At 42.2% G+C, this 143871-nt stretch overlaps 7 protein-coding genes across 14 annotated transcripts in view; 3 read left to right on the top strand and 4 right to left on the bottom strand.

Moving 5' to 3' along the window:
- smim29 (small integral membrane protein 29) overlaps positions 1-1126 on the bottom strand; it is a 3963-nt gene extending 2837 nt beyond the window's left edge. Inside the window, exons 1-3 of the mRNA XM_084552493.1 lie at positions 1063-1126; positions 243-539; positions 93-118 (exon numbers count right to left, since the gene is read on the bottom strand). Of these exons, the coding sequence (XP_084408619.1) occupies positions 93-118; positions 243-350 (134 nt within the window). The 5' untranslated portion in view covers positions 351-539; positions 1063-1126. The remainder of the gene's footprint in view (positions 1-92; positions 119-242; positions 540-1062) is intronic.
- A 25289-nt stretch (positions 1127-26415) lies between these two features.
- Positions 26416-36302, top strand: pacsin1a (protein kinase C and casein kinase substrate in neurons 1a). The gene is made up of 9 exons (XM_084553982.1): positions 26416-26785; positions 30226-30382; positions 30527-30762; positions 32377-32532; positions 32972-33147; positions 34473-34593; positions 34698-34804; positions 35221-35417; positions 36116-36302. Exons 1-9 carry the CDS (start codon positions 26726-26728, stop codon positions 36223-36225), a joined length of 1320 nt encoding a protein of 439 aa, XP_084410108.1. The 5' UTR covers positions 26416-26725; the 3' UTR covers positions 36226-36302.
- Positions 36303-39076: 2774 nt separating this feature from the next.
- On the bottom strand, positions 39077-44611 carry LOC311494496 (SAM pointed domain-containing Ets transcription factor-like). The gene is made up of 4 exons (XM_084553568.1): positions 43554-44611; positions 42436-42633; positions 41998-42135; positions 39077-40388 (listed from the first exon to the last, which is right to left on the bottom strand). The coding sequence occupies exons 1-4, from the start codon at positions 43960-43962 to the stop codon at positions 40210-40212; spliced, it is 924 nt and encodes a 307-aa protein (XP_084409694.1). The 5' UTR covers positions 43963-44611; the 3' UTR covers positions 39077-40209.
- Positions 44612-48660: 4049 nt separating this feature from the next.
- On the bottom strand, positions 48661-55137 carry LOC311494494 (protein ILRUN-like). Its single transcript, XM_084553566.1, has 5 exons — positions 54942-55137; positions 53084-53238; positions 52754-52951; positions 51597-51922; positions 48661-50769 (listed from the first exon to the last, which is right to left on the bottom strand). The coding sequence occupies exons 1-5, from the start codon at positions 55103-55105 to the stop codon at positions 50734-50736; spliced, it is 879 nt and encodes a 292-aa protein (XP_084409692.1). The 5' UTR covers positions 55106-55137; the 3' UTR covers positions 48661-50733.
- Positions 55138-57614: 2477 nt separating this feature from the next.
- Positions 57615-72635, top strand: bltp3a (bridge-like lipid transfer protein family member 3A; the record flags this gene model as incomplete). The annotated part of the gene is made up of 21 exons (XM_084552594.1): positions 57615-57621; positions 59443-59657; positions 61721-61759; positions 62010-62101; positions 62193-62382; positions 62639-62779; positions 62908-63078; positions 63254-63434; positions 64293-64379; positions 65706-65882; positions 66743-66888; positions 67801-67942; positions 68123-68316; positions 68425-69653; positions 69742-69911; positions 69987-70126; positions 70212-70362; positions 70943-71208; positions 71386-71494; positions 71671-71750; positions 72499-72635. 21 exons carry the CDS (start codon positions 57615-57617, stop codon positions 72613-72615), a joined length of 4044 nt encoding a protein of 1347 aa, XP_084408720.1. The 3' UTR covers positions 72616-72635.
- Positions 72636-75121: 2486 nt separating this feature from the next.
- On the bottom strand, positions 75122-77801 carry taf11 (TAF11 RNA polymerase II, TATA box binding protein (TBP)-associated factor). Its single transcript, XM_084552715.1, has 6 exons — positions 77459-77801; positions 77070-77281; positions 76366-76496; positions 76165-76252; positions 75975-76071; positions 75122-75882 (listed from the first exon to the last, which is right to left on the bottom strand). Exons 2-6 carry the CDS (start codon positions 77238-77240, stop codon positions 75752-75754), a joined length of 618 nt encoding a protein of 205 aa, XP_084408841.1. The 5' UTR covers positions 77241-77281; positions 77459-77801; the 3' UTR covers positions 75122-75751.
- A 439-nt stretch (positions 77802-78240) lies between these two features.
- On the top strand, positions 78241-143590 carry LOC311494724 (ankyrin repeat and SAM domain-containing protein 1A; the record flags this gene model as incomplete). 8 transcript variants are annotated; one of them, XM_084553919.1, is made up of 28 exons in its annotated part: positions 78241-78875; positions 90214-90294; positions 90525-90681; positions 91557-91619; positions 102978-103274; positions 103938-104013; positions 104138-104239; positions 104320-104406; positions 104505-104674; positions 104939-105001; positions 105524-105659; positions 106355-106398; positions 106992-107085; positions 111387-111880; positions 121501-121557; positions 122940-123009; positions 126732-126847; positions 133962-134060; positions 134825-134971; positions 135414-135521; positions 135752-135922; positions 136017-136154; positions 136242-136313; positions 136430-136516; positions 137169-137306; positions 138420-138602; positions 140756-140850; positions 142077-143590. In XM_084553919.1, exons 1-28 carry the CDS (start codon positions 78706-78708, stop codon positions 142078-142080), a joined length of 3519 nt encoding a protein of 1172 aa, XP_084410045.1. In that variant the 5' UTR covers positions 78241-78705. The 8 variants fall into 8 exon arrangements, with proteins under 8 accessions (XP_084410045.1, XP_084410044.1, XP_084410043.1 ...); XM_084553918.1 differs by lacking the exon at positions 142077-143590 and having other exon boundaries at positions 121504-121557; positions 140756-140872; XM_084553917.1 differs by lacking the exon at positions 142077-143590 and having other exon boundaries at positions 126735-126847; positions 140756-140872.
- Positions 143591-143871: the final 281 nt, after the last annotated feature.

Genomic DNA, 143871 nt, shown 5'->3' with positions numbered 1-143871 from the left:
ATTAAGCCGATCACGCTGAGACAGCGAAGTAAAGCAATCAAGTTTATGAGTGTATCACAAGAGCACTGTGCCAAGAATCAGTATGATCTCACCTCCTTTTCCGTCGAATATACATAATCTGAAACACACAAAACGGGAAGACATTTGTTGTGTATGGGTAGAACTTATAGCTATAAGTAAAGTGTGTTTCCACTGACTTTGTGCATAACATCTTATGTGATGCAGTTCAGCAAACCACTTACCACAGCTGCAGCGATTCCAATAATGGTTATGAGGAAAAATGGCACCAACACGTAGCTGACTGCCACATCCCCATCTATGCTAGGAGGGGGCTGAGTAGTACTATTCATGGTAAATATTAAAGAAAGGGGGACACAGAGGGCTGCTTGTGCAGGGCCTTAACGCAGCAAACCCCCTCCCTGTGGCAGACTCTGTGCAGCGGATCACTAGTGAGGCTGCCCCCTTGTTGTTTATGCCTCATCCTCGTCGTTCATGTGACTCCCACATGGTTCCAGTGTCCTCTCTAATCAGCGAGAAATCTGAGGAAACACACAATGACAAGAATTTGCACACAGTATGCGGCATATCAACGAAGTAAGACTGCACGGCAGCAAATATGTTATTTGCGGAAAGATATAGGGCCAGGACGCTGTGATAAACTGACAGAAAGGTTTAAACATTCAAAGAAGCGAATTGAACACAACATAAACAGTTAATGTCTTGTTAGCAAGCCATTTTTTTTTTTTTTTTTTTTGCTGTGGCCAGTTGGGTTGCCAACATGACTTACACAAGGTTTTCTCCACAATTGCACTAGCCACCTATAATGAAATATAACTTAACAGCAGCCGTTTATTAACTTTACTGTTTAACATCTCTGCTCAGACCTAAAGCTATAAAACCAGCAGCACTAGCCACCTAAACATAGCGACCATTAGCTGCAGCGATGCACAAACCAGCTGAAGCAAACCCTCTTCATCAAGAGTAGATAGACTTCTAGCGAACTACATCATTACTGGTTATGTTTTTTTTTTTTTTAATAATATGGCGTAAATTCTGACTTACTGTGCAAAATGCAAAGACTGTCAGGAGGACGTTATGTTGTGGTTTCGCAGCAGCTCAACTTCCGCTAGCGGTGACAACAGCACTTCCGGTGTGAATGTTTCAGAATAAAATCGCGTCGCACAAAACCGTGGACATTAAACATGAAAAAGTAAGTACTCCCCCGTTGTCTGACCACATCTCACTGTTGTGTCATAGGACACATTTTTGATATGTTAAATGTCTGATTTGAAAAGTAATTTCTGTCTGGTGTGTTATATTTACGGTTTATTTTATTTTGTAGAATTTTGGTACAGCTCGAATGTAGAGTATGAACATAGTTTTCATTTTAAAAATAGTGCAAATAATATTTTTTTTCCACACATGATATCTCCCATTTCATTTCAAGATATTTTTTTGTCTTCAAAATGTGTAAATACGTTTTATTTACATTTTATTACAACTAGAAGGGCAATTACTCACATAGTTTCCTTTACACACGTTTCAGTGTCTCCTTTTTCATTGAAATGCCATTCTCCAGTCTCTCACTCTGACGTATGGTGTGGAGGTTGTGCAGACTAAGACCCTAACAGGATCACATGTGTGTTAACGTAAAGGTGAAACAATCATTCTGCTCTGAGACTGTCAACCCAGCAACACAAAGATGATTGGCTTTCATGTGACTATATAATCATTAATCACATAGCAATCCCAAGTGCAGCTTTTAATTCCCATTTGTTTCTTCAATAGTCAAATATCCAAAGCACCATGCTTCCCCCTGCTCAGGGTCTTGTTCAGGCACTTTATTATCATCAGGGGCTGACATCACTTACTGTGTTTCACTTGAATGATCCACTGAGTTTTCCGTTAGAACAGATGTTGTCATTATTAGCATCACCGTAAATATGATTAATTTATAGTTCTATTGCTAAGTGCCTAGGTGTATGTGAGGAAGGGGGTTCAGTGATTGCAAGACACACACTACAACCTTTACTTTAACATGTTTTATTCTTGTATAGATTGTAAAAGTTAGTTGTTAAAAAGTGCTTGCATGGAGCCATTTTTGTATCAGGACTTTCTTCACAATAGCCACATACAGTAGGCGGATCATTTGCTTCTAAGTTATGATCAGTTCAGCATTAAAAACAACATTGCATATAAAAGTTGTGCTGCAAGAAGAGAGAAAGCTGCCAGTTCTCTGGTGAATGAAAGACTCAAACATGTTCCAGCTCTTAATTGGATTTGATTATGTAAACAAGGTTTTGGATGCACATCATAACTTTGTAGACCCACTGACGCTTCTTATGAGGTTAAATTTCCTTGAAACCCACTCATGGTCCAACTGATTCAAGTAATTAAACCTCTTTCTGATATACACAAAGATGGAAACGTACCGTTTCAGCTATTTCAAACAGTAATGTTGTTGTCAAACTGACGAGTGTACACAGAGTAAAAGTCTGTACTCCCACACTGCTAGCACTCGCATTAGCAGCAAAACCCACATAACGTCTTTAGGAAAACTCAAACTGTCCAGTCCAGTTCAGTTGCATTTGTTTTAATCATGTTTAGACATCTAGACTTCCCTCAGCTGTCCTCAGGTGAATCCACACAGCAGAAGAATGTCCTCTTGGAGAGGCATCCTCTAAAGCATTTCTTCTCTTTGGCCATGTCAGTGTCTGAAAATCAAAAGTGTAGTCAGTGCTCCTATTTCGCCAGCTTTAAAGGAATAGCTACAAAATGTAGGATATCACAAGCATATTTCCTACCAGACATTTGCGGAGACGTTTTGCTGTTCAAGGTGTGGTTCAAAATGCAGGTGGGAGTTTCGACATAGCTACCTGTAGCGACCGATGGGGTGCTCTTGATGCTGCTGTCCACAGTTGGGCCTGTTTCCCCGGTAACACCAAATGATATGTCACTATCACTGACAGATTTCAGTACGAGGTCTTCTTCGGCCTCATCCATCAAACTGTATGTGGTGATGCCAAACAAACACAGAGAGTCGCTGTTAGTGCATGTAAGATCATAAGAGAAGTGTCTTTCTACGATAGAAGGAAACAGCGACTGTATAATAGTTGATAGTACATTCATAAATATTAAAGTTAAAGAATTTCTGAGCAACGTTGTTTTGGACCCAGAACCGAAACTACCAGTTTATAGGACATCCACTGCTAAATAGAAACATATGACAAACAGTACTTCATGAAATTTGTTGCTCAGATTCATTCAATAATTCCGCTCAGAGTCAAAAAGGTGCTGAGCTGAGAGCAAAAGTATAAACCTTCACATACCTGCTGGCAGTCTTAGATGCTGCAGTGGTAACATCTTGACCTCTAGCGGGTTCAGGGCGCACAGTTTCACGGCTACAACAAGATAAGATTACACTTATATTCAAATTACCATAACACAATACACACATGAAACCAGCCAGCAAAGTCAACGGCTGTCTGATAACTTGTATGCAAAGAATAAAGTGCGATTAACATATTGGACTTTCATATATGAACACATACCTGGGTGTTGTTGTTATGAATGGATGGGCCAGGATGCCACTAGGGGTGATCCTGTTCCTGGGATCCATCTGAAGCATTTCCTCTAACAGCTCTACACAGTGGATCTTACCCTCTGCCTCACCGCTGAACTGTCGGTGCAAGCATGACTAAATTTTGAAAATGAAGGGTTAGGTGGACATAAACCAATATAACTTCCAAAAGGAGCAACGTTTTGAGCAGAGCGCATCTACTCGACAACTTACAGTTTTCAGTTGATCCAGAGAGTAACAGACGTAACTTCTGTTATCTGTCGGCTGAATTCCTGTCGCTGTGTGAAACTCAGCTGGTGTCTAAAAGGAGACAAAATCTACTTGAGGTATCTCTTCATCACAGTCCTATACATGAACAATAATGGATAGAATAAGGGCTAAACAATTGTTTGGCAAGTAAAAAGAAGATGGTGTTGCTGTACCTTGAGTGTCCAGTTCATGGACAAAAAGTACTTGTGGCTTCTGTGGTAATACAGGTCAGTATTAATCCCACGCTCCAGAAGTGTCTTCGGAGGGTCTCCCAGTAGTTGCACGATGAAACGCAGCTGGAGACAAAACACAGTGAAACATTGTTGGCTACTCTGGATGTTTTCAGTCTGCATGGCTCTAGGGATGATCAGTCGACATGCGGAGGGCACACAGCCAGGACAGGCAAACCAAACAATAGTTTTAGGCCCCGTGAAAAATAAAGAGAAAGGCTACTTTCTGGTGTATGATGCAATGACAGCTATGAATCCCTTTAAACTTATGAAGCCCCTAGAGTGCACTGACAATACTCCACAACCCGCCCTATGGTCTCCCTTCTATCTACCCTATGACAAATTTCTCTAGTGTGGACTGTCTATGCTCAGGAAGTTTGGAAATTAAAACGCCACTGGACACCCAGAACCTAGGATCGCCTCTGTGTATGCCAGTGAAATATCTCAATACCTATTGGATGGCATACCATGTCATTTAGTACACATATGTGCAGCTCCGAGACTATTATTCTCATAGTTTAGTTGCTGTGGGCTACAATAAAACACGGTACACACATTTTCCACAATTTTGCCACAGTCAAGTCAAAATTTCAGTCTATCGCAGCAGCTTCTGTTGATCCATAACCAGTGAAATTCATCATAATAAACATATTCTCAACGTTAGCATGTAGTCATGTGAAAAACAACAAGATTCCATGAAAATTTGACTGAAATCAACTCCTCCACGGGTAAAAGGGATTACTAAAAGGGACTACTCAAAAAAAGCCACATGAAATTAACAAGTTTTTTGTCACCGCCTTGATGTAGGAGAACAAAAAACAACAACAACAAGCACTCACTACGTCGTATTCGTGTCTCCCTGGGAAAAGTGGAATTCCAATGAACAGCTCAGCCATCACCAGCCCAAGAGACCAAATGTCGATGGCTTCAGTGAATGGTGCATCCAGTATTACTTCAGGAGACCTGAGAGTGGAAAAAAAAAAGCAACACACATAATAAAGAACATTCTTGTGTGAAAAGCATAAAAAATATAACTTCACTGAGACATTATTGCAAAATAAGAATGGGTAACTGTAAATTTGTCAAGTTCGTACTAGTCTGCGTTGTTCTTCGCTGGTTTTCTTTGCTGGACAGAAGAACTTTTAATATGACAGCTACATTTAGCAGCTAACAAGCATTTTGTGGGAGTAATTATACCTACACTTACGTAACCTGTTCAGGTCATTTAAAAAGAGCAATGAAAAACTAAACACACTGGGCAATAAAATGTAGTCAAACACAAGCTAGGCTGGCATTAGTAACTTCAAGTCAAGCTAGTTTAATAAAAACATTGAAACCCCCCTACCTGTACCACAGAGGCTGAAGACTCAGACGTGGAATGTATTCGGACATCTCCAGAGTTAAGCCAAAGTCGATGAGCTTCACTCTGAATGGCTGTCTCATATGATCCACCAGCATGATGTTGTCTAGTTTCAAATCTGTATGGATCAGTCCAACGTCTTTCAGTGCGCTTAATGCTGTGGCCATCTGCAAGTAAAGTTGTTCACAGAGAAGGATAAAGGATGTGCCAGAGTGGAAAAGCAGGAAAGTTTCAAACAGTTCTGTTTATCCGGTGCCCTTACGTCTTTGATGATGGTCCTTATTCCATGTAATGGCAGAGGAGCCCTTTTTGTCTTGACCATGTAATCATAGAGGCTAATATCTAGCAGCTCAAACACCAAGAAGGTCTGATCAAGAAAGGTGAACCAGTCATGGCATTTGACGATGTTGAACTTATCAGTGTCCAAACACTTGAGCTTTTGCAGTGTGTGCACCTTGTAAAATAAAAAAAAAAAAAGAAGAATAGTCATCAAAAGTTATTAGAACATTTTACAGCAACTCAGCAATAATCATCAAATAGTAGCTCACCTCTCTTTTGTAGTTGGAAAATGGGTCTCTTTGTTTTAGGACCTTCACAGCCACAGTCTCTTTAGTGTCCTTTTTAAAACATTTAAAAACATACCCATAGGACCCAAATCCCAGAACATTTAGTCTGTCGTAGTTCTTGGGGAATGTCACATGGAAGTTTGCCATTTCAGCAAACAAAAAAGCTGAAAGCAAAGAGGAAATATATTACATTTAATTTATCAAAAATAATTTTATTATGCATTACCAGCTGATTCAATAATACACACATTAACTTCAAATATCAAACTATAGCTAGTGACCTGCTTCATATATAATTATACCTCACATACATGTCCACATGAAACCAAACCTTATTGAACAGTGTACGTTTTTGATCCGACCACAGCGGCACTGGTTTTTGAAAAGCTCATCACAGTGACAAAACATTTCCAGTTTGACCTGATAAAGCCACATATACAGTAAAGTCGACCTGTAGCATAACTGTAGTCTTTTGATTTGGTATTTTCATTAGCAGACAGACCAACATCATTTTATTTACAGTTGTGTTTCAGTATTGACAAAAACTAAGATGAACAAATTCTCTGTCCCTCAGCTCTGATCAGACATAAATTATGGAAATTACTTTAATATATATATAGGATATAATATATCCTAAAGTTGAATGTTATTTACAAATTTCTACTCATGGTCGTAAGTTGTGGAGTCACTCAACCCTGGAAACGTGGCTTCAGCAAACAGAAAACAAAACAGTGTCTTCACCTGTATCAGCCACAGAGTGTCTTCGTTGTTCAGATGCGAGCTTGGCTGTTCGTGTCAATAGTTTGCCATGTGAGAGTTTGTCTTCATGCGTTGCTTCCTGTTCGGATGTCAGCAGTAAAGTGGCAGATTTTCACACTGGAGCAGAAACCGTTGTAGAATGTTATTATGATGTCATACTGGAAGTTCTGGAACTTGTCTGACATCAGTTACTACAGAACCACAGGTAATGTTCCTTAGCAAAAATATATCCTACAAACAGGGTTATACTGCATAAGTCATCATTCACACAGAGGAGAAATATGTGGAGGATAGCGAACATACTTTGTCTCTGTTTAGAATGCGTTTAAGAGAAAGCTCTGTCCTTTTTATTCCATCTAATGGATGCATTATTTCTCAGGTTAGGGTCCAAACCAAAATGAAAAGTAAAGCTAATATATGAAATAAATGGTCGTGGCAGATGCTTCATTTGTATCAAAGGAGAAACAGGCTCTGCTGCACCTGCTCCCTGGTGCCATTTGTGGCTTTCCACTGCTCCAAGCGTGCTCATGCTCAAGCTGAAAACAAATTCCTTCCTTCCATACAGTATATAATATTTGATTAAATTTCATTTGATGTGGCAAATAAAGCTGGTTTGATGACAGGTATCTCCGTAAAGTTGGAAGATAACTGGGGGAGGCAAGAACAAAATATCAAACAGAACCTTGAATTCAGGTTTCCCAAAATTGTACATAGTAGATTAACTTGGTTACTTCACTGAAAGAAAAAAAAAGAAAAATCTCATTCCTATCTTTCTTTTCTATCTGTAGTTCAGGTCATTTACTACAGTATGTGACCTCTACTTTGTACTGTGTATCTGAGCGAGTTCATAGAAAGATATCAATACTAATTTTACTGAATAAAGGTTTGGTTGTGGAAACTTTACAACAGATGTGAGATGCTGATCCTCCTCCTGTAAGAGAGAACCTCTTGAAATGATATTTGAGTAATCCTACATTTGGATCCAGTCTCTGATTAAAAGCCTAACTATTATAAGAATGTAAACTTTAATAGTATTTGCATAGTTCAGTACTGGAGCTAAATCATATTGTGTTTTTGTTTGACATCGTTTCATAATGACAATTTAAAATGAAGAACTAGCATTTAACTAGAGACAGAAACAAATTACTGACTGGTCTGAATCTTTGTTTTAAATGGTTTTAACCTTGTGTCATATAACTTGAACAAATCAAAGAAGCAAACATATATTTCACATGTATCAATTCACATTTTAACAGGTTACAGTTTTGCACTGTTAGTCTTTTGCCACTAGATGTCACTACACATATGTGAGTGAGAAGAAGGCATTGTTAGTGGTAACACAATGTCCCATGCTCATGCACTGTACATTTTAGATATCAGTTTAAAACTGGCTTTATTTTACATTTGTCTGAAGGTTTATCCACAGCAATGGAAGACAATACATCAAGCTGTCTTTATTCTATCAAAGCCAAAAAAAAAATAAGGAACAGAGGAGACAAGTGTATAGGTTGTTTTTAGTTCAAGAATCACATCATTTGTATGAAAGTATTTAATGTTTTGTGTGAATGAAGGGTAGGCATTAAGCATGCAGCGGAGCATTTGAGCATCTCTGTCTGACTGTCGAACACACAATTGAAGCATTGTTCCGCGGATGAGGAGTTGTGCAGCAGTCTGTGTGTGAGTGATGAAATGAGCACTCTGTACTGATGGTGGTTTAATTGAGTCCTCAGTATAAAGTCCTTGCTCGTCAGAGTCAAACCAACATCCGGTTAGTCAGCTTGAAGGTCTCCTCAGGACAAACACCTCCTGTCTTTACCCTCTTTGTGTTAGATGGTAAGTGGCTGTGGCAGGACTTTTTTTTTTTTTGCACTGAGTGTTGAAAGAACCAGCGAGAGAATTTTTTTCCCTGACTTAACAGAAATGTTCACTGTTACCTAACTTCAGTGTCTTCATTGATCAATTAGATCATTACCACTATTGCGTTGTGCACAAAGCTGCTGCTGTGTGCATTATCATGGTATGGGTAATTCAAGGATCTCTTATTTGACTAAATAAGTGTTATCTTTCTGTTCATAGTAACGCTGTCGCTGTTGTGTTTGGAATGGGTTTCTTGTAATATCATGTCTACAAGGGAGCACTTTGGTTCAAAATAAGTGTATAAATCAGCAGGTGTGCAGATCTTTAAGCACATGAAACAGTGGATGAGTCAGTCGGCCTGTTAGGCAGCCAAAGGACAAAAACACTCCATCCCCCTCCCCTGCATTATGGGCGTGGTTTACAATAAAACAGACAGGACACCTCCTCTCACCATCCTCTCTCCTTATTGGTTAGAAAGTGGAAGTCACATTTGGGGCTCTCCGTGTTTTTGAAACGCTCATATTATTATTATTATTATAAATCCTCTTTATTTAATTGTTTTATTTTTTCCCTACCTATTTAAATACGATCTACAGAAAAGTTTGTGATCAGTAATCCAAATTAACCACCTGCAACACCTGGTGTTGGTGCATCTGGCAAAGCTGCCCTAAGCCCATGTGGCCAGTGGTGGGAGGGGGATTTTTAAAAAGTCGTGTTTTCAACTTGCTGCAGCTCCCTCGTTTCCCTGCAGCCTATTTCTGTCGTCCATTGAAAGGAAAAGCTGGGCCATCCCCTCGACGCGCGCCTGTGCTGTGGAGCTCCCCCTTGCTGCGTGCATCGTGATCTGGTGGAGGCAGAGTCTTGCAGAGAACGCAGGGTCACCTTCTGCCACTACAAGGGGATATACTGAATAATTTGAAGCACAGGCTATTGGGTAGTAGCGCACCTCAGCAGCACCAGCAGCGTCTCTGGTAAGTCGGCTCCGTGTTGATGCCACATTGCTGAACTGGGAAGAGAAGCTGAGCATCGTTTTAGCGAAGGGCGACGCAGAGATAAAGGAATCTCGCATCGTATCCCATCATTTAAATCATTTCTCATCACCTCTACTCTGCCCAGCACTATGGGTTTAACAGCGGGACTTAAGCAAATCTGAATTATGCATGCGTCATTTTACATGATGTACCGTTGTTTTCATAAGCCAAGGGTGAAGAGGACCATCTTGCATCACCTTGAATTTACTACTGAACACTTAGCTCGCAAGCGAAGCAATATTTTTTGAATTTTATAGTTTGATTTCGCACATTGTCCACCGACTGTGCTCAGATCCTTTCAAATTACAAGGTGATGCAGGGTGTTGTTTTCACATTCCAGCTCTTTCTGTAGCCTTCGGCTTGTGAGGAAGAGCAAATTTGACCTCGGTGTCCAAACTGTATCAGGCAGGCAATGCAGTCTCATATTTCCAAACATGACATCGAGCACTATTTCCATGCACTATAATCGAAGGAGATGGTGGCCAAGGCTAAGAATGGATTGCCATTTTATGCCTCTTTCTCTGAGCCAAATGGGTAAACAAGCCCGGGTATGGGAACCACGTCGATTAAAGCGCTCGTAATCATGACTGCTTTATTTTACATGATGGATGTTCAAATGCATCGCATAGTAGTCAGGAGTCGCCCTGTTCTGTATTTGAGGATTTCTCGGTGAAATGGACGCGAATGTCAATGAGAGCGCTGCGCTCTGACGTTATGTAATTGGTTGTCACAGCAGAGCGAGGAGCCATCTCTAGCGTCATTGTTTTTCTCTGACAGACCAACAGCACCACAGAGGAGGAGCATCCTGTTTTCTACATGGGATTAGGTGCATGTGGTCTTTTTAATCATTCATCAAATCTGCCCCAGAGCTGCAATGCATCCGGGCTTACAGCTGACTAAAGTGTCTCATGAGCAAAATTTACGCGTTTGGCAGCGGCATGCCATCTTATGCTGTGATGATGGTGAGGATGATGATGGTGATGTGTTTCAGGGGCTGGTTTAAATGGCAGCTGGGCCGTCACACCCCCAAAGCCTGCAGCTCTTCCACCAAAACATCCAGTCCTGCCTGAAACCATACTCTCTGCATGGTTGATTAAAGGCCTGTTATGATTTAGTTTTTTAAACCCTTTGTCTTTTATTTCAGACAATGACAGACCGGTAGCTTGTATATGCCTCAGCTTGTTTTGGAGCTGTCCCTGGTGCTGAATCCACTGTTTGCTGGAGTGCATGTCAGTCAGCAGCCAAGGTGCCCCCAAGAGAGCCCGGCAGGAGGCTGCACAGAAGAAATGATGATACTGTCAAGGGGGCTAATCCAATTGTATTGCGGAAAGGGGAGTTAAAGAGTACCTGCTATTTATTAGCAGGCTCCTCGCTGTTCACAGCGGAGACAAGTTAAGTGTCTAAGGGACTCCCAGTAAAGCTATCTATCTACAAATCTCCAGCCTTCATGTCTTGTCAAAATGAAGCAAGGTTGTGGCTTTGTTTGTTTCATTTCTTTATCCCTGAAAGATATATCAAATACCAAAAGCTGACACAGAATATCTGGTCATGTTTGTAACCAGATATGTACTGACTTCAGATTGTTTTATTTTGAGAGAGTTCTTGTACAACTGCTTGCCGTGTTCAACACTGTAAAAGTTCAGCTTCTTTCTCTGAATTATTTATCATTTATAGTATATGCTGTGTAGCTTTCAGAGTCATCTATTGACACACGTGTCATGACACAGGCAATGTTATAGGAAATTGGGACAATAAATACAAACCTACTGGAAAGTTCAGTCACAAAGCTGATTTCACTGTTTAAATCTTAAACCCATAAACTTTAAACGACAACAAAATTCATGTATGTTCTCTTGAGCTATTCATAAAGTCACAAACTCTTTCTGCTGTCTCTTTTTGAGGCAGTATTTTCGAATTCTAGGAGAAATCCTCCTACTTCCCATAGTGCTTACAATCCGTGAAGTACCAATCATCTTGTGTTTTCACGCTCGACTTGGTTTGTTTTTGTTTGTGGCTCAGGAAGTGTGTGTTTAAAAAAAAATGTAATTATGATTTGAACTCTTGCAACCACTGGCCTGGTCTGTGGTTATTTCTGACCGTTAATGGAACACTTGTAACGCGAACACTGTCAACACCGTTTAGCTTTACACAGGAAGTGAAAATGTAAACCTTTTGCTAAATGGGTTTAGATCTTAATCTGACTCACGTCCGTGATAACTGACATAGGATTAACATGATAGTGGGATTTATGGGAAGCACTATAGTTACAGCTGTTGTCATTTGGTTGCTGGGTTTAATGTACAATAATTCTCACTGCTTTGTTTTAATGGAAGATGATTAAAGTTGAAGGATAAACCTGAACGCTTTCTATTCAAATTGAAACATTTTACTTGGCACACCACAGTGGTCACTCATTTAGTTTTTATATGTTTCATTACAATGTACAACAAAATTAGGGCTAATGGAGGGAATAGTGCAGAATTATGAAACAAAAAAAAATCACGTTTTAGTGCAAACCTACACAGACCAAGAGGTTTGGTTTAGATCTGATTCGGTTTCTCTCAATATGCTTCACATGGAGGGAGTGTTGCCTTGTGTCACCTCCCTTTCTGTTGTTGTTAGTCTCTCATTGTTTGTGGAACACTGTGTGTGAGGGAGAGAGGACAAAGTGTGAAATGTTGGGTTTGTTTTTCTAAAACCTTACACAAAGGGTTTGATGTGGAAAGGGTTAAAGGCTGCTGTTCCTCTGTTAAGAGAGGAGATAGTGCTGTCTGACAAGGTGTGAAAAAACAGGCGATGTAAGAACGGAGAGTCTGAAGGGCAGCCGGAGTGTCTCATTTCTCAGAGGGGAACACACACGGTGAAGACTCACATCCTCCGCGGAAGATTTATGACATTAGAAATTATCAGAAACATCTGCGGCGCCTTTCACACCACCGACTCATTTTGTTTTTGTGACTCTGTTTACTTTCCTATCAGCTAAAATAAATTAAGATGTTAACAGAAGTAAGATACTATTAATATTGTCTTTAATTTATATATTACATATGGAAAAAAACACCAGAGGGAAACATAAATACTTCTACATCAGGTGCAGGAAACATCTCTCCAGCTCTCTCCTCACTCACTGAGTTCTTTCAGGTAAAACACTATGAGGTTCATGTTACCTGGCGCCTTTCATGCACTGTCATCACAACATGTTAGTGTTTGCCTACTCTGAATCATCATCATGGTCTAGCTGTGGCTCAGCCCGAGGCAGAGCACAAACTCGGTATGTGTCATGATGTTTGGGGAATTCAAAATGGAGTCCTGGTGTGCACATGGAGGGGAATGAATCGGATGCATACTGGTGTAAATGGTTAAACATCGACATCATTGGGTTTTTGGTGTTTATGGAGCTGAGAGCAGCAGGATTTACAGCTTTGAACACTAGAGGGTGTGTTCTTCATGGACATAGAGGGAGTGGGAGAGTTGCTATTGGTTGCTTGACTGGATGGCAGGCTTCTAGCGAGGCAGTGCACCTTCTCAATGGCAGTTGTTGCCAGAGAAGCTATTATTTTCATTGTCAGATCATTTTTTGACTGATCATTTGGTCTTTGAAGGGTCAGAAAAGTAGGAAAAATCACACCTTATTGTCCCAGTGCCTTGCAAAAAGTCTTCATTTGTATAGTCCATTTAATTCACCATAATACACAATGAGGGAAGCTGGACATACGCCATATTTGCAAATGTCTGTCAGTCAACCAATTCACTAATGTTTTTAAAAAAATGGCCGAACACTCAAAATATTAAATCAGTTATTATTTAACTGATTATCAGAATCATTGTAGAGCATTAGCTGCTGCAGACTGTTGATCAATGATGATTGTTATTTTTTTAAATTAAAAGATAAAAACATAAATAGTAGATGGAAGTAGATGGAAAAAGTCTGATAAAGTGAACATGACTCAGCATTTTTTAGACAAGGCTCCGTCGGAGATGACCGTTGTCATCTATCACATGTGGCCATCGCATCTCCAGTTGCTTCGTTTCATGTGTGGGTTGCTTCATCACACCTACATTTATTATCTAAACTGCTTATTGTGATGATAAGGTGCAGGAGATGGGACCAGCGCACACACACACAGTGGCTGAGAGAGGACGACGCAGAGAGAAACATATTCATAATAGAGATTACACGTCTGAAAACAGATTAAGCTGAACTGAACTCATTAAAGTTTCATTAATATTCTCCACTGAACGGCTAGGTATGCAAGAAAAAATGACTGTACGGTGATTAGCTAATTACTATTTTCATTGCTGATAAAGCTGTGTCAGTTATAATTTTGTAGAGAGTCATCAAACTCCATGTTTTTTTGTTTTTTTTTTAAATGGTCTAAAACCTAAAATATATTCAGTCTACAATGATACGATAAAACCAATTTCTGTCTATAAAGATGGACTAACCGTCTGTGACGTCGAATCATATATTCTTGAAAGGTTTGATGCTCAGTATGGTGGCTCTGACTGTCGCCATCTTGGTACTCCTGGGCTAATTGAAAAATGGACAAAGAGGAGAGGTATGAGTGAAGCTGAGGTGGTGCCTGATGCCTTAGCACACAGCTAGCAACCTGTGAGGGCTCCTACTATTCACGCAAAGCAGCCACGTTCTTGTTTAATACATACGTTGCATAAGCCTTGATATAAGTTAATCAAGTGAGTTATATAGGAATTCACAGCAGTACAGTTGTCATCAATTGACTCAATTATGGAGCCAGTCTCAAGTGGGAACTTGAGGAACTACAGTTTTTGGCCCATTTGGCTTCATTTTTCACATTTCAGAAGTTAGAACTAGTACACATTTGTCTGTGTTTTTGCTTGATAAATTATTTAATTGATGGTCACATTGTTCGGCTGTAAATGCTGCTGTTTTGTGTGTTTAACCATAGTTGGTTACAGTGTCGTCTGAGGTCTGTCGCTTCTCCTTTATGTTTACATTATGTAACTTTGACATTTAAAACCAACAAATAGCAACAGAAGCATTTATAGAGCACCAGGATCCTCTGTTGGGTTTCATTAACATGACTTAAACATGGCATCAGAGAGTTACAAGGTGGCTTTCAACACAGTGTCATAAATTATAGTGTCTTTTAAAAGAGTAAGTCTTTTCTGTTATCTAAACAGCTAGCAAGAAACAATGAATAATGATTAGATTTTTACAGTATAAGCTTTAAATCTAAACATGTGTGAGTCCACAGTTTTATCTCGACACTAAAAGGAAACAGAATTCTTATCAGATTCGAGCCTTGTAGTGTTATTGCATTGGTGTTCATTATATTTTTAGCTCCTTCACCAACACAACCATTTAAAGTTCTGTTTTGTGCTCTGTGTGGGCTGTGTACCATTAGAAATGAGGTGCACATTAAATGACAACAGAAAGCCGGTGTATTCGTGTTCAATCTTAAATATCCCGAGGAGGCTAATGTTACTAAATATCCCACTTCGTCCTCAGCCAGAGTTTACTGATCTGCCTTTGATTGTGATAGTTCAAAATGAAATTCTCTTAATCTTTTAATACCTTTAACTCGGTAAAGATAATTGCTGCTTTGACACACGCTGAGCTTATTTGCATTTGTATTCCCTTTAAGAGCAATTAGCGGCATTTTAACCCACTGTTACTTGATTTTAAAAAGAGCACTGTGTGTTTCTTTCCTCAGGTGATCTCCTGAAGGGGACCAACAGCTCTCTCTAAGGTTTATGGAAACCTGACCTCCCATTGGTGGAGAAGGTGAGTTGTTCTTCCAAATCATCCCGTTCGGTTTGAAGTGGCGCAAAGATGCCAGAGGCAACGATGTCAGGTGTCGCTCAGACCCACAGCTTTTCTTTTACTCTTTTACTATAATGTGTAGTGGTAAATGGACCACTTTGGGGTAATTAATAGCTCTTTGTCAGTGGGGTTAATATTTCATGAGGGTGTCTGTCTGGAGGATTGTTCATCTTATTCTGGCACTTTTACATTGGATTGTGGACACTGTGCATGTGTGGAGCGCATGATTAGAATTATATATTTGATTACAGTAGTACGTATAGTAGGGTTGCTTTTCAGAGTTCCAGGTCTCTCAATAGATAGTTTCTAGTTATTTGTAGTCTCCACGGTGCTTATGTTGTTTTCATTCTCAGTATTTTATATATATATTGTTTTCAGAAGAGATTATCTGAGATTTTATTTTTACTGTCTCACCGAGAGCAGCTCTCACTGTCTCACTGGGAAGAATGATAACTCAGGGGTGGTTATTGATTTTCCTTGTTTGATGTCTTTGTTTTGTGGGCATTATGACAGAGTTTCACTGCAGCAGGGAGGTTAGGCAGCTGTTTGACGAGCGCAGACGGTTATTTGTATATGCAAGGAGCCTCATCAGAACATAATATCCCCCCTCCCGGGATCCTGTGCAGATTGGGCTGGAAGAGGAAGCTGGGTCAGGAGAATATATATAAAGAGATAGAGAGCTTTTATTGGTAAACAGAGTATACTCAAAGGTTTAGCGAGAAATTAAGTCACGGAGGAAATCACTTCATGTTCAAACAACACCGGTTTTCTTCTTCTCCCACGTCTTCTTCAACTTGTTCAAAGACTCTCGTTTTCATAGAGTCAAATTAACTTTGTGGAAATTTCCCAGTTTTAAATCTCAGTTCAGACTTTATCCAGTCAGTAATCTTTCTGTTTAAATCAGGACAAAAATCTTTGAGGACTGATTATTGCCCATCATATTACAGTATTTTCCTGGGAACTGCAAGGCCAAACTATAATCCGCATTACTCTTTGTCGCTGTTTTGAAGCTACTTATGCAGAAATAAGATAATGTAACAGCTATTTTTATTGTTAACTTTCGCATTTTCTGTGTACTCAGTCACACCCTGCAGCGTGCGTTATACAATCTTATTCAGGTCTAGGTTTGATCACTGCTTCCTGTGGGTCTCTGCTGGAAAAGGTCACCTAAGCTTGATGGTTTGTTTATGCCTTCAGGCTGGTTAGCCATTTCTTGCACAGAAACATTTACACTTATTTTTCCATCTCTCCTGATTTAGCAACCGCCAGCACTAGTTTGGCTCATAACTAGGCATAAACATTTTCTTCAAGCCAAACTGGCAATGTCTGTTGTCAAGGCTGCTCCTAATAAACACCACATGAAGGGAGAGGTTTGTGCCAAGATGATGAATTGTATGGAAACATCTAAAAGTTGCACTGATTTGTAATGTGCATGTCGCAAGTCAGCATTTCAAGCCCCAGGTCCAGCTGTAAGTCCAGACCCTTGATTTTTGGAGCTAAGGTCTTAGATCTTCAGTCTCCAGCTCTGTCTCTGGGCTCCTGGGGAAATCAGAGGGTTACTCTGCGGCCTCTGGGTATTAGAGGTGAGTATAAATAGGGATGTAAGGTGATTATACGGTGTCTGGACTAGACGCTGAAATATCTCTGGACAAACTGCTTGCATTGTCCAGTCATCTTCCTGTCATTCTGATCATATTTCCTTGATCAAAGAGATGCTAAATTTACAGTTTTGGGGTTTTATGCACTGTTTTAGCTTGTTGGCTGCATTTGTTAGCAGAAGGAGATAACTCGTTCCTTTGAGATTTCCCTTACACATGCCGGTGTTGTGGCTCTATGTACAGCAATGCCGTTGATTCATGTAGTTACTGGATGGATTTTGGCGCAAACATTCCTGATCTACCTCAGGATGTGTCCTAATAACTTTAATGATCAACTGACTTCATCTCTAGCACCATCCTCTGTCCAAAACATTATTTTGTTCTCTACAAACACCTGCAAAACGATTAGCATTTGCATCTGTGTCATCTGTACTTTGTGTTTGCTAATTGTAAGCATGCTAACATGCTAAATCTAGATAGTGAAAATGGATGCACTGCACAAGTTGCTCATCATCAGTATGTTAAGATGCTCACATTAGCAAAGCTTCACAGAGTTTTTGAAATCTTTTCGGTGATGTCAGCTGATCGTGAGACCACAATTGTTTTGTGCAAGCAGCTCTTCCTCTCTTGATTTGTCTACGGACAAAACCAAGCATGAATTTATATCATGGTTTTATAGACTTTATAAAAGCATTAGAAAGTGAACCAGAGGATAGTTAGTCATCACTACTGATAGTAACACTGAGATTAAACAAAGGAGACCAAGAAGGCGGCAAAGTAATCAGCGGCAGTAACATTAAAAATGTTTCCGTTTATTTTATCAGGCATAACATTATGACCACTGACAAGAGAAGTAAATAACACTGACCATCTTGTGACAATACAATGTTCTGCTGGGAAACCTTTGGACCTGGCATTTGTGTGGATGTTACTTAGACATGTACCACCCACCTAGACCAGACCAGGCACCCCACCCCATAGCAATGACACTCCTCAGCTCAAGGTGTTGACCTGGCCTCCAAATTCACTAGACCCCAAACTGATCAAGAATCTGTGGGATGCACTGGAACAAGTCTGATCCACAGACACTCTCAGAAGGCCCATGTCCATCCTCTGATGAGTCCTAACTGTTTTGGAGACACAAGGTAGTTGGTCATGCCTGCTCGGTGTAAGTTGAGGTTGTTTTATATATATTGAGAAATGCATATATATCTTTCTCCAGTTAAATAATCCGTAGCACACTAGCCTTGTCTGTACCTCCCACTGCCTCCACTTCTCTCTCTCACACACACCTACAGGCGTTGCATTTTAAGGCAGCCCATCAGTATTCAGAGCAGCATCTGGGAGCTAAATGATAAGCAGACATGGTGTATTTCAAGAGCTACATTCCCAGACTCACTATTGCCTTGCTCATTCACTCCTTCCCTTCCACCGCTCTCTCTCTGATTGACTGGACACCAGGAGAAACTGGACAGGAACCAGGGCCTCCATCCTCTCTGCTCCACCACTGCATGTCTGCAGTTCATTCCTTCATCACCACCCATCACAATATGTCTGTCTCCCCATCCTCTCCTCTTCTCTACTCCGCCTCTCCTGTCCATCTCTCTCCGCCCTCCCCCCGTTGTTTTTTCTCCCCCCTTGTCTTCACCACACTGTCACCAGGAGGCTTGTGGCAAGAGGCTCGACAGTTACATAACCACTGCAGCAGCGCTCGGGACACTGTGTTAAATCACAACACCGTCGCAAGAGCGCGCGCGTGTGTGTGCGTGTTTATATGAGCTGCCTATTGTGAAATGTGTGTTTAGGCTCAACAGCTTCGCTCGAGGATGGATCAATAGTCTCCTCTGGTTTATCTCTCTCTGTCCATCTCTTCTCTCTGCCACTCCTTCTGTGACTTTCACAGCCTGTTTTGTCTCACATGTGTGTAGATGTCTTCTCAAAATGTTTTGCATGGAGAGTTCAATAGGGTATTAGGTGGGTGTTGCAATGTTCCCACTTTAAATCACTGTTACTTACCAATAACTATAGGTTTTCAACTTCAAGAGGCTGTACTTTGTCACGGTGATGCTTTGAGCTAAAACGCATGCTCACAATGTAGTTATGATAATGTTTGTCATGTTCGCCATCTTTATTTAGTGTGTTAGCATGCTAACATATACTTATTAGTGTTTAACATGAGATTTAGAGATGGGAATGTCATTCGTTTTGCAGATAAAAAAGCATCATCATCCTGTTGGTGGTGCGCAAGTTAAAATTAGAAATTTACCAGTATTCTTTATTCTAAGCTGTTGAGATATTTCAGTCTGACTGACAGATAAATAGCTAGCGTGGATAAAAACTAAAACAGGGTTAGGCTTAAACTAAAGTGAGTTTCACCACTCCTTAACTCCTGAGACCAGAGGGACTGAATAGTCACATTTAACTCATTCTGACCCACATTTGGCGCTCCACATCCGTTTGAGTGTGTCTAATACTTACTCACCAAACATTTGCTGATGATACTGCCATCTGCTTCTGATAATTAGCAAATGTTAAAGACTAAACTGACACGATGAACATGGTAAACATGCCAGACTTCATCATTACTGTGTATTTTATTGACTGGTTAATTAAATCTTTAGCAGTGGTTTTCCAAACTGGTGTTCATAGACTTTGTTTGTGTTCAGCCGGTGCTCTGTAAATGTCAATATCATAAAGACTCTGAAGACTTTAGATAGCGATTGTACAAAACCACATATAGGAGATTGAGCTGAAGTACAAACTGTTTAATGGGCTGTCACATGACGACACAGTGTGTCAGCATCCACTCTGCGCAGTCCCTTCCAGCTCCACGTGACATGCAGTCGACCGTGACCTCTAACCTTCGTGTGGGTGGGGGAAGGGAAAGAGAACATTTCCCTGCAGAAATCGATGAAATTAAATATTAATGATACTGAGGTCAGACTTTTGTTATTTACATCTCACTACTGAGGAAATACCGCACAGTCGGCTGTTCACAGAGCTAAGCAATAACACACCTGGCTGACTCACACTATTGCACAAGATTGGTATTGATTAAAAATGGGAAACACAAAAGTAAATCCCCACCACCACCACCATTGTCAGGAAAAATGATGCAGAAACCTGGTTCTTGTGCAACAATGGAAGGCGTCATGATGGGATAGCTGAGTCATCGTCTGGTTGTTTGCTTGAAGTGACGACCCACACAGCTACCCTGCACAAGCAGAGGTCAGTATGAACTGAGATGTTACTTACTGTACAATATCTAGCTGCTGGAATCAAATAAAGACATTGGAGAGCTGAATGAAATGTGCAGCCACTCTGTGGTTATGAAGGCATGCTCATGTGCAGAATATCTGATGAGTCTGGTGTTGGAGACGGATTTAAAGTGACATCCTGGTGCTACAGGTTAGAAGAGCCGGCGGAACTGCGTGGACCTCTGCATGGGTTTTTTGTACGACAGTTTGTTCCTCTCAGACATCTGATGCTTTACATTTGAGCTTTCTGATCAAACTGCATTTCAATGCTAGTAGCAGGGTGATGGGGATGAAGCTGTCACATGGTCTCCCTTCCATTCCTCCACCTTCCATTTTATACAGACATTCGTGGTTCCCAGGAGGTTACTCATGATGACTTTCCTGATCACGTGAAATCAGGAGGTTTACATTTTTGTCTTTTGTTCAACCGATTATTAGATAGATAGACTGATGTGAAATTGTTCACGAGAGGAAAAATGTAATGTCTCTGAAGATTACTTTTCATCCATTTCCCCCAGCAGGTTTTGTCCAGCTCTTTAGTTTTTACCCAAATACCGGCAAAACCAATTTCCATCAGAGTGCATCCACACAGAGATGCTTACATAGCTGTAGTAGTATGACTCTTTAGTTACCTCTACATAACAATAAACCTGATCACGCAGACTATTTAATCAGCTTTCCACTGGTTAGCAGTTAGTCGAAACAGCAGAGGGTTGTTTTATTCCCCACATATACCACAGCAGACTCTCCATGTGGATCGACGTGTCAGTTCACATTTGGCTCCTATTCCATGCCCCAGCGAGCAGTGCACAGGGCTCCTGGCATTCCACTTTCAGCTGATAATATACAACACAAGACCATCCTCTTCTTCCACTCTCACCAATTGAAGGTCCTCCTTCAGCTGCCCTTCATCTTTGCCTCTATTGCTCCTCTTCTTCTTATCTATCTGTAGTCAATGCATGATTTTTTTGAAAGAATGACTTTCTCCTTTTCAGCTTCTCTCTTTTGTGCCCTTGCACTTCTCTACTCCCCTCATGTGTACTTTGGCGCATGCGCATACTCAAGGACTTCCCACAGCTTGACTGTGGGATGGACAGCTGACACTGCGTCACTAAACCGGCCTTCTTGCTCTCGTCTAAAGCATCGGTCACATGGCTGGCTTAATGACGGCCTAGGCTGTTACGGCATGTGTGAAGTCTGTAGAAGGCAGCTCCGTCTCCTGGCAACATCCACCAGCCTGATTATTCTGAACTGCACCGTGAGATGAATCACATCTCTGTGCTGATGTGTTCAGCTGCCATTCTGGCCCCCATTGCTCTCTCTACTCCACTCAAGAACAGCTTGGCTGCGCGACCAGCCCCGCGCTCTGTAACTTCTCCCAGCCTTCGTCCCTCCTCTTCTCTCCTGTCACGTCCCTTCCTGCCTCCATCTCGCCTCCTCTCCTTGTCACTCTGTTTTTCTGTCTCTCTTTGCCACAGCTCAATAAAAGACCTCCCTCTGCCCGTCTTTCCTTGTGTGTCCTCTTTTACTCAGTCAGTAGAAGAGGAAGGCATGCTGCGCTTATCAAACACAATCAATAGACACCCAGAATTCATCGCTGGCTGGAGCACAGCCATACTGCACATAACCGACATAACTAGATTAGATTTAGGTCAGCAACTCTGTCTTTATAAATCAGCGTTGTCTAATCAGACAGTGGGCTTGGTAATGTGCTGGAGTAAAGTTAGTTCATCTGAGTGAAATCTTCTTACTGTAACAAGCTTACACGTTTGTTGTGATTCCCATTCAGTGCATTAAAAGGCTTGTCAACACTGGAGCTTCTGACAGTACTTGCTTCAACTGGATCATAGGTTCTTGTTAACTCTCTTAAAGGCATTCATGTTTATCATGTACCTGAGGTATTTAGTTGTGTTATGTTACTGGGAGCTCATTCACAGGAGTGCAGAGAACATTTACAGTGTTTACAGAAAAATCTTTGCAAATCTCCTAGAAAGCAAAACCTAATGTACTTTGTGTTCTCCAAGTCGTGCGTTTCTGTGAAAACAAAAAGTCCTTAGTGACAGTTTTGTGTTTTTCCACTTCTTGACTGTCTCACTCGTCCTATCCACTTCTTTGCTCTTCTTGCTGGTGAGCTCCCTCCCCCTTTAAAGCTATTCAAATGGCACACTGCGGGATTATCCCTCAGCCTCTGAGAGACGCTGGTTTGGTCAGACTTATCGTCCTCTCTGAGTTTACTTTGGCCACAGAGGTCAAAGCTGCAAAAATAAAAATTTCAACGCATCCCTTGTTACCTGACGTGCGAGCTGTAAAGGGAACGCATCCACGAGAAGCCGCTTTAAGGAGTAGCGACTGATTTGGAGATAGTTTTTTTTTTTTTTTTTCTGTTTTTGCAATGATGGAGTCAATGTTGGTAAGTGAATGTGCAAAAGGATTGTTCGTGTGAGAGAAATGTGCAAAAGTTGAAGAGTGAAGTAGTCTGTTAAGTTACATCAGTTCCAGTCACTAACGCTGCCTTTGCAATCACAAGAGACCTCCAAAAGATTACAGAAGGGTTTGCTTCGACTGCAAGTGTTTTTGGACAGTGAGTGGGTTGTTTCAAATTGAAAGATGCATCCAAACAGAGAAATGTTTCTTGCACAGACCAGCTGCCATTTTAATATTGTATTTCTCTTCATAATAATTTGAGTGTTTCATTGAGTATATCATAGCCCTTTTATTGTTCTCTGCTGCCTTTAATACAGTTGTTGCTCTACTTGGAAAGCAATGTCAAAAATACTCGTCAGTTGTTTCACCTTCCACCCCCCTGAACATGTACTGTAACACAGAGGGGAATGGGAGGTGTGTTCACAGTCATGGAGGTGGATTGACCTCAATAACTGTAGTTTAAGCCTTGAATGTCTATCACTCCCTTCCTCAACCTTCATCCATCTCATGGGGCACACCTCCCAGCATGGACCAAAACTGTGACTTTTATGTGATGAATTCTTTGATGGTACGCTGAGGCCAATGACATTTATGTCCACACTGTCCTGACATTAAATGTGTGCCACTATGGATGTCCAGAACAGTCTCTTCAGCTTCTTTCTTTCTATTTTTGAAATAAATAATCTTGCTTCATAAGTTTATATATCTATCTATATATATATATATATATATATATATATATATATATATATATATATATATATATATATTACAAACACTGCTAAAAATGTAGCTTTTCTATGCGTAGATTATCTGGCTAAGCAAATGTGTGGACACACTGTCAAGGAATTATTCATCTAATCCAAATGCTTTCTAAACATCAACATTGTAATAGATTGGCTTGCGAGTTTTAGCTAAACTAAGCTTTCGTGCGCATTGTGGTGCACTGGGGTTCTGGCTTTGAGACAGATTTTAATTAGCTTTGCAGTCACCATGTATTGTTGTCATGGTTGCCGAGGCTTATTGGACAAGTTGAGTGATAGACAGGTAGCTGGACCAATGGTGTTTGATGGTCGCTGGGATTAAGAAATGCTACTTTAGGGCTGCTTAACTTTCTATTTGCATGGGTCAGTCTTGCATCATTTACTACATGATGCAAGACCACTTATATTTTCTATTATATGGATTTCATGGACGATTGTTGTTCATATGTGAGGACCTGTGCGGTTGGAAAGTCGCTCATTTTATAATTCTGTGCAGTTTGCAGAAAAGAAGGGCTCCATTTTTTATTTACTAGATGTACACAGTAAATACATATAGTTTATTTTATGTTCTTTTAACTTTCTTTTCATAGACACCATCATATAAGTAGTTTAAAATAAGCAAGCCCCAGTAAACAGACATAGCATATTGTTAGGTTAGTATGAGTACTATCATTCACTCATGTACATATAAAGTAAACGACTCTTTAGACCTATTCTTGCTCAGAGTAAACTGAGAAGATTGACTTTCATCTCTGTGCACTAAATGTGGAGCTAAAATTAGCACCATGATGATGGTAAATAGTGCACTTAAAGTGTGCTATAAGGAGTGCTGCTTAGATATTTCCAGCCCAGTCTAGTTCCAGTTTATGCTAAGCTAATGCTAATGGTACCGTCTGTAGCTTCATATTTAAGTTAATCATGAGAGTGAGTCGATCTTCTGATTTAACTGTCAGCAAGAAAGCTCCTAATTTCTAAAGAGATCCCTTGAAATCGAGGTCGAGTTTGAGGATTATGAGGGATTAAGTTCCTCAGAAGAGGTCAGCGAGATAATTGGAGTTTCATCATTGTCATGAATTTTATTCAGTGATGGGCTGACATCCATTCTAAAACACTAAAGGTTGTTCGTTGGCCAGGTTGTGAATTTGGCTGACATGGCTTCTCAGTGTGGTGTGGACTGACAGAAAGGGGTCATGTCCCCATTTTCTAGAAGGGAGTTACTGAGGATGTTTCCTTGCAAGGTGCACAATAGACAGTTTCGAGCTTGGTTTGGGAATCCATCTATTAAAATTTAATTTGAATCGGCTACAATGTGCTTCATTAGTCATCATGTGCCGTAGATCCATGGACCTGCATTATGACTCACACAGTCAATCTTTGAATCCAGAAAACCCTCAGTATTCCTCTGTGTTGTTTTTCTCAGAGTGGCTACAGTATACGCAGTTGTCAGTTGTATCAAACGCTGTGGCTCAGACAGAAAACGATGCATCGTTTTTTCCCCGAGCCCTGGAGCTCCCTCTTCACAAGAAAAAGAAAACACTTTGCTGCTGATCCCACTGCAACCAAAAGACTCAAGTCGTCTCTGATTCTATCTCTGACAGTAAAATTGCTAAATTATGAAATAATTCTTTGGTATTTCGCACCAGCACTGAGTGTGCTCTTTATAATAGCCAGTGAATGAAAGACTTGACTGTTTCACAGTCTCGCAGACTGGTGTGACGGCTGGTGGTAGTAGCCAAGGATTTGATAAAATGCAGCATGGCTATATCAGTCAAAGGCCTGCAGAAACACTGAATGAACAGAGCTAGATTTCCCGAACCAATCACTCAGGGTTGGATTATTTTTTGATGAATAGACCACCTTGTGAGAAATATTACAGGAGCTGCTACTAACAATATGACCTCTTCATGAGCAGACCTTGTAGTTTCAACACCTCGCAAGGATAAATGTGTTGTGAGTGTTGTGTATAAAGGCAGTGAGGTCAGGCCAGCTCAAATTGAGCTTAATGCAAGAAGCAATCCAAGAATTTATCTGAACTTGACTGCAGAAGTAGGATGAAGGATGAAGCAGGAAGCGCAGTGGTAATACTTAAACAAAATATTCCCTGTGATGCAGGCCGACTTCAGAGTGCTGATTCATTTCATAATCAGAAATGGCCACGAATCATCACTTCATCTGTAATGACCTCTATTCGGCACGCTTAAACAAAAGTCAATTTGAACTGTGCATACTTCCGTGAATCCATGAATTACGTGCTGTCATGAATAGCAATTTGCAACCCTTCTTATCTTTTTTAATTAAAAGCGTTTATAGTGTTTTTTGCACGGTCGGACCACGTGCAAAATTGCAATCCTCTGCAAGAAACCGTGTCGGGCAGAAACATCATTAACAAAGCCTCTTTATTGTTACATATTATTCTATAAATTTCCTTGCCGTACTGGTTGCTGGAGTGCAATGAAGAGCTCCGTGTCGGGGTGGGAAAGGCATTAGTCATGAGATGGATTAGGCTTCAAACAGAGTTCAATACCAATATAGTGTCCAGCAGTCTCTTCGGTTTTTACCTTGGTGGTAAGATATTGAACACATGTCAAACAAATAAATATAAATGACCTTCAATGCTTAAGGAAATCCAGGCGGAACGGCAAGTCACTGGTGATGAAACAACACAATCAAAGAACGCATTTACACTGTAGGTGTGCTTGTTTCTGTTCTGTTTTAGTGGCTGAAATTACACGACCCCATGTTTGCACACAAGGTGAATCTTCTGACAGCTGGACTTTGTGTAGTGTGTGCAGTATGCGTGTGATGCAGCTAGCTCTCAGATGTAACGTGTCAAAAGAATGAATGTCTTCAGTGTAAAAGATTCGGGGTCAGAGCTGTGTGATGCTCCGCTCTCTCTCTGGTGTCTTTTCTAGGACACACCAATATAAGATGCCCCTTCTCATTCCTCAGGGCACGGCGCTCTATGCATGGCATAGGAGACTATTTTTATCTCTTTATTATAAATGTCTCAAACAGAAACTCTCAGAAAGATAGGTTTCCACTGATTACCAGGGAGATGTACCACACAGTGTACAGTTACATGGAGCCAAGCCTTACATAGTCACTGCGCTGCTTTTGTTTCTGTAATTGTGTAATGTAACCGTCTTGTTTTGCTGTGGTCTTTGTCTCTTTCAGTGCATGAGGAACCCAGCTCTGCTGCAGAGGACAGGTTTAGACATTAGAGTGCTTTGCCACATCCAGGAAAATGTCTGGCTCCTACGATGAATTTGCAGGTGCTGACGACACCATGGACAGCTTCTGGGAGGTAAAGAGGCACAGTCACGTCTGCCCTGACAGACTTTCAACACGCAACACAACCCCTCACCTTCTCACTATTTTATGTTGATTTGGCCCATGAAAGCAGTCTGTAAATTAAATCATGAAATTGAGATCACTATTATTTTTGGAAGGCAAAAGTGAATGTCGTGATGAAGCTGCTTGGTATCATCTAGTATGAAGGCAGAGGGTCACTTTGGTCTATGCTCTTATCTACATTTCAGACATTTTAGACTTAGGGCACCTTCTAAAAACAATTCTAATATCCAAGACTTGTCTGAGAACATCTTCTAAAGGAACCTGGAAACCTTACTTACTTACTTACTTAGTGAGCTTTACAGGTGGGTAGGCTATAGGCAGATGGACCTTCAGTCCGATCCAAGCCAGCAGCTGTTTTTCCATATTTCTGATTTTCATGCGAAGCCAAACTGTCTGTGTGTTCACTGGAGCCTCATATTCAGTACAAATATTAAATATATTACCCACATTGTCAAACTACTGCTTTAAACTGAGATCTTTTTAAAGGCTCCCTAATTATGAAATCCTCCTGTTCATTAGGCTGAAGTGCAGCTACTGGACTTTCATGTGGCCGGAAAGCTGCAGCGTCTGTGTTTTTAATAAAACTGCTGAAAGTATAGACACATTTAATTAACGTTTTACATGCGCTAGAAGACAGCAAATTTGTTTGTTTGGAAACTTTTGACGACAAGGGATTTCAAAGGGCTGTACATAAGGGATATAACAAGGCACTAAGACAAGATATATATCAAATACAAAAGCAAATTAAAGCACATAATTCAATTTTATTTATAGCAAAAGTCGACCGAAGTCCTCCTAAAAAAAATATAAACTTAAAACACACAATAAAGGGCCAGCAAACTGGATTAAATGCAAAAGAACGAGAGAAAAATTGGAAGTCAAATAAATTAGAAGGCACACATTCCAATACAGCAGAGGAAGCGATTTAAATTTAATTTGGTGAGGTGAATTAAAGTTGCATTGCAGACGCAGCAAATAGTCTGATAGTTTTACAATAATAACAAATTATATGGTAAAAATTAATTTAATAAAAATTAACTAGAAAGTCCAATAAATAGTTTTAGATACTCAAAACATTTTAACTTGTTTGCCGAAATGCACGGTGGTAAAGAAAAGTTTCTTATTATGAGTGAGCTTCCATCTACATAAATCATACCTAAATACCATTTTTCACAATCAATACTGCCCTCTGATAGATAGATAGATAGATAGATAGATAGATAGATAGATCCGTCTTTGTATGGGAAATCATATTTGCTTTAGATTGTGTCATCCTTGGATGCATCACAGCAAATACAACCATCACACAAGCTGCAGTGTGTGCGATGCAACAATGCAAAGTGTGTGTGTACTTGCATTACTCACATTGTGGGGCCATCAGTCACATTGTGTGAGATCTGCCCTCCCTTTGGGAACATGAAGTCCCCTTAATGTAAATCATGTGGTGCCTTCATGTAGTATGAAGGTTTGGTTTGAGGTTAGAGAGAGGTTAAAGTGTTGCTTAAGGTTATAGTTTGATAAGTAGTGATTGTTGGTTAGGGTGTACGGTCCAAGTAAATGTAATATCCTCTGAAGTGGTGGGGACACGGCTGAGTGTGTGCACTTTAAACCCGCCAAATTAGCGATAATGAATTCTCTCAGTACAGAGCCCCCTTTGTATTGTGCCTCTTAGCCACAGAGACTCAGACAAAGAGCCTCTGTCGTCCGCCGCTCTGAGGCAGCCTTTCACCACATGCACCTGCCTATAGCATCTGTATGTTAGCAACACAGCTAAAGTCATCTCGCTGTTTTAATTAAATGCTTTATTTTTTATTGTCATCAGAAAGGTTTACACTATACACTTGTGCGATGGGAAGCACAACCACACTTAGAATCCAGTACAAATACAAATAAGAGCTCAGGTGTGTTTTCATGTGTACAACCAGTCCACCTGCGTGTTTATGTTGGTTTGACTTGGCAGTCTGTCACACGGACCAAAACTCATACCGTTAAACACCTGTCTCACGGCTTCCCTGCAGCTCTCCTCTCAAACAGCACACACTCACGCATGGACCAATCACAGTGCAGCGCTGCAGCCCGCAAACATGTCAGACATGAGTTGTGTCTGTATGATGCGGTATATGACTGTATGTACTCGCAGCCTTTACACACAAACACAGTCTGCAGTATTTCTGTCTTCCTCGTCATCTATTCCTGAGAATCTGTCTGACTGCATTACACCACTCAAGAGGATTAAAGCAGCCACAGTGTGTGCTCGCACACAGATATACACGCACATTCATGTAGGCACACTAACACAAGCCCATGTCATTGCATAACTACACATGCACAGGCACGAGTAAACCCCCATCACTACCCTCCCTTCATCATGCACCATGAGCTCACGCCCCCTGCAGGCACAGAGTAGGCGGAGCCTGGTGCTGCTTTTTTAAGGCAGCCTCATTTAAGGTGGCTAACAAAAATGCAGCTTTGATGCTTCTATTCAGAGAAAATATTTCCTGCTTAGATAGAAAACGCGAAACTGTAACACGTTATGCTGTTTATTGTAATTCACTGAGCGTAAACTCAGTTGCCAAAGATTTATTAGTACAACCGTCCTCCAGTAAATTCCCTTCATGAAAGAATGGTTAGTATTTATTGAAAGAATTTCATAGAGGTGTTGATTCAGCTTCATGCTCTCTGTGGTGAGAGGTGATTCTGCAATTCTATAAATGAATTGCAAACAGTGGGCTTCCTGCTTTACTTGCTTCTGCTTTGACACCGCACACAACCATTTTTCTTTCGAGGAAGTGAGATTTAATATGTGCTTGTTAGTTTAAAATTATACCTCCGTTTTGACGAAGACACAGAACGTTTTATTATAACCGACGAGTAAATTATTGTGTGGGACCATTCATTAGTATCGAGCAAAATATAGAATTCAAGACACCATATTATGTTTCCACATAAAAGGACAGGACTTTGACTCGTACTGTACCTTAATGCTAGTCGGTTGTTTCTTTTGTTCTCTAATGCATCATTTTTGATGAACGTACGTGACACGCTACAGATCAAAGCTGAGCTGGCTTCAAATTTGATTCGGCATTTCAACCAATCACATGTCTTTGTTTAACTTGTTCATTTTCAAATGGGTGACAACATCAAACCTTAGATTTATTTACAAACTAACTTATTCTGGTCTCATTTTGCTTAGTGTGAAGGCCACATGAATGAAAGCTAATTCTGTTTTTTGTGTTGGAGCAACCGTCTTTCCTCCGTCTTGCTGCACAGATCTTGAAGCATACGACATACAAAGATGTATTTCACTCTCTAGTTTCACTGAGAATTATTTGTAAGTACGTACGGGCAGATTAGTGGCAAGTCCTTCCACCTTCCTCTCTCTGTCCTCAGGTGGGGAACTACAAACGTGCTGTCAAGAGATTTGATGACGGCCATCGGCTCTGCAATGACCTCATGGGCTGCCTGCAGGAACGTGCCAAGATAGAAAAGGCCTACGGTGATCAGCTAACTGCGTGGTCCAAGAGATGGAGACAACTCATTGAGAAAGGTCAGCTCTTGGAGAAGTGTCAATTAATTAAATAGCTGAACAAATGAATGTACTTAACACTGTCTGGTAATATTTGACCGAGAAATGTCACCCTGAACCTTTATTCATTTGGAATATGAATATATAATTTTGTCCCACTTGCAGGCCCACAGTACGGCTCCGTGGAGAGAGCCTGGCTGGCCGTGATGACAGAGGCAGACAAAGTGAGCGAGCTGCACCAAGACGTGAAGAACAACCTGCTGAACGAGGACGTAGAGAAAGTGAAGAACTGGCAGAAGGAGGCGTATCATAAGCAAATGATTGGAGGCTTCAAAGAGGCAAAGGAGGCAGAGGAAGGCTTCAAGAAGGCTCAGAAACCGTGGGCCAAAAAGCTCAAGGAGGTGAGAAGGGGAAATTCAGTCATTATCTTTGGAGTGAAGAAACAGTTTTCTTCAAGGCATGAATGACGACTTACTGGCTCTTTCTGGCTCTGTCACGTCAACATTATGACCCCTCCTCACTCATGTAGCACTGTCCAATACTTTACACTTATATTTGTAACAAAAATGGCATAACAGTTACGATGTGAGAGCAGAATCATCATCTGAATCTGCTGCTTCCTTCAGCTTCACAGAACGCGATTTTAAACTGCTGTTTTATTCTCAGAGCAACATCATCAAGGAAAAAGCTTTAAATCCCACTGTACTCTACCTTTACAGCACCGAACAGTAGACAGCCACAGTTAGGGACTAGCCGGAGAACATAATGGAGCATTTACAAGTTAAAATGCCAGATTATTTTCCTCAGAAGTGAGAACAGAGCAAAAACACATGACAGAGATACACAGCTTTAAATAACATATCCTTTATCCCTGTATACAACCTGCATTAGACATAAATGTGTTGATATGTTCACAAGTTGTTTCCTCAGGCCCTAGCGGCAAAACAAGTCCTGCATCTGAGCAAATCATTAAGCAGCAGAGAGATAGGCTGTACTAATGATTTCATCCAGAGAGCAACACTGATTGGAGCAGCTCCACGACACTGTCTGTGACTGCAGCTATGGCGGATGTACTGCGTCACATCTATAACTCCTGTCCGTTTGGCTGCTGCTCTTTTCATGCTGCATTTCAAACGGAAATTCTTTGAGGCAGTCGGGCCCTCTGCAAATATTTCTTCAACCTTGACTGAAATAACTCTGATCAGAGATTCCAATTTTACCGTTTACACGGAGGATAATGAAAATGAGATAGGATATATGCATTCACATGCCCCAAAACATCAATAAGAACATTTTTAAATCTGTGCGAAGAGATTTTGCACATCAAATCTACCGGAGAAGAAGATTTTTCTCTTGCCGTTTTAGGAAAAGATAAAAGATGAACCCACGTCTTCATATGTTCTTTGAAAAACTTGTTGTTTTGCTTCCGCTGTGCTTCTGTCCCTCCCATAAAGTGTTCACCTCACTTGGTGTTGGGGCAAGCATGTATCAGTTCCACGCACCAGATAAAGGATCGGATCAAACATTTAGATGGTTATTAGGGTTAGCTAACATTTTCTTATTGAGCAGATTATTAGGTGCATACTCCACCCCCGCAATGTGAATGAAAATTCCTTCCGACTGGGCTGTTCTGCTCCAACTAGTCTGATGGTGGTTATTGGTCAAGTACTAGCGTCTGTGTACAAATAGCTAAGCGAATCAGCTCTGTGTTCAAGGTTGTTTTTTTGTCATAAGCATCATTTGGGTCCAACTACCTCAGTCCATCTCTCTGTGGTATAAAAGGACTTAGTGCCCTGTAGATGCATGTTCTTACACAGATCATATCATCAACCAGTAAATTAGAGCAGCACAATATTTACCATAAGTATCAAAATAAGCCTCTGGTCCCGGATATATGGGCATAAAAATAAGGTCGTTCCTATTTTGAGACGAGCGGCCGTGACTCAGCTGTGTTCCCCTAGTCACATCTGATCATGTATCTGAGAGGCTGACCAGGCCTGTGTTTGGGCCTGCAGATGGAGGCAGCTAAGAAAACATACCACATGGCCTGCAAGGAGGAGAAGCTGGCTGCAACCCGAGAAGCCAACGGCAAGACCGAGGCTTCTGTCACGCCAGACCAGCAGAAGAAGCTCCACGAGAAAGTGGACAAATGCAAACAGGATGTGCAGAAGGTAAAGACCTTGAGATCTATTAGTCTGTCTAGTTTGAGACGCTGATTCTCAGGAGATGCTGTAGTTACTCATCATCACGCATAAATGTATCATGAAGCAGTATATATATATTTTTTTACATTTATCTGTAGCCATAAAACATGGTCAAACACACAATCATATGGTATCTCATCTTGCTGATCCAAACTCCTTCTCGCAGCTGCTGTATATTGGCAAACTGTCAGGGTTTTATGTAGCTATTGGTTAAGCTAATTGACATATTCCTATTTAAATTAACATTTTAAGATGTAACATTATGATAGATGAGTGCAGTTCGAAGGGAAAATTTAATTTGTATGCTAAATGTGATCATTTTGCTATTAAAATAATAATATTAAAAACTCGTTTTATTTTCCACAGAGAGCTGAGTTATCAGTGTGTCATCCCTCTTCTGTTTCAGGCCAAGGAAAAGTATGAGAAGTCTCTGGAGGAGCTGAACAAGTGCACTCAGCCGTACATGGAGAGCATGGAGCAGGTGTTTGACCAGTGCCAGCAGCACGAAGTCAAGAGGCTGACCTTCCTCAAGGAGGCCTTGCTGGACATCAAACGCCACCTTAACCTCACCGAGAACCAAAGGTTGGTCAGACTGAAGGAGAGCGGTTTTATTTAGTTTTAGTGAGCTTCTCCGTGTTCAGCTTTTCTTCATCCGTGAGTTTTATTCAGCAGTTCAGTTCATCTAGCCATTCCAGTTGGAGCTGGCTTTATATAGAACGTATATTGCTATGCAGATGAAATCCTAAGGTGGAGTTGCGGTCTTTTCCTTTTAATCAAAAACAGTCACACTAAAAATAAATGTACAATAGATTAGTTTGATTTGTTTTGTGTCACGTTTGGCACACTTCACTTCAAGCTGATTCATATCCGCGCACGTCTAAACCATGCGTGTATTTCTCATTAGCGTTCACACTCGCAGCACTAATTAACAGATGATTCAGTCGGTGGCGTTTCTGACAATCTGGATTTTGTTCAGACTCAACGCTTGTCATATTCTGGGCAGTTTTTAACCTGCGTGCAACAAACAAAGCCAGGAGCCACGGCAAAGTGATTTTCAAGCTCTTTACACAGACCTGCCAACTTCATAATCTAATGATTATTCAAGCCTCTCAGTGTTTTGGAGGATTGTCCCGACTGCTTTAATCATTCACCTTCGGTTTGATGTGTTTGAATCGTTTAACAGGCATGCCCCACACCTGCAGCGTATGAAATGACCTAACAGGTTTAACCATTTCTGTAAATTGCCATTATTTTTAAAAATATAGAACTTCATTATGGCATCTGCGCAAAAAAAAAAGTACAAAATATAAATCAAATCGTCTTATACCTCGATAAATCTGTGTTCCCTCGGCTTAAATTTCAGTATGCACAAATTAAATATGCTCTCATATTCTTCCAGTAAATTATTGGCTCATATGAAGAACATAATCAACTCTAATGAATCAAGTTATGAAAGTTAAACTGCTTCGTTTTCTGTTCCAGCAACGTCCCTGTTGCTCACCTCATTAATCCAACACTGCCTCTGTTTAATTAACGTAACAGCTTTGTTTCGACAAGACTCTTTAAATATACTGTACAACACTGGTCAGATATGCTTGTCCTCTTTTTAGGAGAATAAAACTAAAACTTGATTCAGTGATTTTTTGGAAAACTGTAGCAACATAAACAGTGACATCCTGATAAATGATTAAAAGAAGGATTATTCAGGTCAAATTCCTCCGCTGCTGAGGGCTCCACATTCAGCAGAAAAACTCAGGGAGACACTTCGGTCTCGTCATGACCCAACATTTGGATCCCTCGTCCAAGGGTTTGAACTACACTCAGGGTTTTGCTGCCAAACTGGCAGCGCCTCCAGCTCCCTTCTGCCACTTTCATTGTCAGGATTTGTTCCCTTTTTCTCTCCTCAGCTATGGCACAATATACAGAGAGCTTGAGCGCACGATCCTGGCTGCAAACACGCAAGAGGACCTGAAGTGGTTCAGCAACAACCACGGCCCAGGGATGCATATGAACTGGCCTGCATTTGAGGTACAGCGTCAGAACACATGTATACGAAACATCCCCCTTTCTTTTCTTATTTCCTGTTTTCCGTTAATCCGTTCTCGTGTGTTTCTTTTCCCTCTCCTCATCAGGAGTACAACCCAGACCAGGCTGCTGCTCCTCCAAAGAAGAAGAAACCAGACGGGGCCCCACCCACTCCAAGCACTGACCATGTGGCGCCACCTGGTGACCGCAGCAGGTTAGTTCAAGGAGTCAATTGTTTACTGCCACATAAATCACACTGAAACACACTATGTTATTTATACGGGTTGATGAAATTATATTTTGAAGATGTAAATGATGTATCTTCACATTTTTATGTCACTTTCATAGCCATCAGTGTCTTTCAATAGTTTTCTTTATTAGTTCTCTGACACTGAGCCTCAGGGGTTTAGAAGAAATAACTCTTTTTGGTGCTTTAGTGAGATTTACAGCAGCTGAATGGCGTAAGTGGGAATTACTCAAAACAAATAAAAATGCCCATGTGCGTCTTAGTGAAACAGCAGTGTGACTCATTTATGTCTATTTTTTTTTTTTACCACTTTATGATGTTTGTTGGCAATTTATTTTGGGTCTTAACATCAAATTTCGTGCTTTATTTCCACTCCCACCCAGTGTGAGCAGCTACGAAAAGAACCAAGCTTATTCGACCGAGTGGTCCGACGATGAGCAGCCCGCCACGTACTCCGGCAACGAGAACGGTGGGAACGGGAATTCATTCGAAGATGATTCCAGCACCGGGAAAGGGGTCCGCGTCCGCGCTCTCTATGACTACGATGGCCAGGAACAGGATGAGCTTTCCTTCAAAGCAGGTAATTATCCGATGACACGGATCACGTGCCTTTGCCTGTCGTTGTGCAGATTGAGGGTAAGATGACAAGCTGGAGCACGGTTGGCCAAAAAGCAACAGCTCTGTCCTAATTTCTATTTTAAAGCATCCTTCCTCTATGGAAGATAGCAGTGATTAGTCAATAATAGCCACACTGAAAACAAATTACAGGCGCTCGCTGTCAATTGACACAAGCTCTTTGGGAACTGGTCTGAAAAAGTGCCGGACACAGAAAAATAACAATTAAAGAAGCCACAGCTGTGGGTCTTCATCTTGGTTCCCTTCCACAGCCATATTTTTTGCCAGAGTGAAATGTTTTTAATTATTCTTAGAGATATCTGGTACCGCCTGGAGGCAGTCTACAAAGGCTTCTCATAACTGTGGACAAACAAAGAGCTTGACAGATACTTTGTTCCGTTTGAAAAAGTTAAAGGTGCCGTGTGTAGTCATCTTTTAAGCAAACACAAGTTATGTTTACATTCAGTGCTCCTCACCAGAATGCTTTATGAGTATTTGAGGCCTAACAGAAGCTATGAATGCATTTCTCACCCCTGAAACCAGTTTTTCGCAATCAGTAAATTCGTTGATGAAGAGGTGTGCAGAATGATGGAGCGGTTCCTACAAATGTCACTGTTTGACACACGGGACAGTGTTGACTGAAGAGGGGTATTTCCTTCGCAGGTGACGAACTGACCAAGACTGAGGACGAAGATGAGCAAGGCTGGTGTAGAGGTCGTATGGACAACGGCCGAGAGGGACTGTACCCGGCCAATTATGTCGAGCCAATCTAGTCACGGTACTGGACAAGGACATGCCGTTGGAGGCAGCTTGAACTGTCCCGTCCAATCGCACCGCACATAGCCAGAGACTTAAGAGCAACACATCCCTTGCCCAACAGATGCGCCAAGCAGTCTTGCCTAAATAAAAACTTAGTAACCTAAAAGACAATATATCAGTATAATATATTTTATCCAGTATTTGGGGTGGGTCGACCTACACATTTAAAAACAGGAGCAGCAGTTATTCCAGTATATACACACTCAGCTATGACATCCAGACAGTGCAGGAACACATTGCTTCTCTGTGTAGCTGTATTTAACATGTAATGCAGCTTATTTAAACTTGCAGTACACTGCAGTCGTGTGAAAATGGGAAGATAATATAATCAGTTACACCCATTCGACAAAGATGAGCTTCTCTAACCTGCATTGTGTATATACAGTGTGATGCCATTTTGTGTAGCATTTTCAATGCTGTGTATGGTCAGTCGTCATTCTTACATCAGGAATGCTGTGTAGTGTTAAAAGTACCACAGGCAGTATCCTGGTCCTTCTTTTCTTTTTTCGTTTTTCTTTGTGATTTGGTCCGACCTCTTTTCCAGTGTGTGCAGTGCTACGTGTTTTTAACTGTTTCTCAACTTGCATAGCAGCATGTGCTATGCAACGACTTGCGTTCCCTGAAATCCTGCAGCCTCGTCTTGGCTGCAACTTGATGCAACACTTCAACTACAAATGCAGAGTTCACCTCTTAGCATCACAAGCTTCTGGACATGCACACTCTTCTGATTTCACTCGAAGAAGCTTGTTGATGAACTGATTTTATGTTTGTCTTGAGTTTGACTTTTAATTTATTATTGTTATTATTATTATTATTTTTAGCATTACAAATCCTTTGACAATATCATTTTCATGCAAACCATGGAAAGGATTTACAGTTTTTGCAGAAGCTTTCATTCTTGGTTCAGTCATTCAGGTCTCACTTTAATCCACTAACAAGAAACAAGAGCGATACATTCCCTCAGAGCAAAGTTGGATCAAGTCATCTTGAGGTTGCCACTGCAGTATAAGAGGAGGGTTTTGAGCAAAGCCTGTGATGGGGACTTTTCTTCCGGAGCAAAGGGCCAATGGAGGCATTTCGGTGTGTTACTGTGCGACACACTGGTGTCTGAAGATTGAAGCCTCTCCAACAGGACATGAATGTACTAGTGTTCGGGCTTGGAAGAGGGCGTGTTGTCTAAACACTGTTCTCCACTGTTATTGAAAGCCCTACCTAGCAAAAAGCACTAGTTATGTGGCCCTGTTTCCCTGCTGAGCCAAAGAATGACCCAATACCATCGACTATTTGTTTTCTCTCCATGCAATAACTTCACATATCACATGTGAAACAGCTTCAGTGAAGATCAACTTGTAGTTGCTTCCCAGTCCACCCAAACATCACTTGTCTGCAAAACACTGCTCACTGACACAGGGAATACATGTCAACAGTGGTGCGCTGCATGTAAGACTAGCATTACACGGTGCATTACATAGTCGTTTTTAAAACTCTTAACTTGCTCCATAGAAATTCAATTTATAGCATACATCAAATGTGGATCAGTGAGTCGCCACGAGTTGCACCTAAATCACTGATTATAGATGGGAGAAATGCTTTTTATAACTCAGCTGTCCTGAAGTTTTTAAACGTCACTGGACCAACAGCAGTAAGATGTGTTTAGCTCTGTGTCTGGAACAGGATTTGACAGGTTTGGGTCTCGCACATGAGGAGAAACACATCACCAGCTCACAAGTTGTGTCTTAGAGTAAAAGCTGTCCAGCATAGCAAAAAGGACTCCTATCATCAGACAGTCCCACATCCTCAGCGCACACACACACAAGCAAACACGCATTATGAACACGCTATATACACAATACACACAAGTTCACACACATAGTCCACAATACCAGGTTAATGTTTTGGGGGAAAACATCTTCATCATCCAGCGTGTATGAGTTGTGTAAATGTAACAGAAAAAAAAAAAAAATGTTAAAAAAAAAATAAAAAATGCAAGTGACTATTAAGACAAAATGTAGTGTTATACATGTAAATGTGTTTCATTAAATAACAGCAATGGAAAACATATTAAGTAATAGGTACCATATCGTATGAATTTTATTGCAATGGAATTGTCAGTGTATCATAAAAGCGTGACGTTATCCCACGCTGTCAGATTTGTATATGATGATGTAATTTAAAGATTATATTCTATCGTAACTGTACAACTGTGTTGAGTTGAAAATGAGACCTAACCATGTTGAGGCAGTAAAAAGGTGTACATGTAAATGCTTTTTTTTTTATGTTGATCTCTTCCTTATGCACACAGGGGACAGCAGCTCACGTTGTGGAAACCCTATATTAGCGGTCTAGAAGATGTATGTTCATAGTTAGTGATGTACTTTTATCTCCTAACTGGTGTAGTGCCTGTTCATCTTGATGTAACAAGAAGTTCATTTAAATATGCATAAAGATGATTATGATCACAGATATTAATGACGATAGTGATGAAAAACCCAAATCAAATTTGTTGTGGTGGTGTCAATATTGCGGTATTGGTTTGAAAGGGAAACAAGTTTGTTGAAAAAAAAAAAGGTAGTGTCTGTGTGGTTTTTTTGTGAATGGACTGCACGCGTGATTTTAAGAGATTTGAGACTTTTTTTCTGATTTTAAAAGAATAATTTATTGCTTTACTGTCGTTCCTGAACATAAACCCAGTAGATAGACACGTACTTATCAAGATGGATTCAATAAAATATTCTCTTACTTAGGCATTGCTCTGCAACGTCTAAATACACTTGGATGGGAATGACAGAAAACATCATAGTAAAAAAAAGAGAATTTAAAGGAATAGTCGAACATTTTTGGAGAAAATCCTTATTCAGTTTGTCGCCAAACGTTACATGAAAAGGCTGATATCATTTTGTCATTTTGTCTGTAGAGATAGTACTTAAGGTACTGACACACCAAACTGAGATCGGAGAAAAACCATCATCGAAAACCGACTGTGGCGTTGCCTCGCGTCGAATATGTCTCGACCAAAAAGTTTCACTTTAACATGCCTCAAAGACTGGAACCAATGACCAGCTGACACACGTGTTCTGTACCTTTATGAAAGGAAATAACTATTCACACCAGCAGGTGGCAGTAGTCAAAAGGGGAAAGGAAAGAGTGACAAATCATCACACAGAGCTGGCCTCTCTTCAATCATGCTGATCAGGTGGTCTACAGTTTATTTATTCTATATGATTGTGTCATTGTGTAAGTAAATCAACCATCAACTTTCATTACTTCCTTACACATCACCAAGTCAACACACTGAATCGGATGAAAACAGTGCAGTGGCAACAGTGCATTGCACACTGCCAAGACTCGGATCATATGCTTATTGAACCCCCCAAAACCGCCAACCGTCAGCTTGATGTGTCACAGCCCTTAGCTTAGGAAAGGAACCAGTTCGATTAACTTACTTTTCCCGAAAGTAACAAAACCCCACCAATCGTCTCCTCTAAAGCTCACTATATACCCTTTGTTTAATGTGAAGTGCAAAAACAGCAATTCACTGTTTTCCAGGTTTTTGTCCCTGTTTCCTAAGAGCTGGCAAGCTTTCGAGCTGCTACAGTGGCCCTGACCTTCTCAATTATCAGCAATCCAGTGATTAAGCATATTGACTGAAGTATCTCAGTTAGAAACAAAGTTTGCAACCTTTTGAAAATCCAACAAAGAGCAATTTTAAACGTGAGTGCTAAAGCCAACTAAAGGACAAATACAATGTAGTTCAGTTTTAAGAATTGTGAAGCAGAATGATAGGCAGGAGTGCATGTCGTAGTAGGCAGTCTTTACAATTGAAATGAAACATTAAATACAATGAGGGAATGTGCTTCAGAGTCTGTGCTACTTCTACTGTATGTCCAGCATATCTTTCATTCCTCCTCAGTTCATTCTCCTCTGGCGGATGGTCTTCATCATACAGGGTTGACAAACTGGTAGACCAGCCTGCGGGATACGTCAGGCTTTCGAATGATGCCCTTCTTGTAGTACTGGCGTATGGAGCGGCTCAGTTTGTCATAGTTCATAGCCGGACGGTTCTTCCTGATGCCCCATAGCCTGGCCACGTGAGCTGAGTCTTCTATTTTGAAAATCCCTTTGGACAAAAGAAACAAAATTGTGGAATGAATTTCTAGTAATGAAAGAGTGTGGCGTAGAAAATACCAAAATACATTATTTGTAGTGGGAGCACTTATACTATTGTTTTTTTTACTGGTGCAAAATCCAATATTTTATGTAATATCCTTATTCACTCTCTTGCCAAAAGTAGATGAGATGATAGTCCTGTTTCGTCTTGTCACAGTAGCTAAAGCACATCTGTCTTAATGATGGCTGCTTTTGTGTATGTTGGTCCACTGTCATGGCCTGTTGGTTCACTTTAAGGTCCAGTGTGTAATACTGCCTTCAGATGATATCGTGTCCATACAAACTGCCACCTGTTGCGGTAACCCTGTGAGTAGAGATTTTTGATAAGGTCTGAGTTTGTTATGTGTCTGTTGACGTTTTCAGAAATTATGGGGGTGAATGGTGAGTTAAGATACTGTAATTTAGTTTTATAATACCTGTGAGGAAACGGTCAATATCCTCAACTGTTTCATGTTTTCTTCATAAAGATTTACAGTGATTTGCTGGCTAAACTGTTAGCTTTGGTGCTAACCTCTATGCTGACAGTTGCCTAGCAGCAGTGTTATTACGACTTGGGAGTGATGTTACTACTCGCATGGCGAGCATTTTGGTTACACAACAAGTTCACTTGTTCCATTTGAAGGCAGCGTTGCGCTGTTGTGTTTCTGCGGTAGCCCACAGCAGACAAACCAAACACTGGCTCTAGAGAGGGCTTTTTGCAATCTCACCACCAGATGGGACTAAATACTATACACCGCTCCTTTAATTGAAAAGGAGTGGTGTGTAATACACCTGTGCTTTCCCCACTGTTGCAAGGCAAAATGTCTTCCATTAAAAATGTCTATAGATACCACTCTCAGTGTTAGCTAAATATTAGGCTACAGCCAGGAGATGGTATGATTAGCTTAGCTTAGCACAAAGACTGGAAACGGGCAAGAAGCTAGTCTTACTCTGTCTAAATCTACCATTATGTGCCCCACAAAATATGAGGGAAACTTAAACTTAGAGGAGCTGTTTGGCAGGTGTGTGACCTTTGGAAAAAAGTCAGATTATCTATTTACCGCACTTAAGTACTTACAGGATGCTAACATAATCTAGGCAGTTACTGGGTGTAACTTCATGCAGTATCAATAATATTCACAGAACTCGACAAGAGAACAAAAACCCTGCTTTTCAAAAGTCAAACAATTCCTTTTAGAAAATACAAAAGACGTCAGTTTAGAGCTCTATGATTAATGTTAAATGTAATGGATTGTGATCTTTAGTGTCTTTGCATTCACTTCTTCTACTGTGAAGCCATTTATAATGTTCCAGACCCTAATAACACGTCTAACTGAATGTACAAATACATTACAGATATTGCGCATTTTAACTTGTCATAACAGCAAAGATCCAGGTGACAATAAGGACACCCCTGATCAATTTAAATGTCCCAGTAAATCAAGACCCTGAAACTGAAGCAGCGAAGGAGCTGTAATTAATTTGATCATTTCCACCTGTGATTTCTCCGACTGTGAAAGTGTCTTCAGTGAAAATGTGGAAACGGCTACTTGCACCCACACAACTGCCATCACCGTTACCTTTCTCTTTGTTGAGCCAGCGGATGCAGCGGCTGTAGTTATGAGGCTTGAGGAGCAGCTCTCGGAGGAACTGCCACAAGTGGATCGGCTGGTTGGGAAAATTACACACCACGTCTGCCCAGGAGTCCTCATCAGCTGCTGAAGTAGGAGAAAATTACTAGGTGTCATATTTTTGATCATGTTGTATGTTCCCCTTGGTGATTGTCAGTATTTTCTATCTACATAATATGATTTTAGTTTGATTATGTAGACATTTCTTACCAGATTTAATATCTTCTGGTGGGCAGCGCTCCTTCATTGCTGCAGCTGAACAGACAAAGAACATAATCACCACTTTGAATAGCTTAGTATTATGACTTAAAGTCAAATCTTCACAATCCTTTCTGAATTTGCAGAGTTGATTTATTTAGATTTTCCCAGTGCTCCTCTTGTTCTTACCTGATCTCCAGATGTCCAGATGAGCATAAAGGACATCTCCAAACTGGGAAGAGCGCTGTCTGAAGTCAGCCTCAGTCATGGAGCACAGATCTCTCCCACTCAGCTCCTGAAACATCGTGCTCACCTCTGGCAGCCTGTACAGGTGCTCGGTCCATAGTAGCCACTTCTGAACGTGCACACAGCTCCAGCCCAGGGGATCTGAAGAGGGAAACAGAAAGAGAAAAGGTATGATTCTTTACCTTCATATACCACTTATTATTTCTCTAATTCTATGTCAGTTTACACATTATGACGTTGGATCCATTAGCGACTAAAAGTTGTGTTTATGTTTAAAATGAAGTTACATTAGCTTTGTTCTTCAGGAATAATTTGGTAAAATATTTGACAATGAACTGTTCTCTCTGTGCTCACATTATAAAAAGGACAAAGGATAGATGAATAAACCAACAAAAACGTCTGTGAAAATATTCCAACTAGTGTTTACTTGACTACATTGTTTTACTTCAATGTCAGTCATTACTCAGACAAGTTTTTAAACATAAAGTGCATTTTTACAAACTGTTGTTGTGTTGTCATGCTGGAGACATTTACCAGGAAGACAGGATTTAGTAAAAATGTGTCACTGGTTGCTTAGTGGGAAGGCCAGGCTGTAGTATTTCATCGAGCCTGGCCCATATCAGAAAGAAAAAGTCTGTCTTGGTCTGTGTTATTTCATTTCAGAACATTCTTTTGAAAAAATCTCTCTCTGGCAAGTTGTACACTTCAGTGGATGCTGCAGTAAACTGCTGGTTTGCTCTTCAACATGTATTATGTATCCAACATGTATTATGTATAGTTAGAAGCGTGCTGTAACAATATGCAAATAATCGTGTACACAGTGTATGATGAGTGTAAGCTCCACATAGAGAAGCCGTTCATAAGCAGTGAAGATGAACTTGTGTCAACAAAAGAGTTTACACAAGACAGTCTCAGCTGTACGTAAGGTGTCGCTGTGGATGATGATGATGATGATGATGTGGTTTCTTTTATAGGACTATAATTTCTTTTGTGCAGCAGGATTTTCTATCTGGATGTTATTCTATGACAGTGTGACATTTGGCTTTTATATTGTGTCCTACCCGGTGCGATGTTGAGCAGCTTGCAGGCGGTGTCGACATCTTTAAGCACTTCTCCCACGACCATAGTCTGAACCTGCTCTAGGCAGCGCTCCTCCACTTGACCCTCCATCTCAGACGGGGGTTGATGGGTTTGGGGAGCAAGTGGTCTCGGATCTGGAGACCTGGAGGGAGGAGGAGCCGGAGCAGGGGCCTCTGTCATTCTCAGCACCCAGGGGTTCTCCTCAATAGCTAATCTGTCATTGCAGGGAATGTAGAACCCCGGCCAGCTGAGCTCAGGGAACCCCAACAAACTGCGGGGCGGTTTGACGTCCTCTGAACTGTCCAGCCAGGCCATCCTGGTGTGAGGGTGATTGATGTAGAGTGGCGAGTGTGTGGTGCAGCCTGTGTGCTCACAGCCTGGACTCCCCATACTCAGGTTCCTTTAATGCTGGAAGCAGAAGGTACTGTTCTCAAAGCATGTCATCGGTGTCATAACAGATTTACACTTGAGCTGACCTTTTAAATGGTGTCATTGTGTTGTTAAACAAGGCAGCATTGATGCTGCTGACACCATGCCCACATGCCCAATATTTAAACAGTAGGAATCCTTAAGTAAACCTGACATTCACTCCATGGTATTAACTTTGGTGGGACTTACTTTGAAATAAGGAATCACTCATTGCAGCTTTGCCAAATATGCAAATCCAGCTTATAGTTGTCGTTTTTTTAATACAATTCAAAATCTCCAAGCCTTTTTTTAGTCTTGAATCTGTAAGAATTAGTTCAAGATCAAAAAATAATCAGGTCAAACCATGATATTATTTCATAACGCCACTGAACTCAGCCTGAATTTACTCTTCTCCACCCTACAGATCGCAAATACAGATATGAAAACTTAAGGTTGAAGTTTTATTTGAATCTCCAGCTGCAAATGAAACAAATGCGTTGGTTACTGTTGTGAAGTTGTTAGGCTATTATCATGTAACACCCACTGCCTTTTAAAAATATCAAAAAAATATTGAATTGTCATGGTGGATCAATGGCCTGATGGAAAACAAAATAAAGGGTGGGACACATCTCATATGTGGATAAAGTGGATAAGTAGCTGCATTATATTTATCATCGCATGAGTAAGAGAACAGCTCAGCAGAGTGGGAGTGGTGCGATATGCCAGTATTTTTGACAAATTATACACCTGCATCATTTTATGGCGATTGCAGTATTCATTGATTTAAAACATAATGCCTTTTTGCCCTTTGAATCCACTGCTACACTGAGCAGATAAGGATGTGTGAGGTGTTGCAAAAGGCAAAACTGCAAACAGAGGTGAGAAAGAGCAACTGGAGAATTCTATAAAACGGATTTGAAAGAAAGAAATGTTCTGCATCGTATCACAGGTCTGAAGTGCTGGGCAACACTTCAGACCTTTACCAAACTGATAAGAAACACATATTTCTATACAGTTAAGGCTTCAGAAGCTGTTCAATAACCTCCACAGAGATTAATGCTGAAAAGTATTAATACTAAAATCAAATTAGCAAATTTTAACATGAAAATCATTTGATTCTCTTTGAGACCCCAGCTATTAATAAATGTGACATACTGAAATACATGATTCAGAAAATACACTATTGTTGTAATACTCTTAATCTAAATTTGAAAAAAAAAAAATAACTTAAGTACATCCCCACATTTACCTCCAAAATCATATGTGGTGCCATAATCATTTCAAAATGTAAATAGATCAACAGATTTTAAATAAATAATTAATTTGTACGTGAAGTCGTTTACAAGTAAAGCATAGTTCCACTGATAGCCAGTTTGTCCAGGGCTTTGACCTACAGAAAGAGCAGCCTTTGCTATCTAATATCTAATATCTATCGATATTTTTGAGACGGTTTGCTACTGTATAGTTAAAGACCAGGCCACCGCAGCAGACCAAAGACAGCTTTTCAAGAGAGGAACCCCATACTAACCCCATACTAACTGTGAAGCATGGTGGTGGCAGTATCATGTTTTGAAGTTGCTATGCTGCCCACAGCACCGGGCAGCCTGCAGTCACTGATTCAACTATAGATTCCACATCATATTTAAGAGATAATGTGAAGTGAAGCCACCTGGAGGTTGAAGTTGAACTGCTAGAAGTGAGCCTTTCAATAGGATCCTAAATATACCAGCTAAAAGAAAAAAATGGAGCATCATGGAATGGCAAAGTCAAGAAGGAAAAGTCCAGATTAATGTCAAAACTTTCAAAGCAATGTGCAGCTGGAGAAGAATTCAGCAAGTCGATGCCAGACAATTATGCAAAACACCTATAAAAAGTTGTTGATGCTAAAGGAGGGGGGATATGAGCTTCTGTGGCCAAGGGTGTACATATTCCACAGAGGAATATTACATCTATTGATATTTTTGTTGAGTAAGAGACTGAAAAAGCTAATTTCCAAGTGGTACTGTTCAGGTAGATCACCTCTTATGTGCTTTAAATAAGATCAAGTATTTTCATCTCAAAATATGTAAAAAATGGAAAAGAAAAGGATCAGAAAGGATGTACTTATATTTCACAACTTTATTCAACAGTTGCCAAAACAGTGCGATATCCATGACTATGTGTCACTTTGATGTGTGGATACATGGTCTATGTCTCTCCTGTATATTCCTCGCCTCCAGCCATTAGCAGTTTAATTGCTTTGCAGCGGTGAGAACTTGCTCTTCTAGATTATCCTTTCTCTGTCTACAAACGTCTTCCCTCTGTGTGCTTTGTGCTGCCCCAGTGAACCTGTCATGTTCGGGAAGGCAGTCTCTTATTTGCAGAGTTACATTTGTTGCTGAGCTTAACAGCTCATTAGATTGCTGCCAAACTGATATGAGAGGCATTAAGTTGATATGAAAAGCTTTGCACATTCTTTGCTCCCTGCATTCCACTGTTCTTCAGGCATTTTTCTTTTTCTTTTTTTTCTTGACTAATAACTTGATTAATATTTTAAATTAAAACAGTATGACAGTGAAAACACTAAATAAATAAGTACATTATACCCTGTTCTGGTCCAAACCTGCAAGTGTCCACAAAACTTATGCAGGTAATAGCAAAAGCAACAGTAATCATTTTTGAGGTTAACTTGACTATTTCATTTTATCCTTTAGAAATCTATGAGCAGTTCATTACAGTAGTCAGTGCTTATTTTGTAGATAAGGATGTAACAAAAATAGCATTTAAGTAACAAAAAGTGGTTAGAAACAAGAGAAAAAAAAACATTGGATCCACTCAACCAACCAAAATTCAACTTAAATTTTCTTGTAATAGTGTAAAAGCTATTATGGGTGCATTTTATGTTACATCATTATATCATATTATCCATCCATTCATTTTCTGTAACCACTTGTCCTCGCACCTACGGTCAGTTTATCATCACCAATTCCTCGAACCCGGAACCTTCTTGCTGTGAGGCAAGAAAGTAATATAATATCAAATATTTTATTATATTTGATATAATATAATACATTAAATTGTATTATATCAAAAGTGGCGTTACAACCAAAAAGATTTTAACTTCAGTGGAGGGTCTCAGCTTTCGTTCAGCTTATGAGGCTAAAGCCTTTTGTAGCACATTTGGTCATTGAACTGAAAGCACATCAGTATGGGATGTTTTAATGTGGCCACCTGACAGTTATCATAAAACTGACATTAAAAATTGCAGAACTAATAGGCATCAGATCATTGCAAACTGCATGACTGTATTTAACGTAAAGTTTAAAAGGATCCTGAAAATCCAAACGAGGATTTACAAAAGGGAAACATACATCGTGCTCTTACCTTGTCAGGTTTGTGAGTTTCAGTGGAGTTTCTGAGTATCTTCAACTGATGCTTCTCAGCAGGAGACTGACTTTAAGGTCCTCTAGAGACTCCTCTTCCCTCAAGTGAGGATGTGTGTATGTGACTCTTGTCTCCTAAGCAGCACTACAGGTCACCTGTGTCCACTCCAAAGACCTGTGTGACTCCTGGCCGAGGTAGCAGCAGTTTGATAGGGTGTGTCTCCAAGAGGGAGGTTGCCTGCTCAATAATGACCTGGGGCCAATACACTCAGGAGTAAACAAAGCTGGTGAGTCTTAACAGCCATGGGGAGAAGTTGCGAGGGCACCTATAAAGCTTTTATGATACTTTGAAGAAAAAAAAGAGAGACATCAAGGCAGGTCTCATGTATCACTGACACTCACTGTCAAGTTGTTTCAGCATTTACATTTAACAGGTGGCTCTATTATAGTCGAGCTTGAAGACGATCAAAGTCATTTTTCATTGTGAGGAAATGGGTTTCACTGGCTATCAAACATCCACTGACTATGGATATTATAGATATACCATATACAGATATTATAAGCTTCTGATTTAAAACGACTGATAGTTAAATTGTGTTTACAGTGTACTCTGCAGGCTTGCAGATGTATCTAAGGCTAAAGGGGCTCTATGATACAAATACATAGAGATTAGAAGTGTTTTGAAGGCTGGTAGCTTTTATTGTAAAAACAGAATTACTCCACAGAAAGAGAGCGAGTATGAAAGTTAAAGAGAGGGAAAGAGAGAGCGAGAGTGTGTAAATGTTTGCTCAAACCAAACAGTAATGTTTGTGCCGTTGTGTTGAAATATTCAGAGGAACTGCTGCTTGTGTATCCACCCATTTATCTTTAAAGGGCTTCTGTAAAGTTGTACGGCTTCAGCAACTGCAGGCAGTGTGACCCATTTTTTTTATTTTTTATTTTTAGCTTTTTTAACCCACAGCAGAGCCATCATAATACTCGAGCTATTTGAGTGCTAACCATAGATTAGGATTTACCGAAGGTAGCGCCTTCACACATTTTACATTTAGCTTGATCAAGTGACAAGTGAGTGTTGCTTCCGCAGGCAGTCTGGTTGTGCAGACACAATAGACCCCAGTAGACGGAGACAGAAAGGCAGAGGAGACGAATGCAGCGTTTGACCGGTAAAGCTCCAGGCTAAACACGCAGTCTGACACTTTGAAATGCTATAGATAAGCTACATCAGATGAGCAAACTGTGTCTATCTACTGTTGGTTTCAGCATTAAAGTATGAAGTGTAGTTCTTACACTATACAATAGCAAAATAAAACCTATATAAAGTACTAACAGTAGTATACTCATTGCAGCGTGACTACAAGGGATTCAGTACCAGCTAGGATCCATGTTAAAACTGATCTTACATGTCTACCCAGAAACTAGAAATCTACTTTGTGTTTCAGTCCTGGAATCTGTAAGTGAAATCTGCTGCACAAACAACAAGACACACAGTCCAAGACTTTAGTTTTCAGTGATAATTTAATCATACAAACATTCGTCAAACGGGAAAAAAAACAAACAACTTTCATCTGTTTGCACTTTCTCACTCACGTACTGTAAATGTGCTGTTGTATGAGTCTAATGCCAACTGATTCATTCTGCAATCTGGCCAGTGGAAACTTCAGAGATATCACACGAAGAGTAAAACTGAGTTTGTCAGAAACTGCCTCTTTAGGGAGAAACATTTATCATTAACCTTACTGACAGGAAATGCATGCTGCAAGAGCCCGCCGGGATGCTCGTGACAAGATGTGGTATTGGCTGGTATTGTCATGTTAAGGTTCAGTACCCCTGGGGCTTACGGTTTCTCAGTGAAGGGGGTGTTTAACTGACAAGCTGTTCCAACACACTGACTGTAGATGACAGTTAAAATCACAGAGCTGATAACACCTTCAGGACTTAACTGTACTGCGGAGGAGAAAAGTATGCACGGCATCGTCATGGAACTCACATTATTCAATACATACTGTAGATAAGCCGGTTCATAAGTAAATATGCAGAAACCATTCTTTATGATTTGATTCTATCATTTCATTGGGGATTAAAAAATATTAACTGCAAAATATCAAGGCTCTTTGTAAACTTGAATATGGAGCTTCCCATAATTTTAGCGAAGAGAAAGGAAAACGTAGAACAAAAGTTGCATCAATGAAACGCAAACATACATTGAAGAATCTTTGGGTAAATGAATGTATTTCCAAAAAAATGTTATCCCCTCCTACATTCGTCAAATACAATCAACATATAATATGTCATACACAAGCTCAAGACAGCTTTCAATTGAAAATTTAGAGCAGCATGACAAATGCATGTACGTTTTTATAATGTGGTGCCTTCACTGCTGTTTATATGGCTTAATTCAGGGTAAAATGTGAATTAACCCTCGTATCTTGAGTTGTTTATGCAAGCATGGAAAACTAAACGAAATCTTAGATCGAGACAATGAAGGCAGAATATTTACCCAAACGCTAATATTTGAGTTACAAAGTGTCAGAAATGATGCTGATTAACACGGTACTATTTGTATTCAGTATCATAAAACTCTTGTTTACATCCATTAACAATAAGTGTTTACAGAAGGCATAATGGAAAAACATGTTCCAGTGAGATTACCCAGACTAAACCTTCTGTAAGATACATGTGTAAGATTTCTCTTTCTCCTCTTGTTAGTAATGGCTGACTCCCTCCAGTGGAGAAAGGTTGCATTACTTCAAAAATCAAAGACAGCAAAGAAAGCATTGCCTATATTGCTTGAGAGAGGTGGAAAAACAGACATAAGACTGATGAGCCTTTCATTTAAAAATAGTTTGTTAACATTATGAGCAAAAAGCAGTATTTAAATTATGGGATAACCAATGTTATTAGATTTAGTAATAGAGAGACCCAGGGATCCACAAACCCAATCCAATGTACCAAGAGTCGGAGAATCAGTTGGCAAAATAAATGGCTTTTCCTCCAAAGTCTCTGTATCAGGTCGCACAATAACACACACATCTACACAAAAAGTTCACGAACACACACTCCTGTCATCACTTTTCCATGTGCATCCTTACAGCTAAAAAAAAAAAAAAAGGAAATCTGGAAAATAAAAGAAATAAGTTTTCACTCAAAAAGACTCATAGCACTCATTTTTAACTTAGCATTCACACGTGCATACAGTGGGTGTGGGATGTTGGTTGAGCTGCACGTCAGGAGCGGCGTTGGCCTCTGGATTGTAAATGGACTTTGCATAAAGTGTTTTTTGAATCTCCACACTCTCCACCAGCAAATGATAAAGCCTCTTCTTTCTTGTATTGGTGTGACAGACTCCAGAGGTACGATTTTAGTGCTGCTTCACTGTGACAAGTCCCATCATTTAAGAGTGCCCAAAAGGATAGGGCTCCTGTATACCCTGTAAGAAAAAGAAACGGTTAAAGAAAGCTGCCAAAATGTGAGGAGAGAAGACACGGGAAATGTAAACTTCTTCACTAAATACAGACATTTACAGACAAAATGTTGGCTGATTCATCAATTAGTTGACTGACAACAAGTTAATCACCAATTTTCATGTATGTTTAAGCAAAAACACTGTGTTCAATAATCCTGTGTTCCAGTTACAACAAAGTGCTGAATGAAAATAACTGTTAGCTCCACTAGCACTAGCTGTCTATTGAAATTAGATTGAGACCATTTCCTACTGAGCAGTGATTTAGCATTGCTGATTGTTGCACGTGTTTCTTAATAAAAACTGTCACATGACCAGCATTCGTAAGGCATTTCCTCCAAAGCCACTGCAAGCATTCATTGTAAATCTGAATAGGAGTTAAAATTAGCTAAGAATGCTAACTAACTGTTTGCTTAGGCTTTGTGCATATTAGCCATTTTTGAGCAATGTTAGCAGAGCAGCTCTCTGTTAGTTGCACCCTTTTCATAATGAAAGCCACCACAAGCCCAGCAACTGTAAGGCACGGCAAGAATCCAAAGTACATCTCAACAGGTGTTGAAATTAGCTGTAGTATTTTAAGCCATGCTTGCAGCGTACAGCAGCTCCACCTACCAACTGAAATATCTCAGCAACTATTGGTTGCATGGATAGAATGACATATACCATGCAAACGTTATATCTGCTAACAGCATTTTAGCATTGTGAGCATATTGGGATGCAGTCTTTATCAAGCATTTAGCAGGATCAGTTCAATGAACGTCAAGCCTCACTGAGTCAGGATAGGAGAATCTTACCTGGTTATAAGAGACTACTGATAGATTGCTTTGTAGACTGTTTGCTACTATATCCACAGAGTTGTGTGAAAGTTCGTTCTGGTCTTGCTGTAGCTGGTGTGGGCTTCCCTGCCAATGCTGATCTGCAGCTCTATGACCGCTGTCATCGTGGAGGCTGTTGTTGTTGCTGTTGGGGCACTTGCTTTTCTCTGGTGAGGCGAAGGGGTTGTAGTCTCCTTCCAGGCTACGATGAGGCTGCGTGTTGAATTCCGCTTGGAAAGATGAAAGCTGCTGTGTGACTCCAAGGAGGCCTCCAACCTCCACACTCAGGATCACCCAGATTACATCTGTCAAAATAAACAGTTTGATTTAATATAGCAACCCACTTACAGAATGACAGAGTTTATAATGTCACTGAGCCTGTATCAGGGGAAATAAGTACAAATATTTACACAAACAATCATTAGGCTGGACCACACATTCACTGTGTCCTCCATGACTGTTGCAGCTCTGCAGTTCTCCTCTTACTTTAACGTTTAAAGTGAATCTGGTATTAGGTGAGGAATTATTGCTATTATTCCAAAATGAAACATTAACACCATGTATAATCTTTAACTGAGTTTCTGCTGCATAATTTAAAAGAGTAAAAGTGTTCTGTTGGAACATAAATCAATGAAATGAATAGATCTTAATTTAATTAACGTGTGCTAACAGTTTTACTGCAGTAAATGTGGACAGTTTTATAGCACTTCATCTTCATTATTCCCTAACTGTTGTACCTGGCAGCATATTTGTGTGCCAGCAGCTCTGTTTCAAATAAATAACAATTAGAAAAGAGGAGCACATTCAATGCAAAGATAATCATCACATTATTATCCGAGTATATGAAGAGATCGCTACAATAAGTCTGGCAGCCCCATAAGAGAGGCAATAATATTGCTGTCTAAATCAAGGGTCTGTGAACAATGTGTTGATTGTAAACCCTTCTGAAGCAAGTATGTGATATTAGGGGTAATTATGTAATATTGTTTTGACTTGGTTGATTGTTATAGTCTATACAGTTTTTCCAGAGATCCAGATCTTCAAGTAGCTTTGTTTGCTCAAAATCTTCAAAAGGTAAAGACATTCATTTGACTAAGATCTAAAACTATTCATAATATAATTATTCCTGTTCTTACCTCCATAGTAAAGACCTGTAGCTGTACACATTCTCCACTGCCCTTGGTACATGCCAGGAGACACAGGGCTTTGCATCTGCACACTCACGTCAGCCATTTCCTGAGGGTCCAGGGAACGCACCATCACCATGTTCACATGACCAAACTGATCTCCTCCAACATACTTCAGACAAACCCCAGGAGGCCATGACTCTGCACCTGAAAGACACACAGACGACAATGCTGACCTCATGTGATACACAACTGTAATTATGGAATCATTACAAGGTCTGGCATTACCTCTGCCTCTTTGTCAAATTACGATGACTATTATTATTCCGGCTGACTTACCTGTGTTCTGTATCCTCCAGGTCTTTGTGAAAGGTGTGTCAGGTGGAACCGATTCACCCTCACCGATCGTCACGTCTTTTACAAAGGACATGCACGGTGCGCTGATGTTGGGACTCTCAAAGTCATAGTAGGCTCCAATGGCTGCCTGTAAATTCCTAAGCAAAAATCCAGGTGATTAGTACAACGACAGATTTATTTAAATGACACTTCAACATCAGTTTGCACAGTTATAAATGAAATTACTTAAAATACAAGATCCTCATATCTTCCATTTGTGTCACAAGTGTAAACATCTATGTAAACATTTAAAAGAAGAAAATGTGTTTTTGTTATCATGCCAATAACAACACATCTATATTTGCAACTAACCTCTATTTTCATTAACTTGTTGAGTATTTTTGTCATAAATCACTGGCTTAGTGAAAAGGGCTTATTATCATTGCCTTGAGGCTTAAGTGACACCTTCAGATTGCTTGTTGTGTTAACCAGCTGTACAAAACCCATACGTTTACGCTGTTTCAACATAAACTGAACAATATAAATGTCATGAAGGGGATTAGTGCAGGACCATTCTGTGAGAATGCATTTGTTTTCACTAGTGTACCTAATGATTGTTTATGTGTCATCAAATAATCACTTGAAGCTGTAGATATTCAGTATAAGAAAATAGTAATTTTTATATTTTTCCTATCCATTTAGCTCTTAATTTGGGGACCATGAGAACACACATCGGCTCTTATAAGCAGCATCGTAAATCAGCATCCCTTGACTTGCAGGTCATCCATAAACCAGCAGTTTTTATTTTTTATTTTTAGAAAGCTCGTTGCAGAGCAGCGACATCACGTGATACTACTACAGCCTGCACTCCCAGTGGACACTGCTCCAGTGATCTTCCACGGAGACCTGCATTAGCTGGTTTAGTGCTGCATATGTGCGCAGAAAAAAAATCATTACACCACCAGACTTCAGAGTGACCTTTCCCTTCCTAACACATCTGTTTTCGTTTTTACTCAGACTCATGTTTTAAATATACAAACCGAAAGCGACATATTGACAAACTGCAACACATTTGCAGTTCGTGAATTATTCGCAGTGGGTAAAGAAATACCCATTACATACAGTTATACCCATGTACAGTGTGGTTAAGACTGATTGCACAACCACTGAGTGAGCTTTCAGCTACGTAGACTCAAGAGGTATGTTACGTTACGTAATAAGCTGAGGCAACCTTAAACGCTGTTCTTGTCAGAGACAGACACAAACGTTAACGTTTAATCAATATAATACATCGGTAACTAAAACAAGACGTGTCTGACACGATTCTCACGTAGCTTGACTTAATAACCAGCTAAAAAAAATAAAATAAAACAGTGTGTGAATACGTATAAACATTTATACGTACGTTACGTTAGCTAGCTACCTGGTAGTACCTAGCATTTCCGCGTAACACTGGTAACAGCCCAAAACATTCACATAAACACTTTTTAACGAAATACCATCTGCTTCGACACCGACTCTTGCGTTAACCATAATGTATTTATCTTAAGAGCGTTTTCATATGCTATGCAAATCCTGCTACTGTCCACCGTGTCCCTGACAGGCAATCAAAAGTCGGAGTCACACTGACTCAGCTAGTTACGTTACTACAACGTCGTTAGCTGTCATTGTACCCACGGCGACACGTAAACGCTGCCTTTCTGTGGCGTAAAAATTCATATAATTCACCGTGTTTTCTTCTCCCCTTTCCTGGCGAATTATATTTACACAGTGTGAGCAGCTGTGCGGAAAGATAGCAGGTGGACAGGGTCTGTTGTCTAACGTTAAGCACGTAGCAGGCCACACGAGTCCCCGAGCTCACCAGTTGGTCATGTCCAGAAAGAAGGCGCATCCGGCGGGGTTTAGCTGAAACCCGAGAAGCCTTTGAAATTCCGATATTAAGATGTCTTTATCCGTTGTACCCATGCAGCTGAATTTCTGCATGAGCTCCTGGTCCAGGTCCAGGTCCAGTTCCATGCCCTCCATAACGGATTCGCCCGGACGCACACGGGGGCTTCGCTCCTAATTTAGTCCGAGGCCTCGACTTGTCATAACAAACTCAATAACAGGGCCGAGTGCGCATGTCACATGACTGGAGAGCCACGGGCCTGGAGAGGAAAAGGAAATGTGAGCTATGCTTAAAACGTCTTCAGGTGTATGCGAACGTAATAATACGTAATTAACTACACCACGAAATACCCATTTGCAAAACATTTCAGACATTATTATAGTATAATGCACTTTGCTTCACAAATTCCCTGTAGTTTCATAAGGACTATTACATTTTACATAAATTAGCAATGGAAATAGTTGCTTAATCAGTGTTTTTAATCTTATGGTCAAATTAACTTTTTTTTTTTTGTAAGCTCTGCTGGCAAATATTTGCTGTTGTGCCTCATTGCCTCTAACACAGTATACATGGCACACTTTAGATGGTAGCTTAATAACATTTTGGAATATCACTTGGCTCCAGCCTTTCTGTATTACTGTCACTCATTTAGTTGTTAACCATACTTTGTATATATCCTGCTATAATATAGTTTATATCAGTCATAGTGTGTACATGTAATAGCTAAAGTTTCTGTTAACCAAAGTTTTATATTGTAAATATCCTGATGTCTGTAGTCACTGTGTACACTGGAACACGGTCTGTTTTAATTTAATGTACCTTATCTGAGGTTCTTAAGAGTGTTTGTATGTACAACTAAGCTACTGTGACCAAGCAATTTCCCTTGTGGATGAATAAAGTTTGTCTAAGTCTAAGTCTACATATTATACATAATGCGTCTGCACTTCTGGTTGGATGCTAACTGCATTTTGTTGCCTTATACATGAACATGTGCAATGACAATAAAGTTGTATTTTGTATCTTGTTCTGTTTCTGTTTTTTTGCACCTTAAAATGTCTGTACTTGCACGTTAAGCTGCTCACTTGTGCCTTAAATTGCCCCCCCGGGGACAAATAAAGTTTTCTGAATCTGAATGAATCTGAATGAATGAAAAGTTGGCTCTAATCTAAATAAATTACGACACAAATTTAAATTAATTTCATGAAAATCTTCAAAAGTCATTACTGATATTAATTAGGAGATGATTCATCTAGATAGACTGTTGATGCAGGTAGTGCAACCTTTAGGTTCCATTTAAGTGTTGCAGAAGAATGCACCAGATGATGACTGGATTAAAATAGTGACGGACAAAATAGAAAGCTCATTAGAAATATGCTGCAGAATAAGGTGCACAGCATGCTGTCACGGAATACAATTGTAATATAAAAGAGGCAAAAATAAAATAAAAAATCCTCTAAGGTTATATTTATACTGTGTTTTGCAGCTTTTAAAACTGTCTTTATTTTGTATTATTGTTTATCTACTTTCTACTTTATATTGTGTGGCATTCATTGTGGACAGCAAATTAATAATTTCATCGTGCAGGGAAAAATGTCTCCTTACTGTACATATAACAATTAACACTGGAATCTAAAATCTTGAATAGTGAACATAAGAAAACCATTGTCAAAGTAGTAACATCTGTGCTTTTATCTCTGTGAAAAATAAAATATCTAAGTTCTTAATGCATATTGTCCTTGGGTTTTATCATAACAATACAGTAAGACTTGTTTGTTCAGATTTTTATTTTATTTCCTTGAACATTAAATATTTTGTCGTGCCTGGTGGGCTCATGTTGCACTTCCTCTGAATACCCAGCAGATAGCAGCCTTGTGTTTTTGGAGCTGCTGTGTTTTGCTGGTCGAGCTACGTGTGCGCGCCTGTGCGTGCACGTCAAAGAGGGGTTAGCCGCTGTCCCGGTGTTTAGCGTTTAGCAGCTACACTGAGCTGTGGCTGTACCAGCTCACAAGATGTACACATATACTGCTCTGTACAATATAGAGATACCTGGGAGCTAGTATATGTTTACGTTTAAGTAGCAAAGCTGTCGGCACTGGTCGACGCTATCGCTGGCAGCAATGGCCGGGATTATTAAGAAGCAAATCCTGAAACATTTGTCAAGGTATGTGTCATGTTTGGTTTTGTGTTAGCCAGTTAGCCCCAGCTGGGTGATGGTTTCAACGGTACTGCATCCAGCGCTAAACGCTGAAGATATGTCATCTACGTGGAGCTAGCTACACTGATTTAATTGGTTTGATTCAATTTATGCGATTCAGTGAGACAGCCTCGTGGGAATAACGGTGTGAGACTGGACGTGGTCCGTGAACGCAGCAGTAATATTACTTTCCTAACCTTGTATGTGTGATCCGTTGATGAGCGTTACAGATACTACGTGCTGCCTTTAATTTGAAATGTCTCCGTCTCTGTCAATACCCCACTGTCTCCTATCCAGATCGTTAGGGTCCACTGGACTAAATAATAATTACTTCATAGTAGATGCTTAACAAAAGCATCTGAAGTAGCATCCACTGTCTTGTTTAAATCTATGTATGTGTCTGTCTGCCTGAAGTGCATGACAGAGGTTTATCAGGTATCTACAACGAAGTGATGCCCAGTACATCTGTAAAATCATGACATCTCAAGCATGAAAAAAGAAAAAAATATAAAATTATAATGGAAGTAATGTACCTTTGATCCTTTCAAAAATAGGTGTGTTTGCACACAGATTTATTAGTGTATTCAATTACTTTTCTTTCTTTGGCCCCCAGCTCTATTACTACTATTATTACTGCACACGAATGAATGAATGACTACATTAATATTGTCATTGTATTGCTATCTTTAGCATTCAGCAACAGTATTCTTTTTACTTCTGACCTGGTTTTACTTCCTCTGTATATAAAGCCCAGGAGACAGTCTGCTACTTTGTGATTCACAGCCTCTCTACAACAGGGAGGCACTGCTTCTTTTGCTAACAGTTTGCCACTGCTGACAACCGTTAAGAAATACACTTGGATGTGAGAGCGGTGAGGAAATGTGGTTTGAAGATCTCCTCTCTCAGCCAGCTAGAATAGGGAACAGGCTGAAGCTGACTGAACAGTCGTCGTGCGCTCAGTTGGAGGCTTTCGATTTGACTGTCTGATATTCTCCTCTCTGTTTTCTCCGTGACTGAATAATTAAAGGAAGATTTTGCAGCAGAAAGGACATGGTGGACAGTAGACATGCAAGCACATCAGTGTTGTTGTCCAAAGCTTGCACTGTGATAGGAAATGTTGTAATCGTCCCTTCAGTTATCATCCATTAATCGGTTTAGAGTTTATTCTGAACTACGTCTGATATCTCCTTATGAATATCTACGTTAGTGTAGCAGTGTTGAATTGTCTGACCTGCAGTGCATTCACATAAATAGTGAGAAACATTATGTATGTGACTGTATCTTGTGCTTTAAACATACAGACGGAGCCTGTCTTCCTCAACCACTTAGGGAGTGTAAGATAAAAAAAATAAATAAAATGTTTTTCAGTCATTTAAGAACAGTTTTGGGATTGTTCAACTGTTGTCCTCTTAGCAAGGGTTGTTCAGTGACTTCTTTCTTTTTCCTTTGATAAGGTCTGGAATTTCTCTCTAATCTCAGCAACTAGCATGTGTTGCTAATTCTATAAATACTAGGACCATCGTAGTCTTTGGTCTAATGTGGGTCTTAATTAGGTATCCCACAACATCATTTATTCATATGCTTGTCTACCAAAGGCAAAGCAAAGGCAATTGTATTAAGAAGTACCAGTGAGTCACAGCTTTCCGTTTTGTCAGAATGTGAACCTGTCACATGTGAACCTGCTCAACACCACAGGCTTGTCTCACTGAAGGCTCCCGAAGGGTGAAATGTTCATTTCAGGAAAGCAGTAGACCAGGTTTTATTCACAATAGATTTGCAGCTGTTATTTCTCAATAGAAACTGATCAGTTTTAACAGGCAATAGCAATATTGGCAATGCTGACAATATTAAATGTTGCATTTCAATTAATATAATTATTATTATCATAATATTTGTGGCGCTATTGTTTTATAATTAGCTGTAATTGTATGACATTTAGTCTGCTGCATTTCTCCTCCAGTGTCTCTTGGTGAACATTTACAGGGATTTATCAGGACAGAGTTCAATCGTGAAGAGTATGTGAAATTTTGCTATTAGTGGATTTATTCTGTGTGGGTTGTAGTTAGCTCCTGACTACACCCATGGATAGGTAACACTAGGATAGGATAGGGGCACAGCTGTGTGATTCCACTGCCACGTCTTCTCAGGATGACTCATTCAGCTGTGCTACTTGGAAAAACATCTCGGCTGCATAATTTCATTTGAGGTATTTTTATCTTCCAGACCACCAGTTACGTATGCAGGTGTCTCCCTGATTAAAGTTTTATGAACCTACTCCAGACTCAGGCAGTGTACGTCCTAAAACATCGCCATTTTTACCCGGTTTCTTCAGGTTCACCAAGAATCTGTCCCCTGACAAGATCAATCTGAGTACACTGAAGGGGGAAGGACAGTTGTCTAACCTGGAGCTCGATGAAGAGGTTCTGCAGAACATGCTTGACCTGCCCACCTGGCTTGCTGTCACTCGGGTTTACTGCAACAAGGCCGCCATCAGGGTATGTAATTATTTTCCAGTCTAACCTGATCCAACCTGCAGCTTGTCTTAAAGGCGACACTTGCTAAGAAGACTCTAAAGTTGCATACACTTCTTATGCATAACATTATGACCACCTTCCTAATATTGTGTAGGTCTCCCTCATGCCACCAAAACAGCTGTGGCAACAGAATGTTTTAGTGGGGGTCTTTGGGTCCTATGGGTTGAGGGGAGGGGTCTCTGTGGATCAGGCTTGTTCCAGTGCATCCCACAGATACTTCATCAGTTTGGGAGCTAGTGAATCTGGAGGCCAGCGAACACCTTGTGCTGTTTTTCAGAGCAAACAAAAGCATTGGGCTTATTAATGTCACAGAGGTTGTTTATGACATTCACTGTGCATAGAAGAAATGAGCAGTGGGAGTGTCGCAAAGATGAGTGCTGCCAGAGGCAATGCTGAGGCCTTCAAACCAGTGCTAGTTGTTGATAAGAGACAGGCAAGCCCTGATTCTATGGGACACAAAAGGCCAGAGGCTAGAGTGATTCTGAGATATACGTCCTGGTGTACACAACGACCTGTCAGGGTGGCTGGTTTCTGTTCCCAGTAATCCCAATAAGCAAGTATAAGACCATTTTGTCTTTTTTAATAGCAGGAAACAAACATTTCCAGTGTTGTGACAATTCAATGTTCTTGTTGTTAGACCTACACAATATTAGGAAGGTGGTCATAATGTTATGCCTGATCGCTGTATATACAATGGTTGCTGCTGTAATGCATGTTGCTTTTAGTGACAAATCTAAATGTATATTTTAAAGCCTGTAATATTACAGATGAGCTCCTTAATATCACACCCTAAACCTCACATCTTGTCTTTATGTTAACAGTTTTTTGTTGTTGTCACCTCTCAACTACCACCTGTACTTGTCCTGTTTCATTAAAATTTCTTAATATTTTCAGAAACTCACCAGACCAACCACTCGTGACAAAAGACCTAAATATATTCAGCTGTATTTTTGTTACTCCAAAGAGTTCTGTTCTTTTTCTGAAGTAAAGTGATGAAATTTCAGTGTGGGTTTTTGGTGACCATTCACTCATTATCTGTAACCGCTTATCATCAGACGGTTGAATGGGGAACGCTGAAGCATATTCCACCTGTCATTGGGCAGGATACACCGTTATCACAGGGCTAACACAGAAAGACAAACAACCTTTCACTCTCACATGCACACCTATGGCCACTTTAGAATTAACCCAACAAGCACGTTTTTGGTGGGAGGAAGCTGGAGCGCACAGGGAAAACAAGCAAACTGGGTTCTGGGTTTGTAGTAGTGCTAACCACTATGTACACCATTTAACAGTGACTCATCATTCGCTGATTATCTATCAGTCCAGCCGTTGGGATGGCTCTGTAGGTGGCAGTGATAATTGTTCTGTCAGTTTCCAACTTGAGAACTGATAATACAACTACTGGATCATTCTTGGTCCCCAGAGGATGAATCTCAATAATTATGGTGACCCCTTGTCCAGTGTTTTTGTTTATGGCCAAATCTAATGACTTTCCCCGTCCGTCTCTGTCACTCTTTGCGTTACGTGCTAAATAGCAAATGTTAGCTGGCTAAAGAAGCTAAGATGGTAAGCATGATAAACATGCTAACATAATCGCAGTCATCATGTTATTTCTCAGCTCAAAACATAACAGGAAGTCGTTAGCATGGCACAGAGCTTTTCTTTAAACTGCTGTGTTTTGTTTGTTGTCTTCATGACAGTCATTCTAGCGTTGGAAGTACAGTCCTATGTGATATTATTTTGGTCCCCAGGAGGAGTGCCAATCGAAATCTGTTACCTAAACAGATGGCGTGTAGCGCTTCAGTTATTGCAGCCCCTTACTAGATGGAAATGTGGCTCGGAAATCTTAATTTGTTGTGTTGAAATACTGCAGCCTGACAGCTTTCATCGCGGCTGCCGTGTCACATTGTGAGAGCTCGCTGCTCACTGTGCCCTTGTGCCCAGTGAATGATAAACAGTGCAGACTTCTGTGGCAAGTGATTGTGACAGACTCTGTTGACCTTGCTGTCCTGTCTTCTCAGATACAATGGACAAAGTTGAAAACAAGCCCCATCTGCCTGGTAAGAGTGATGCTGTTTCTGCCCTTCTCCAGAGTTCTTGCACATTTCTGCACCACCACATCTAATCCCTCATATTTTTTGCCCAAAATAACCTAACCTTGGTATGAGTCTTATAGTACCCTGTTCTATTATTTTACTGTTTATTTAGCTGTTCAGTGCATATGTTCTTTGTACTCGTATCATTGGTAAATGTTAGGCTTACTCAATTGTATGCTGTAAGTGTCGCCTGAATATTTCCTCTTTTGTGTAGTTCCTTGATAAGGTGGAGGTAGAGATGAGGACATGTGAGGAGCCTCGTCCACCCAATGGCCCCTCACCTATAGCTATAACAGCAGGCCAGAGGTAAGCCTTCATAAGCTTCGTGCTCAGCCAACATATTTGTTGCTGAGTACTGTACCGCATCTCATGTCTCATATGTCATGTGTATTGACAGTGAGTACGGCTTCGCTGAAAAAGTGGTCGAGGGCATGTCTGTCAGGATCAACTCCATCACCATCAAGGTGCAGGCCCGTGCTTTCCACGCTTCCTTTGAACTCTGGCAGCTACAAGGCAACAGCCTCAACCCCAAGTGGCAGCGCAGTGACCTCCGCTACACCCGCGTCACTGACCCAAAGAGAGGAGAGGTACCATGCAGCACACGCTCCCTCCTCACACAGCTCAAACACTATGTGGTCTGACAGTGATGCTCGGTTGAGTATGTTCTACCGCAGGGGCCGTACGTGCTCATTAACCCTGAGATTATTTTGACATAAACTACCTTTCACAATAAATGCTTATAATCAGTTTAGATTTTTTCTTCTCTGCTTACAGTCATTCAGTCCTGGCGTTTCTGTGTCTGATCATAGTTTGATGGTTTTGTACGTGTATTGTTTCATTTAGGTGTTGACGTTCAAAGAAATTAACTGGCAGAGTCTACGAATTGAGGCTGATGCCATTGAGAGTGACGACCAGGACCTCGGCAGCACCCCATTACGTCTCATCACAAACCAGGGACGCATTCGCATCGCTCTAAAACGCAGAGTAAGACTATATTTGCACTTTTCATTATGGTTTTCTGACGACAATTGGGTTAAAAGCCACAACCAAGGAACCGTATGAATCACAAATGGTTTGTCACAGCTCTTTATGTTCCTCTTTGTTCTGTCTAGATAAAGGACTGTAATGTGCTGGCATCCAAGCTGCTCTTTATTCTGGACGACCTCCTGTGGGTGCTGACAGACACTCAGCTCAAAGCCATCATCCGTTACGCCAAATCTCTCAGTGAGGCCATGGAAAAGTCTGCACAGCAGAGGAAGAGCATGGCTGCCGAATCCCTGCAGGTCAGTGACAATATAGTTTCCCTATTGAATAAAACAACACCAGCAGAAAAATTATATTTAAACCATACTATACCCTATTTACAGTCTATACAGTATATATGATGATGATGTGGATCCCTTAAAACAGATCAGATCATTTTAATAATTTCGATGTGTTTCCTGTCCTGGGGTTTAGACTGCTCCTCCATCTCCGGGCCTCCACAGCCTGTGGACAGAGCACACGACCGCTCCGACAGGCACCCCCAGCAACATGAGTCAATACTTTGATCTCTTTGACGTCAAGGAGTCTTCTTACCACACCTTCATATCACGCTTAGACTTACACATATGCAATGACAGTTCTTCAGCCGATGAAGGTAAGATGGACGTCACTCACCGTGGCCCGATAATGATCAGTATCTATCTAGTCTTTACTGTCCTGGAACTCACATATTCACCGATCAACCATAACATTATGACTCAGTCATCATAGTCACTGGTCAAGTGAACATTTTGTCCACAAAGGCGTTGTGTTAGAGTCAGGTAAAATCGACAAGTGGACGGATTTGGCTGATCTCTAAGACTGCAGCTTCTGTGGGGCGTTCCTGGTCTGCAGTGTTCATTGCTCATCAAAAGTGGTCCAAGGAAGGAAAATCCGGGAAGAGGTTATGGGTGGGGAGCAAAGGCTGGCCCGAGTAGTCCTATCCAACAGATGAGCTATTGTTGCTCAAGTTGCTGAAAAAGTCCTTGCTGGTTCTAATGGAAAGCTCAGACAAGGTCAACTTGCCTTGTTGAGTTTCATGAAACCTATCATGTCATGTTGCCTTTGTTTCACCTTAGTTTTTTGGATATACCATGACTTGGATGACTGAGAACCTGAACAGACACAGTGCATCACAGTGCATTTGTTGTGTATATGACTGGAAGTGCCTACAAAGGGCATGTGAATATCAGAACTGGACCACGGAGCGATGGATGAAGGTGGTCTTCAGGTGGTGTTGTATCAGAGTGACGCACACAGGTTACCCAGAAGAACGTTGTATTTAAACGAGATCAATGATGTTATTCACGTCACTCGTTGGTGGTTTTAATGTTGTGGCTGATCAGTGTGTATCTGTGCTTTTTCATTTCAACATAATGTGCTCAATAATCCCTGAAACGCAGCAAGTTATTAAACACTTGAAGGATAATGACTGTCGAGCTGTTTTTAACAGCTCTCATGTGATATTGCACAGATGAGCCTCCCCCACCGGGCCTGCAAGGTGCCATGCAGCTGACGTTCAGGAAGCTGGGCTTTGACTACTATCCAGTCCACAGACCTGGTAATGTAATCACTGGTTCTTTCTCTGACTGCAGTTTACCCTGGGGCTCTGCACTGCTCCAGCTCTAACCACAGCATTCATTCAGGACTAGCTGTTAGGAGGATTACCGTTCAAGCAGACTAATGACATGGGGGAGTGTGCCTAGTGCCATTATTCTCTGTGGAATCCCTGAAGTGTTGAATGTAGAACAGCAGAGTTACTCCTGGAGCCGGTTAGAGTCAATTCAAGAATTTAGTTATTTCTATTCAATTAAATATAATCACATGTTGTATACTTCAAAAGAGAATGCATCTTTATCGTTTTGCCACCAGTTTCAACATGATACGTTTTGGTCAAACTGCAGTTCCATCGTCCGGTCAAAATTTAGATTTGTATTTTGTTTAATTACTGAATACTTAAGACACAATGTATGGCATACCCATATGAACTTGGTATGGTAGCATGCAGATGTTAGCATTTCATCTCTCTACAGCCTCACAGAGGCCGTATTGTGACTAAGGACTGACGGTGGGTGCGTTACAGAAGTACATCAAAATGAATTAGGCTTAATATGCATCAAATGTTGCATCATGTGACCGCAACGTTCAAACTCGGCCCCCTCTCCCTGGCTGAACCAGTAAGAGAGGGAGAGCAGGAGTGAATGAAGAGAAGGAGTGGAGCTGACAAGAATTAAGGAGTGAATCAGAGAAATAAGATATTATTTTCTGACTGTCTTACAGCGGTCATACTGTAAAGCACAAATAAACACGGCAACACGCAACTGCAAGTGTTTATACATCCACGGACACAGAAAGAGAGCAGAGAAGAGAGACAGATTTAGCGATGTTTTCACAGAGTCCTGCACCCTGAAAGCACCAACTGTCCCACGCACATCCCCAAACACCAAAAAATAAGAAGAAAAACAAAAAAATACAGACAGATGACGAGGTCACTGTAGATAAATGCACCCACCCCCACACCCTTCCAGTGGATCGTAAGTGATGAGTGAGAGGGATAATGTTTTTGTGAGAGTATATACAGTGTTCTCATGAAATGATTGTGACAATGTGATTTATATAAATATGAATAAAAAGAGGAATACGTCTGAAAACAAAATCTTTCCAACTTTATGGGCAACAGTGTATATTGTGTTGGTGCATATTGTACCTTCTAAACAGATTTTGTACCCAATACTAAATAAGGACAAAGGAAATTAGTTCTTAAGAATCTGCAAGTGCAGTTTTACGTGGTGGTAGTAGTTTCACATATTTGGTTTCACATATTTAGTTTCACACTTGCGAAATACCAGAAGCTCCATCCTAACTGTTTTTCTCCACTGCTGCACAGCTGATGGGTGTCGACACTGGGAACGCCACAGTGGGGCTATGGAGGCTCAGACCCAGTGGGCTGGCAAACTGCTTTCAGAGTACCAGAGAAGAGCAGAGGCTTCTGGCTTCCCCGGGCCACACACACACACTGAGGCGTCCCATACAGTCAAGGACTCCCCTGCAAAGACACTTCATGGTATGAATGGAGAGTTATTGTTAATCCTTTTTCTAGTTGCTACATTGTATTTTATACTGACAACAAACGGACAAATTTATATACGCCGCAACAGATGAATGTTCGTGACAGTGGCAATAGTAATTCAACAAAACAACTCCTAGCTCAAGGTGCTCTTGCTGGCTTTTTCCTGGGGCTTAGAACCGCATCACATCACACTTCATCAGCGGATAGGGCTTGTTTGGTTGTCATAGAGGTAAATCTGTTGACGTGCTTATCTTTAAGCTGGCGCAGGCCAGAAGTCCAGTGTTAGTGTTATGGTATAGGTGTCAGTGTCTAATGTTATGGAAAGGATCAGCCACTTCAACTGGTCCCTCTCCAACTAAATATATTTTTATAAAATAAATTAGGATTACTTGTTTGTCCCATCCATTACAATAAACTGTGACATAGCGGTGATTGTAAAAGATATTATCCTATTCACCACACAGATGAGCAGACACTCATTTGCCAGTTTATCAGACAATGAAAATAAATACATTCTAATATAATAGTCTGTTATAATAAACAGTGTAAATTGGCCATAGGTGTGTATGTGAATCAACAGCTCTCACAGATATTTTAAATGTTTTTAAATGTTGAATACCATAACCTTCTTGAAGCTAACACTTAAGTGCATGCCTGTTAGAATGCATTCCTTTTGTGTACCTAATGAACTGGCAATTGAGTGTATATCTCAGCAACAGGAGTATTTTTATTATTTTAAAATACAAATCCTGTAAGAAATCATTTGGAACATCAGTGTTGTGATGATGATGTTATACTAAACAGAGTCTTTTGGCTTGTAACTGAGTGTTATTTCTCCTGTGTACATACTCCAGATGAGCGGACCAGTCCTAAGTCGAACCACTCCGACAAAGAGCAGGCAGCCAGCAGGAACTCAGTGGCAGCTCCTCCGGGGTCGTCACTGAAGAGGCTGCGGTCAAGCTGCGTGGTGATCAGGATGGATGACGTAGACATTCGCCAGGCAAGCTTTTACCATCAGCTGATTTGATTTACCTGCTCTAACAGGAGCTGAAACAGAGCGAGAGACTTCTGTTCCTCAATGGAAGTGGTCTGGCAGTACCTCAGACAAGCCCAGAGCTCAGTTTAAATTCTGAAGATTTCAGCACTGACCAAACATCAAACACACCTGGATTGTGCCACAGTTAAAATATAAAAAAAACAAATAGCGGTAAATTCATGCAAATCACTAGCTCCACTTGTTTTCTAGCCAGCTGCAGTGTGCTCATTACTTTCAGTTAGTTCACATCATAAAAAGGCGTGTCCCATTAGAAGGCCTGGAGGCATTGGGCTTACAGAGGGAACAAAAGTCTTTTTCAGACCAGCCATCTGATATGTTTTATCTGATGCCTGGTCTGTTTGCTTAAAGTGTAAATGCTGTCCATCAAATTGCCTTTCTTTTAACCGCCACAACGTTGTTATAGTTCCCAATCAGAAAAATACCACGGTAAAATGGTATAATGATCCCTTTCACGTCTCTTCTGTTAGCTGCATCAGCGTCTTTCATGTGGAACTGAGAAACCGCCTGCCGCTTCAAATTATGATTTCAGACTGGTTTTGCACTTTCACTTTGGGCATTTCACGCTTTTCATCATGAGAGAACATAAAAGGCCCACGGTTATTTTAAGTTTGAGACACTTGTAGTTCCTCATTTGATAGAGCAAGGGCCACCCAGGGGAGATTCTATAAATGTCAGGTCTTCATCTTCAGTTTTTGACAGGAAATCATCCGTGTTCAGATTCAGGTGGTTTAGTTCTGTTTTCTAAAGCATGCTTTCAGATTTTGTTCAGTAAATGTCTTTTAAGTCCAGAATGAAGATGAGAAGTGAAAGTTTTGAATTAAATTTTCATTACTGCTATTATCTCTGCTCCTTTAGGTGTCTACAAGGGGACGTCAAAACAAGAAGACTCAGTCTTTATTATCCTGTAACCGTAAAACTCTGAATTTGCCAGACAACGTACCAGCAGTTCATCTGCAATTTACTGAATACTACTTCCCTGACAACACCACTTTACCAGGTATCTATGTGTTACCTGTACTTTAGGTTTAACTTTATTTTTCACTGTAGATGTGAAATGTGTGTCCCCTTCACTGGATTCTTCTTTAGAAGTTTTTTTTTTCAGATCCTGTCCAATTTGATCTTTTAGTTCTTATTGTGTATCAGTGCCTTTTATATGTATATCTCTTCCTTTTCCCAGTGCCCACCTCAAACCTCTACGCTCAGTTGAACGGCCTCCAGCTGTGTGTGGACCCAGCCAGTGTGCTGTGGATCAATCTGTTTGCCAGGGGTCTCCTGCACACCTTAGACCAGGTCAAAGCCTTTTACCATCTGCAGGACAGTAACAAGGCTGAAGAACATCTAGACATTCGCATGGATGCAGCACAGCTTAAGGTGAATATACACAACTTTCTTTCCTTGTGTTTTCTGTTTGTAGCTATTTATTTCTCTTATCATAACTTGTTGCAGTTCGTATAAAACTTGTCTTGTTCCTTTTTATAGTTGATAATTCCCTTGGATTCATCCATATTGGACCATCCAGAGCGTCCACAGTCCCTGTCTGTTACTGTACCCCAGATGGTTCTAAGCAACACCCGCCACTGCCCTCATGGCTCCAGAGCTGACCTCAGCAGCACCTGTGACAAGTTTGCCAGCCGACGTTTCTTCCAGTCCACACCACCTTACCCTTACCCCAGAGACCTGAGTGCCTTCCATCCCATTCCTTCCAACTTCCTTCAGCACTCTCAAGAGATAGAACCTCTACCTCTGGACAGAAAGCAGCTACGATCCCAGGATGTGTGGTCTCTCAGTTTGTCCCGTGTTACTCTTGGTTTTGATGGAGCGAGGAGGTTCCCCAAAGGAAGGACCCAGCCTTTTGTTGAACCCTTCGCCGTGTCTGTGTGGATGTGTCAGACATCCCCTTTACAAAGTGCTTCATCGTCTTCCTCCTCTAGTCCCAGCAGAGCGCACCAACTTGATTCGGAGCAAGATGCTCATCAAGAAAATGCTCCACATGCTTCCTTCCACTTCCTGGCTCACACCATCACCCCGGTGAAGATGTGGCTCAATCACTACCAGTATGTTGCCCTCCTGAGAATGAAGGATGCCATGGCCCGGCTGGGGGCAGAGTTGGGCCGGGATGTGCGAGATGTTAAGCAGGCTCATGGCCAGAATACAAAAACAGCCACAGCTTGTCTTGCCCTTTTGGTGGATTTAGTAGAATTGGGTCTCCTTTTGCCTCCAGTAAGCACAGAGCCAGAGGAAGAGGTCCCCCACACTCCGGAAACAGACAGCCCCAGCATGACAGACTCTGACATCTCCCCTGCTCATCACTCCACCGATGGTATCCTGGAGGACAGTGGGTTAGAAAATGGCGTCTCCTCCATCAATACAGCTGCATTTGATCAAGATGAACAAGATGGGGTGGTGGAGGAGGCGTGTGAGGCTGTGGAGGAGGGACTGGAGGGCAGCGGATTGACAGCACAGGATGACGGCCTGGTTCTCTCACCTCCTCTCTCACCTGGACAGACGCCAGTCCTCTCCCGTGAACCATCTTCCTTCAGCCTGGAGGGAGAGCTGTCAAGCGCCATTAATGTCACCAAGGATGTGACCAAAGATGCCATTAGCGCCTCGCTGGACATCACCAAAGGGGCATTTTCAATCACAAAAGACGCCTTTAGCATGCTGAGTCGTGGCTCGGGGATGAGCAAATTGTTCAGTCCACAGGCAAAGTAAGTACTTGATCTCTCCTGCTGAACAACATAATAAATGGTTGTATGTCTGGAACCCACGCTCTCATGTATGTATGTCTGTTTATAGGGAACAGGTTCAGCGCTCAGATGACACCTCCAGCCTGCGCCTCCAATCCATGAAGCAGTCGCCTTCCCAGCATTCCTTTGACAGTGCTATCTTGGATGGCAGTCTGCCCGATGAAAATCTTTCTGTCGATAGTGATATCAGCGATAATTTTGTTGTTCTCATGGACTCAGGTACATAAATTCCCAAATACAATGCTTAGAATTACACTGGTGGCATTTACTATAAGTTCGGGTTAATGTTTCCAGAATCAGGTTTGGAGTCCATGCGTCCCAGCAACACACCTGTAGGCAGTCGAGGCAGCCCGGCCCCGGGGACAGAGGGAGGCTCGTCGGCTGACCTCAGCAGCTCCCTGTCACAAAGCACTGAGGATGTGTCTCAGGACATGGTAGGTTACTGACATTAGAGATTCAAAATTTTGATTTCAGAGCAAAATTTACAGCAGTTTAAATTCGTGATGTGCTGTTGTACAGTCCTCAGTGTTGATGCTGATCCTGAGTGGAACCGCTTGCACCTTGGAGGCAAAGGGAGAAGACCAAGTTGTGGCCGTGGAAGCACAGAATCTGACCCCTGTGCAGATGGGAAACGTCAGGCTGTCAGACCTGCTAGCTGGTCTCATACAAGGTAACCTGGATTGTTGCTGTCGCGCTGAAAAATCACATCAAGCCTTTACACATCAATGCCATGACACATTACTTCTCTTTGTTTGGTGTGTGACTGCATCAGTGATTTGCTAATCATGTAATTTCTCTGAGTGTGCTCACGACTGTCTGTGTGTACAAACTGATAGGTTGAATGCAGAGAAAAAAAATCCTCATAAGGGATCAATGAAGAAAAATTAAATGAAATACATTTTTAAACAAGCTTTGCTTTGGATTCTGTTTTTATTTTGGATAGGCTTAAAGAAATGATAAAGTAAATACATTCTGGTCTGCCATCTTCTCTGGCATCTTGAAACTCAGCAGTTTCACACAAACAAATCAGTTTTGGAAAATTGGCACCGTTACGGTCGCAGAGAACTGCAGTGTAATCACAAAATCACAACAATGGAATAAGAAGTGCATGCATCTCTTGTCGTCAGAATAAGAATATACTTATGGATCCATGTGAACAAATGAACTCGTGAACTCAAACATGCAGGACCTGGCTGTTACAAAAAATTCCCGCTTGCCTTATAAATGCTCCTTTTTCTTTGGTTCTGCAGCTCCTGACGTTCCAGTGCAGAAGCAGGAGAGGCCGGGCAGCAGGTCCTCTCCAGCGCTGTGCATGCGGGCAGAAATGGGCCCTTCTGTGTCTGGACGATCCGATCTGGCTGAGGCATTGGGTTTTCTGGATATGACAGTGCAAGACCTCCAAGCAGAACTGTTTGCCTCCACGGTGACTAATATCGGTCCTTTTCTCGAAGACGAATTCAGTGCTGATGGCCAGCCGATGAAGTTACACATGAGCAACGTCACTATCACTATGAAGGTAAGATGACGCTGTCCTCAGTAAAGAAAGTACTAAAACTTTGAATTTGACAAAATAAGTCATTTTCAGCTCTTGGGTGAAAGTATTTTAATTCAGTTGGGCTTCATCCACTCAACCCATTTCTAGGTAGCCAGTGTTGAGGTTTAACAATGAAGATGCCTTCTCATTTTCTTTTAGGACGACAGCCCAAAAATCTACCCTACAGCCCCTCAGTCTGTCCCAGCCACTTTCATAGTGGATCGGCTGCTCCTGGAGCGCAGTGATGATGGCATCATGAGAGTCAAAGGTGAGCCGAAACTTGAATTTTAGCGCATCATGATAAATTTAATGCTTGAATTCTGGATACATCCAACTAAGAGCAGAGTCAACAACCTTAAAACCGCAGCCTCACTGCTTCAGTGGTCACAGCTTTACTGAAACATGAACAGAAAGTGATCTGAACCGTTTCTTTTGTGATTGCAGCTGAAGGTGCAGACCCTAAAGCCTCAGCAGGTGTTCCTGTTGCTGGCAACAGCTCTTGCTCTGTCCAACAGCAGATCGAGGTAGGGGAGACCCAGCTGTACTCTACTGTGCTTTGTCTGTAGACAGGATTTTAGAAAATACAGTTAAACTATTTATACGGTTATGCTATAATCAATTACAGATACATCTCAGTGGCTAAAACAGTTTTTAATATGTCAAAAAATGGATTCAAAATGTGTTGATGATTAAATATATTGCAGACTATTAGTCGATTTCGGATGTCATGACAATTTTTCATGACTATGTAAAGACATACATATGACATAATCGAGTTGACGCCTCCATTTGAAGTGAATGTAGTCATTTGTTATTATCCTGCAGCCCCAGAATTTTCTCCAAAACTGAACGCTGCAACAGCAAAAACACCCCCAAAATATGGAGCACAGGACCTCAGTGGTGGCTTTGTTCCTGTCTTTATCCTAAGCATCCAGCAAACACAAGTGACTCTTTGTTTAGTAATGTGTTTATATTTAGTCATCAGAAAAATCTAAATCAATTTTGTGTTTCTTTAAATTTAGTTGGTCCGGTCTAGATATTCAAACCTTAGCTCAGTTAGATTTACAGTTATTAGTCATGTTTTACATCTACAGTAACTGTCTGTATCTTAAATATTGCTGTAACACTGATGATACACAAAACACTGATGTGTCTAAGTAGACTGACTTGTGCAGTGGTATTGCAACTGCACCTGCTGCTGTCTGTCAGACTTTGATATCATCCCACATGGTGAATCATGCGCTAAACAATCTAATATTACTGCCGTTGCAGAGAGGGACGCTGGAGTCGCAGCTCTGTGACGCACATGCCGCCCTCACCCAGGCCCTCAGAGAGCGAGAACGCCTCCTTCTGGAAGTCAGGAAGTATGACCCCGCGTTTAATCTCTGAGCCTCTCTGTCGGGCTGAATGTCAGGAACCAGCAAGACTCAATCGCGGCATGTCTGAGACGTAGACGTGTTGAGAAAGAAGATGAATCAAAGCCTTTGGATCACTTCCCACTTGCTATACTACTCATGAGATTACAAAAGAGCCCGTACAACAATACTAAAAGTGAAACCATGTTAACTTACTCGTAGGTAAATTAATTGTGCTATTTTTAAACTGTTAGTGTAGATATACCTCACTGTTGCATAAACACAAATTATCCTGGTTATTTTCAAATCAGTGTGGACAGTAAACTCATCGTGTGGTTTTGGCGTTTGTCGCACAGCATGCGAGGATACATACGATCAAGCTTTAATTCTCCCCTGTTCATTAGAAGTGTTTATGGAAGTATTACGTCGGCCACATGCCAAAACCTCTTGTCACATGCACTGACACTGCCAGACAGCTGCTAGAACATCAGTCATTCTTCATATCTTCCTGTCCTGCATGCTTTGAAGGAGTGCTCTTTTACATGTAGCACATTTACAAATCCGCAGCCGTAGAGCTAGTAATGTAGATTCTTCTGTTAAGTGTCAGTTGTAGAAAAAAAAAATGTGTGGTTGAAGGCAGACGGGGAAAAAAAGCACTTTCTTTTTTAAAAAAAAAAAAAAAAAAGACTGAGAAACCGATGCATCTCAGTTTCCACCTTCTGTCATCGGGATGGCGTGGTTACACACTCTTATCTCAGCAGTTCTCAGAAAGCAGGTTGAATCATTCCCCAGTGTTAATGTTATCCTTTGAGTTGTGAAATGTTGACCGTGCTCCTTTTGTACTGTGAAACAATGTCCACTAAAAGATGTCACGCCTTCCGGCCTCTCCCTCGGCCGCGGAGAGCAGGCTGCACAGAAGCTTCAGTATTGTGACTGGGTTGGTGTTTTCATTCTCATCCTCTGGTCTAAAGAGGTTTGTACTACACCAGAGTGAGAACACTCGACCTCCTTAAAAACATGTTTTGTAGCTTGCCAGGATACAACTCGGACTGATATTACCTCTGTTCACGGGTGTCATGTATGGTGGCGAGACGTCATGTTGTTTTACGTGTATATTTATTTAATGCGTGTTTGTTTTGTTGGATGGATCTGGTTTACTACAGTGTATTGAAGCCATATCAATCAAAGAAAATGACATTTAACAAAGCATTGGTACTGATAGTGTCATGTGTATTCGCAAAATTTACTACAAAAACTGATATTGATATTCAGTATGATCTGCTACAGATTTTATCAGACCAGCTAGTAACTTAAATTTCTGTCATTCTGCTTTATACGCACATAAATCTGTAACATGCATAGATTCAAACAATGATGGATTTGTTCATCTAACAGACTTTAACAGAATATTCCTTTTATAAAACAGTCCTCTCTGTCAGTTAAGTTTGATGTCCAAGTGTATACATGTATACAAGTGCAGCACATTATTTTAATGGTTGCAAAGCTGCTTTTACTTCCATTCACCCTGGGTACGTTGGAGAGCTCTGGTGGCCGTGGCCAGCCAGTGCATGCTCTCCCTTTAAAATATTTATTATTTCATTCTTTATGTGGTTGCCTTGCAAGCTACGAATGACAAATTCGCATTCTTAAAAAGACGAATGTAATCAATTCAAGCAATAGAACGACACCAAAAACATGACAAAGAACGGTAACACTACACGTTTTTGATGTGGGAATCGCTGAATTCTTGAGATGATCAGTTAACCTGTACATCGCATTTTAATGTTTTCCCCCTCAGCTGCATGTGAACTCTTCAGTCTGTTAGTGTGATAGGGCGGCGATACTGCCCTTTAACCTCAGTATCATGTATAGACGGGATATTTTTCTTAGCTCTTGGTGTTTATGTTTTTGCATGGCCTTAGTACACAAGGATACGTTGGTACGAAATTGAACGTGCCATGCTGGATGAAACATGTAGCTCTGTAGTTTCTCCTCAGTGTTAAGTAGCATCTCTATTCCGTTGACAACCTGGTGCTCTGAGTTGAATCTGTTTATTACCTGTTACACTAGACATCCTTTGCACTCCAGAGCAGGCCAGGGTTTCCATGACAACATAACTCTTATGCAGCGTGCCATGCAACAAAAGGAGGAGACGGAGGGTGAAGAAAGACTCACTCCAGTGTGTGTTGTTCTCTCTCTAGATGCATGTGCTGAAGTGAAGTTGTGTCGTTTATGCCTTGTGGATTACTTGCACTTGTGTGGTAAATTCACTGGAAATTGCACTTGTTTTGATGTAAATCACTTCAAAGGAATGCAGGATTCATTGTGAAATCTTTAAATGGGGTTAAATGTTGAGAGACTCAATGGACAGTATTTTCTTTTTGTGTAGAATTGCATAGAATTTTGTATTATGTTCATCACTTCCTTGAGACTAATATAAAACTGGTTCTGTGAACCAAAGTTAGTACGTAGAAAATATTTAAGTGGAAAAAAAATAAATAAATGACGAATTGCTTAACACTTTTTGGTTTTGCCTTTAAGTTTTAATAAAAAATGCATGTTTCCATGTGACAGAATATCTACTCCGTTCCAAGTTTTGTTTTCACACAGAAACTTGTGCGTTCAAAGTCTCTCTCTGGTTATTTCACTCGTGACCCTTTGTTCAACTCTAACCTCAATAAAAGTTCCATCTTTTCAAATAACACAGAATTGATTTACTCTGGTTCAAAAAACCAAACAAAAAAAATGAAATAACCTGAATAATCCTTCTGGTTAATGATTAATTATTGTAGTTAGTACGTGATCTGTTTAATAGATCCCAATTAAAATCTCATGTGCGCAGGCTGCAGAAACTAATAATTTACATAACTGTCATTCAAATTGAGCCACATCACAATTTTCCCATTAGGTATAAACACTGTTACAGACATAAGATATGAGCTTGGGTTCATACCATTTACCTTGACAGTCAAATGTGTGTGAATGGAAGGTCTTCTGTTCAGCTTTATTGCCCAGCTGTCAGCATTCTTCAGTAATACAGTCACTGAGATTGGACAGTTAGTACAGAATGTCTATTTGGCCGCAGTATATCTACACTGGATTCATGAGAACTTTCCCACGTGTGACGCAACCCTTCAAATCATCCTCATGTAATCAGCAGCGCGGTTGCCTCAGTGAAAGAGAATGTTCTTGAACTTTGTGTTGGGGATCTGGTCTCGGCTCTTCAGCCTCCTCACTGCTTCCCTCATATGTTTCGGCTGGAGCGGTGGTGTGTCTCCCCACTTCTCGCAAACATCCAGGGCTATACGGGCAAAGAAAATAAACTGTTTAAATACATGACAGAAAAATTTACACCCTCGACAATTTAGGGCCTTTTGTTAAACCCTTACTCACCTTCCTCAACAATTTCACCAGCAAATACCTTGGATATACCAGACATTGCAATCACCACATTCTGGGACACGGATGATCCTGTTATGGACTGGATCAGCTACAATATAAAAAAAAAAAAAAAACACGAGATCAATATAATCTAATAGTTTTTTGAACAAAAACGTTTTGTCACGTTTCAGAAACAGCTTACCCTCTTGATAGCAGCCTTAGGGAAAGCAGAACGTCTGTACATCTCGTAGCGATTCAGCTGCTCTTCAGAAAAGGACGATACCAAAACCCTAACGGACACCACAATAACAATTAATAAGGATGAAGCTTGACAAATGTAATGTCACCAAATAATTTCCAGAATTACAATAATTGACTGTGGGGTTAAAAATACGAGTCTTACTGCATCTTTTGTATTTCATCCTCGTCAACCTTGTGGCGCTTCTCCTTTTTCTTCTCTGGTTCCACCTTCAGTCTTTTGGAGGCAAGCTGGCCGGAGGTTCCTTCTTCCTCGTCCTCTACCGCCATCGTTTCCTTAACAGTGGACAACAAAACAGTTTATCACTAAAATCAACAATTTTTTTGGATGTTATATTTGTTCTGTAAGCCATTTAAGTTCAGTTGAAGAATCTTCCTTTTTCTGAACTGTAATAAGTTATAAACAAGTTATTTACTAATGCTTTGAATGATTTTATCATGTTTTGCTTCAGCACGGAATGTAAGTTTGATAATCAGATGTCATTTATAAAGTCAGTAGAATATTTCTGCTTTTAGATTTTTAAAATACTTTAATTATTTTATTCTCCTTATTGAACATTGTTTCCCCAAGCGTTGCTTTTCTTTCCACTCACGTTGGATTGTTTTACTGTAAAATGGGAAATAAAATATCATTTGTGGAGGAAATATCAAAATATTAAAGATGATCTGAACATAAGGTATTGAAAAGTATATAGTATTCTTATCTGTACTAAAAATTGATGTATAACTGCCCTAGTATTAAATGAAGATTACCTAACCCTTGTAGTCAATGGTGCAAACCTAGTGTAATCATTTAATAATATCCCACTTTCTCCTCTGATGTAATGAAAATAAACATCCAGTACTCACAGGTTTAAGCTCCTGTTTAGGCTGGTCTTCCGAGGACGACTCCTTGTTTTCATCTGCGGTTTTTTCGGTGGCAGGAACATTTTCATTTTCCTCTGATTTAGGATGCTCCTCGTCTGCAGAAGCCGCCCTCTCGGGTACATCCTCAGTTTTCATCCGTGCAGGATCTGCCATAATCACTCAGTCCCTCCAACACTTGCTAACAACTTCAGATTCTGCAAATTGCAAAGAATCGGTTGATTATACAGTTACTGAGTCAACTAATTGGATTTCTGGAGCGAGCTTCAAATACACGAACTTTAATTCATTTTAGTTAGAAGGTGAGACAAACGCATATAGGCTCGCACTGACTGTAACATTTGGATAAAAATGGAAATACGACATGTACATACCTTCCCAACAGCTAGGCGTCAACAAAGCATCGGCAGCCACTAAATAACGGTGGATTTAAGCTAAAATGGTAACTGTCGGACGCTAAGACATAACACATTCATATTATTTGCTTTATCAAATAAAATAAAATAAATAACACTCCCTACTGCAAATGTATACAACTACTTAAAGTAAGAAAGTAAGGGGAAAGGTAGCTCCAAAGTGCTAGCCCGCTCAGCGTAATGCTAACATCTCATCCGGACTTCCGGTTCCGTTTTGTACGAACTTTATTAACAACTGAAACAAATGCCAATACTTAAAGCGTGTCACAAGTTAGCATTAAACAAGACGGGTTTTGTGCATATATGTTTTACATAAGCCATCACAGGTCTTTTTACTATGGTGCCCTGGCCTTTTTGTAAAATAAATAAATAAAAATAAGTCACAAACATCACGTTTAAACCATTAAAACAGTTTCCTAGCACTCAGACTGTGTCACTTATCACCCAAATAAGATGTTGCGAAATTGTCCTGTTCACACCCAAGAGTTTGTTAGCACTGTTTGCTAACAAAACTGGCATGAAATGCAGTGACTGTTGACAATATTAGCAAGTTGGCAGTTGTAAAAATTGCTAAATGTGCATATTTATAGTAGATTATTTTTCAGATTTATCCCTATTAACTGTGTATTTAAGTGACTGATAACACTTTTAATAAATAATTAAAGGGTTAGGTTTGGAAATTTGCCGTGGATACTAGAGGTGACATTAGAACAGACAGTACAACCACTGGATAGGTATAACTCTGGCTCGTTCCCATGGAGACGCCATCTTGCTTATGCTTATCCAGCCAGTGTGTCGAGCAGCTAGGGCGGCGGTGGTAGGGCTTGTGTGTGTGTGTGTGTGTGTGTGTCTGAAGGGTTTCGGATTGGAGATGCAGAAAGAAAGGGCAGTTTCGAGGAAGTGACGGACGACGCTCGGAGGACTGGTCAGAGGAAGTTTGCTCAATGCTGGTGCCGAGCTGCTGAACGAAACTTTTCCCTTCCTTGAGCCCCAGCGGCACCGTGGATCGGGAACGGACGGATCCAGCGGCGGAGGGAGCTGTTGTTTTCTTCGCCACTCACGTAGCACTGAGGAATAAACTTGAGACTGGGAGAAAGACGGGGGTCGCAGAGGAATTTCACTCCCCGCAACCAAACCCCCTTTTCCCCTTCTTTCCCCCGCGCCTCCTCTGATTTTTTTTTCTTCTACTTCTCCTGGGATCCGCGATGGGGAAGGAGCAGGAGCTTCTGGAAGCGGCGCGGACAGGAAACCTGGCCGCGGTGGAGAAGCTTTTATCCGGGAAGCGACAGTCCGCTGGCGGATCGTTTGCGACCGGTGGAAGCGGCAACAGTGGCGGCCACGGAGCCTCCTCTCATACGCTCTCCAGTCTGCTCAGGTAGGCTGTGGGAAAAGGGTCTGCTACAACTAAACGGGAGGCAGCAAGCAGCATTGTCCCTATCAAATACTACTAAATCACGTATTGTCACAACTTTTAGCATTTCAAGTATAAATGATTGGAGTTAAACATTTTTTTTTCCTGGTTTTACATTGCCAAGCGAGCACAACCTAAACCAGTGCAGCGCAGAAGCAGTGGCATGCTTCTTTGTTAGCTTACAGCTCTTGTGTTCCTGCCAGCTCTACTGTAATGTGCACAAACGGCCTGGAAGGCAATTGTGCAACTTAACTGGAGAGATCTGCAACAAAAACAGCCCGTGATCGCTTTAAAAAAACAAAAAAACAACAAAAAAAAGGGGACATATGTATTATTAATTGCTTACACATAGTCTAGACCTGCACACTTACTCGTGAAGGTGGAGTACAAAGACACTGCTCAGATTGAGATTCTGCTGTTTGGAAAGATTTATTTAACGACACCCTGAGTATAAACTCCATTTATGGTCCTTAGGTTGTAGGTGTGAACCAGGAATATTTGACTCTTATCGGCGGTCACAGAGAGGAAGTCCTCTGTGTGGTAAACATTTGATGTGGTTTTTCACATCTATAAAAAGATCATCTGTTAGAAAGGCTTGGCAGCACTTTTGAGGCTGTCTTCTCACCTGCTCGCCCCTACTTAAGTAGTTCCAAATTAAAGATAAAGAGCAAACGACACCCTCACTGTCATCTTTGCGCCCGTGCAATCTGTGCACACATACTGCTGTGTGTCCGTGGCTTGTGGAGTGGAGTGTCTCACAGAGCAGGACTCATTTGCCTAAAAGAAAAGGCGTTGGTAATGCTCCATTAGTACATGCGTCACATCGTTCAATGTATTAGCAATAGGCGCCTCTTTAAATATACCATTCTTATAACTTCCTGGCTGTAGTAAATAACTGGCAGGGTGAATATATGGGATTGCAGGCGTTATCCGGCTTACAACAGCCGGATTGTTGATTTTCCCCTGGGCTGAAACATGATCATGAAATGCAGTTTCATAAAGTTTCTGCTCAGTGTTTGGAGGAACCACTAAGAAGGGAAAGAACAGCAGTTGCTGTTAATAAAAAACAACAAACCCTTGAAGCTAGGTAGGCGTCCATATGTCCGCCTATGCATGTAAAATGAAATATGGCTGGCACACTTGTTAAGGTAAACCTCACGGCCAGGCTGAGTGCTTCATGTCAGAAGGCTAATCAGCACACTCATTTTAATGCTGTGCACACTCAGGTGAACGGCTGTCAGTCAAAACATAATATTGCTCCCCTGGGAGCCCCGGTGCCTGCCGACTTCATCTAAAGGGAAAGTGTTAGGATGAAGCTCGGGGTGATGCATCACTGTGTTACTTAGGGCAGACTGCACAACGTACTCAAGGTAATTACATTAAACCCTTCTAATCGGAAATCCAATTCAGAGATGTCATGCAGTCAAAGCTGACTCCGTCTCTCTACCTGACAGATCTGTGGGCGGACTCAAGAGTCCATTGTGTCATCTGTTCTGTCTTTAGCAATCGATGTTTGGCAATGACTGTGCAGGGAAATTGTTAGTAAGACCTTTGTAGGAAATGAATGAACTGCTGGTGTGTAGATCTGAAAAAGCCTGTTGCCTTCGGACACCTGAGCGCACAGTCTCTTGGAATATAACTAGTTGTAAGAGTAGTGACCACAGGGCTCCTTGGGGGATTGTAGCTATTGTGTATGACATTTGATTTGGTTTGCATAATCAAAATGTCAATACGTGTAAGGGAGTCGCAGTGAATTACTACAGTGGAACAGGCTTTGTGGTCGTGTGTTTACCAGAATCCCTTTATAACCTATTCATCCTCCATTGTTAGAAAGTGTAACGCTGTAATCCTGTCAGAGAAGATCTGATCTGTTCCAGATCAGTGTTTTTGGTTGTAATGTAGAAAGGGATGTATGTTTTTAACATTCACTTTCACTTCCACCTATGTGATTAAACTTCTTCATAATTTAAAATAGTTTTTATGCCTGTACAGGCATTTAATTCGACGTGTTGTGTTGCTGCTGTGCTGCTACACAACAGGATATCGCTGTTTGCATCTTGTGCATTTAAAAAAATCAACAATAGCTTCCTCATATTATATTGAACTCCCGTGGTATGCAGGTTGATGATCTAATCGACTCCATTACAGTTCTTTGAAGGTGTGTTGTGTGTGTGTTTCTACTAGATTTTTGGCGTTCTTGCTCTGGAATGGGGCGCAGGTTAAGACTTGCTGTGTTTTTGTAACCAGGCCGCTGTACAGCTCCGCTCTACGGAATGTCGGCTTTCCTGGGAGGCTGCATCCCAGCCGTTGCCATGGGACAAACACTGACCCCAGCATGTATAACACCAACACCGCCCCAAACATTTGTTCCGCGGTGCTCCATTAACGCCAGAATGAGCTGCGAAGAGCTTCCTCAAGTAGTAAGGTCACGGTGTATAACCTTGATAAGACAGCATGGCGGTGGCTGCAGTTCCATTGATGCAAGTTTGAGGAATTGTTAATGTTCTTATGCCTCGCTGGTGTCTGTTTTAGGATTTGGATCAGTGCATGCATTTGCATTTTCCCCCCCTCTATGCCATAGTTTTTATTCCAGGCCCCATGACCTGTTTTGATCCCAGAAGTGAACAGGAAGAGTTTTTCACTAGCACTTCCTGGCCCAGGTTGCCAAAGCCCAGGCAGCTGTTGCAGCTAGACTGGAGGTAAGACAAGTCCCTGGCAGAGAGAGAGTGGCTGCCCACTGAGGGGAAATTAACAGAGGAATGCATGGAGTCCTGGACTGACGCTCTGAGAGCTTAGCCAGATGAGAGCTCCTCTCCCAGCTTCACAGCCATGTCCTTTGTCCCACTGACAAAGCGCAGAAGGGTGCTTTTCATATTCATATCAGTCCCAAAAGACCATTCTGTTGCTTTTCTATACTTTTTAGTTTTACAAAGAAAATTGAGCTGTCATTCGGATAGAATTGGACCACCTATTAAGAAGAGTGTGCTCGTTTCGGCTAATGTTTCCCATTGCTTTAGACTAAAACATAAAAATCTGCTTAAAATTGAAATATATTTTCTCTGTAACATGTTTTTTTCTTTCTATTTACTAAATGCAATTCAGGAAAGCATTTCAGTCTGATGACTTGGTTAGCATTTTAAGAGGCTTGGGCAAAACTCCAGATCATTCCATCCCATTTCATCTGCAATTTCTGGCTCAACCCAAGCAGATCAGACTGGTGTCAGCTGTGGGGCTATCTGCTGCCTGACAACTAGCACGTACTGTCCTTTCAGAAACAAAATTCCTTCCTCGTTTTTTAGGACCTGTGTGCATATACGTGTGGAGGAACAAATGACAGGCTCACAGCGGGGTACTGACACTCTTAATACTGCACGGGAAAGCTCATGCAAGCCGTCTCAGTGGCATCAGTTTGCACAGGGAGACCATGCTAACAAGGCAGTTTCTGCCACTTTTGCACAACTGGCAGGAGCCCCAGATTATTGGTGAAGTAAAAGCTGGGTGGGCAGCAGGCACGGCAGTCACATTTTATCATGTGTTGACCTCTGAACCAAGAGAAACTGTAGCTGGTACACCCCAGGAGGGAGCACCGGTAGCTGGGTAATCTAACACCACCATGTTAGCATTCCAGGAGCATCTGAGTTTGGGATGCTCTGCGCTGTGTGTTATGTTTACGGCTGATGTTTGTGTAGTCTGAGAAAGCACGCAGAGGCCCTCAGTAGTGATGGATTCCACATATGTGTGTGTGTGTGTGTGGGAGGAGGAACTGAATCTGACAAATACAGTGTCCTCTCCATGCAGTATGCAGAGTCCTCTTTACTTTAAAGTAATAGTGGTAGGCTAAAAATAGATTTCATCCAAGTGGGTCAGGAGTTTCTTGATTGGTTTGTTCGGGGATCTGTTTCTTTGAAGTAGTCTGAAATAGAAAATATGTCTTGTGAGAATGATGAGACTTTGCTTTTCGTTACTGCTGAACAATTAAGACCCTTTAAAGTCTCTTGTTCTCAGAGAAAATGCTGTTATTTGCAGTTTCCATCTTACTATACTACACTATAACACATTTACTGACTCATGTGTCTGCTTGTTTATGTAAAATGATAAGATTGCTTAGATTTGTTACCGCGACAATGGCCAGAGACGTCGGTCAGGGACGCCCCTCATGTCCAGCGCAGGCCTACGTGTGCTTGCTGGCTGTTTGCAGCCCCTGACCCAGACATTTTCGTCTGTCTGTCCCGCTGGCTGGCGTCTTCTTTTCTCTCCCACTCTGCTGCTCTCAGCAGTCTTCCTGCCCACCTGCTGGGCCCACGCCAACCTCTACTCCACCTTCAGACTTCAAACATGTCATACATGTAGCTGGCCTTTCTAACTTACTTCAGTATGCAGACGCAGGAAACAAATAAGTCTTTTTTGCTTTGCTCTTTCTGCAGACCAGAAAAAGGGAAATGTAACAGTGTGTTATGGAATGAAGCAGCCTTAGTGTGACTAAGCACTAACTGTGAAACACATCTTCTTTTGTATTCACACATACGACGTGTCATCGATGAGGCAAAACCTATTATACATATAGTAACTTCAAAAATGGCCTCAGTTAAAAAAAAAGTTTGTCAGCTGACTCTCTCTATATATATATATATATGTGACAATATATATATATATATATATATATATATATATATATATATATATATATATTTCACACTGGATTTATAGAGAAGTTCTGTTTCAAGAGGTTGTTTTTCAGCATAGGTCCATTCAAAATTAGCAAGGTGTTAGCTGAAACTGAAAACAGCCTCTTTCTTTCCACCAAAATGCTCAGCTATGCCTGTGTGAAGCATTGCATCTTTCTGGTTGTGCAGCAGCGTCTGCTGTGAAATCCATGTGGGAAATAGTCGAAGGACAGGTTGACTGATCGACTGTGCTGTGTTTTTTCTCATCTGATTCTCTCATCAGATTTTTTTTTTTTTCTTAACCCCAAATTTCCAGCTTGCCACCAGCCTTTTTTTCTTGTGTTCATTATCTTGGTTCTGCTGGATCCCAACGAACTGCTCAGATCATAGTCTTTGAGCATATGCAGTTTTTTTTCACACCTCCTGCTGCAACACAGTTGCGCTGTGAAATGCTCACTGTGGTGCTTTTGTGAATCATGAAAACTCAGTCAGGCTTTGTCAAGGCTGTCCACTACAGCTATACTGGCAAATGAGCGGCTGTATATCTGTAACTCATTCTGATCTGTTTAACTGGATCTGAAATGTTTAATGTTGCTAACTTCATGTTATAGCAATGGCTTTCGTCTCTTCTGTCCCACCTCCATATTTGTTCTGTCTCTACTTGGCTGGCCTCAAGCAGATGGATCCCCCTATATCAGTTATGTTTCTTCAGTTCTTGCTTTATGTTCTGCATTTTGAGACAGTTTTGATTGTTTTGGATGCTTTAAAAACATTTCACCAAGCAATCTTAACAGCATGGTTCTATAGATTGTCCTGTCTTCCTGTTGGTCAATCCACCACTTTGGCCTAGGCTAAAGTATCTCATCTGGCTTGGCATAAAATTACAGACAGACATTCACATTCCCCGGAGAATCCATCCTAACGACTGGTGGAGTGCACAAGTACTTGATCAAGTACTTGCAGTGCCTGTGATATTCTGTCAGCCTCAGATGTACTCTGTGTTGTGAAAGTGTGAAATGACAAATTATTGTTAATACTGTAAAAGTTATACCAGGTCCATGAGTGTTTAATTATTGCCTTTAATCACAACAGTGCACCTAAGTACAATATCATAGAGCTGCTTGTATACCTCACCAGGAGCTCAACATAATTAAACATAAACCAAAAATTCTCTTGAGTAGTTTAAACTAGGGGTGGCACGACTTCAGATTTTTTTAAAAGTCGACTATCATGTGGTGAAACCAAATTTAGTCGCTGAAGACATCACTAATAAAAAACAGAAAGTAATGCTTTGTAACAATTAACTCTGTATTCTTGACCTGAATACATAGCAGCACTGCTATTTATGCATAGCCTGTATAAAAACAGGCTGCAACTCGGCATAATCAATAGCATTTAATAGTATCATGCTGTAAGATGGGATTGTGTAGCCGGGTTCTAGTAAAATGCGTTATTTCTCTGAAGCCTTTTCCGTGTATAGCAGCTAAAGGCCTACTATCTCTGACAATTAAATTCACCAGCAGATTGTTAATGTGCAGCCTCCCTCTCTCTGCTACCGCAGGGCATTTGGTGATGATGTTGTTAACTAACTGCTGCCAAGAGGATTTGGACCGTTCCTCTTCTAGCGTAAACGGATGCCTTTTCAGATGAGTGTGCGTTGCAGTACTGCTTTTGTTGTATTTCACGACTGACATTTACATATTCTGAATGTCACGGTAGAATGGGCTTCATTATTGGTGAAGTATTTCCACACACTTGATGAACTGCTGCTAGTTTTCTGCAATGACTCACCGGGTTTCTCACCGGGTTTCTCACCGGGCTTCTCACCTGTCATCTAGGAGGCGTATGTGTTGTTAGGGTCACGTGATCAGTGACTTGTCAACATGATGCTTAAAGCGTCAAGTCACACCAGTGAGGACAACAAACTGACTAGTTGACTAGTCTGTACAACCCCTAGTTTAAACATATGTTGAGGCCTTTCCATATCTGTGTCATACAAGAAGACTGTTTGTCTGTTGTGTTTTTATGTGCTATCTAACTTGCAACACCTCTCCGGTGGTAGAGTGGTTTTCCACTAACCGCAGGGTCTGCCTCTGGCAAGTCACTGAACCGCCCCGAGCCTAGACGAGAACCTCGCATGGCAGTAAAAGTAAAAAAGGCACTATTTAAGCACAGTACCTATTTAAGCACAATTAGTATTTATACAGTGTCAGAACTATAAAATGCTTTTCTTTATAATGTGTGCATGGTAAATAATTCCATTTATAGTTCTTTGGTCTTAATATGGTATCTTGACCGAGTTTAGCCTTCAGCATACAAGTACTCCAGTCTCTGCTAAAGAGGAGATGCTCAGGTTGATTGTTTGGCACCATGGTGTCTGGTTCCAACACCTGCCAGCATTATGCATAATTAAGCCCAATTTCCCTGACGGTGGCTGACATGAACCAGTCACTGCTGGGCTCGGTGCCCTGGGCTAGACTAATCCCTGGCAGTGTGGTCACACTGCTAATAAGCTGGAGAACAAATCTGTTTATTTGACACTGGGTTCATGCTCACCTGGGTTCACATTTGCTTAAAACCACCTCTGAATTTTGAGTGGAAAATAAACATTTAATCCCTCAATAAACATTTAATCACATATTATGACTTTTGGTTCCACTGGGTTTATTTCGCTTTAGGATGAATGCTTTGAGAATCTGGTGTTGCTCCAAATGCTGTTGGAAGCAGGCAATAAATATAAGTCATGATCCTAACATTACCTTACAAAACAGTCTGTTAGCGTTTAATAAATGTTGTACACCAGTCAGGCATAACATTATGACCACCTTCGTAATATTTTGTAGGCCTCCAAAACAGTTCTGACTCATCAGTGAATGGACATGAGGGGTTTATTACAGTGCATCCCACAGATAATCGATCAGTTTGGGATCTAGTGAATTTGGAGGCCAGATCAACACCTTGTGCTGTTCTTCGTGTTTTTTTTGAGTTGTTCCTCAGCCGTTTTTGTGTGTGTACCTGTGTCAGGCTGCATCCTGCTGGGGATGGCTGCTGCCATCAACTAGTGTTATTGCTGTGGGGTGGGGGTGCCTGGTCTGGTCTAGGTGGGTGGTACATTAACGTCTAATTAACGTCTACACGAATGACAGGACCATAACGTTTCCCAGCAGAACATTGTATTGTCACCAGATGGTCAATGTTATTTTCTTCTCCTGTCAGTGGCTTTAATGTTATGGCAGATCGGTGTATACCAGACCTGACCGGTATTAATGAATATGGATGAAACAAGTACTACAAAAATGATTTAACTATTTATCTAACTGTGTGTACCTTCATATGCATCGGTTAACTTGTTTTAATTTAGTTCTTCACTGGGTTTCAAAGCGTTAAACCAAACTACAGGATCTTCTGTGTTAATCAGTGAGCTGCATTATGTCTCACTCTCTATATTTTGTAAATGTTTGTATTTTCAGTGACTAATAGAAGCAAACTAATGAAGACAATACATAAAAGAAGGAAAACGTTATTATCCCTCCTTTTCTCGTAGTGGCCCGGCTTTGTGTGACACTGAATTTCAGCCCCCCAGAATCTCTTTCAAACTTCGGCTTCATCCCGCTGATATTCCCTCAGGCAAATTAAGGATTAGCTCAGCCTTTCAAAGAGGAATTCCTCAGTCAGTTCCCATGAATGTGCCCCCTCCCAAACCAAATCAACTCTGTTTAGCCCATTGCCTCCGCTATGGGCCTAAGCCCTGTCCCTCCGTTAGGTTGGTTGTGAGCCGTAGTAAGAGGATGAAGTGGATTGTCGAGCACCACTCTGACTCATGCCCTTGAGTGCCATGCTGCCAAAATGCTCAGAGGACGTAACACTTGCACTGCGCTTAAAGCTGCTGCTGCGGGCAGCTCTGTTCGTAGCAAACTGAAACACTGTGACAGTGAAAAATGTAATGAGGAGAGATCTTCATTCCCTCTGCATGGGTATGAGTTTGATGGGATTCATGGACGGTCATGTCACTGACTAGAGCTGTAATAACACGGAAGTAGAGTAATGTGGCTATAGATGACACAGTGTTTATGTTTCTGAGTGTCATTTTTAGCACTTGCAATTACACATCAGTCATGACCGATAAGGAGGTTCAGTGTGCAGACGTATCATACATTTTAGCTCGTACTGTACATTTTGTTGGTGATTTGAATGTGAAACAGAAATCTTGACGCTTTGTCCTGCATTTTGTTTTACTCTTAAATATTGTTCAGATTTTGAACTTGGATATACACCGATCAGCCACAACATTAAAACCACTGACAGGAGATGTGAATAACATTGACCATTTTGTGCACCTGGCACATTCATGTGGATGTTACTTAGACATGTACCACCCACCTAGACCAGACCAGGCACCCCGACCACATAGCAATGACACTCCTTGATGGCAGCAGCCATCCCCAGCAGGATGCAGCCTGACACAGGGACATACACACAAAAAAGGTTTAGGAACAACTCAGAAAATATGAAAAACAGCACAAGGTGTTGACCTGGCCTCCAAATTCACTAGATCCCAAATTATCCCAAGTATCTGTGGGACGATCCACAGAGGCCCCTCCCCTCAACCCATAGGACACAAAGGCCCCCACTATTCACCACAGGACACCCTCAGAAGGACCATGTCCATTCTCTGATGAGTCACAACTTTTTTTGAAGGCACAAGGGTGACCTCCACAAGATTAAGTGGTCATAATGTTGTGCCTCGTCGACGTATCATAAAATACATTGAAATACCTTGAACACAATATACTTTAAGTACATATATAAGGTAACATTTGTACTGCAGACATCTGAAAGGTCTGAATGTTGAATCTATTGCAGTTATAATGCATTAGGGGAGAAATCTTTCATCATTCTGCTAACAGCTTCTGCCTCATGTCTGATTTTTATTGTATTCTCCAGTTGTAGTCCCTGCTCTGTCCTGTTTTATGTTAATTTGTATATGGGATTTTTGCTCTAAGCAGTTGCATAACTCTTTTATCTAGGACAGCAACTAGAGGTCTGTTTCTGTCTCTGTTTCCCCCCCTTTGATGTGTTCAACAGCGGTGCTGCTTTGCTCTTTACTACAATTTTGGTTATTAGAAACAGGGAGGAAGTGCATATGTGTGACGGCTTAAAAGCTGACATAATCGTAGTTCGCACATTTCCCCCGCTCTCCGACGGGAATTTTATCAGTCCGCCACATTTTCCCACTCTAGCATTTCCTTCGACCGCCGCGTTTGAAGTCCCGTGACTTCATGGCTGCCCGGCTTGGTAAGATGAGACCTCGAAGGCCTGCTGGAAGGAATAAACGGCTTAGGCCGTGAGTAGTAGAGTGGTGCATCTCTGTGTGTCTGGGCTCTGTCAGGCCCATTGTTCTGCAGGCTACAGACCCCTTCCAAGACACTTATTTAATGAGACGGCTCTGACTGTGTAATTGCAGGCTTCTCTGAGAGCTATTATGGGAGATGTGTTTTACGGGGGCGAAACAGCGATCGCTGCGACAAAAAAAATGAGCCGCGTGTATGTGTGTGTGTGTGTGTGAAGCAGAGTAGCACAGTGTCAGTGGAGCTGCTTCCACATCTTCAACATACTGACTGTGCTGCCGATCAGTTCATAATGTGCAGTAAATGTGTTGAAATGCTGGGGCTAGTGTTCTTCTTCTTTCTTCATTCGTAGAAGTTACATGAATCAAAAGCCTGTCCAGTAATAATTTATGAAGCTTTTGCGTGGATTTTGAGACAGTTAAATATAAAAAGCTAAGAAATATTTTCTTATCATCTCATTGTAAAAAAAAATCCTATATCTATGCATGATTGATTCTCTGCGAGGCGCGACTGTTTTGCTCCAATTCTCTTTCTGTATAGCAAATGACTGGCCTCAGATATTTGGTTCACTAGTGCTGGGATTTCCTCGTCGCATGATTTATTTAGGATGTTTTAAGGTCTTTTCAGAGAGCCTCACATCCCGTCCTTGCGCTCCGTCTCCCCAGACATCCTTTACCTCCTTAAATTACTCCCTCCATCATTCTTCACCGTCCCCTCTGTCACTGTCCTCCTCACCGCGGTGCTCTTTGCAAATTAAAAGAAACAGACCAATCTGAGCCGACAGCTGAGTTCGGATCGAATGAATGAGAGCGCTGGACTGATGCTGGCCTACCTACCACTTCACCCCCTCTGTGCCTTTTGGCTCCTGTCCCAATGCTTTGTTTGTTGTTTGATACGTTGAATAACAAAAGCCTATTCTACTCCAGGGCCTGGCACAGAATAATCAGGCGTTGGTTGCACAGAGTTACTGTAAACTATAAATAATTAGCTCATCTAATCAGCTGCTCAGTGGTGATGGTGCTTGTTTCCCTTCCTGGTTTCCTGGTTTAATATTACCTCTTCGTTCCTGTCATCCTATATATTTCTTTAGAGAGAAGTTCTAAGTACTGTATCTTGGGATGGGCTGTGATTTGAACTGTTTGCTATGTGAGACTGGGGCCCGTAGATAGGAATCAGAGCAGAGTCAGTCACACCCACAGTTAAGAGACTTCACACAGGGATAGGCACTGTTTGTTTGGTGTTTGTGGTCTTTTTGCCTGAAGCCTAACGATGCTTTCTGCTCTTTAACAGCATCTGGAGAGGCCCCAATGTGAATTGTGTGGACAGCACTGGATACACCCCTCTTCACCACGCCGCCCTGAACGGACACAGGTAGATGAGTGATGAATAAATATAACCCTAACAGAAGAAGAAATGTTTGTGTCGGTGAAAGTTTCAGTTCCTGTGTTTGTGCTCTGCATTAAATGGGCTCTGGCCTCGCGGACAATTGCCCCTCGGGGACTAAGAAGCTATTGATTGTTTGCTAAGTCTGCATGTATTCATTAGTGTGGTCTATACCGCTGGCGCTTTCTGACCTGTCCCGTTCCTTCATTCACTTGCAGCGACGTGGTGGAGGCGCTGCTACGAAACGAGGCCTTGACCAACATCGCCGACAACAAGGGCTGCTACCCTCTCCACCTGGCTGCGTGGAAGGGAGATGAGCACATCGTAAGGCTGCTCATTCACCAAGGACCTTCACACCCCAAGCTCAACGAGCAGGTCTGCTGCTGCATTTGCTCTTCTGCGTTAGCGTGCGTGTGTTGATCATGGTCTCTCTTACTCTTCTAGTATTGTCTTACAGGTTTACCTAGCTGCTGATATACTGGGCTGAAGCTGTAGTGAAATGACACCAGTGCACAAACTGATCTTCCTCTTCAGAGTTTGCCAAAATATGTGTGTCCGAAGCAGACACTTTAGGACCTTGTGGTAGCATCTTGGCTCTATTTTACTCTAATAACATTTCCAGTCGTGTCATAATAGCAGCTCTAATGGTTTAATCAGTGCCCGTAGGAGGTTGATCATTTTCCCTGTTGAGGTAATTTTAGCAAACCAAATGCCATGCAGAGACCTTTTGATTGCAAATTGTAATTCAGCATGACACCATCTATATTTGAACAACGCCAAAAAAGAATGCGACCAGCGAGCATTAACCTCAGTGCAGCACGACTTCTCCTTTGATGATGTGATACTTGAAGCTCTTCTAAGCCGTGCTAGTGTGAGAAGTGCCTGTTTCCTCTAACCATTTTAACTGTTTTAACTCTTTTATGTTTGACGTTTTGTTTGGTTGCTTCCTGCTCAGACAACCTCCAGACTGAAACCATCTCTGGGCTGTTCCATTTGGGATGAGGAGAAATGACCCATTATGAGTTTTATAAACCTGGCCACACATTCAGATAGACTGCAGCTATGAAATCCATTAGATCACAAAGTGTATTCTCATTTTGTGTCATTTCTTCCAGCCTATTCATGACATCTGATTGTTCATTAACTCAATTTTTTTTTTTCTTTTTATTCAGTTTGAATCATTTGTGATCATTCGTTCATTGCTTGTCTCAACCAAAACCATCAACCTATCTTCTCTTCCTCCCTCCCAGAGCTCTGTAGACCATAAAGAGTTCAAACGCTGTGGGCCCTTTGACCCCTATATTAATGCCAAGGTGTGTACACAGTGCTGCTGAAAACAACAATTTCTTTTGACGTGCTTCTTTGCTGTACTGCTGTGTTGGCTTGCTGGGCTTGGGTTTGGTTTGTTGCTGCTGATGCTGCTTCTGCTTTTGCTTCGGGGCCACTCTGCTGCAGAGATACGGGGAGACTTTCAATTTCACTCGCTATCGGACGATCTCTGCTCGCTGGCTTTCTACCCATGTTCGCCTGTGATCGTTAATTTCAGATATTACAGGATGTTTTACATAGGTCACTCTGCATTACAACATGCCTTTTATTAATAGAGGTTGTTACACTAGTTGGGAATAAATTAGGCTTTGGATAAAAATGGTAAATGGTCTACGCTGACCTTATTGGTACTCAAAAAAACCATTTACACACACATTCACATGTTGACGACAGTGTGCTGCCTGCCACTGGGAGCAACTTTGGTTTCATTGTCTTGCCCAAGGACACTTTCACATGTGAAGATGAGGACCAGGGATTGAACCCAGCTCCACAACATGATCTACGGCCACCCAAAATGCACTCAAACCTTTGTGTAAATGTCTGTCCTCCAAGACCATTTGTAGTTGGTTGATGAGTCTCTCTTCTCTGGGTGATACAAATTTAACAAATTTGGTAGACGAACCCTCTATGAGCTCCCCTATCGGTTGCCATGTTGACATTCCCTGACTCTGCTTAACTCCCAACTAATCTGGAAATGGTCAAAAAGGTGGAGGGGGAGTGGAGCTGAGGGTGGGGCGGTTAGCAGCCTGTGAGGACACCCACCTGTCGCTAATAGTAGCCATGCCCTTAATTCTCCATAAATAGAATTATTTGTGTCTTTGGTTCTCAGTCATCCAGGTCATGGTATATCCAAAAAGTGTTTAAGAAAAGCAACTGGACTTGTAGGGTTTTTTTGAGAAGACGTTTCACCACTCATCCAAGTAGCTTCCCTCTAAGGGACTGGTGGGAAGATGAGGTTTAAATAGGAACATCGGAAGCTTGCTTGACTTGTTTCTGTAACGACCTGTCACGACTAGTGTCCATTAACGGCTAGATACTTACCTGTCGTTGAGGGGGGACTGTTGGTCCCTGTCCTCTTTCTCTACGAACGGCGCTCTAAAAACCCATAATCAGTCAGAGGGGTCGTTAGAGCGCCATTAGAACTGAAGAAGCTACTCGGATGAATGGCGAAACATACTCTCAAAAAACTCTACAAGTCCAGTTGCCTTCTTAAACGCTTTTTGGATATTCCTTCTGTAAAGTTTTGCATGGTAACATGGAGTGCAGTGACAATCGATTTGCTTTTCAAGCCAGCCTCTAGTGGTCATTCAAGGAACTGTACTTCACTTGTTTTTGGCACTTCCATATTGCCATCAATACACGGTTTGTCCTTCTGTGTCAATTTGACGCCATAGATACGGCGACAGCACAGAGCATACTCAGACCCTGCACAGACCCTAGCGCCGTATGTGACGTGCACCTCCCCAGAAATGGAATTACGTGCCACTGCAACACAGTCAGCTTGGTCGTAGCGTGTTTCCGCTTTATTGTTTCCGACTGCTTCTCCATGTCCGCAATTTCTGAATTGATTGTTTTTGATCGATAAAGATGGAACACATTGAGGAAAGGTTAACTGAGGAGGTTCAGAAATACAAACATTCATATGACTAATCTTCGGTGACATTTCTGAAAACGTTTCAGTCACCATTGAAAGTAGAAAGTAGAAAGCAGAAACAAAAATTAACCAGACTTGCAAAAAAGACACAGCGCCGACTAGCGTTTGAGTGGTATTTTTACAGAGCGAGTCAGACTGACGAGCGCACAAGTATAAATGGCCAGCGCAGGCTACGTGCGTAGGTTACAGTGTCTATGTCCCGCAGTGCTATAAAAGAGCCTTTACTCAACACCAGCGGTTGCTGCTTGTCTAAACCACAGCATCAAGTAAAGCTATACCAATCATTATGGTATTACTCCTTTAAACAATGGGGAGGTTGACAGACGGCTTATGGTGGCTTACAGGATGTCCTCTGTAACCTGCCGCTGCTAAAAAGCACTGCTGGATACTGGTGAATTATATAAGGCTGCACAATGAGTACCTGCTAACTTTTGCAGCATTATATGCATCATTTATGTCTTGGAAGCTACTTATGATAGCATGCCATGGTTTCGCATTCATACTTCTCAGAGAATGATTCTTGATGTGTTTGGTAACTCCCTGATTTTAAAATATCTTGGATGGACTGGCAGAACTCTGACATTCAGAGTTTGCAGACGGTGAATGGTAATCCATTAAGGTTTATCAGATTGTTCTCGGTGGCCAACACAAGGGTTGAGGGTTGAGGGTTGAGGGTTAAACTGAATCTGCCCAATACTTTGGTTTGAGATTGAAAACCTGAAAAATCTATCAGCTGTATTTTGAATTTAGTGCTAATCAGCAAATGTTAGCATGTTAACATGTACAAGTAAGGTGCTGAACATGGTAGTCATGGCTGTCTTAGCATGTTGAGGATAGCACTTAGCTCAAAGCACCACTACACTTTAGTATAGTATAGTACATCCTCACAGGGCAACAAGCAGCTCTGAAGTCTCTTCTTGTTAAAATAATCAGTAAAGGCGACTTTGCTCTAGAAATGAATAGATTCCCTGCCGACTGAATAATATATTGACCCACTCCTCATTTCACCACTGTTGTATTTTTTCCATCTGCTGTTGATGAATGCCTCTGGAGCATCTTGCATGAATGTGTAGCACCTACTATATTCCATCAGGCCTCTTTATATTTATAGCATTCAACTACCCAGGGAAGCCCCAGTCACAGCCTCTCTGTACGAGGAGGTCGGCCGAGCTGACAGTGCCTCTGACAGTGTCACCCTCACGGTTAGTGCAGTGAACAGTGTGAACACGCTGGTCGCGCCATGATTTGATTTTCTGCGGGCAGAGCTGGAAACTCGCTCAGGCCTGTAAATAAAGCTGCACACTATTTTCGTACATTGTCACATATCCCCTCGACTAATCTTCTTAGTGTTTGGGTGGGAAGGCGGGCTTTCTTTAAAGCTGCTGCACACCAGAGTGGGAATTCTTCTTCTCCATTTATTGCCATTGAGTCTAAATGATGGATTTAACATTGAGTCGTCTGCTGAGATTTTGAATTATGATGTAAACACTTTGGGGTTCGTGTGGGCACCACTACCTGGTCAGGAACCTGAATAATTGATGCCCTGTTATGAATAAATCAAAAACACGACTGCAGCGTGGATGCTCTGGACCTGGTTGTGGTCAGGGTTGGTTGATGGCATCATGTGACTGAGTGGGCGGGGTGCGTCCTGCTTCTTCCCCTCTCAGCACACTCCAGGACCAGAGCGCCATCTCATGAGGAAGAGGAGGATGGGAGGTTTTTCTAATGTACCAGTCTCTTTGCATCAGCATCAAGCAGAGATTGCCATGCCATGCTCATCTGTGTGTAAATGGGTGTGTGTCCCCCTCCTCCTCCCGCATGAGCCTGTGAGCTGGCTCTGCCGAGGAGAGGAAGAGGTGGGACGTTGTCATAGCAACGGTGTCACGGTTTGTTGCCTGCAGTCGCCGAGAGTGACCCAGTAGAGAGACGCTGTGTTTGCGCGGCGTAAGCCGAGTAAGCGAGTTACGGAAGGGTGTGATGAGGATGTCTGGGGGCTCATGGAGGAGCTACAGCTTCAGCCGTCCCCTTCAGGGACACTCAAGAAATCAGCCTGGCTGGTAACCGGAAGCCAGCCAATCTAATGTTTATTCATTATGTCGGCATGCTCCCTCTCCTGCTGATAGAGTCCTCTGTGGGTTGGCCACTTTAATGACGTTTCAAGTGCCTTAGCAGGGTAGTGCTAACCACAGGATCTGACCTGTGCTGACCTCGCCACCTGAATATTTGGGTCAAAAAGCTTTAGTACAAATGCTGTTCAAAATATTAGGTTCAAACTGTTTTAGACTCTAGTTAATCAACAGGAAATGAGTTACTTTACTAGTTTACACATTTTTATAACTGTATTTATTAAGTTTGAACAAAACACGTCAGAACCGTCACAGCTCATACTCACATGTAATAGGGGCCGTAACTTTGCTGCGGAGCTTTTATTTAACAAAAGTGATCTGTAAAGTGTTGCTAGATTTCTCCTTCAGCGAGATTGGAATACTTCCAGATACTTCATCATCTCTACTTGTGTACAATCAATCATTGTGCTAGCAGAGTCCACAATTCTCCCAGAATTGCCATCAAATGATCTAAAGCAGTGGGTCTTCTTAATCTGATCTCCTCTGACTGCTCGAGTAATGACGGTGGCGAAAGCCCACAACGTTCACATAGAGGTATTATATATGGGAATATTTTGCAGATGATGTACTGCGTTTTGAATTTTAAAAGGCCACTCTCGGACCAAAGAGCCATGGAGCCTGATTGTATTTTAGATTTTTTGTGAAGAATAACGCTGAACATATGAGGTCTATTTAATCACTGTCATCATCTAATTCACTTATCTGACTCCTGGGCTTCATGGTTGTCGTAAATGAATAATCAGTATTTCAAAATTATGAAAATTAATACTTAATATAAAAGTTTTAAAGTTCCAGAAATCCTGCATTTGGTCTTTTTGTTAATCACTATATGTTCTGTGTATTACACCCTGGTAAGATATAACCATTAGTCTCCTCAGACTCAAATCACGCCACTTCATACCCCCTTCATACCTACTTTCTATATGGGTCACGTCTTATTCAACATATGTTGACAATAAAAGTAATGTTTTAGAAAGGTTAACCACCACCAAGGAAAATAAATGGTCTGTTTGGTTTCATGTTCAGTTTCATCCGCAGTATCTCAGAGGGCTCACACAGGGAAAAGTTTCTGATGGCAACAGCAGAAGTTGTTTTTCATACTTGGTCACTATGTAACGACCATTCATTATCAAGTAGAACAGAGTTTACTTGGTGCTTGCAGCCTGACAGTCTCTATAGTGTCCAGCTCTCGCCTCATCAACACATCACACTCCCTCCCCTTACCTTCTGCTCTCTGCTCGTCCTCCAGAACTTGTCTCTGTCATGCCAAGTAGTACAAGAGAACATTTTGCCATTCAGCAGAAGGATTCGTATTTTATTTTTCATTGTCATGCTTTCACATTTGCAAATTTTAGGGCGTGTGTGTGTGTGTGTGTTTTTTTTTTCTATGTCTGTTGAAGCAATTAGTTACTGGAGGAGAAAAGGCTGAGAGCAGAGATGGTATCCACTGTTAGATCTAAAAGCCTTTTAAATTATGTACTAATGTTTGGATATGTGTCCCATTTCATCAAGGGGAATGCGAAGGAGGGGGGAAAAAAAAAATCTTTCCTGTAAAAGGGAGAAAAAGTCCACTGCACGGGGAATTACAATCCATGGCAGGAAGCCAGTTAGACATCAATCTCATTACAGGACTGCGGGGCCTGTTTACTCTGGAATGTGTGACAGTGTCCACATAAAGATTCATTATTAGTCAGACTTCACATTATTATAGCTGTGTATTTAATGACCAGAACACTTAGAGAATGACTTTAATTTTGTGATTAATCTGTCTATTTTGTTTTAATAAACAGACAGGAAATGGGAAATTTCCCATCATTATTACTCAGAGAAAATGTAGTCATGAGAGTCTTTGTTCTGTCTGATCAACACTCCTTAACATTAAATTCAAGTTAAAAGGCTATGAATGCACAGATTTCATAGTGTCACAATGGGCACTGGCCTGCAGTGTGTATGGGCAGGCCTTTGGCATACTTGCAGGAACAGCTGCTCACCCCGCCCCTCCACCACCACCCACCTCTACTACTACCACTACCAGGGGCCAGGCTGACGTAACCGCTGCCTCGCTCTGCTGCCAGCCAGGCAGCACGTCACGTGACAGAGGTCACTAGTCAAACCGCGTTACCGTCTCCCAGCCCCAGGTTGTGAGAGTCATAACATCATCCTCCTCCCGCTGTCACTCCTTTCCCCCTCATATCAGAATGTTGTTCAGCATGGAAACACTATGGAGTGTAATGTCCAGATGTTTTTGGTTACTTCGGGGTTTATCAATCAGCAGCAGACAGCGGTGGCGATCTTAATCTCTTCTTGTCTGACGTGCGCAGAGCACAGAGGTCTAAATCAGGATATGAGGGTTTTATGCTGTCTGCAGCTCAGCGGTAATGACAGGATTTTCATATGAACTTGTACTGTCCAGGAAGTCTTAGCTGTGCAGTATGAATTCTAATCTCTTCCCCAGCAAGGCTGCTAAGTCATTGCTGCCATTTTGCGTAATAGCCTTCAGAGCTCCGTCTTGTTGGTACATGATTGTTTGACTGCTCATGCGGCCTGTGGTAGTACAGAGGAGATAAGGCTGATCCCGGTCTTTAAAGAGTGAAATGTCGCGCCGCAACCCACTGAGTCCTTCTTATGTAACAACATGAAAGTGTCTCACACCAAAATTACAAACAAACTCAGTAGAGCAGTGTTTTCAGATGGGCTATCTCTGCAGCAGGGCAATCAGTCGGCTAAAATTAGTTTCAAACCATGCTACCCATTTTTAGTTCCCCTTATTCAGTGTTTACTCTTTTAAGATTGCTTTACTGGCATGAAACATGCTGTTTTTTTTTTCCTCTTGCATGTGAATGTTGCAGTAACAGTGACATAGGTGGAGTTATAAATCGCTGTTTTTCTAGTTGCGGCTTGTATTTATAAGCATGATCACTCCATGGCTTGCGGATAAATCAGATCTAATGCATCCAAAATCTGCAAACACTACAGTGGAGCGCGTAGGTGTGTGCATGTAGCAGCACATCATTGAAGGACAATTGCATTTTCCCTAGAAACATGTGGGATTATACACCAAACAGGCATAACATTACGACCACCTTCCTAATATTGTGTAGGTCTCCCTTGTGCCTCCAAAACAGGTGTGACTCATCAGAGAATGGACATGGGCCTTCTGAGGGTGTCCTGCCTTTGGGTCCTATGGGTTGAGGGGAGGGGCCTCTGTGGATCATCCCACAGATACTTGACCAGTTTGGGATCTAGTGAATTTGGAGGCCAGGTCAACACCTTGTGCTGTTCTTCATGTTTTTTGAGTTGTTCCTAAGCCGTTTTTGTGTGTGTGCTTGTGTCAGGCTGCATCCTGCTGGGGACGGCTGCTGCCATCAAGGAGTGTCATTGCTATGGGGTGGGGGTGCCTGGTCTGGTCTAGGTGGGTGGTACATATCTGAGTAACATCCACATCGATACCAGGTCCAAAAGTTTCCCAGCAGAACACTGAATCGTCACAAGATGGTCAATGTTCTTTACTTCTCCTGTCAGTGGTCATAATGTTGTGCCTGATCGGTGCATGTGCTCCACGTACACTCACTAGCCAGTTCATTAGGTACTCTAGTGAAAACAAATGTATTCTAAAATAACTGTCCTGCGCTAAATCCACCTTGATGACCGTTATAATGTTCAGTTTATGTTGAAACAGCGTCAGAAAGGTGGTGATTAAACCGTATGATCATTTTGGAGGGTGTGGTTTGTGGTGCTATTAAACTGGATTGAAGTGTTTCTGTTATTTAGCCTAGCCCACAGACAAGAGTGGCCAGGACGGGACTGGACTACAAAAATCTATATACACAATATTTACTAGTATATTTAAGTATAAGACAGTTATTGAATATTAAAATGAAATTCATTATACTAAACAAAAAAAAAAACAACTGCGTGTGAAATGTGACAGTTACAATACGTCCAGTGTCACCAGTCACACATAGATGAGGTGGTTGTGGCAGGAAACGTTTCCTGTCACGTACCTTGAGACAAGGACATTGTCTGAGCCTTTTAGAGAAGATGCTGCGTTGTCTGTGTGTTACATGGTGGAGACGGTGGTCAGGGGTTATCTATACTACCACAACCATAACCTCTGAGTTGAAAACACTGGAACCGACTCTGGGTTACTTTAAACAAATGCTGAATACCATCCTTGAACCTTCGTGAAAACAGGATTTAGCGCAGGACTGTTGCATTAGAATGCATTAGGTCTCACTAGTGTACCTAATGAGCTGGCAAGTGAGTGTAAATCACAATAATGACAGATGAACCACAGCTTTAGCTCATAGTTTATTATTCTCCTGATTTACAGCCAGTGGGATAAACCTAAATGCCCAGTAGACACGTCATTTAAAAGTGGCAGAGGTCTCAGTGGACCCTGGACTCGAAGGCCTCTGTGTGAGTAACATGCTTCACCCTGCTGACATAAAAGGAGGCAAGGCTCAGTGTCTCATTGCTGCCCGTTTCCTGTAAGTGACTTAAACGGTTGCTCAACTGTGTTTAATATGATCAGATGCTTGCTAACGTGTTGCTTCAGTGTGCTAACCACCGGACAGACAGGTGAAACAGTTAGTGTTGACTGATGCTGTGTTACGTGCTCACTAGGTTGCGCTCATGTTAAACATTGTCAGCCAAAGCTTCACTTTTCAGTAGTTCTCCGTAATTCCTTTGGCCGGTCAAATTGCGGATGCTTGTAAATCATATGCTAGGGTTGACCGGACAGCTTCAAGGTTATTTGCATGTTATACCCCTGACTCTATGAGAATTTCCAGTTATGGGAAGTATCAACTAAAAGCAAAAGTAGCATCAATAAACGCCGTGTGCCAGGAAGATGATTGAGGCAGTTGACTGCAAATACACACAAAGTGATTACATCGCCATGATTCAGTTCCTCAAATATGCAGACTGAAGTCATTTTTTTACGACTCAGGGTGAATTTTTCTGAGACGTTGTGACAAACGCTGGATGCTGCGTAACAGCTAAAAGACGACGATCTGGCGGCGTCTGAGCGAACGCGTTAGTCTGTTTTGAGCCAGTGTGAAAGCACCCAGGCAGTTAAAGCTGTTCTCAGCCTGGTTTGTTCTAAGAGCAAAGGCTATTTTACATTTGTTTTGTTCAGTTTAGTTCGCCCGAGAAAGTTTTTTTTACCCCCTTCAGCCTGCCTCTCTGTCCCCTCCTTTGATAGGCAGGTGTCGTTTTGTTCCTCCAGACTCCGCCTCCTCTCTCTGTGTGCTCAAGCTGTGACCTGCTTTGCCAGTACAGTTCAATACTCTCTCTCATGCTCTCCCTGTCACAATGAAGGGAGATACCTTCCCCATCTGGTGCCAGGTCTTTGGGGCACCTGTCTGAAACTGCCCCGCTGCCCCCACCGTGTGACATCTCGTCTTCTGTGGCACAGCTGGCATGTTCCTCTGGGACTCTCCCAAACTGGCATGTACGTCCACGAGGGGGGCTTCTCACGCCAGCTGTCAGGCCTTTGTAGGTGGCTCTGTGCGTCTGGAATGACCGACTCTCTGGGCATGTGCTTCCACAATAGCTGGAATACTCTGCCACACCCATCTGTACACAGTATTTGAATGGGGCCAGAGAGCTGTGGGGCAATACGGGTCTTTATCTCACATTGCTAAGAGTCACATGTTTGCAATTCAAGAATACTTGAGAAAAAATTGAGAATGATTGTAGTGCTCACCATTTTTTCAATTTAATAAAGCCCCCTAATTCCACGATTCAAAAAAATAAATAAATGGAGCACAGCGTAGTCTTATGACTATCCACGTTATCACTGTGTGTTACTTGTTTTGAACTGGTCAGCTCTGTCAGTTAGGGTTCGCCCCCTGCTGGCTGATCATGGTAGAGATCATCCACAGTGCCGGAGGGTCATTGATCTTGTTGCTGCATGTGAGCTGTTACATCCAATAAGTACCACTTACTGAGTTTATGTTGTAATTACTGCTTTTAATTGCTGTTTTATCCACTTGTCTGTAAGCACCCTTCCCTATGATGCAGAGTTTTTAAAACATTGCCATATTTTAGTTACAGTCCTTTTTGAATAATGTGAGCAACTGATCATGTTTCCATCACTGGCTAATCCTAAGGAGTCATCACACTTTTATTTTAACGGCATACATCCCTGTTATCAAGTAATAACAAGGGAATTATATATATTAATTAGCTCAGCTAATTAATTAAACCAGACGTGGTATTCATCAGGTCCAGCTTTTTCTTCATTATTAGGATTTGCTATTTCTTTTATATACACTGATCAGTCACAACATTATGACCAGGAGAAGTTAATAACATTGACCATCTTGACAATTCAATGTTCTGCTAGTCACCTTTGGACCTGGCATTTGTGTGGACATTACTTAGACATGTACCACCCTCCTAGACCAGACCAGGCACCCTCACCCCATAGCAATGACACTCCTTGATGGCAGCAGCCATCCCCAGCAGGATGCAGCCTGACACAGACACACACAAAAAAACTGTTTCGGAACAACTCAAAAAAACATGAAGAACAGCACAAGGTGTTGACCTGGCCTCCAAATTCACTAGATCCTAAACTGATCAAGTATCTGTGAGATGCACTGGAACAAGCCTGATCCATAGAGGCCCCTCATCTCAACCCATAGGACCCAAAGGCCCCCAATAACAGCATTCTGTATCCAGACACCACAGGACATCCTCAGAAAGCCCATGTCCATTCTGATGAGTCATAACTACACAATATTAGGAAGGTGGTCGCAGTGTTATGCCTGATCAGTGTATGTATTTTTAAATAGTTGTAATGTCAATATACTTGGGCTTTGGACTGTTTAATTGTGGGAACAAGGCATTTGAAGGCATCATCTTTGACTCTGGGAGATTCTGCTGAGCCTTCTTTCTTTAGTTTCATATATTGTGGCAACACATACATTTAAATGCAGCCCTGACATCACAATTAACGTCACAATGACCAAGTTTAACTACTGTTTATGGCCTTTCGTTTGTATCATTCAGTCTTTGTCAGCTAGCGTACAAAAGCAGCAGTCACAAGGCTGGTCTGCGTGTGGGACACTCATCTCTTCCTCCGAGTTGTTTTTAAGCACATGAAATATGGTGCAGTTTTTGTGCTTTCGTGAGCGAGTAACCCTAGTGCGTCATGACCTCTTGTCAAAGTGACCCATGTCTTTGCTCATTCCCCACCTGCCTCCGCATCCCTGCCCCTCCGCTAGCATCCTGCTGCCCCTGGTACTCAGACCTGATACACCGTCCTCATTAGCCCATGCATGTTTATCAGTCCTCCACCCAGACCCGACCCCTCCACTCTGCCAGATACTTCCTTATGCCTCACTATGTCCTTCATCACTGTTGGTGCTTTTTCATGACATTGTAGTTTTCTAATGTGGTGGGCTCTGCTCTCTGACTGGTTTATCCTCACTATGACTCTGCTTAGTCACCTCTTCAGAGAGGATTCATGCAACTGCATTCTTTTCTGTTCTCTTTCATTTGTTTCTATGTTTTCCTGAGCTGCTTCTCACAGATCTATTTGCCCCAAACAGAACAATGACAACGAGACACCGCTGCACTGTGCTGCCCAGTATGGCCATTCCCAGGTGGTGCGGCTACTGCTGGAGGAACTGACTGATCCCACAATGAGGAACAACAAGTTTGAGACTCCTCTGGATCTGGCTGCGTTGTACGGCCGCCTGGAGGTAGTGAAGCTGCTGCTCAGCGCCCACCCCAACCTGCTCGGCTGTAACACCAAGAAACACACACCACTGCATCTGGCATCAAGAAATGGCCACCTGCATGTGGTGGAGGTGTTACTGGATGCTGGCATGGACATCAACTATGAGGTGTGTTTTTGTCTCGTGTGTGTGTGTGTGTGTGTGTGTGTGTGTGTGTGTGTAAATACATACATGTGTGTGACGTTAAACACTTCTGCCCCTGAGTGTTTCTTAATAGACTGTCATGGGCCAAATCCTGTTGGGTTAGTTAATCTGCTCTTGCAGCACTTCCTCTCGCTACTTCCTACGAAAGCTATGAGATTAAATGGAAAATTCTTAAGCTCTCAGTTTGTAAAGGAACTGATGTATCAAAGCAGAGCTGGCCATGCTCCCCCTGGTGGGCCCTAGAGCCCTAGAGCTCTGACTCTGTATCAAACTGTGCCTCCCATCTGGAGATACTCGGTCTTTTCCTCTGAATCAAGGATGTGGAATCTATTCAGCATCCTTCAGGCCTTGCATCCTGCAGGTTTCAATTAGCATGGCCCTGTGAGCTGCAAAATGACCTGCTTTGGTTCCCCAACCACGTAATTGTCAGTAAAGACATGAACCGAATGGTGGGCACAAATCTGGTTGTTGCCATACACTGTTTATCTTATTGAAGTGTGACTGTTGGAAAAAGACTGCACGTCTAATTCCTCTGGCAAGTGTAGACTGATTAATTTTCATAAAAACGACTGTCTCTTTGTCTCTGATGCATCTATGTTTGCTTTTGGTTTCTTTTTTTCTGCTCAGACGGAAAAGGGCAGTGCTCTCCATGAAGCAGCCTTGTTTGGGAAGACGGATGTGGTGCAGAAGCTCCTCAGTGCAGGTCAGACCTCAGTGCCACGCAGGCAACCTTTGAATCGCATGCAGCTCCTAATCAAGATCGCCTCTGTGAAGTCAGTTTAATCAGAAAAAATGACTGCGACCACTGTGCCTGTTGCCGTTGTCAGGTATCGATGTGAACATCCTGGACCAGAAAGGCCTCACAGCGCTGCACATCGTCAAGGACATGCCCTCCCAGAAAAGCAGAGAGATCGCTGCTCTCATCCTCGGTAAAGGACAAAAATGTGCAAAGAGAGAGCTTTTGATATCACATTTAAGGGCTGTGATTCAAATCTCCTGTTTGTTGCAGGTCACATGACTGGAAAACCCCCCGACATTGACCTCCCCCCTCCACCGGTCCCTCCACCTCATGAGAGTCCCAGTCCAAGAAAAAAGGGTAAGATTAACTGTGTACAAACTGTGGGTCTTTGCACTTTCAGCAGGAAGCAGTAAAATAGAATTTGTAATTTGTTTTAATTTGACCTGTTTTTATAGGTGACCTGGAGAGGGTGACTCAGCTAATCTCGGGGCTGGCCCCCGGGCCTGAGGAGGAGAGCCCCTATGAGGCTCTGTATGAAGCCACTTCTTGCCACTCTTTGGACAGCCTCACCAGTGGAAAGTCCTCAGACAGAGACTCCGGACGGCCTGATAGCGAAGCTGGCAAGGTCAGCGGTGGTTTAACTGAAACACACCATCACACATAAAGACACTGAGACCTAGAGGTAGCCACAAATCTTCGTGGGGCATAAATTGCAGAACTCCCACTAGAGGGAGGTAGTGGTCCTCTCTGCAAATATGTGGGCCACGAAACAAAAAACTACAGTATTTCTCTTCTCATGCTACAGAGAGGCATTACGTTGCATTTCTAAATGTTAATTAGTAATTGCTAATGATTAGTAAATGTATATTATGTCCCTAATCATTTACAGAAAGATCGCCTGGTCCACCCATCACACCCTGGTCCCGGTCATGAAGAGGAGGTGAGCTCAGAGGTGAGGAACTTGGATCATAAAGCCAAGATAAACATTTGCCATCTAACACCACAGGTTTACACCGGCGCTAATTTTAGCTGTTCACAAATGGTCACGGCAGAAAGACTGCCTTTAAAAGTGATCTGCTCTGAAAGGCCGAACGCGGTTTGTTAGTGCAGTGTCACAGTGTTGGCCAGTGATTATCTATCACTGAAAATGCCAGGTCGTTTTAGCTACAAGCTTCGTCACGACTGCTCTTTTAAGGGCTGCTGCTCAATTCAAACGTCTTCTTAATAAATATTCAACTGAGAGCGGCACGGGGCCGCGGGGGCGTAGAAGGAGAAGTGAAGTGGAAAAGGAGTGAACGCAGAGAACCTGTCTGCCTCTGCTCTAAACTGTGGCTGACCATAGAGGATGCATTATGAAGATCATTTTCCAGTTTCCATTTTCCTCACTGAGGGGAAACCTTTGGATTGTAAAATATGCAAAATCTGAAATATTACATGTCCCTTTTCTATCCTGCTCTCTTTTCTTCTTCTGTAGGCTCTTTATACTAATAGCAGCATTGATGAGAGAGGCGAGCCGGCGGAGGAGGAGGAGGAGGATCACACATATGAGTTGTTGGTGACGGCACAAACCAAACTCCCACCACCCAGTCAGGAGTCGCAGTCCCATAAAGGTAATAGTGTACTTTTAGTATGTGCTTTTATATTTTGGCCTATTTACATACCAATGATCCTTCTTTCCTGGTGCAATTACAACAGAAGTGCTGTCTGAACCTGAATTCATTCATGTCCTGATCAGCAGCCTATACAGCCCTCCCCTAATCATCAGCAAACCCTCCTCAGTTGTGGCTGGTGACTGGCACCGCATGTAATTGGATTAAATTGGATTAGATTAGGAGGGCATTTTGATCCCTAGCTGTTGATGTAGATGTTTTAAAACCATCCCCTCGGGATCTTCCAGCCTGTTCGGCCTCTCTAGCGCTATTAGAAAACGTCACTGAGCTGAAAGGTTGGAGCGTAATCGCTGATGCCATCATTCCTCCGTTGCCCGCATAAACGATGGCGTTTGAATAAGGGAACTGCTGGGCACAAACGTGAAATGATTCGTTTTTCATCTGCTCTAAAACTGCTTTGTCATGTCTGCATACTCATTGCTGTTTAAAAGGCTGGGAGATTAATCGGAAGTCCGTCTGACGTGTGGGCCGACAGTGTCGACATGCATAATACATGACTGCATTATACATCACTTTCACATTCTCGGCATAATGTCTCTCCTGACAGTCGGAAACAGCAGTGGGCTTTGTGTTGCTCTAAATGGAGTATGATAATCCTTCACCTGCCCTAACTCTAATATTTTCTTTGTCCTTAGATGAGAATACCAATGCGCAGTCTTCCAACAGTGTCCTACCTCAGGTACATGTCACGCTCTTCTTTTCACTATTGCATGAAGTTATTGAATTAAAATGCAAAAACCGCATGAATGGAGCTTTGACAGTGTCCTAGCTTTATGATGAATTGCATATCTGCAGTGTGAATGAAGATGATGACCTCACAGTTAGTGATTGATTCATATGTGAGCAGAAGGTAGAAGTCATCGTAACTGTGTGTATTTGTAAACCTGCCTGCTGTATTTATTGCCACTGTCTGTCACTATTTTATTTCATCTTCATATGCAGTTAACAGATCTTTTTATTTTTATTTATTGCTGTCACCCGCGTGCAGCTCCACCTGCTGCCCACAATATCTGCTCCTGTCTTTTATCTTCAGCTCCTATTGAATCAGCTGTGATTCTCAGCTGCCCACTCATAATAAATGAGCAATGTGGTGTAATCTGCGAGCCAAGTCATGCATCACATTGTGAATTAAAACATACAGTAGCCTGATTTATTAATTGGTTAATGGGATGGCGCTAGCAAGATTTTCTGGAAACACAGAAAAATGTTTCGGTTTTGATTGGCAGCTGCCTGTGAACTCAACTTTTCTTCTCTCTTTCCGTCCCGCTGCAGCGTAAACCCTCTGTCCCCAATGACCTCAGAGCCTCAAGTAAGACGAAAGACAGCCTGCACCCCCCTAGACTGGTCGCCCCACGAGCACCAGGAGGTGAGTGAGATCACCGTCCTCCTCTTTTAGTTACCTAATAAGGTACACCACCTGCTGCTGGTAATGCTGTGAGGGTCAGGGAAGTTGGACTGGACACGTCAGACTTGAAAAGCACTAGCCAAGCATGTCAATGAAACAGGAGAAATGTATTTGAGTTCGATGCATGCGAGATGGGCTGGCTCAGATTAGCGCTGCCAGGGAACGCGTGATTGGCATTCTCAGGCGGCGGAGCGGATTTGGCTCGCCTGGAGAAGGCTGATTGACGTTCTTTGGCAAGTGGGCCGGACTCGTTTCATTGCCAGTATGAAAGCGAATTCTTGATCAGATTGTGACATTCCTATCACAGATCCGCATCCCCGCTTAAAGCTGGATGTGCCACGTCATCCAGTCGAGCTTGGAGCAGAGATGAGGATCATAGCTTCTGGGGTTTTGCTGACACACGTAGAGATATTTTCATTGAATAAATAGATTTTTGGAGCATGTTTGCTAAACGAACTGCTGGAAGAAGCCGGGTAGACATGTTGAGTTGATAGTTGTACCTTTACTTGAGTTGCCATTCTTCTTTTTACAGTTTTTGGAAAAATATTTTTTTTTAAATTTGACACTGTATCAGGTCTGACTTAAGCTGGCGATTTCAAAGATTTGCATTTAAATAATTACATTGGGTGTTTGTGGCGTCATTCTTGGAAAAAAGTCTGTAACTTAATTTTGATACTAGACATAGGAAAAGTGATGTGTTTGTCAGGGAACTTAAGCATCTACTGCTATGGGTCAACACAGGTGCATCTACAAAACATTTGGCATTTCTTAATCAGTCATCAGTTTGAAATATTGTAGTGAGTAATGAAACAAGCGGGAGCAGCCACAGTGAGCTGTCAGATGAAGAGTTGCACATCCACATCCAGCGTCTCAGTGAGGCGACCAACTCACTTCACTGTATCTTGCTGCTCACAGATTCATGCCGTGTGCTGCATAAATTCCGATCACGGGTTGGCTCACAGAACGACCGAAAGGTCACTTCAAAAGGTGACTTTCTTATTAAATCTAAAAATAGTTCTGGCGCTTCCAGAACCGTGGCACCTGTAGAACTAAACCACGTTTACGGTCCCCCCCCCCCGAAATGAACTTTTTGACCTTAACACAACTGGGCGATAAAATGGAAAGACGTGTAATGTTTTTGCAGAGAATGTGACTTTATTTCAAACACTTGCGGATTAAAATTAAGAAGAGGCATTTTCAGCATCTGTTTGTGTATATTTGGTATTTCTGTGGAGTCACTGGTTCTCTTTGAGTTGATAACATAACCCCCTGTGAACAGCTTGGTGCTCAGATGGTTAGCATAATGAGTTTCAGCATTAGTCTATTATTATTTCCGAGGAGCAGCACTTACGTGTGGAACATAGTTTACTACAAGACTTATGAATCAGTAACTCAAGTTTGTTATTTGTCGTTTAAAGGTCTTCAAGTTCAGTTCCCTATGCGCTGAAATACCCTCTTTGTGATTTTCCTGGGATTTTTTTACACACCATTCACATAAATTCTTGTGTGTTAGATAGACATGGACCCCTGGCTGAGCCCCAACGCTCAGTTCCGCTCATGTGGATTTGATTTTCATTCTGACCAAGATGGTGTGTGATCTGCTTTCTTCCCCTTTGTGTGGACGGTCGGGGACCTAAACCGCGGCAGGTGGAGGATGTATGCACGGTCAGCGATATTATATGTTTATTATCTGTCACAAAGACACTGCTGCTCTCAGCAGGAATCTAGCATTTCCCAACAGATTCCTGCTGCTGTGTGGTGTTTTATATGGTTTCCAAAGGATATTTCTCACGAGCGGTAACATCCCATGATTCTCCACGGATAACAGTAACAATCATTGTACACGGTTGTGAGTATCGATGTTGAAGAAGCACACTATCGGGGTACAATTTCATCCATTCTGTTCTTTGTAATTTAGTATTCTACTACTAAATGTTTTTTTTGCAGAAATGTACACCTACCAGGCATAACATTATGACCACCTTGCTAATATTGTGCAGGTCTCCCTTGTGCCTCCAAAACAGCTGTGACTCATCAGAGAATGGACATGGTCCTTCTGAGGGTGTCCTGTGGTGTCTGGCAGCAGAATGTTGTTAGTGGGGGCCTTTGGGTCCTATGGGTTGAGGAAAGTTGCCTCTGTGGATCATCCCACGGATACGTGATTGGTCTGGGATCCAGGGAATTTGGAGGCCAGGTCCAAAAGTTTCCCAGCAGAAGATGGTCAATGTTATTCACTTCTCCTATCAGTGGTTTTAATGTTGTGGCTGTTCGGTGTATAGGCTACTTACTTAGTCTTTCACAAGAGGGACTGCAGCAGATGGTTGTAGATGAGATAAGACACAAAACACCTGTTTGCCGTAAAAGAATACACATAATAACCTCCATATGTTCCACTTGTAACAAAATGCATGAAAAGCTATTCCTTCAGCCAGATGTTTTGGTTCAGGTAACGCAGTCCTCCTGCCCGATGTTGCATCGTGTCACGTCCTATTATGCACACGTGTAGCGTGCTGAATAGATAACATACTGGCAATTGTTTCCTATTGACTGCCACCGTCAATAGATGTATTTGTTTACATGCTTTACTGTAAACGTCCGCGTATTGGTAAGATGGCATCCAGTTCCTTATTGACGTTCTGCGGCAAATGACCCCGAGGTAAAAATGTACAGAGCAGATTTTTCCACAGACAGAACATGAATTGACTTTGGACCAGTGTGTAGATGTTGTAGTGACAGCCAGCTCTGGCAAACCAAACATGACCTCACTGGGGAGATATGTTTGCCAAATGAAATACACATCCCACATCTGCGGTGACCTCACACATCTGTGAGAGCTGCAATAACACCAGATTGAGTCTGTGCGTGTTTTCTTTAAAAGGTAGAGCTGCGTGAAAAGCGGCCTGTGTAAGGGTTAACGCCATGTGAGATTGTTGGAACCACGCTGATGTGCTCATAGGGCGTTCACACTCCCTCGCTGCCAAGGGGAGGGTGGGTGTTTGCCTGTGATCCTGACATATGTGCAATACACTCACTCACCCCTTGTAACACACACAAACTCCTCCTCACATACTCTTCCTACGTGTCCGAGCGTTTAGCGGCTTTTGAAAAAACGAGCTCAGGGTGTTCACTCGCTCACTGCAAATGGTCCCTGAAACAGTAATGAGGTGATTTGGTGCCCGCTCTCTTGATGTTTCCCGTCTTTTAGATGTAGCATGTCTTTGTGAAGGACAAACAAAGTGTTGCAACTGGTCACTACTTTCCTGCGGTGTCACTGCCCCAGATTCCCTGTCACCAAACACCCCTGACCCTGTCACCCTGTCGGAGACCGTCCGCGCAAACACACTCAAACACACACACGTCCCACGTACACACTCCTGCACCATGTGTCACAGGACTAATTATCAGGAGTCTGGCTGCTGGAGGATAGGGTGATTCAAATTTCCATTCCTGAGCCACCATTAGGGTCTAGAATTAGAAGGCTGAGAACACAGAGGGCTGCTGGTTACGAGGCAGACAACAGCACGCATCTCTGCAGTGCACAAGAAGATGACTACAGGATTGGGCACGAGCTAGCGTTTTGTTTTGTCTCAGACGGCAAGGCATAGATGACAACAGGCGCGTTTCAAACCCCGGCTGAGTTGATTGTGGAAAAGAGGCTTAGGTGGCAGTAATTCCTTGGGGAGAGGGAGGAGGACAATCTAATTGTTTTTAATTGCCGTTCAGTCTCATTAAGGAGTTGTTTTCATTGGAGAAGGCAGTCAATGTAGGTTTCTCTCCTCTTGGTGAGTTCTTCTACTTGTTTCCTGTTGTATGTTCTGATGTGCCTGTTGTGGCTAGTGCTTGTGCGTGTTTGCGTGAAAGTTGAGTCAGTAACTTGGGGGATTTCTTGGTCTTGTTTTGGGAAACCTGACAGGCGAGTGTGCCTGTGAAGGGAGGTTACTCACAAAGATGACTCCCTGTTACAAAATACTGGCAGCCAGGCACCAGCAGATAGACGTCAGACTGTTGCAAGCTGGGTTAGGAATTCAGTTATTTCTCTGGCCAACATACGCCTTCTCTTTGCTTCATCTCTCTCCCTCTTTTTCTCTCCGCCACTGCTGGTAGGAAACAATTACAGATCTGTTTCAAGGCTTGTGTGGGTGGTTTTCTTATTAGCCCTGTTCCAAGGATCTGCCCCCTTCAGTTGGAAGTCCACTTCCCAGCCCTCACAGACTCCTCTCTTCCTTCGCTGACTTTCCCCAATCTTTTTCTTTTTTGTCTAGATAACTCCCAGCTCAGCCAGGATCAGGAAGCAGGTGTCCCCGAGCAGTTCACCGGCCTCCTGCACGGATCCTCTCCCGTCTTCGACTGCCGCGAGGAGCCCTTCAGGATTCCAGGTGCTCCGCCAGCCAGCCAAGGCCAGACCGAACCGAGAAAATCTGCCAAAGTTAAAGAGGAAGTAGCAGCAGCTGCACCGCCGCCTAGCCGTCCCAGTATGGCCGCCATCCTGCCAGACTGTGATCCCAAAGCAATTTATGCCACTGTGAACAAGGAGCCCAGGGACTCAGGGGCTGGGGCAGTATCTGCCGTGAGGATGCGCCCTCCTGGGGACCTGAAGTTGGCACGTAGCCTCTCTAAGTCTGACTCAGACTTGCTCATATCGCCTCCTAGCGAGGAGGAAGGAGGACTGGGGAACCGTAGCGAGTCTGTTTCTAACTGTAGCACTGGCAAGAAGAGGCTTGAGAAATCTCCCTCTTTCACCTCAGAATGGGACGAGGTAAGTGACACAAAGAACAAAGTGTGTATCTTTGTGTGCTTCGGATTTTCTTTGCAATTTACAAAGCTGAAGTCTAGAATAGAGGCTCTGATAGAGTCAGTGTGAGGCTTTAAAGGTGGTTTAAATGCAAAATAGAAATGCAGTCAGATGAAACTTTAAAAAACTCAGTATTATGCAGGATTGTATAAGAATATTTAAAGATAAAATGTAGAAAAGAATGCTTGTGTTTCTTTATGGGTGATGACACACAGACAGACAGACAGACACAAAGTGGTGCGCACACTCGGAGGAGTGGGCAGCCGTTAAGCTCAGGGGCTCAGACGCCTTGCTCAAGAGCACTTCAGCCACGGACGGGCCCTTCTCTAAAAACACCAGGCAGTTGCTCCTCCAAAAAAGAAACAGATTTTATAATAATTGTAAAAGCCATAGAAAACAAACAACCGTTTCTAATAGGAATGCATGCGTTACCTCTGTTCATTAACCAATAACACACCAACACAATTCATGGACACACTTTGTCCAAGTGTTGAATCTCTCACTTCGCCAGCAGATTTAGCATAATGCTAGTTGTTTGAGCGTATATATGTCTGTTGTGCGCACTGGCCCCTTTTTTTCCCTACAAAGCCTCACTTGTTAGGCCTTCATGTCAGCATGTGTTTTTTTGCCACAAGACATTTTCCCACAACACAGATTGAATGAAAACCTCAGTATCTACTCCAAACAGCACTACTGACTGCAGTCAGCCTCAACAAGGACTCTGTTCTTGTTCTGTCATCTCAAAGCCCACTTGTTGTCCTGAGGGGAGCACTGTGCAATTTTAGCTCCGGCTTGTTTCGAACACAGACCTTCAGCAGACACACTGACTGGTGGAAAATGTGCTTGCGCAAGTGTTTATTTGCGAAATGTTTTCTTTTTTTTCTTTTTTTTTGGGCCGCTCGTCTCACCAAAATTGTTTCATTATTCTGCCTCAAAACATTTATTTGGCCCCAAACTTGCCCCGCGTTTGTTATCGCAGTGAATATCCATGACTAAATATATATCCTCCATCCGTTCGGTACTTTTAATGCTTTGTCTGGGACATAGATAAAGAGCTGAGTAGATCCTCAGTGAGGGGAGATTAGAGGAGACAAGAAGATGGGGATAAAGGGACCGTGAGGCTGAAGGAGTAAGACAAGAGACAGAGATTTAGAGAGAACTTGGAAGCGGCAGATCTGTCTCCTTTCAGCTCTTTCCTCCTCCACTTGTTCAAGCTTCGGCTCGCGGCCTGAGTCTCTGTAGAAACCCAGTCCATTACACAAACACAACACAGACAAACACGCTAATGTATTTGTTACGGAAAACAAAATTCTTCCTGTGTGAAGTTTCTTCCATTAAGTTATATCATTAATCTATGGCAACAATTAATAAGACAAGCTTCCTTTCCACAAGCCAGAGCAGATAATATAGAGTACTCTTTATGCTCATGCACCATTTTCCGGCAACAACCATCTCATTATTAGTAGGATTAAAGATATCCTCTAAGCTTCTCAGTTAAGTTTCAGCATAAGCTGGTTATTGGTGTTGCAATCATTTTCTCTCGTATTGTTCCCGTCCCGCTCTGTTTCGGATAAACACACATTCGTATTACACCGGCTGCTCTCAGAGTGCGGCCCGGTCCGAGAGCTTGCACGTTGCATTCATGATGCCTGACCCATCCGGAGCAAATCATGGGCTCGGATAGCACTAATGCTTTCGCTCTCCACGGCGAGGAGATCGTATTGCCGCCAAGTGTTCGTTTACATGACCCTATCGGAACAAATGCAGGGAGATGAGACGATTCCAGGTCGATATCTAAGCGGCCGTGGACCGTGGTTTTGTGCGCAGGTGGTCAAGAGTATGTTGCCAAGTTAGGCTGTGGTGTGCTGAGATTTTAAGACTCTTTTCGTCCCATTTCACTCTGTTCAGCACTGCACAACTAAAATGAAATGATGCATCACTGCTGCAGCATTGCCATACACTCTCAGTGGCCTCCTCAGTAGATATTATTATATGACCGCTTCTCTCATTTACTCATCACTGCTGAGGTGAAAGTATTACTTGCCAGGCATAAACTGCCAGATGTTGTGTTGATGTTGCCGCAGTTCACCGATGACAGTCATGTGTGCGAGGACACTGTAGTTGGGGAGAAGGTCTTTGAGGTGTGCTCACGCGTGACTGCAAACTGACCTGATGTTTGCTCTGTCTGAAAATACCCCCGTCAACACTTCCATCTTTAGTCGCTTCCAAATGGAGGGGGGAACCTTGACAAAGATTAAAACGATTTTGTAGGAGATTCTCAACACCTCGGCAGCCCTCATTCAGTCCTGCATACCGTCAGTTTAACCTTGTCTTTGGGATTTCATGTATGTGAGCTGTTTTGTTGTTGTTGTTTTTTTTTTCCCTTGACCTACTTAAGCATTTGCAAAGATTATAGTTTTATCAAAGTCTGCCAAGGAGACACTCCCTGAATTGAACATAGAGGGTAACAACTGACCTTCAGTACTTCTCTGGTGTGTGCGGCCTCCATTAAACTGAGTGAGAAACAGTTTATTCTGTCGCCGTTTGTTCAGAGGATTTCTTAAACGTTGCAGTTTTAGCTTTTGGGAACTAGCATGGTGGAGATATCACGGCATTCCTGAACGGTGGAGTAGTGTATTATTTAGACTACTCTGTACTATGCGTGGGTGTCATACTTACGTGCAGCCGAGTATTGTATACAGGCAAATATACTTTGAATTATTGATTTATGTATTAAACTTTAATTGTGGATTTAATAATTTAGTCAACAAATGCTATGGTATAAATTATAGCTCTCTTTCTACAGCTTACAGCTTTCTACTGAAGTCGTTTTTATTTGTAAGTGGTGTACCATTCCCACCTGTATTCAAACTGCCTACCTGTTCATACTGTAACACAGTTCCTGTACTTTAAACTACCTTTGTTTTCATAAATTACACACAGACACATCACATAAACAGGACAAACTCCGCAAAATCGACTTGAAGTTACAATTTCTCGTCGCTTATCAACTGACACACGATGCCAACATACACCGATCAGGTATAACATTATAACCACCTTCCTAATATTGTGTAGGTCTCCCTTGTGCCTCCAAAACAGTTGTGACTCATCAGAGAATAGACATGGACCTTCTGAGGGTGTCCTGTGGTGTCTGGTAACAAAATGATGTTAGTGGGGTCCTATGGGTTGAGACGAGGGGCCTCTATGGATCAGGCTTGTTCCAGTGCATCCCACAGATACATGATCAGTTTGGGATCTAGTGAATTTGGAGGCCAGGTCAACACCTTGTGCCGCAAAATTGCGGGAGCAGAAAGTCAAACTATTGTAGTTTTAATGAATTCCGTGAGCAACCGTATTGTGGTTTTATGCAGCACAAATCTGCAGATGGGCACAGTGGAAGGAGTTGGTTACCTCACTGAGAAGCTGTCGCCTGTTGCTCTTCATCTAACAGCTCACTGTGGCTGCTCCTTCTTGTTCCAAACTCACCGCCGTATTTCAAACTAATAACCAAACATGCCTGCTGTCTTGTTTTGGAGATGCATTGCTGATGAACAAATGTGGAACATTACTGAAGAAACCCACTGCATTTAATGTGCCCACTTCATAAGAAAAGTCAGCTGGAGTTTCTGGCCACGTAAATGCTTTTATTGTAAAGCTGCAGCAGCAGGAAATAAAGAGTAAATCTGATTTAGCATTGTGCATTCATATATCTTTTGATCTAGATTACATTAGCTGTAACATGATACTGGCATGTCAGTGGCAACACTTCCTGGGAATGTTGCCACTGACTCCCAGTTCTTAATAATTCAAATATATAAATATTGCAGTGCTGTCATTTGTCACCATTGTTTTGCCACAGTCAGCACCAGATAATGACTTATCAAAGAGTTATTCAAATGTGAAGCTTTGGAACATTTTTGTGTTATTACAAGTCAGACGTCCAAAAGTGTTCACATAAACACTGCTCTTGTGACAGCGTCGTATCTTTGTAGAATATTGTAATCCAGTGGCGTGCTAGGTTCAAAAAGGGAACGCCGCCTTGTGAATTTGAATCATTTAATTCCACTTCCAGAGTCGGTGGAAGCCAGACGGTCGCTCTACAGTTTAATTATCCAGTTTAATGAACACCTCACCTCCTCGGACTGCACCTGAGGGATGTGGTCACCAGGAGCGTGACGGGAGTAATGCAGCCATGACTTTACTTGGTTATTTGAGATTGCAGCTCTTCCCAGATACCCTCAGCAGGTTGTAATAATCCTGGAGCTCCTCTGTCGTGTTGTCTTCTCCCTGGCGCTTCTGCACAGACCGAGTAAACATGCTGAGCGTTAAAGAAGCAAAGCTGCGGAGGTGAAGCCAGAACAGAAGGTATCGCTGTCTACTATCATGTTCCCTCATGTTGCAGACAATCAGGTTGGATTATTGGCTTCTCATTGAAAAACGGATCTTATCAGTGAGAAGGAGATACACTTCAAGGCAATGGCCTCATTTACAAGTGTATGTTACTGAGGGAGCTGACCAGCTTTAAGATCATTTGAACGCCTAAAGGCTTCTTTGAAGTCTTAAAGTAGGCTGCTGGCACGGAGCACCGCAGTTCATCCTTAATTATTCATTCATCCCATGGGAGTGTGTTTTATTTACTTCCCGGTTGGTCTGCCACACAATAAAATAGTTTTGGGATTCTAATAAAAATGCAGTTGACCTTGAAAATGTAGGATTTTGCCTGGGCTGTCGGCGCAGAATGAAATATGTTTGTTCCCCAAAGGACGCAGCCTGCTCCCCATGTATTCTGCCTCTGATGGATCTCATGTATGTGCAGGTTCCTTGTCATGCTCCCCTACACAGTGTGCAGCCTGTCAGTAAGACCAACACGTCTCACACTGACTCACGCATGGCAGCCACAGTGAATTGGAAATGTACAAGCCTTAAGCTGCAATGTATAAAATGTAAGCTCGCTGTTTCCAAAAAAGATGTTTTGAAGAATCTGGTTGCAGCGGTTATAGGATTCTGTACGTTTGCACTTTTTGACGACATACTAAATGAGATTAAGTATTTTTGGTTCAGTCAGTAGTGATGGGATGTTTTCAGCAGCCTTTTGGAGTCCTGCTTAATGTTAATGAACTCGGAAGCCTGTTTTCTTCTCACATGAATAGTGATTCAGATGCCTGGGAGTTCTGCGCTCAAAGTAAGAGCCCAGAGCCCAGAATCTTTCTTCTCCTTTTTCCTTTCAAAGACTGAGCCGGCATTTGCTTGAAATGGAAATATTCACACCCCGATGCAAAGTGCATAACAAATGAGAGGAGCGTGCGTGGAGAGAGCTGTTAAAGTTTGATAGGGTGTAACCCACTCTGCTCTCCCTTTAATGGGGTTTTGGGTGTGTCCTTTTAAAATTGAAAACTCCCTCTTGTATTCGTTCTCTCTCTGCCCCTCTCTCTCTTTCTTAAGTCCTTGTCACTCCATCTACAGTGTTTGCTTTATTGTAGCTGTGGCAGCCATCTTGACGGTCACGACTGGCCGCTCTGGAGCACTCCACAGAGCTGCCTGATACCATTTCGGCTGAGGGGTCCCAGGACATTACCAAACCCACCCTCTGGTGCATGCACACACCCCCTTTCAAAACATCTTTTTCTTTCTTTTTAATCTGAGTTGCTAAATATTCCAGTTCTCACACCCGCTTCCCTTTCCTTTCTATATCCGTCTTACTCCCCTCTTTTCCTTTTGAGCCACACACACACACACAGGGATGCACTGCCTCTAGTTTCAAGACAAGGAGATTTGACTTGCATGAGGTCCTGGCCTATGCATCTCTCCATTTAAGGCTCTCTCGGTGTGTGTGCATGTGTGTTTTGTGCGGGTGTGTGCTGTTGTGTAAAGCGCATGCTAATGCGGGTTGGTCTTGGTCCTTGCAATAAGACTGAAGATGACAATCCAGGGGGCACATTGTGTGGGCCAGCTCTCTGAGCTCCACAGATGGGAGGAGAGAAAAGGAGACAGAGAGCTCTAGACAGAGACAGAAGGAGGCCGCTATCCACTTCCCCACTTCACTTTTTAACTTCATTTTCGATTTGCACTCCGCACATCCACTAGCCACTATGAAACCTGCTTTTGTGAGTATTGATTTCCTTACAGACAGCAGCTCTGCCATGGGCTCATTAATCTTGTCTACCTGCCATGAATGAATTGAATAAGAAATAATTAATGGTTTCTAGCATTTCTGTGGATATTATGTTTCTTGTAAAGCCTTTTTTAAATGGTGCACTGACTAGAGCCCGTTGCTTTATCTGCTTAGCAGTGGAATAGGAAAAGGCTGGAGCCTCTCCCTCACGTTGTCCTGCTATGTTTTTTTGGGTTTATTGTTTAAAGAATCCTCTGTGGTATTTTAACCTCGTGCATCATTTCTTTGTTCTTTTTCGCTGGTGTTGTATTTCTGTGTTCTGAACTCGTTGCGGATGTATTTTCTGTGGCCTTGCTCTTAGTTAAGTCCCGTGTATTTGACCCGCTGAGATCAAACCAAACTGTGGGTGTGTGTCAGAGCTCAGATGCAGCCAGCAGGGGAAATCTATTCTCTAATCCCCACCAGGGGGAGAACACGGGGGAGCCACGGGGGGCTGAGACGTGCAGCCACTGCTTAGTGTTGCTCCTATCGTTGGAGAGAAGGGTTGCGCTTTTGGTTCACAAGATTTTAACTTTTTCACGACATATATTCATCTTTTGGGGTTTAGTTTACAAGTTCATAAAAATACAAGCTTGACATTGAGCTATTTCAGGAAGATGTTAACGGGACTGCTGACAGCGCTTTGTCCCGCTGTGGCATTGAGGTGTTGGCACTGGCTACAGACGTTGGTGTTTTTGCGTTCCCCTTGATGCCATTCACGAGTCCACAGTCTTCATTCAACCCTTGTTGTGGTGCCAGCTTGCCAATTTCGGGCCGGTGGTCTGGGCACGCTCACTCTGCGGCAGCCTTTTTGTTCCACCCCGGACCGTGCTGCGCCAGGCGTCCTTTAGCTCTCCCAGCACCCCTTCCACGAGCGTTAGATTTGCATTGTTCAAGGCTGTTCATGAAAAGGCAGTTTGTTTTTTTTGTGTTGTTTTCAAGTCCCGGTGAAGTTATTCCACGCAGTCATCCGAAGCGGCAGGCCTGCTGTGAGAAGCATGACAAATGGGTTGATGTGTCTTTAATCACACCCTGACTATCTCTCATCCCTGCTAGCTCTTCAGCTGTTGACCTCCACCTCGCCGGTGACTTCTGGCCCCGCTCATTGTATCGCCTTGCACATAGTGAGCCCCTCCAACAATGGACGGCTCTCCATTTCAGGTCTCTGTATTGATTCCATCCTGCAGCACAGAAACACATTCCACTCTCTCTCTCCTCCATTAAGTCTCGTGGCACTGAGCATCTTAGTCCTCGACCATGAAATTCAGGAGGCTTTTCCTTGTTGTGGATGTGATTTACCTTGAGGAAATCACTGGCCCCTATCCCCTGATAAAGATATATTTATCCTGCTCCAACACTATATCACACCTGCCTGAAGGTTGCTGCTTCTAAGTCTCACAGGAGCAGCCAGTATTCCCTTTTCCATTACAAGGACAAGAGAAACCAATACACCAAAAACATAATGCAGCTGTGCTTTTTTTTTTTTGTGCATTTTTGTTGAGATGAAAAAGCTTTGTAGGCTGACTTTGCCTGTGTTTAAATTGCATCCAGTCATTTTTTCCCTCTTATCTAGTGACAATTTGAAGCAATCACAAAAAAGCATCCTGACGTTGTTTGCACATGTAGCAATCAGCGGGCAGAAAATTACAACCTCTGCTTCAGCGTTTAAAAAGTCCACTTATCTCTCGAGAAGAAAAGAAGTAAACTTTAAATTGTGCATCAGAGCAAAATCTCAGCTCCTTATCTCCCCCCTTTCGCTCGTTGCTTGAGAACGATGCCGCCGTCAGGAGCGTCATCCTCCCTCCAGTACAGACCTCTGTCACTTTATGAGACAAGAGACCCTGCCCTGTCCTCATTGACCCATGAGCTTCGACCGCACGGTCCGTGTGTTTGATTTGTACAGATTAGGCCCATGATTAATGCTGGCGTTCATCAGCAGCTTCCTAATTGGCTTTGTCCTGCTGCGGTCTAATAATTTAGGTTATAATGAGAGCAACATAAACACAACAAGTTCAGACTTTGAATTCAGAACAGGGAAAGGAGCTGGCCATGCGTAGCTGAACTACTTTGTTGCAGTAATTGAAGTAACGCCATGCCGTTTTATCCTGTTTCCGGCACTGAAACAGGGCTTTATGAAAAAAAAGGTTTCACATTTTGGGAAACTTACTAAAGGCATTCTTGCTGAAAAAAACGATAACCGCTAAATGTCACACAGTAAATGTGCAGCGACAGGAACATGCCACTTGCCGTAACTTAATGCTCTCGCTCAGCATCAACCGTTTTTCCTCCAGTGGTCTATACCTTGGGATTACACATGTCTAATATATAGAGTATGTGTGATTAACTGTCTCATATACACAGATCAGGTATAACATTATGACCACCTTCCTATTATTGTGTTGGTCTCCCTTGTGCCTCCAAAACAGTTGTGACTCATCAGAGAATGGACATGGGCCTTCTGAGGGTGTCTTGTGGTGTCCTTTGGGTCCTTTGGGTCCTATGGGTTGAGGGGAGCGGCCTCTGTGGATCAGGCTTGTTCCAGTGCATCCCACAGATACTTGATCAGTTTGGGATCTAGTGAATTTGGAGGCCAGGTCAACACCTTGTGCTGTTCTTCATGTTTCTGGGTTGTTCCTAAACCGTTTTTGTCAGTGTCTGTGTCAGGCTGCATCCTGCTGGGGATGGCTGCTGCCATCAAGGAGTGTCATTGCTATGGGGTGGGGGTGCCTGGTCTGATCTAGGTGGGTGCTACATGTCTAAGTAACATCCACACGAAAGCCAGGTCCAAAAGTTTCCCAGCACAAGATGGTCAATGTTATTTACTTCTCCTGCCTGTCGGTCATAATGTTGTGGCTGATTGGTGTATATGGACCTGACTGTGTTTTTGCTGACTCATCCGGATCTTTGCTCAAGCAAAATAGGCGACACGTTGCCAGTTCTCCATCAACAGTTCCTGTTTAATGACTGACATAGCGAACATGTGCTGATAGATGGAGGTTATTTGTGGAGCTTGTGTGGCTAATCTACCATCTGGTCAATATGCTGGATTCTTCACAAACAGTATGGAGAAGTCACATCGGGCAGATGGATGATGAAAATATTGCGATTCTGTCCTTTGTCTCACACTTCTCCCTTTTTTGCCTTTCTGTGAAAGAAGTGAGACACAGAGGAGTAATCATGAGCATGAACGTTGGACGTAACACGAGCACTTTGTTTTTGTTATCTCTCATTTTTCTTATTCTCTGATTGTTTGGTTGAATCGATACAAACACCATTGAAATAGATTCAGTTTAGCGTTTTAAAAAATCCCCTGCCTAGTGTCTTGGTAAAAAAAAAGGGAAATGTGGCCTGCTTGAGAATAATGAGCAGAGTGTTAATAAAGGAGTCTCATGGAAGGAAGGAAACAACAAAACCTTGAATTCTCTCTCAGCAGACAGAGACGACTTCTACCGCCACAAAACAAGGAAGATCTAATTCCCTTGACAGCGTAAGACGCCCATCTTCATATGAATAACCTCCTGGTCCTTTGGGGTTTGACTCTATCCTCTTCTGGGGCATTCTTTTTTTTTTTTTTAGCGGTAGATGGGGGATCCTTTCAGGCTTTTTGGAATGACATAATCTCAGTGATTATTCATTTCTTTTTGCAAGCAAGTCTTCAGAAGCCTTTTGATTTGGTATGCGGTCTGACAGCAGCATATTCAGATGCACCATTCATTCTTCCGACATTTCTCTTCTAATCACGTAGCATTTTACTGCAAAACATCCACCTACTGATCGATGATGAACAAACGTAGACTTCCCCTGGGTTTATTTAATCACACTAATGGGGGGACATTAAACCTTTCTGAGCAGCATCCAGGCCAGGACCTGTGCTCCAGAGCCAAGATGGTTCCTTTCAGATAAAATATTTCCCACAATGCCCAATAAAGGTCCTTTTTTTCCCCACTCCAGTTTATACAACGTGGGCTTATCCTCACAAAGAGCTGCAGTGACCGTACCTGACAGGTGTGACAGCGCCACTGTCACTCTCTTCCTTTTCCCTTTATTTCTCTCCCAGTGTCCATGCATATTCAGCTCTGGGCTAGTTGAAAGAGGAGCCTTGTCTTTGTGCCGTGACAGGTGTAACACTGCAGCTCTGTGGCCCACTGCTGCTTCAGTGCTCCTACGAAGTGGGGGAAATTTACAGTATTGAGTTTATGTAGGTCTGAATGTGAGCATGTGTGTGACAGGTGAATATCACTGACTAGGACTGGACTTATCACACCGGGGATGTTTGCATGCGTTCTGTAGTGATGCATGAAATTACTGCAAGAAAACATGGGTAATGCTCTTTCTTCTTGGTGATTTGTCTTTAGAGGTTGCCTTGAACTAATTCTTCCAAGTAATGTAGCAAGCATCGTGCTTTGAATGCCATGAAAACCATTACTCATTTCATTTTCCTGAACTTCTCCCAGCTTAATTTCCCAGCCACACTTAAGTGTCGGACTGTCAGACTGGTCCATCCGTCTGTATCAGTATTGTTTTGTCCGCAGGCAGCAGATGGGAAGCCGGTATCTGCAGCCAAGCACCAATAACTCCCCCGTTATGAGACAATAACAATGACTGTATTAATGTGACCATAAATGAGATGCAAAGGCAATCAACCATTTTGCAGTTGCTTAAGTTGCCCTTCATAATGTTTATGTGTCTTTGTAGAAAAAAACTGTAACGGACTTTCCTCTCAATGGAAATACTCTTTAACGCTGTTGGTCATTGCTTAAGGCGTGGGGGCATTTCTTCCGGTTTTTTGCTGGTGAAAGGTGGAGGCTAAAGCTGCGATAGCTTTTCCAGGCTCTAATCTCGCTCTCCCCCGTCTGTTCCCGTCCTCAGATCGAGAAGATCATGACCCTGATTGGCGCAGGAATCGATTTTTCCAGAGATCAGCAATATGCTACACCAGGTAGAGTATGAGTATTACCTTTTTTGTGCCGTAAAATGCCGGAGTTCACTGAACAGATGTTAAATGTGCTACTTCAATTTCAGGAATTAATTATCGATGAAGGTTTGGGGGCGAAACGGTGACAAGTGGACAGTTTTTCGTTTTAGTGCGCATCCCCATCAGTAAACGCCGTAAATGCGTAAATGTCACTACTGTTGCATTATTAAGCTTGTGTGAATCTTATAGCAAGCCCTCTGGGTTTGTACAAAAAAGCTTGAATTACCCTGTAGACCATGATATGGCAGATGTACACTGCAGTTCATAGCATGCATTTCCTCAAAACCTTCAATGGGCCTTTCTGGATGTGGGATTTTTTTGGATCTATTAACAAAGGAACTTCTTCAAATATGTCTGCTATACCGGCTTTTTTTATTTACTTATTTACTATACCAGCTTGGATTTAGGGCTGCTTCAAGTTTTCAATTAATTCTTTGAACTTTCAACCTTGAATTCAAGCAAAATATATACAAATATCTGAATCATTAGGTAATAACCTTTACCTAATGATGCTATACTTGTGGTTTGCTATATTCTGCTATTAAAATAAACAAAGACAGTGTTAAGTATGATTCAGTTTTTACTGCATGTTACTGGAAACACACCTACTGTATATTATTTATCTGCATTAATGCTGCTGACACTCAGTTCAAGGGTGACGTTAATAGAAATATAGGTTGCAACATGCACTGGAGAACAGAGAAGCCGTACTAGCCATTAGCATCCACTCTACAAAGTCTTTGTTGAGGTCTTCTTCTGAGAAAAACAACAGATGAGGATGTGTGTTAAGAGGAGGAACAACTCCCAGGCACTGATTACCAACCATAACTTGGACACAACTATCAGCTGTCTTGTTGTTTTGAGTTGGAAAGCCAGCAGATCTTCTCTGCTGAGGAGCTTGTGCACGGCGGTTGTGCTGGGTATTGGGCGTCTGTTTAAAGCAGTCCCACACTTTTGACGAAGGGGTTCGGACTTTTTTTCTGTCATTTTACTCATGCCCTGCGGCAGCAGCCTCCATAATTGGGGATGCACTTTGGAACACAATGACTCATTCTGCACAGATCAACTCATATTGGGTTTGCTTTATAATCTTCCTCCAAGTTATCTGGTTAGCGTTCAAGGCCTCAAGGGAAATCAGATGCCCGGTGCCTGGTCTGTTTTAAAAGAAGAAATGAGGAAAGGAAGGAAGGCAATGCTTTCAAATATTTTATTTTTTTTTAATCACTGTGTCTTTGTTGAGTGAGTTTCTACATCAGAAGGTACCATCTTTATCTTATTTAAGACCGAAGTGGCTGAGAGACACTTCATCACATCTGCCTGTTGGATGTTAAGGATTCTGTACCTGCTCCTCTGTTATTCTTTAGGTTTTTCAAAAGCCTGTCATCTGGGTAAATGGATGGCGGCAGCAAGGATGTCGAACAAGCGACTACTTCCCCTCAGCTTTCCCTTCTCACGTTATTCAACAGTCACCTTCAGATCACACTCCATTTTAATATATTTAAACAGTGCGGCACATCGCCCCTTCCTTCACACTAACTAGCCCTCTTGTTTGTTACGCCCGGCACTGGAGTGAGTTGTTTAAATATTAACCACGACGTATGTCAAGAGGATGAGCTCATTTTGCTTTGTAGACTGGGGAAAGCTGACACTGCTGCAGTAAAGTAGTTAGCGCCCCATCACAGCCCCTGAATCCGCCACGAGTCTGAATCCACTCCTCTGTCTATGTGAGCCGCAACCTTTTATCCGCCCGTGTCCACGGCTCCAGCTCAATAAAGCTGCTGTCGGGAGGCCATCAAGGGACTCGCTCTGGGAATAGGCTCTCAGTTTGATGCTCATGCGAGAAGCCGCACCACTTTCTTCCTTCCTCTCTGATTTTTGGGCCAGTGTTCGCCAGTGGTGCCTCTAGTTGGCTCTGCGCCTCCGGACCCGTACTTTTCAGCTCTTCACTGATTAACTTCTACATCAGAGTGAAAGAGATGTTAGAAGAGGGAAACCTAACGAGTGTGAGAAAAGAAGGGAGTGAGATACAGATGCTGCAAATGCAAGTAATGAGAGACGGGGGGGTCTGTAGCTGAAATGAGAGCTCGCACTCACAAAGAGCAGCCACCTGCAGTGTTTCAGAAGAGGCGGGGGGGTGGAGAAGTAAATGCAATGAGGGGTGAGAGAGAGGGGGAGAGAGAGAGAGAGAGAGAGAGAGTAAGGGAGGCGAGAGGAACAGCAAGCAGCAGGACTGAGAACAGGCAGGACAATAGGAGGACGCCACTTCGGCATCTGTAGGATTAGGTGATCTGCTCTTTAGCCCGGAGTGGACGAGACAAGGTTTTTGTAGAAAGTGGCTGCAGCTGGACTTGACCGCGCCTCACAGACTGTTTCAGCTATCACTCTTTGCAGAAGAGTTCATTCTGGGAGCTTGCCGTTATTAAAAGTGCTCCTTAAAGTAGCTGTCCGGAGCCTTAACTGGATTTATTTTCCCTGCACATATTTCCGAGCTCCTGGAGGGACCTGATGGGATTTTTAATCTTGGAGTCGCACGTGGATAAGGATTGGTTCTGTAGCAGGCTGGACAGATGATAAGAACAGTGACGAGAGAAAAAGAAGCTGTGCATTTCATGCATAAATGTTGTTGTTGTACTAAGTTGTCAGCTTTCTTTGTGTGCTGTGCTGCACAAGGTAAAACAAAACTTGGTTATGTCCCTATGAGCAGAAAAGCCATTCACTCTGTTAAGTGTTTTTGAGTGTAGTGAAAAGCAATTATTTTTAAGTGTGCAGGAACTTACTTCCATTGTAGTAAATATGTGTATTTTGCTTTTATTTTAAACGCCTCACTAACGTGTTCAATGGAGTGGAGGCAGTCATCTGTCTTCGTACCGGTTAGGTTGCTGTCAGCTCAGGCTGCTGACAGCTGTCAGTGTAGTGTTGGTCTGTGATCAATCTCAGCTCATTGCAGTCGTGTCACAGGTTCGCACCTCTTCCCCGTCCTACTGTTTTCCGTGTGAACACTGTCGTACATCAGCTATATTCTTGTCTGGACTGTTTGTGGAGGATTCAATCGTAGGTTTTGTGGATATGTGAAACAGGGATTCACCTACTTACTAATTCATCGTCCTTTCCCACAAGTGTCAAGTTAACTTTCTGCTTGGTCAAAACAAGTGACTTTCATTTGAAAATGTCCTCAAAGTTATCAAGAATCGCTCTCCTGTTGCAGCTGATTTAATTCACCTCCGGCTTTGGAAGTTTTTGTTTTGGGACAGAAGATGCTTTCTCCTGACATGGGACATTCTGACATGTTTCCTGGTTGGATGTGAAATGCTTTGTTTAATTTAAATTAAGCCAGTGTATTCAGTGTCGATTGTAAATGTGATTCAAGCATGTTCCTGTCAGATTGTTACACTTAAGAATTTTGTCGATATTTGCTGGTACTCCACCAGCTCACATCCCCTTCCTCATCCCCTTCACCCCCGAGCCGGGGGTAGTTTAATCCATTTCGGGTGACTGTGGTTCGGCCCCCGCCGCCCTGCGGGAGCTGACGCCCTGCCCACAGAGGACACTGTCTCCTCCACCTTCCTGCTGCCGGTGCGCTCGGCTCTGCTGGCCGAGAATGATGTGGCAATGCCACGTCTCATCGTCAGAGTGCCGCTGCTACCGGCTGAAAGGTTTCTCACTCCTGAAGCGCTTTCCCCTGTCAGCAGGTGCTGCAGGCCGGCTGCTGGACCAGCCCGTGGGGGACTGGCTGGAGCACGTGGGGCTGCCGCAGTACGAGAGCAAACTGCTCCTGAATGGGTTCGACGACCTGCACTACATGGTGAGTTCCTCTCCCACTTCATTGAAATTTCTGTCTTCCTTTTCTAAACTTTCCGAATTTCTGGTTGAGGCTCTCCTGAAGAGTTCTAAGCGTTTTTTCTGCTTCACAGACTTTACAGACTATCGTTGCCATTTCTTTTTTTTCACTTCTTTCCTCACTTTTAGATTATTTTCCACTGATGTCCTATCTGTGTCTTTATGCATTCATTCAGTTGATGCCACCCTCAGTTAGTTGTGAGATTATCCCATTAGCTTCATCTGTTTCTTCAGCAACTCTATTGTAGGAATCTTGTTTCAATGCCAGAACATTTCCACTTGTTCTTGCAACAGACTCTTGAACAAAGCATTTATTGATGTTTGCTAAATATACAAAGCAATTCGATTAGCCAGTATACAGTTGGAGCCCAGTTCCTGTGTTGTCTGGTATTGTATGTTCACTCAGGTCTGTTCAACACCCTCCAACTCTCAGACAGCCTGTCTCCTGCCCAGGAGGCCGCTGTGGTGGCCTCGCTCTTATAGTCAGAGGGAAGGCTGCCAAATAAGCAGCTGATACCCGGCCAGGATGGGAGAGCATCTCAATGAGGAATGGGTTGCTGTTTCCAAGCCGACAAGTTTATAGAGCCCACAATGCGCGACGCCACTATGAGTTGGCTCTGTTGCTTTTGTCAGTAATGAGGACTGATGGCGGAGAGAATGAGGGACTCAGCTGGTGGGCTGAGCCGGTGGGCAAGGTAGAAATGAGGCAACCATCTCCGTCATATGTTTTCTCTGTAGTCACAGGTTTCCTTCACGTTCAAACACCATGCTAGATCTGAATTCACCAATCTCGTGTTTGACAAGAAAACATAACGCGCCATCTGCAACACTATACATTTATTTTCATTTTGCCTTATGCAATAAAGTGTAACCACCAGGATGCAATGCTTGAGAATACCTAAGAGAACAACATAGAACAAGTTGAACAACTACAATAAAACACTGAAGAAATCAGAGAAAATAGTAGTTAAATAGTTAGTCTTGCTTCCTTGTTTAGGGTTTTGAGACAAATAAAGCAAACGTAAACACATGTCACATCTCCAGTTTTAGTGTAGAGTAATAGTAAATCATCATAGTACTTTGCAAAAGATAGAAAGATGGATAGATAGGTAATAGATAGACTAGACGTTATGTAGACTACTGTTTATTTATTATTTACCAACCTAAAGGTGCAATCCTGAATAATCCCTATGTTCAACTGAATGCAGAATAAGTTTTGTCCAGGAACTGTGGACCTACTAAAACATATGTAAGCAGAATGTGAAGGGACTCAGTAAATACTGTATATGCCACCCGAGGGGGAAATATTTCAAGCCGTTATCCTGCAGCTGGTTTTGCTTGTATCTTAAAGGCATTTTTGAGATTTAACAGATGTCTTTTGTATGACTGGATGGATGCGATTCTGTCCACGGGGCAAAACCACTGCAGAAATCCAATTAATTCCACACACACTTGATCAGAGAAGCAACTACCTCAAAACTCATGACAGCAGTGACGGACTGAACCCCGCCCAGAATGGTCCGAGTAGAATACACTGCACTGGATGTGCCACCCTACTGCATATACAGACAAAAATGTCTTAAATCATGATTTCTTTCCTTCATAGATAGCAATAGAGTGCTTCTCATGTTGTGTTTCCATTGTTTTGTGGTCCTCTTGAACATCAGTGTTGAAATTTGGTCTTTAGGACTTTGTAGCATTGACACCACTGTGTTATGTCTCACTAAATGAAGGTCAGTATCAGTTGCGCAGTAGTTTTTGTCTGACTCATCTGACTGAAATTCCGTGTTTTAGGATTTCTTGGATTTCGAAAAGCAGCAAATTTGATCTTGATAAGCTCCAGTTGTTTATAATACTGTTTATAGTCCTAAATACTCGTGATACAGAATAGATGACAAACAATTTGGTTCCTGCAAAGCTAGAAACACTGCTCTAAGGAACACCAACATAAGTCTTGTGTAGCTATAGGAAGGCATAGCTTCCATGAAGTCTGCTTTACATAACCTGAGAATAGAGCACTCATCCACTTATCTGCCTCTCTCCTTCTCACCCAGTGTGAACAACAGCCATGTTTAAGTCCGCGTTGAAGCCTCTGAAGTTCCTCTCTGGGTTTAATCTTCCTACTGTCTGTTAGTCTTCAGCCTTGAGTCCTCTTTTCTTTCCCCCGAAGTAGAGAGCTGGCAATATTTCTATCTTTAAACACAGCTTACAGACCACCTGGCTTCCTGAAATCGGCGGAGGATTTATAAGCGGGGGGAAGAGAAAAAAAAGCGGTAACCTTTAAACAGCGTGTCATTCCCACAGCAAATGTTGACCTTTTAAGAATCATAATTTAGCCTCAATTGGAAATGAGAATTACCCTCTGAGTCACCTTGTCTTCGCTAAACTTTTCTAATTGAGTTTGATGTTTGCCTGCGCATTGGAGTGGATAGAACGGGGACGGGGCTGTATTTCGTTGTTGGTGGTGTTACCAGACAAATGTATTTTTCTTAATTTTTTCTTTATCTTAATATTATTCAACATGAGGTTTGGAAACTAATGCTTACACCGTCATCTCGTCTTTAGCTGAGCTGCTACAGGACAGTCAAGATGTCCAGTTCATTTGCAGATAGAAATTGTTTTCAAATGTAAAACTTATGCTTTGGTTTAAATCTTTTTAAGTTATTAAAAAAATGCCTTTGTCCACTGCGGCCAACGTGCAGTGAGACCACTAATTAAACCGTGTTGACTCTACCACTCAGCCAACTGTGATCTCTGTCTACCCTGCAGGCTCACTCTAGTAGTGGATCAATACCAGCAGTGATTGTATTGTGTTCAAGCAGTGTGGCAGAGACGAGCCACTTCTGAAACCAATTAGATGCTTTTTATCGACTCGTGGAGCAAATGTCCTGATGAAACGAGCTCAGCGCAGCCATGTTGTTCTCCGGTCTTCTGCAGTACCGACAAGCAATGCTCGCTGAAATGTAACAGCTCCATTTCTCTGTACTCAGCTTCTGGTGGCTGCACCGTCGGCCGTGACAGAGCCAGCCAAGTTTCTATTAGTATCTCTGCAGGGTGAAGCTTTTTCGTGGCCGGCTAGGGGAGAGCTAATTCTCAAGTCAGTCCAGGTGACTCAGAGGATTTTCTAAAAGTTGCACGAAGGTTACACAAACATCAGAGCACGCGTGTGTTTGTGCTTCTCAATCTAAAGTCAGCAGTGTCTCAATTTACACCTATCAGGCATAACATTATGACCACTGACAGGCAGGAGAAGTAAATAACATTGACCATCTTGTGACAATACAATGTTCTGATGGGAAACTTTTGGACCTGGCATTCATGTGGATGTTACTTAGACATGTACCACCCACCTAGACCAGACCAGACACCCCCACCCCATATCAATGACACTCCTTGATGGCAGCAGCCATCCCCAGCAGGATGCAGCCTGACACAGACACACACACAAAAATGGTTTAGGAACAACTCAGAAAAACATGAAGAACAGCACACTAAATGCAAAGAGGTTACGCTGGTATGAGTCAATGCGACCAAAGCCTGCAGAAAAATCCAGTAATGGCTTTGTACATTAGAAGCTCAAGAATTGGGAATGGATTAATAGATTTTTCTGGTGGTGATGTATTGTGGTCCATTTACCCATTTAACAAAAAAAAAACATTTGTCTGTGGATCAGATTGGAAACATTTTACTCTCCTTATGCATTCTGTCACGCTTTCTTCTTAAGCCATGTGTGGTCTTACAGTGACCAGTTTATGAGGACAAACTCTGACTCTTAGTGCTGCCGGTCAGCTATCGTTTAGACAGTCAGAATGAGTGATCCGTGCCCCCGGGCGTCCGGCCTGAATTCAGAGTGCTTTTAATCCAGAGGGAACGTAGAGGCCGTTTCTCTGGATTGGGGAAAACAGAGTTGCATTTAAATGAAAGGACTAGGGAAAGCAGAGATGGATAGACTGCAGAAGCACAATCACTAAACCACCCAGTTTACACTACTCTAAATGTATCCTCTTCACCCATGTTTTGCTGATGTTAGCTTTTTCTCACTTTCAAACCTGCTGAGCCTGTGGACCCACATTAGTCAAACATTTCCACACAGAGTTGTCTCATCATACTGTTTGTATTTTCTTTATTATTAATGATATAGCAGAGGTGAACGTAGTGAGAGAGTCATTATATTCCCCAGAGCGTGCTCATGATTACATCATCAGGTTATTTGTTTTGTCCAGCGGACTAAAAAAATGTAAAATAGTTTATCACGTGACATGAAAACCAGCAAATCCTCACATTTAAGAAGCTGCGGTTTTGTCTGAAATAATGACAATTAAACCTGTTGATTGATGTAGTTTCTGTAGATCAGTTAATGGATTCGTCAGATAATATTTTAAGTTCTCAAAATACAAAACTGAGAAAAATTATTTTGCAAATGCGTGATGAATGCCTCAATTAGCTAATGAATTATTAAAACTGTTGTTGATTGATTGCTTTTCAATCGACTGCTTGATTAATAGACTTTACGTTTCAGCACTAATGTCTCCAACGCAACAACCAAACCTGCACAGCATTATTCACAGCAGTTGTTCAACATAATTGCCCTGTTTTAAAGAGCTAATATTTAATGTAGGTGTTTCCTGTGCTTACCACAGAGATCATAAACCGTACATTAAATGTCTGTATTTCTACACAGAAATAAATAGCTGCATTGAAACATATCTACTTAAAAGCACCTCGTTTGCGGAAAACGGTCCAGGAAATGGACGAAGAGTGGAAAGCCAGTCTATTAGAGCTACTGTACATTTCCCACCGCAGAGCCTTTTATCAGTTAATATCCAGTGGGATAATGCAATGAACCATTCACTGTGAAAGCTCTATTATACATCCATCTCTCCAAATAGTTTCAATCCTCGGCTGGAGATGCAACAATCAGTAGGGCGCTGCTCAGAGATAATGGACTCTGAGTTGTCCGTTTAGAGCGATGCATAAGGAAAGTAAAAGAAGAAGCATGGTGACGTCTTGTGTTCAGTGTGAGCTGTAACTGAAGCCTTGGGTCGGCATGTTTGAACGAACCCTCCGTGACTTCACCCATGTCCTCAAAGGTGGTCTTGAGTGTGGTGGTTCCGGGTACTTCCATCTTGGTAGAGCCTGGCTCCGCCTAACTTCTTGTTAATTTAGAAATGTGTGAAGAAGTAGAGCAAGAGTGTACCTGAGACAGGAAGCTGACACCTATGCAGACAACTAGTTACCAGTGAAGGCGTCCACCTGTCACTCAAGGCGCCCATGCCCTAAATTCTGCTTAATAGGCGGTTTAGGCTTCTGCATCAATTTGACACCGTAGGTACAGTGACAGCTCAGACCCCAATGCCTGACGTGCACCTCCCCAGAAATGTAACTACAAGTCGCTGCAGTGCAGACCGAGAGTTGTGATTGGTCCACTTAGTTGTAGCGTGTTTCCAGTTTAGTATTTCCGACTGCTCCTGCTTCCGTGTCTGCAATTTTCCAATTGATTGTTTTGTATCAATAAAGACAGAACACATTGAGGAAAGGTTAACTGAGGAAGTTTGGAGATACAAACATTTAAATGACTCATCTCTGTTTCGAACGTTTCAGTCGCCATTGTGGAAAGTGAAGCAAGAAGTGGAAACAAAAATGAACCCGACTGGCAAAAAAGACACAGCGCCGACTAGCGTTTGGGTGGAGTTTTTACAGAGCAAACCAGACTGATGAGTGCACAAGTATAAATGGCTCGCGCTGGGGTAGGCTACGGCGTCGACAGTACTCTAAATGAGCCTTTAGTATAAATGATATGACTGACGATTTGTTTTTCCCTATAAAGTTGGGTATTTTAACATGAAAGGTCCATGAGAATTGGCCTCAAGTGGCATTTTGAAGAAAACTTAAATTTCTGGCGGTTCCCCTTTGACTGGATGTTGCCCCTTGATACTAATGGTACGCCAGTGTAAAACTGTACGGCATTGTCTTACTCAGCGAAATTGTCATCAACGTCGTGATTCCACAAGCAGCATTATTCTCATTGACAGCTTCACTTCTCCCCTCCATCCTTTCCACCCCTCGTTTGCATCTACAGCGTCTGCATGAAAAACAGGCTGTCAGGTTTGACCTACAGACAGCTCCTCTTCTATCCCATTAGTGTGTGTGTGTGTGTGTGTGTGTGTTAGATGTGTAGGATTAACTTGAGGTTCATATTGAAGAGTCAGCCACATGGACCCTGAGCCGTCACTATTTGTTCCTGAGGCAGCAGCTCCTATGGAGCACGGTGATGCTTTATAACAGATGAGATTTAGTTGCTGAGCCCCTGTGTAGACGTGGCATAGCTAGCACACATGGCTTACAGTCAACAAGAGGGGGACCTTGAGCTCCAATTCAGGTCAATGAGAGTAGCATATCTCTAACCTAACATTTATTATGACTGTCAAACCATGCAATCAGCTAAAAGGACACCAAAATGAATAATGCTCGGTGCCTTTTACACATAAAGATGTTTAGATTTCCCCTGCAGCCACCACGCTCCAGTCAGCTATCGGTGCCCTGGCATGCTGCTCCTCCATCTCATATCGCTGACCACTCTGCAACTCTGACATTGATTTATTGCTCCTTTTCTCCATTATCCATTACCTGCCACACAGTCTCAAAGGTGATATTGTGTGTAACCAAAGACCGGTCTGACCATCATTCACCGGGTCCCTGTCAGTCCCCTCCCCCACACGCTTAAGTCTCATTTAAGGCGTTATCGACGTGGCCCCCTTACAGCAGCCAGTAGGCTGGGTTCCAGTGAGGCTTTCACTCAGGCGTAATTGACCTTTTTTCTGCAGTGGTAGCATACTTGTGATCAATAGTTAACCTGTGGCATAGGCCCTTGTCTTCACCACGTTTAACCTTGGAGCCAAACAGTCACAGATGATTTGAATAGAGTTTGTGCAGATTTATGACTTTTGAAATTTTAAGCAGTGTTGCTTACATGACGCATATTTGTCCTCTTGTATGTGTTGCATTTTCCAATGGCGTTCGTGAACCCTAGTGTCCAAATAAAACTAACAGTGATCCTTCTTTTGTATTTTCCTCTATAGGGGAGCAACGTAATGGAGGACCAGGACTTGAGAGAGATTGGAATCACAGACCCGAGCCACAGAAAGAAGATTCTGCATGCAGCGCGTTCATTTCCAAAGGTAACAAATCACTGATTCCTATTTCAGTGCTTATCTCTCTGTGCAAGTCATATTAAGACGTGTCTTGCATTTCCTCTACTGTTAGACCACAATGCACAAATCTCCACTGAATACCAAAGCACTTCACTACATTAGTGGAACAAGTAGTGTTTACATAAGAACTATGCAATTTGATTTATTTGCACTTGAGTGCATTCATTGCATCCATATTTAGTAATTTTTTTAGGCTAATATTAGGATATGGTAACTTAATGCTTCCTTATAAAAACAGTTGGCCATGTTTGCATGCACAGTGTTTATTCCACCTGATTGAAATCATTCCTATTCCAACTCAACTATTTACATTTTTTACATAGTTAAATCTAATTCTGTACAGGAAAAAAAGAAACATCCAAAATATGAATATAAACAGCAGGAGCCTGGCATGCACCTAACCTAGGGAACGACTGGACTAAACTATCCGGCTGTTTATAAAGTAGATAAACTATCTCCAGCTCACCGAGCCGCAGCAATAAAATGCTACTGTAACATATCAGTCATTATCGTCCTGCACAATGAGTCATTTCACTGATGTAGATTATGATTACAGGACATTTACTGGTAATATAGTTAATTGCGTTATTGCAAACACAGATGCACTCGTGTTGGGTTATCGAAGCAGCATCCCTCAAAATAGAAAATTGTTTAAAAATGGCAGCATCCTGGCTCCGCCACTGTCCTGAATCTCTCAAAGCGTGTGTGAGTGATGAAGTGTTGTCCTACAGGTGAAAGCGCTGGGCTGTGACGGCAGCAGCTCCCTGTCCTCCTGGCTGGAGAATCTGGGTCTGCACGAGTACTTGCACAACTTCCTGGCCAGCGGCTACCGCAGTCTGGACTGTGTCAAAAACCTGTGGGAGCTGGAAATTGTCAACGTGAGTCACAGTGACGTACATGCACCGTGAAGGAGTATCAGAGGGTGAAATTAGCTTTTTAAACTGTGTTAGAGGGATTGGAATAAGTTTGACAGTTTACTCCAGTTTCAGATGAGGGGGGGGGGCCTGGAGACTGAAACTTTGAAGGTCAGTGTAGAGCGTGTGGGATATTGGGAAGTAGCCAACTGTTGAAAGACAATTTTCTCTCTTAGGTATCTAAAGGAAACATCACTTTGTCTTGTTGGTACATTAAAGATACTTTCCTGCAACATAAAATGTTTGCAGTTACATGGTCACAAATACAGATAAACTGCTCTATAACACCACTAGATGTCAGAAATGTTAAGCCAAAGTTGTTAAGGCAGGTTACATAGAAAAGTCTAATGTCGTGTTTCCAGTGCTGCTCAATGTGTCTAATGGATCACTCTCTCCTTTTTTCCAGGTGCTAAAGATTTCCCTACTAGGTCACAGAAAACGCATCATTGCTTCCTTAGCGGAGAGGCCTTATGAGGAACCTCCAGTCAAACCTCCTCGTTTGTCTCAGATCAGGGTGAGAACCTACTCGCTACTACACTATGTACAAGTTCACTCTCATCTTATTTAACTTTCATACTCTTTGGAATCACGTCTAGTACCGGGAGCTGATGTTTGCCTCAGTTAGTTTCAATTTAATTTTCGTCTACAAATTTTGCCAAGCATGTTTATTGAGGAAGATTATTGTCAAACAGTCATTTGCGTCCATCACGGCAGAACTAACAGTGCCTGACTCCATCTCTGCAGTGCCAAGACCTTCCTGGATCCCAGACCTCGTCTCCTCTCAGTCAGATGGAGCCCTACACAGGGCGCTCAATGGACCCTCTGCTGCCTGTATCAGAGCCAGGGCGGAAAAAAGCCCCAGATACAGACTATGACGTTACCCAAAGACATCGCAGTGAGAAGCACAGGCCTCAAGTATGTGGTTTATCTCTGTGTCCATCAGTGTCTTTACGTAGTGATGATAGTGGACTGCTCTGGGCTGTTTTGGTAACAACAGTTATTCTCTCAGGAGCGATATGAAGAAATGTACCGAGAGCCCCGTCTGACTTTGCGGCCGCCCAGTCTAGCAGCACCGTACGCTCCGGTCCAGAACTGGCATCACCAACCTGAGAAACTCATCTTTGAATCCTGCGCCTACGAAGCCAGTGTACATGTCCCTCCTGCCTGCATAATTCAGTCTTGGTTATTGAATATATGCACCAACATTAACATTTTTTCTCCTGTTCCCTTGTAGTACCTTGGTTCCATGCTTATCAAGGAGCTAAGGGGTACTGAGTCCACGCAGGATGCTTGTGCCAAAATGCGGGTATGCCACAAGCCTCTCCAATCTCAGTTGATAATCACAGGATATTTTACATATTATCTGAGTGCACAGTGAACCACATTGATGTCCATTTCCTTCTGTGTTTGTTTGTCCTCCAGAGGTCAACAGAACAAATGAGGAAAGTCCCAACCATCGTCCTTTCAATCACATACAAGGGTGTGAAGTTCATCGATGCTGCCAACAAGGTCAGAGACTGTAGTCATACTTCTCCCAAGTCATGTAATACATCAAACTGATGCCAGTCCTTCTTATTTCTTCTTTCTCTCTAGTATTTAGTTTGTGTGATTGTAATTGTCATACCTGATAGTTTCTGTTCTGTTCTATGATGAAAATGGAAACTGGATCTTACATTTCCCACAATGCACCTGTCATACTATTATAAGACACCCCCCTACCTAGGGAACAGTAGACATGGTGCCAGTTTGTAATGCAGACTTTTGCTGTCTTCAAGCTCAAGCTGAGACATGAAGCAGCCTTTTGCCTATTTTTTAAAATAGGCAAAAGGCTTATCTTTTAAAAACAAGGTCAACTGTGAGTTATTAGGTCTTAAAAAAATAAAAATCATTATTATTTTTATTACACATACACACGTGTCCGTGCTGCAACAATGCTGCATTTATGTTGAAATCACACTCAGGATGCATTTTACGATGAATGCATTGGGAACAGGAAGCAGGAGGATTGTATGTCAGTGTTTTCAATTCAGGATATGTACACACTATAACACAAACTAATGTTGTGATAATACCATCAACTAAAAGAGTTACAGATAAGTCAAACTAAACACTCTTATTACCATTACTGAGCCTCATTCGTGCCTCTCTCTTCTCTGTGCAGAACATCATTGCTGAGCACGAGATCCGTAACATTTCCTGTGCAGCCCAGGATCCGGAGGACTTGTGTACGTTTGCCTACATCACTAAGGACCTGCAGACCAGCCACCATTACTGCCATGTGTTCAGCACAGTAGACGTGGTAAGAGCATCCTCGTGTGTCTGTCCGCTTGTTCCAGGCACATTCATTCACATGCATCATAGGCCACTCATTTTCTGTTCAAACAGGTCTTTAGTTCTACAGAAACCACATGGGCTGACATAATATGAAGAGCGTCTGTATTTTCTTTTACCAAAACGAAGTAAAAGGAAGCTTTGTAGTGAGGTCTTTCATCAAATGCTGAAAAGTTTCCTCACATTTGAATTCCCCCGACATCATCCCTCATAGTCACACTGAGGAGTTATAAAGGCCTGGCCAACACTGTTATCTCCAGACTGCCCTATCTCTTCAAGGTGTCACGCTTCAGTTGGGGCCAATTGCCTCCTCGTAGACACGGCGCTACCCTAGCCGCGATAACTAGCCCTCCATTACCTACTCTGTGCCCCTAGAGATCAGATGATTATGCTGCTAATCTGCCTCCAAAGACCGGAGTCGTTTTAACAGTGCCCAATTTCCTCCGTTTGCTGTGGTATTCTGATCTCTTTGATTTCCTCTGTGGGGCTGAAACAAGAGGCCGCCCCTCAGCTGCAAGCCTTGCAGCGGTTTGAGACGTAGTTCCTTGGCCTGTATTGAGCATGATGGAGCTCCGCACATAAAGAATCTCTGACCTAATCACTGCCTGCTAGAGAGAGCAACATGCAGATCAGTGCTTTATGTAAATATGTATCTTATGCAGCCTACTGTGCATTTGTCTCATGTTCCTTCATAAAAATATATGCATGTGATTATGTTGTGTGCTATAAGGTAGCTTGTCACTCTTCTTCCTCAAGGCATATAGTACAAAGTGTGAATGGTCTTGTCTTTTATCTGTGGTGCTGGTTCATATTTGGAGGCTGTGAGGGTAAAAACAAAATAATCCAACCGCTTTAATTCTCAGCTACAGCGGATATAATCCTGAGCGGGGCTGCGGCACAGCGCTCATGAGATTACTGCCACGTCTGCGTGTTGTGCAATTTCTTTTTGAAGAAGTTTTAAGGAAAACTGTCTTTGTTCTGACATATTTTGCCGTCTCACTGAACACTGAGTATAGTGTTGTTGCATGGGGTACAACCCAGTATACTTAAAGGACTCATGGATTTCCCTCTTTCTTTCTAGAACCTGACCTATGAGATTATACTGACCCTGGGCCAGGCGTTTGAGGTGGCCTATCAGCTGGCTCTGCAGGCACAGAGGACCAAACAGCACCAGAGCCTCCCAGTGGGACCCGGGTCAGAGGTCATAGAGACCAAGTCCAGCCGACCCGTGCCCAAACCACGAGGCAGTGTACGGAAGTCGGGGGTGAGTTGGGTATCAGGCATGTTTTAGTGCAAGACGCCATACTCTGTACATACAGGTATAATACAGAGTGAAACATGGAGAGCAAAGAAATCCTCTTGTTCTTTATACTTCAAGTGTTGTTGGAGGTTTTGACTCACCTCTGTAAACCTTAGTGAAGTTGTTTTAGAGAAATTAATGTAGTGTAAATCATGAATCACAGAGTTACACTGCCAATCTGACGGAACAATTACTTTTTATGACAGCATACGTCTTATATTTTGGAATAAAACCTAAAAACACATTAGACAACTATTACATCTAAATCATTACAGTTCCGCTGTGCTGGTGTTCATCTGGCCATTAGCATTAAACCATTAAGACGTGAGCTTGTGCTGAATATAAATGAGCTAACTAGACCTCAGGGACGAGTCGCACATCTCCAGCTGCAGCTTAATGAACTCGGCAAAATGATTTAAAAACATGACTGCATGATTTCTGTCATTTCTTCACTGCCTGCTCATGTTTCCCTCACACCTGTCTTTTGGGAAAAAATAAATAAAAAATTTACGGATCGTTTGACTGAGAACACACACTCCATCCTCTCACAGTAACTCACACCCACACCTGTAAGCTACAGCCAATCAGACTCCTCCTGTCTCATGCTGCTTAAATCTGTGGTCGCTTCTGTCCTTTAACTGTCTCTCAGCCACTCCCTCGTTCTTTTGTGCTCTTTCCCTTTTTTCTTCTGCTCTTTCTCTCTCTGTCTGACTCTCCTCCTGGCGGGCGGTGTGTATCTCTCCCAGGACTCTCCTCCTCTCGACAGTCGTCGCTGTTACTGTTACACCTGCACCACCCACCGCCCCTCCTTCCTACCGCTGCACTCTGCCAGCCCTGCTGCCCAGGTGCTGCCTTCTCCTCCTGCTCTAGCTCCACCCTCTCACACTTTGTCCCTTTGTCCCTTTGTCTTCCTTTCCCTCTGACTGCCCTGGAAACTGACAAACCATTTTTATGTATTGGCATTGCTGTTATTTTCTCCCTGCTGTAAGAAAACAAAAGAGCTGCTTTTCTTTGCCTCAGATAAATGATGCCTGATAGGTTCTTTGAATGCTACTTTTGACTCTGACTCCCTCTAGTGATAGTTTGATAGTAATGCAGGCAAAGTTTGCACCCACAGAATTTTTATATATTCTGTCTTCAAATTGAAATAATACTGCTAGGATATTAGTGGCATCAGTTTAGTGATGTTTCACTTTTCAATTGAGTTTAGAAATTTTTGGTGTCTTAAAATATGCAGGTTAAAGTTCATTCTTGACCTCACCTAGTACTCAATGGACCTCTCGATGATGTTATTTTATTTGCTGCTGTTTCCAAGTTCAAGAATGAATCGTCAACACAACCTTTAAGCAAGAAGAAAGTTTGTGAGGAAAACGGAAAATATGAGCATCTGCATTTGTTATCTGTTGACAAGGACCAGGTTACATGCTGCACAACTAAATGAAAAATGCCGTTAGGTTTAGGTTTACTTTCTTTAATGAAGGCGAGCGCAATTAGTTCCGTCCTTGATGACATTAAAAACAAAGTTTGATTATATAATAAATTATAAATTATATAAATAATTTTATATGACAAGTTAGGCAGCAGACACAATTTAATAAAGGCATGAGTGGCATTTTAATTGTATATAAAGTTGACAATTTGTCAGCAAATATTACTGCATGTGAATCTACCCATAAACACATTAGAGTGTCATACACATTTATTAAGTGTTTATGTACTACCTATAAATAAAGCATTTAAGGTGTTGCCAGTTAAGGTAAATTAAATAAAACCTGATTACTTTCTCTGCATCCATGCTTATGCGAAACCAAATCTGTATTCCCCAAAACTAACTAACACAACTTTATGTAAAATACACATAAACTACTCAATTACAATTTATTCATGGTAATTATTAGTTTATATTAATTATATTGTTTTGCAAGGTAACTGTCAATCATGTTGCAAACAGCCAGCAGGTGGATCACGTTTAACAGACATGAGTCCTCTCTTGATTAGTTGTTATGTAAGCAGTATGAGGACGTGTCTTCAGACTTGTGCTCTACAATAAGATGTTTTAAATTAGTGAATTAGTCCACTCCTGTTGAGGCAAAGATGTCCTCTCTTTGTACTTTCAGGGGGACGGTGTGGACCAGGAGGGGGATTCTCAGTCCCAGGGCAGCGCCACGTGGCTCGTGGACCCCAAGGAATCCAAGCGCACTATCAGCACCAAGTACGAGACCACCATATTCTGAGTGAACCCCTCTTCCTCCTGGGCCTGGTCTCACCCCTTCTTCCTCCCCCTTCCTTCTGTGTGCCTTTCACTGTGACTCTGCCTCTTTCTCTGCACTGGACCTCTGCCCTGCCCCGCCTCCCTCCAGCCATCGCTTGTGTCCTCCTCTGACAGCACCACAATCTGTCACAATTAACCAACCGCTGTTGCTACTTCCTCACGTTAAACCACCACCACCACGTCTACACCTTTTATCGGCTATTAGCGGCCCCCTTTCACCTCGTCAGACCTCTTCTAGCTGGTATCTCTCAGCCTGCCACTCACTTTCGTTTTTACGTTCCTCTCTGTTTACCTCTGTGTGCTTCCTCAACTGTGTATAATGGTTCCTTTTTTTCAACCGTCCACTTCCAGCTATTTACTCTTGGTGATAAGCTCTTTGTTTTCTCCTGGTGCTTTTTTCCCCCCCCACTCTGTTAGGCGACGGCCGCTCTGAGGCTTTTCACTCTGATCGTTTCAACTCCTGACTCATCCGAGTACTGAGAAAATCTGATTTACCACAGCCCGGAGTGGCCCACTGCAAACATCCTGTACCTGGATGGACATGTTTCCTGAGGAAACTCATCCCGTAATTCTATGCATCAGTTGGACTTTAGCAGACTGTTTCTGTTCAGTGGGATGCTGCTGTTGCAGAGGTTACACGCAGGATTAATGAAGGGTGAAGTTTTTCACTGTCAGCTGCCTGCTTGAAGCCAAAGGAGGCTAAGATTCTAACACTGTGATTAGGCCCGTTTGGAGCTAATAAAATAAGCATTTTGGGGGCTTTTCTAGAGGAACAGACTAGTTTCTCGTGGTCCTCATTGCTCCAGATAAATAGGCAGTCCAAACTTAAGACTGGCATGCACCAGGCTTTAAACCTGATGCTTCTTCTGGAGTGAACTAACTCTAACTAAGCACTTTTACCAAATCCCCAATCTTGTAACAACAAGTGCATTTTCCTCTGTCTTTTTTCTTCTTCTTTTCAAAACAAATGTCTTCTATGTCCCTTCTGTCATCATTGCCTTTTTTTTCTACCAGAGATGTTAATGTTTCACGGCTGCCACTAGTGAAAACAGTTAATCATTATAAGAGGGGATAATCCATCACCATCGTGCTGTTTGTGTCCATCTGTTTGCTGTTATTTTAACTTCACTGCTTTGTGTGCATGTGTCTGTGTCCCTCCCCTTTAGCTGAACACTGTGGCCACTCCCAGTCAGTAAGAAGGGACAGGAATGCGCCCTGTTGCATGGTGGCTAGGATGTTTTGTTGGAAAAGTCACCCACTTCCCGTGCAGCAGATCATAATCAACCGGTGGGATCGTGCTCCACACGCCGCAGTCACACGTGGGCCTGGAGACAGAGCTTTCAACACTGCATGCTCCCTCAGTTCATCTGAGCTCTGAGACTTCACCGCTCCTCACAAATGCACCCATCTCCTCTTAGGCCTCCTCTCCATCAGAAAGCGACGGTTGTTTTGTGCAATGTGAGAGTCAGATTTGGTTGTAATGATTTCCTGAAAAAACAAATTGTTGCCTCTCTCACTGAGTGTTAGTGTTTACTGTTTCAGGAAAGGCGCCTGCAGGTTTCGATGCAGAGCTTGTTGCTAAAGGGGAAGTGGCAGAGATAAGGAATATTAACTGTTTTATGTTTTGTTACGACACAAACTGTCTGACATGAGACCTCACACTGTCGGTACACACTCCCTCCTGGATTGTTTGTCCTGTATCCAAACACTGTAGCTTCTCTTCATGGTCATCGGCTTACATACATGTGTTATTGTGATAAACAGTGTAATCTTGCATGGGAGGAATTCTCTAACCAAACTCAACGAGCATAAGGAACTGACACTACAAAGACTGTTTTATATTAGCGTAACGGGGGATGATTTTTATTTGATTTGAGAGCCGTGTCTGTTTTTTCGTAGGTTTTAATTGTTTCACGGGGCAATGCTGTTCCCTAACGCTGCAACTGGATCAGGTGTGGTTCCCTGCAGTTCTTTCTCTCTCCTTCCCTGCTCCTTTGTTCAGTTAATCTTGACTAAGATTTTCCACCAAACCTGCCATGCAGGCTGGTACGACTTTAGATTTTAGCTGCGGAACAGAACAATAGGGCATGTTTCTCCTAGCTAACTCCCAATATGTTGACTGTTAATGGTACTGTTTGGTCCACCGATGTGTATATGGGTACATACCCAGGTCATTTAACTGTTGTATATGTGGTACGTTGTCCGGCCAGTACGATAACTCTATGGTACACTGTCTTCAGCTCTCTGGTGTCGGCACCTTTGGCCATCAGCCCGGTCCTGTTCTGCTTTTGCACATTGCTAAGGATCAGGAGAGATCTTTTGGGACTAATCTGATGACAACTCTGATGAGAATGATATTGTACATGAATCTAGCAGTCTGTATTTTGATACTTGAATGATTTTTGCTTTTATAGATATCTATATATATGTATATGTATGTATGTACCTATGTAATTTTTGACGTTTGTCGAAAGAGAGAAAAGGACTATGTCTTATAAAGTTAAACATATCGTGAATAAATACCCTGTGATTAAAAATAAATAAATAAAAGGCTGAGAAAATGACTCAGAAGAGGGACCTCACTTCAGAAAAAAAGATTGTAAATAATCTTGGGCTTCCAGTCTTTTGTATGATTATTTTTCATAATTGTAAAACTAATAAATGGCGCAGTTAGATACGTTTTCCTTGTAGTCTCTTTATCTGTCCATTTGTGTTATTTGTTTTGTTTGTTTGTTTTTTAATTAAATTTGACATATTTTTACATCCTACAACTCTACTACGGCCCTAACAGCACTGATGCTGCCATCAGTTCTTCCATTTGTATTTGGGCAAACATGGTCAGTGGATGTGTCAGAATGAAATGTTTTTAGTCCTTCTCCCTTGTCATCAGTTGCGCAGACTTTTCTCTGCAGCTCAGATGAAATACAGGTGATGGCGAAGGAAGCTGACACTAATGCATTG

This window comes from Chelon labrosus (assembly GCF_963514085.1).
Source record: "Chelon labrosus genome assembly, chromosome: 10".
NCBI classification, from domain to species: Eukaryota; Metazoa; Chordata; class Actinopteri; order Mugiliformes; family Mugilidae; genus Chelon; species Chelon labrosus.
The sequence above is the reverse complement of the archived record's forward strand: the minus strand, read 5'-3'. Positions and strand labels throughout refer to the sequence as shown.

Bases quoted from the DNA above. Each gene is read 5' to 3' on its own strand.
- LOC311494496 (XM_084553568.1), bottom strand. From the start codon at position 43,962: ATGGGGAGTCCAGGCTGTGAGCACACAGGCTGCACCACACACTCGCCA. The intron at 42,136-42,435 runs GTAAGAACAAGA...CTCCTACTTCAG, and splicing joins TCTGGACATCTGGAGATCAG to CAGCTGATGAGGACTCCTGG. The intron at 40,389-41,997 runs GTAACGGTGATG...TTTTGTCCAAAG, and splicing joins CTGGCTCAACAAAGAGAAAG to GGATTTTCAAAATAGAAGAC.
- pacsin1a (XM_084553982.1), top strand. From the start codon at position 26,726: ATGTCTGGCTCCTACGATGAATTTGCAGGTGCTGACGACACCATGGAC. The intron at 30,383-30,526 runs GTCAGCTCTTGG...TCCCACTTGCAG, and splicing joins GAGACAACTCATTGAGAAAG to GCCCACAGTACGGCTCCGTG. The intron at 33,148-34,472 runs GTTGGTCAGACT...TTCTCTCCTCAG, and splicing joins AACCTCACCGAGAACCAAAG to CTATGGCACAATATACAGAG.
- LOC311494494 (XM_084553566.1), bottom strand. From the start codon at position 55,105: ATGGAGGGCATGGAACTGGACCTGGACCTGGACCAGGAGCTCATGCAG. The intron at 52,952-53,083 runs GTAAGTCAGCCG...TGTGTCTTTCAG, and splicing joins CTGGAGGATACAGAACACAG to GTGCAGAGTCATGGCCTCCT. The intron at 50,770-51,596 runs GTAAGATTCTCC...TTTTTCTTACAG, and splicing joins CAGTAGTCTCTTATAACCAG to GGTATACAGGAGCCCTATCC.
- taf11 (XM_084552715.1), bottom strand. From the start codon at position 77,240: ATGGCAGATCCTGCACGGATGAAAACTGAGGATGTACCCGAGAGGGCG. The intron at 76,072-76,164 runs GTAAGCTGTTTC...TTTATATTGTAG, and splicing joins CTAAGGCTGCTATCAAGAGG to CTGATCCAGTCCATAACAGG. The intron at 75,883-75,974 runs GTGAGTAAGGGT...TTGCCCGTATAG, and splicing joins TGGTGAAATTGTTGAGGAAG to CCCTGGATGTTTGCGAGAAG.